Source organism: Daktulosphaira vitifoliae, unplaced genomic scaffold (genome assembly GCF_025091365.1).
Source record: "Daktulosphaira vitifoliae isolate Bord-2020 unplaced genomic scaffold, ASM2509136v1 Scaffold_4, whole genome shotgun sequence".
Taxonomy (NCBI): Eukaryota; Metazoa; Arthropoda; class Insecta; order Hemiptera; family Phylloxeridae; genus Daktulosphaira; species Daktulosphaira vitifoliae.
Window position 1 is genome coordinate 10,522,517 of NW_026099575.1, and position 138,109 is coordinate 10,660,625.

Consider the following 138,109-nt stretch of genomic DNA (forward strand, 5'->3'; position numbering starts at 1 on the left):
ACTTTTAAGTAAAAAAAATTGAAAAAATTTCGAAAATTAGCGATTTTTAAATTTGTAATTTTTTTGGAGGTTTCCCCCATTTACGGGGAACGAGGGAATTTTTTTCAATTTTTAAGGGTAATGTCTTCGACTAGATACAATTTGTGATCTTTTGACGTATCATTGAAAGAAATCGGTTCGGTGAGAGCTGAGAAAAAGTGGTAACAAACACAAAAAATAAAAAAAATAAACACATCTTAGTAAAACCAATACCTTCTCAGCTTCGCATCGAAGCTAAAAATATTATTTATCATAAAAAAATTATGTTGACCATACACTTTTCAATAAGTTATAGCATAATAAAGCTAAAAATGTAAAATACAAAATCAAGAATTTTCACATAAAAATAGCAGTCGGTAGCCATTTTCACCGTGAAGATAAAATAAAGTCCGAATTTTTTTTTTCCATAAAAAAGTACATTGAATTAACTTTAATTTAAGATATATATATATAAGTGTCAGACTTTCCGGAACACTTTTAAAAGTTAAGTTGAAAAAGTTCTACTTTCTATATGCATTTTTTAGATTTGAACCCCCTTCGTATCCGTGGCGGATCCAGTGGTGGGGAGGGGGCGCGCGCCCCCTCCTCAGCTACTTGCATACTGATTAAATTAAAATACCTTTAATTAGGACTTGGTATCTAAAAATCTAAAAATAATAAGTGCATGCAAATTATGTAGGAACACCCATTGCTTTATCGAAATAACATCAATAATAGAATATATATATTATATATATATATATATATGTACTGACATACTGTATTATAACACTATATTGAAGCAATCGTGTTATTTATAGAACACGCTACATGTATTTTTTAATAGTATTTGAACAAACTTAGGTGTTTAGTTATAATATTGTAAGAAATGTATATTTTGTTTTTATTTGTTAAATAGCTTTTAAGTTCAAATAAAGTTCTTCATATGCAATTAATTTTGATTAACGAGTTTATTTTTATATACCTATGTCCTTAAAGTCATCAAAAAACATATACTATAGTAATTTAAAAAATTAATATGCAGCAAACATTAAACAAATTTTTAAAAATAGAAATGTAATAAACACAAAATAATAAATCAGTCTTAAAAGAAAAAAATGTATCTAATGACGTCCCCCGTTTGGAATAAATTCTGGATCCACCCCTGCTTCGTATATAGGAAAATGGTCCGATTTAAAAAACAGCATGTAGAATAAAAGATGTATATAAATACTACTTCTTATGAAAAAATTGTATTGATCCATACATTTTTCAAAAAGTTATAGCATAATAAAGTTAAAAATGTAAAATACAAAATCAAGAATTTTCACATAAAAATAGCAGTCGGTAGCTATTTTCACCGTGAAGATAAAATAAAGTCCGAATTTTTTTTTCCATAATAAAGTACATTGAATTAGCTTTAATTTAAGATATATATAAAAGTGTCAAACTTTCCGGAACATTTTCATAAGTTAAGTTGAAAAAGTAAATTTTTTGTGAAAAAGTTGTCATTTTAAATCCACCCCAATGAGCAGGTTAAGTGTTAAATTTTCAAAAAAATTATATCAAATGAAAGGGAAATATCTTAGGTTTTAGTATAAAAAAAAATGATGTTGATTTGTTTAATTGTGAAAAAGTTATGGCAGTTTTAAGTAAAAAAAATTGAAAAAATTTCGAAAATTAACGATTTTTAAATTTGTAATTTTTTTGGAGGTTTCCCCCATTTACGGGGAACGAGGGAAATTTTTTCAATTTTCGAGGGTAATGTCTTCGACTAGATACGATTTGTGATCTTTTGGCGTATCATTGAAAGAAATCGGTCCGGTGAGATCTGAGAAAAAGTGGTAACAGACACAAAAAAAAAAACATCATAGTAAAACCAATACCTTTTCAGCTTCGCATCGAAGCTAATATAAATATTTTCAATGAATAAAAATTTTATATTATTTTTGGATTAATTCATTCAGTGTAAATGCCACGAAGCCCAGCTTGCAGATTTTCATTTCCTCTTTATTATAAAAAGTTAACAACCATAAGGATAGAATATAATATATGTTGGTGGAGTATAATACATAATTTTTGTGTATTACCTAAGAAAACAGGTGACAAATCTGAGTTGATAATTTTCTCTTCGATCAAGTAATTTACTGCTAGTTCACCATAATCATCGCGTTTCTTTTTATCGTAACTACCCATCCATAAAGGCGCCAAATTACTCGCGAAAAAAGCGTCACGAGTTTTTTCAGTACTCAAGTCATAATCCATCCATATACCTCTTTTGTCATTCCATAATAACTAGAAATAATTTCAGTATAATTTTAATCACTCGAGTTTTAATTCGAAGAAAACACAAATAATTTAACTTACAGCATCTATTCCGATTTGGAATCTCTTGGCAATTCCCTCGTATAGATTTGCTTTCTTATAGTTACCTTCCAGGGTAAACATATTTGATAAAATGTCAGCATTTGATTGTAGTATAGCGTTTAACTCGACGTAAATAAAGTTTTGAGGATTAGTGTTAAAAAGTGACTCTAAAAATATTATCGAATATAATAACGTAGACCAATTTAATTTAGGTATATTTTTTTATACCTGAAAATTTTCCGTAGTTGTTAAAATGTTTACTCGAAAAGTCCCAACCCGATTCAGCAGCAGATTTGATTCTAGTGTACAACTCGTTCTTATCATTCTCTTCAGATAATAAATTAGCTAACAATTTATCTTCACTAAATAAAAAAAATATGTTATTAGTGTACTATTTATTATTTTATTAGACATCAAAAAATATATACTAATAAGACTCGGGTCGGGGACCAAAAGTACGGGTGTTATATTGAGCCATTATGTATACATTGCCATCTTTCTGTACTTCAACTGTTCTTTTATTAAGCCAAAATTGAAATTCTCTTTCTAAAATCTGTAAAATAATATTTAATGTTTCAGATAAAATTTTTGATTAGAGAAAAATATTGTTCTTAACCTACATCTATATTATCGCGAATAAATTTATAATCCTTAGCATATTTGGCATAAATCGATACCATTTGAATGAGAAGAGGAGGTTGAGATCTTTTCAAGTAATAAACTCTACTTCCATTTGGCATGTATCCATAAATTTTTACTAAATGCAACATGTTTTCAATAATACCTTTGACAGTAGATTTCATTCCACATAATAAAGCTCCTTATAATAATAATAACACATATTTTTTATCATAAATGCATTGATTACTAGAAAAAAAAAATGTTTGTTACCTTTTATAATCCAGTACGTATCCCAGTAGTACAGCTCATTGAATCTACCCCCAGCAACGAAGAATCCATTTGGTACATAAATAGAAGAATGGCGATCAGGATAAACTTTTGAATCATTTGGCATTTTTCGACCCAAAATTTTCCAAATTTGATTTACATTTAATATAAAATCTCTAATTAGATAAAAAAAATTTAATTTACTCCAAAAATAAGCAAAGTGTATATTTTTTCGCTGCTAAAATCAATAATAAAGTTGTTATTTGATACTAAGGTAAAGTGTATTGTTATTGGCACATTTTCAAATGTTCTATCAGTAAAAGATGGTGTTTTGGTTTTTGAAATTTATTTATTTTAAGTAAAAGGGCATACTATTCATTTTATATTTTTGCCAAAATTGTAATTTTTACACAACTGTAAAAGATACTATCAATTTAAAAAAGGTGTCAATAAATAACAACACAATTTATTTTGAAAAATTGTTAAAAATCTATTATTAATAAAAAAATATATTGAACTAGCATAAATTCTGAGACCATAATTTGAAAAAAATAAATAAAACTGTTGAATAATAAAATCTGGTGAGAAAAATTCAACGTATCTAATTTGAATTCATTGTTAGCATAAATATGTGATTATATAATATATATATGAATATATAAACATAATTTTTTAACTTTACTTGTAGTTTGGATCGGCCACATAATTTACTATTAATGGATTATCTGTGAAATCATCTGGTGTCCACTGTTCGAGATTTTCATCTTCAAAGTTTTCTTCGATAAAATTTCTTAGTGTTTCATTATCTGGAATACCACCTATTTTTTTTTTTAATTTTTTGTAATCTTCAACAATTTCATTTTCACTACGTTTCATTTTTAAATCTACGAAGATCTTAGAATCTTCAAATATTCTTGAATATTGAATGTCGTCTAACAGTTCACCATGACAATACACTTGGCTGTGGAATAATAAGGTAATTTATTTGTATGTTTTTCAAACACACGTGAATATTTACTAAACAAAAAATATGAATTTTGTTGGAAACAGTAAAATTAATACTGGGCAATCAGAACGTATAGGCGTCTTTAGGTGAATTTTAAAGATTTTTATCAATTATTTTGGATATAATTGGCGTACATAATGTTTTGAACTTAGATGTANGTGAATATTTACTAAACAAAAAATATGAATTTTGTTGGAAACAGTAAAATTAATACTGGGCAATCAGAACGTAGAGGCGTCTTTAGGTGAATTTTAAAGATTTTTATCAATTATTTTGGATATAATTGGCGTACATAATGTTTTGAACTTAGATGTACTTCATTTCTAAAGAATAAAAACCTAAAGAAGTGGGGTCGCGGTAATGTTAGGACGTAGAGATAGATGATATCTGACTGCGATTAACATCATTATCATAAAAAACGCTTCGATGCAAACTGTAAAATATCATAATTTGTTTCATAATTTTAATTTTACAATTTCAATGATTTAAAATTTCACTTGAATATTAAATACAAGTTAAATTATTTGCTTAATTCAAAATAAAGTTATAAACCGCATACCGAAAGTTAGCTTATTGTCGCTAGTATATTCTATTATAATTTTATTAGGATCGATGTATTTTTTATTGAGTTATAGCAAAATAAAAAAGTAATGAGTTTTTACAGACATTTTGCCATTTTTAGCTTTTACTCAGAGAAAACATATCATTAGGTAGTTTTTCTTTTTTTCATTATACAGTACTCTTAAAAAGCTTTAATTTGATATATATTAAAAGTTGTCAGACCACCCAAAACATTTTCAAAAATCGAGTCTAATTAAAAATTTACATGCGTAAGTGGTCTCTTTCAAACCCTTCCTATCTTTCTCGACTTAGGAGGAAGGCATTGGCGAAATATTCAAAATTAACTATATATTTAATGGATATTACATTTTATAATGTTAATGAAATAAATATCACATCACATCAACTTCTCCTTTGTACAATATTTTAATTTTAAATAAATATGTTGGATAAAAGAGACATGTATAAAGTATTGATCCAAAAGTTTTTTTTTAAGTTATGACAATTCATTAAATTAAACAAAAATAGAGTGTTTTTTACTAGGCAGCAATTTGCTTATGAAAGATAAGGTGTCAGAACAAGTTTTTTTTCTTAATGATAGATAATAGGAAAAATATATTCTTAATTATATTGGTAGCTAAAAAAGACAATTTAAACTTGTTGAAAAATTCGAAGTCGTTTTCTTAACTGGGAGAGACAAAATATTTAAAATAAGTTTAAATTTATATTCAATGTAAGTTAAATACATGGAATTTTTATAAAAATCGTTAGCCTCATTACTATGAGGTAAACCTTGTAAGGTATTTTAAAATAAACAAAAAAATATTTAGACACAAAAATAGCATGCATAGATAATAGGTCATAGGGATAAATATTTTTTTAACTTATAGTACATAATATAAGCTCTAATTTAACATATATTTAATGAACGCAATATTGTCAAAACAAATGAAAAAAAAAACACATCATAGTAAAATTAATGCCTTCTCCGCTTCGTGTTGAAGTTAAAAAAATATTTCTCACTATGCTTGAAATATTAAACCCAACTTTATTTTTGTTTATTAATTGATGATATTTACCCGTTTGAGATTAAAAATAATTTGTATTAATATTCATAATGACTAACAATACTAATATAACAAATTAAAAGTATTAGACAAAATTTTTATTTTATATCTTTATTAAAATAATTAACTTATATACATTTTTTTGTTATAATTTTAAAAAAATCGTTAAAAATATATCATAAAATTAAATTTTTGTAAAATGTTTTTGACTTTCAATAATTTGTTTTTTTTTTTTACAAAATAAGGCATTAATCATAGTTTGCTATGTTAACGTTTATATGATAATTATTTAATTCAGCTAATGTTTTGTTTTATTTTTTTTTTTTAATTTAATTGAAGAGTTAAAAAGTTACATTAAATTAGTGGAACTTAAAGACAAAATAAAATTTTTAATTAGAAGACAATCAGGCATTTTTCATTCCGAGTTATGATTTTTTAGTATTACAGAAATAAAAATAGTCACAGACATTTTTTGTTTTTGAAATTTGATACTATTTTTTATTTTTTAATAAGATCTCTTATTTATCATAATAATTTAAATGTCAAATTTCTTTAATATTGTTTCTTTAAGAATTCATAATATTAATTAGTGAATGAACGACTTCCATGAAATTTAAATAACCAATCTTAAAAAATAATTTCAAATTGGTCCAATGATTTTATTAATTTATGGATTTTTCGAATTGAGTAAAGAATGCGAATAAACATAATTATGATATATGATTATTGGATAATTTAATTGACTTTTAAACAATCGCTAACTTTATTTATACGCTTTTACTATTTTGTAACAATTCTTTTAAGAATTTTGAGTAGATGCTTTTTTAAATTTAACTATGTATTAAGTAAGTTAATAGTGTCTGCTGATTTTTTAACGTTAAACATGTATTATTATTACTAAACTGTGCACTTGAAAAATAAAAATAAAATCAGTATAACAATTTAAATAATTTAACTAGGTTTTGAATAATAAATAATAATATATATGTAGTAGTTAATAAAAAAAGTATTAAAATAATGTACACCTGAAATTTTATTTTTAAATAATTTGACATTAGTTGTTTTTCAGATTTTTAGGATTTTTTGAATTAAAAGTTTTTGAGCCCAATAATTTTAAAGGATTTTATTAATGTTTAATTGATGATGGGTTATAAAGAATAAAATCATTATTTTAATATTTTCTGTCTGAAATTTGGCAGATTACTAATATTATATCAGTGAAAATAATGTTAAAATTTTACATATATTATATTATATTTAATATATACTTTAATATAATATAATTTATAACATATATTATATTTTCTAAAATAACAGAATTATAAATATTTAAAAAAAGATTGAATTGAATAACCGATACATTTCATCATAAATAAATAATAAAATGTATCAGATATATTGTATCACTAGTACATTTTATATTAATTTCGTTTTTGTGTATCTAATAATCATCATAATTAGAGCCATCTATAACAACTATTTGAGTTTGGCTCTACTATAACGACTTGATGGAACCTCATTATGGCTAAGATAACTAGTATGATGGCCAGGTGTGTGTCGTTGTAAATGCTCCTGTATAGTACCCATCCGGAAACCAACAGCAAACGGTGTAGTTGAACATCAACGTTAAGACAGCGATTGAATGATTCACTCGCCACACCATATTTAAAATTTGGGTTTTATGTATTAAATTTAAAGAATAGTTTAAAGGTTTAATTTTGTTTATGATTATGGAAAATTTACATTTTTTTTTATTATTATCACATTTATATACGAAATGATGTTTTGAATTTAAATATATTTTAGCGTGGCTTAGAGTTTAATTTTACAATTTCATAAAAAATTACCCATATTCAATATTTAGTTGAAACTTTTTGGAGACAAAAATAATAGTTAGTATTTTATTTAAATTAAAGGACAATTTAAGAGATATTTAAACATTTTTTTTGAATAAATACCTGGTGCAGATTTCTTCATAAGGTCCGTTATATTTTCCATTTAAAACATTTTTTGTCAAATAGTTTTGAATATGCGGTTTGGATTGTGCGCACTTTACTAAGCAGAATACTACAACTGTCCAAACACTGATACTATTTTTACAGTTCATCATATTTTCGTATGTTAAAAACAGTTTTTAAAAAACGTCTAAGCTAATAAGATGACACGCGTGTTGGACAGTTTCTGTTTGGTTTCAAAACTTCGAACTACAAACTGATTTCTCTGAGTACCACCGATTATTTATACAAGTGTTTTATGTTCTGCAATAACAATCCATAGGTTATTACCGAAACTGATGGCAATAATCTATTTAAATTTATTGAGCATAAGTATTTTACAAATAATTTGAAAATATTCATGTATTTTAGAGTATTGAACAATGATAGTTTTACAACCGATAATTATGTGTTGAGGATTAATAGCTTTGCTTAAAACGAGACCGAGACGGTGTTGACTTGTGTAAAGGTATCGTGAAGTATGTTACAGTTGGTTTAGTGCGACATTGACACCGTCAAAGTTAAAAATCGAGAACGTGACATTGATAATGATAATTTTCTTACTAAAATTTTTACTGAATTGAAATTAAAAATATATCATATTATATTTTTATTAAAAGTTCAAATTTATTGGATAACTATGTTGTCTTTGTTAATTTGATAAATATAGTTATTTCAAACACAAAATTTGAATTTTTCTAAATGGAATTTTTAAATATTGATCTTCAGCTATTTTTAATTTAAATTTGAAGCAATAAAAAGTAGAGTACATCACATTCTTAATTTTATAGACATTTATTTCATAATGCAGACGTTAAGAATTGTACATCAATATTTATATATAAATATTATATATTTTTAAGGATTGGTTTAACAAGACATTAAATATTGTTGAGCCATTTTAAAAATTTTTTTTTGATTTTTTGTTGTAATTTGTTCAGTATTGACAAAACCTTGAAAAAATTATTAAGTGTTATTATATCTTTAAAAAACATTTCGGAGTATGTCCAGTTGCGTGAATTGATGGTACTAAAAAACAGTTATACTTTGGCTTTGTGTTATGTACATTTTAAATACCATTTAAAATTTCATTGCAATGCTCGATTTAGATAATAGAAAATAAAATGTCATTTATGGTGTGTATGCCTGTGCATTGGCTGACAAGTTTTATTTAACAACCATATTTTAATAACAGCTATACTATATCTACATATAAAATATTTATACTTTTTACAATGTTAAATTTGAGCATATTTAAACAAACTAATAAATATGTTCAAACGGGTCTAGTACATTAGATTCATTTGATGCAGGACAGGGATAGTTGACAATCGTAGTACTAGTCGTCATCATCTTAAAAACAAAATTTACGAGTTGGAAAAATTCAGTTCGATTTAAAAACATGTCCCCATCTTCTAAATAATTCAAATACAATTCCGTTTGTCCATCCGAAGCCTGTTTGAGGTGTGTATTCACCTCCGCTACCAGTGGTTCCTACTTCAAGTGCACTATACTAAAAACAGATTTAAAAATGGCATTAGATTAAATTTTAGTATAATCCATTGTAAGTCTTTAATATTTTCATAATTAAAATTTTTAAGGGAACTATTATATACAAGAAACATATAATAGTTATTCTACTTTTATTGCAAATAGCTATTTGCATTAAATTAGAGTTAATAGAAATAATATTTTTTCTTGATTGTGATAAAATTAAAAGGATGCCTAATTACTAATTTTTGTTTTTTTTTTTATGGATTTTGACGTTTATTTTAGATAAAATTATTAAATGTACAGGTGGGGTTTTTCCATTCTTCGAAAAATGCTCAAACTCGATATCAGCTCATTCAGTGTTGCGCTTTCAACNTACTTCATTTCTAAAGAATAAAAACCTAAAGAAGTGGGGTCGCGGTAATGTTAGGACGTAGAGATAGATGATATCTGACTGCGATTAACATCATTATCATAAAAAACGCTTCGATGCAAACTGTAAAATATCATAATTTGTTTCATAATTTTAATTTTACAATTTCAATGATTTAAAATTTCACTTGAATATTAAATACAAGTTAAATTATTTGCTTAATTCAAAATAAAGTTATAAACCGCATACCGAAAGTTAGCTTATTGTCGCTAGTATATTCTATTATAATTTTATTAGGATCGATGTATTTTTTATTGAGTTATAGCAAAATAAAAAAGTAATGAGTTTTTACAGACATTTTGCCATTTTTAGCTTTTACTCAGAGAAAACATATCATTAGGTAGTTTTTCTTTTTTTCATTATACAGTACTCTTAAAAAGCTTTAATTTGATATATATTAAAAGTTGTCAGACCACCCAAAACATTTTCAAAAATCGAGTCTAATTAAAAATTTACATGCGTAAGTGGTCTCTTTCAAACCCTTCCTATCTTTCTCGACTTAGGAGGAAGGCATTGGCGAAATATTCAAAATTAACTATATATTTAATGGATATTACATTTTATAATGTTAATGAAATAAATATCACATCACATCAACTTCTCCTTTGTACAATATTTTAATTTTAAATAAATATGTTGGATAAAAGAGACATGTATAAAGTATTGATCCAAAAGTTTTTTTTTAAGTTATGACAATTCATTAAATTAAACAAAAATAGAGTGTTTTTTACTAGGCAGCAATTTGCTTATGAAAGATAAGGTGTCAAAACAAGTTTTTTTTCTTAATGATAGATAATAGGAAAAATATATTCTTAATTATATTGGTAGCTAAAAAAGACAATTTAAACTTGTTGAAAAATTCGAAGTCGTTTTCTTAACTGGGAGAGACAAAATATTTAAAATAAGTTTAAATTTATATTCAATGTAAGTTAAATACATGGAATTTTTATAAAAATCGTTAGCCTCATTACTATGAGGTAAACCTTGTAAGGTATTTTAAAATAAACAAAAAAATATTTAGACACAAAAATAGCATGCATAGATAATAGGTCATAGGGATAAATATTTTTTTAACTTATAGTACATAATATAAGCTCTAATTTAACATATATTTAATGAACGCAATATTGTCAAAACAAATGAAAAAAAAAACACATCATAGTAAAATTAATGCCTTCTCCGCTTCGTGTTGAAGTTAAAAAAATATTTCTCACTATGCTTGAAATATTAAACCCAACTTTATTTTTGTTTATTAATTGATGATATTTACCCGTTTGAGATTAAAAATAATTTGTATTAATATTCATAATGACTAACAATACTAATATAACAAATTAAAAGTATTAGACAAAATTTTTATTTTATATCTTTATTAAAATAATTAACTTATATACATTTTTTTGTTATAATTTTAAAAAAATCGTTAAAAATATATCATAAAATTAAATTTTTGTAAAATGTTTTTGACTTTCAATAATTTGTTTTTTTTTTTTTACAAAATATTATTTTAAGGATTTTTCGAATTGAGTAAAGAATGCGAATAAACATAATTATGATATATGATTATTGGATAATTTAATTGACTTTTAAACAATCGCTAACTTTATTTATACGCTTTTACTATTTTGTAACAATTCTTTTAAGAATTTTGAGTAGATGCTTTTTTAAATTTAACTATGTATTAAGTNCAAATTGGTCCAATGATTTTATTAATTTATGGATTTTTCGAATTGAGTAAAGAATGCGAATAAACATAATTATGATATATGATTATTGGATAATTTAATTGACTTTTAAACAATCGCTAACTTTATTTATACGCTTTTACTATTTTGTAACAATTCTTTTAAGAATTTTGAGTAGATGCTTTTTTAAATTTAACTATGTATTAAGTAAGTTAATAGTGTCTGCTGATTTTTTAACGTTAAACATGTATTATTATTACTAAACTGTGCACTTGAAAAATAAAAATAAAATCAGTATAACAATTTAAATAATTTAACTAGGTTTTGAATAATAAATAATAATATATATGTAGTAGTTAATAAAAAAAGTATTAAAATAATGTACACCTGAAATTTTATTTTTAAATAATTTGACATTAGTTGTTTTTCAGATTTTTAGGATTTTTTGAATTAAAAGTTTTTGAGCCCAATAATTTTAAAGGATTTTATTAATGTTTAATTGATGATGGGTTATAAAGAATAAAATCATTATTTTAATATTTTCTGTCTGAAATTTGGCAGATTACTAATATTATATCAGTGAAAATAATGTTAAAATTTTACATATATTATATTATATTTAATATATACTTTAATATAATATAATATATAACATATATTATATTTTCTAAAATAACAGAATTATAAATATTTAAAAAAAGATTGAATTGAATAACCGATACATTTCATCATAAATAAATAATAAAATGTATCAGATATATTGTATCACTAGTACATTTTATATTAATTTCGTTTTTGTGTATCTAATAATCATCATAATTAGAGCCATCTATAACAACTATTTGAGTTTGGCTCTACTATAACGACTTGATGGAACCTCATTATGGCTAAGATAACTAGTATGATGGCCAGGTGTGTGTCGTTGTAAATGCTCCTGTATAGTACCCATCCGGAAACCAACAGCAAACGGTGTAGTTGAACATCAACGTTAAGACAGCGATTGAATGATTCACTCGCCACACCATATTTAAAATTTGGGTTTTATGTATTAAATTTAAAGAATAGTTTAAAGGTTTAATTTTGTTTATGATTATGGAAAATTTACATTTTTTTTTATTATTATCACATTTATATACGAAATGATGTTTTGAATTTAAATATATTTTAGCGTGGCTTAGAGTTTAATTTTACAATTTCATAAAAAATTACCCATATTCAATATTTAGTTGAAACTTTTTGGAGACAAAAATAATAGTTAGTATTTTATTTAAATTAAAGGACAATTTAAGAGATATTTAAACATTTTTTTTGAATAAATACCTGGTGCAGATTTCTTCATAAGGTCCGTTATATTTTCCATTTAAAACATTTTTTGTCAAATAGTTTTGAATATGCGGTTTGGATTGTGCGCACTTTACTAAGCAGAATACTACAACTGTCCAAACACTGATACTATTTTTACAGTTCATCATATTTTCGTATGTTAAAAACAGTTTTTAAAAAACGTCTAAGCTAATAAGATGACACGCGTGTTGGACAGTTTCTGTTTGGTTTCAAAACTTCGAACTACAAACTGATTTCTCTGAGTACCACCGATTATTTATACAAGTGTTTTATGTTCTGCAATAACAATCCATAGGTTATTACCGAAACTGATGGCAATAATCTATTTAAATTTATTGAGCATAAGTATTTTACAAATAATTTGAAAATATTCATGTATTTTAGAGTATTGAACAATGATAGTTTTACAACCGATAATTATGTGTTGAGGATTAATAGCTTTGCTTAAAACGAGACCGAGACGGTGTTGACTTGTGTAAAGGTATCGTGAAGTATGTTACAGTTGGTTTAGTGCGACATTGACACCGTCAAAGTTAAAAATCGAGAACGTGACATTGATAATGATAATTTTCTTACTAAAATTTTTACTGAATTGAAATTAAAAATATATCATATTATATTTTTATTAAAAGTTCAAATTTATTGGATAACTATGTTGTCTTTGTTAATTTGATAAATATAGTTATTTCAAACACAAAATTTGAATTTTTCTAAATGGAATTTTTAAATATTGATCTTCAGCTATTTTTAATTTAAATTTGAAGCAATAAAAAGTAGAGTACATCACATTCTTAATTTTATAGACATTTATTTCATAATGCAGACGTTAAGAATTGTACATCAATATTTATATATAAATATTATATATTTTTAAGGATTGGTTTAACAAGACATTAAATATTGTTGAGCCATTTTAAAAATTTTTTTTTGATTTTTTGTTGTAATTTGTTCAGTATTGACAAAACCTTGAAAAAATTATTAAGTGTTATTATATCTTTAAAAAACATTTCGGAGTATGTCCAGTTGCGTGAATTGATGGTACTAAAAAACAGTTATACTTTGGCTTTGTGTTATGTACATTTTAAATACCATTTAAAATTTCATTGCAATGCTCGATTTAGATAATAGAAAATAAAATGTCATTTATGGTGTGTATGCCTGTGCATTGGCTGACAAGTTTTATTTAACAACCATATTTTAATAACAGCTATACTATATCTACATATAAAATATTTATACTTTTTACAATGTTAAATTTGAGCATATTTAAACAAACTAATAAATATGTTCAAACGGGTCTAGTACATTAGATTCATTTGATGCAGGACAGGGATAGTTGACAATCGTAGTACTAGTCGTCATCATCTTAAAAACAAAATTTACGAGTTGGAAAAATTCAGTTCGATTTAAAAACATGTCCCCATCTTCTAAATAATTCAAATACAATTCCGTTTGTCCATCCGAAGCCTGTTTGAGGTGTGTATTCACCTCCGCTACCAGTGGTTCCTACTTCAAGTGCACTATACTAAAAACAGATTTAAAAATGGCATTAGATTAAATTTTAGTATAATCCATTGTAAGTCTTTAATATTTTCATAATTAAAATTATATATTTTTAAGGGAACTATTATATACAAGAAACATATAATAGTTATTCTACTTTTATTGCAAATAGCTATTTGCATTAAATTAGAGTTAATAGAAATAATATTTTTTCTTGATTGTGATAAAATTAAAAGGATGCCTAATTACTAATTTTTGTTTTTTTTTTTATGGATTTTGACGTTTATTTTAGATAAAATTATTAAATGTACAGGTGGGGTTTTTCCATTCTTCGAAAAATGCTCAAACTCGATATCAGCTCATTCAGTGTTGCGCTTTCAACATTGAAAGCATAGCATTTTACAAGCATAGATGACATCATCTATGCTTGATAACGGGGTATTGTTACAGTATTATTTTTGGCTAAAAATTCACGAAAAAACAATGAAGTATGAGCAGGTGCATTATCGTGGTGCAAAAGCCATGAATTGTTTTGACACAAATCGGGGCGTTTTTTTCGGATTTATTCCAAAATGCAAACGCAAACGGCCTTGAACTTGTAGTTAGTATTCTTTATTGGCCGTTTGACCTCGTAGAAAGAATTCAAGATGCACCATGTCATAAAAATCAAAGAACATAGTGAGCATAACCTTCACGTTCAATCGCACTTGTCAAGCTTTCGGTTGGGTTGGGTTGGGTTGGGTCTTAGCGATCCAGAAGGCCTACACTGAGACGATTGATCCTTAATTTCGACGTCGCATCCATAAACTCATGTTACGTCACCTGTTATAACACGTTTCAGAATTCTGAATCGTCGTTGACTGTATTACTGATCCCTGAGCACCTTTCATTCTACACTGTTTTTATTCAAAATTCATCAAATTTGGAATAAATTTTGCTGCTTCGCGTTTCATACCCAAAACATTCGAGAAAATTTCATGGTATAAGCCAATCGATATTCCAACATCATCAGCAATTTCTCTGATTGTCTTCATTATAATATATTTCACTTTTTCCACGTTTTCATTGGTTGTTGATTTTCTGGGGCGTTCGTTATCTTCAACGTCATCATGGCCATCCGAGAAACGTTTATATTGCTAAACCCTTGTTACACACAGTTTGTTAAATTTAATTTAATTTTTACGCAAAAATTGATACAAATCCTTTGATACACTTTTTTTAACAAACGAAAATCGCTGAGTTCATAAAAACATGTCTAACCTTTAAATTTCGAATCAAATTTATAGTTTTTATTACCTTTTCAAACATAGTTCCCGTGTTAGCATATCCTACAAAATTTGTATTAATCCACGACTTAGCAAGATTAAGAGCAACAGTTTGTGCTGGTTTGTACTGAGTACGATCTAATCCTTGAATAACCATAGCTTGAAGAGGCGGCCAGCAATTAGGGTAGTCCCATTGTTGTGTTGAATTTACACTTGATGTTGGAATGCCTAAACAATACAGATCTATTAAAAACAGATAACACAGCAAAGTCTAAATTAAGACTAATTGGTCTGAGGATCATAGTCCTTCAGATATCCCTCCTATAATAAATTATAACAATTGAATAATAACACTTAATTTTTTTTTTATTGACAATAACACTTAAGATGAATATATTCAATTTCCCAGATAAAACTATAGAAACAAAAATTACGATAGAAAAAAAATTACACACTTTTGTTCCTACAATTTTTTTTATCTGACAGACCGTTCTTACATTACTTTATTTTAATACAAAAATTGGATATGTAGCGCGGAAAATATGCACATACGCGAATACGAGCTGCACCCAACTGGGTAAAAGCTAAAAAATTATTTAACTACATATACCTATAGTTTTTTTGAACCAAATATTTTTTCCAATAACAAAAATTATAAATTTTCAATAGTTTCTGAAAAAATAAGGGCGTTTTCCCAAATTGATCATTTGTATAGAGGCAATTAAAACAGAAATGCTTGTTAAAAAATATTTTATACATAACTTTTAAGTCAACATATTCATTAATTTCATTTTCTTACTAATGAAAATATTTGAATTTTATAGTAAAAAAATTAATAATCTGTTTTAAAGATTTATAATAAAAGTCTTTCTTATAAACTTAGTATCCAATAACTTAACTGCAAAAAAATATTCATTTAAAAAGGAAACTTAACAGTTCAGCTTAAAATACTTTAAATCGCGCGAATATTTTTTAAAGGCCATTTTTCTAACACAGTCTTTTTTTATAGTTTATTTTAGTGGTTAAAAATGTTATTTAGTTTACATACAAATAAGCCTTGGAGTGCCATCTTGATTGATAACTCCGTTAAGAAGTAAATAGTCCAATGCTCGTTTTCCGTAATACGATTGCAGTTTTCTGTCATAACTTCCAGTCCACAAGGGTGCAAAATTTGAAGTATAAAAATATTTTCGATGTGACTTTGTGGTTAGATCATAATCTAGCCAAATTCCTTCTTCTTCGTTCCACAATATCTGAACATTACACATAGTTAAATTAACCAAATTTGAATTTAAAATATTAATGCAGTAATATAACTTACAGCATTTATTCCTATTTGAAATCGATTTCCAATTTCAGTATAATGTTTGTATTTTTCTTGGTTTCCTAGAAGTTTAAACATTTGAGCAAGTACTACTGCGTTGGCTTGTAATATTGCATTTAGTTCTACGTATATGAAGTTTTGTGGATCTGTATTTGATAAATTACCTAAAATAACATTTTTTTTAGAATATGATTTGAAAATACTTGGAGATAATGTACTACAATGTGCAATATATTTTAAATATAAAAAACCTTATTTAATCATACATATTTTAGGTAGTTTTTATATTATATAATTTTTAACATGACACGACAATTAAATACAATATATTAGTACAGAATCAACAAAAAAAACTTAAACCAATTGAACCATCAATTAGTCAGCCGACTTTAGTACGACGCGTCTTAAGATTTATAATCAAATATTAGCCTCAGTACTTGGTTGACGTTTTCCGTCAACCAAACCTTATATCAAGAGTATGTTTGTTGACCTAACTCAACCCAACCTATTTTTGACGCCTTTGACTACATTGTATCCTTTCCTACTTAACTCAAGTGCTTATGCCTTTCAACTCGTCAGTACCTTGTACTTTATTATCCCTCCTAAATCCTGAGTATTTGTATCTTGCACTTCTTCTTTTCCTTATTCCTTAGTGTTTTTCTCCTATCCTTAAAACAATGAATCATCGAAACCCTCGACATTACCAGAGTGTCATGCGAGTATACCGTGACCACCAACATTAGCACATACAACAACACATAGTTGTCAACACTTATTTTTGTCTTGCGACACAATATTAGAAAATATTGCTCGGAAATTTTATCTTTTTAAACGAGTCAATATTTAAACTAAAATATTCGTACATTCAAGATAAAATTAGTTTTATAAAATAAATTTTAGTACCAGTATTTTTTCCAAAGTTATTGTAATGTTTTGTAGAAAAGTCCCAACCAGATTCAGCGCCAGCCTTTAGTCTAGAATATAGTTCATTTTTGTCTTCCTCACTTGGAAATGACATTGCTAATGTCTTATCCTGACTATAATAACGAAATTTATTTAAATAATATATTTATAATAATTTGTATGAAATAAAATTATTAATAATTTTGCTCACTAATAAGATTCTGGACGAGGTTCTTTTGTATGTGTATTATACTGTCCCATTATATATACATTTCCATTTTGTTCGACTTTAACTGTTCGATTAGTCATCCAAAAATTGAACTCTTTTTCTAAATACTTTAAAAATGGTATTATATTAAAACTCGAGTAAAAGAAAAAAATCTGACAAATTTTAGTATAATAATGTAATATATGCTCTAATATATACTTAAATGCAAACTTATTTGATGTATAGTAAATCTTTGTTAGAAAAAAGTAAAGTAATTTTACAGAATTGAACACATATATAAAAGTGAATAGTTTCAAATATTAATTAACTCTATTGAAATAGTTTAATACAATTTAATAATCTATGATTTTAAATTAATAAGTCAAATTATTTTTAAACATTTATACTAATTAATTTAGTTTAACGAAAAATTAGATATTATTTGTTTTAAATATTTACCTGAATATTATCATGAATAAAATCTAAATCATCTGTAAATGTATAATAAGATGCTGCCATTTGAATTAAAAGAGGTGGTTGAGATCTCATTAAATAATATATTCTAGTGCCGTTTGGTACATAACCATATTTGTTTACCAGATACAAAAAATTCTGAATAATTCCTTTTGCGGTATCTTTCATATCACATAAAATAATACCTAAACAAATATATCATATAAATAATATATAATATTTTATATTATTAAATATTATATTACAGTTTATTTTTATCATAATGTAATATCATCGTACAAATAATTAAAATATAAAAAAAAGTCGACCCATTTTATAAATGTCATAAACTATAATCATGTTCTTATTGTTCTTATAGAAATATATTAAGCAAAAATTGATTCAAAATTAATTAAAATAAATAACAGAATATATATTTGCTAATAATTATTGGCCAAGCATTAATATTCAAAAAAAAATTTGCAATTTTGATAATTTAATTATTATTTTGAAAATTCATTTTAGAATTTTAACGGCATTGGGAAAGTGGCGTATCCATCGCCCAGTGCATCAATGATGCATTGCAATAGCCATCACTTTGACCAGGAAGGTTGTTGTGATCTGTTCCTCCAAGTTGGGGGTTGGGCGCAGAGCAAACAACCCTGTCTTGTAAAAAAAGCACTTGTTATGAGACCATGGCGGGGAAAACTCTTAAAGAGTATTAAGGGCCAGATAAAGAAGAATTTTAGAATTTTACTATTAAGAAAATATTTAAAATGAAATCATATTTTGTTGTTTAATATATTTAAAATTGTCAATTTCTTATTTAACATGTTCTAAATTAATAACACGACACTTACAATTTAGGCCCAATTTTGTATTTAATTATTTTCTAATATAATTATGAAAGTATTTTTCACCTCTTATGATCCAATAGGAATCCCAATAATATAGTTCTGTGAATCTACCACCAGCTATGAAAAATCCGTTAGGTAAGTAAATAGAAGAATGTCTGTCTGGGTTTTTTCTCACATCTTCGTCTACTCTTCTAGCCAATCTCAACCAAATTTGATTTAATTGCAGTACCCACAGCCTTCATAAAGAGCGAAATTAAACATCTAAATTTAAATCTTGTATACTAGTAGAATAAAATGGTATACTAAATAGTATTTATAGTGAATAATTCATTTACTTATAGCTGTGGTCTTGGACGTATTCAATTATGGTTGGGTTGTCGGTAAAATCTGGCGGTTGCCATTCAACCAAAGGATCATCGATAAAATTGTCTTCCACAAACTTTGCAAGGACTGATCTAGGAGGAACTTGACCATTATTTCGCCGTTTTAAATTACGATAGGTTTCTAAAATTACAGCTTCACTTCTCAAAAGTTTTTTATCGACAAATGTCTTAGAATCTGGATACATCTGTTGCATTTGGATATCATCTAATAATTCTCCTTTGCAGTAAATTTCACTAAAATAAAATGTTTTTATTCAACAAATTAATTTTTTCAATTCATAATCGATAATAAAACTTTCCACATAAATAAAATAAGGTACGTTACATAAAAAATTTAATCTTTAAATTTAATTATTTTTTGAGAAATTATAATTTCTTATGAATAAAGAAGATATACCTTCTTTTTTTCAAAAAAAGTTAATATCTCTCCTATGATTATCGTAAATTAACAACATTTACATCAATGAAAACGTGCACGCTACTATACCTTAAATTACACTTAAGGTAAATTTATAAATATGATGACGTAACAAAATATTTTAGATATTGTGCTATTTATTTATGTTTATAAGTGTAGACAACGACTTTTATTTTAAATGGGTCAAATGTTATTATTTAGCCTTCGGACAAAAATATTGTAACTGTCATAATGCGCGATAAATGTACTTAAACAGCTTTAATCATTAAATATATGAGTTAAGTTGAATAACCATATATATATATATATATATTTTTAATGACACACGAGAATACAGTTTTTTATAAAGTTTGTTATGCTTTAAAAGTTTGACAATTTAATGAAGATTTATTTTTCTACATGAATTTTTTTTTTATGATCAATTTGTAATTAATCATTAATTTTATTTTTTGCAATTCTTTATATAAGCGTCCTTATTACTTACAAGGTTGTCATAACGAGTTTGTTAAATAATATAAAAATAGTTAAAGTTTGAATAGATTCTGATCATTGATTATTAAATAACTTCAGTAAAATTTCTGTATAAATTAAATTAAAAAAATTGTGATCTACTTTCTTTCTATAATATAATACAATAATGATTTGGTTTTAGCTCAATCTGTTGCTCTCCGTTAATTATTTTTCTTAAATAGTTAATTTTATAAATACACCATTCAATATAAGGTGTCACCTAATTGAAAAACTAATATACTATTATTTTGTTCTATTCGGCAAGTTAAATGACCGAAAGTATTATATTAATTTATCCTTAATGTTATATTTACATAACAAAATAAATTCTCGGATGTATTACAGTTGTAGAATCATTAATTTTCTCCTGAAAGCACCAATGGGTTTTAGATAATATTAATAATTATAGACTTATTTCTTATTATTTATACCCGTTATATAATCATTTTGAGTTAATACATAAAGATATTATAATTCAACAAAATATTACAAAAAAGTTTGCTTTTATTTTTTAAATATACCAAATACAGGAGAAACTACATTTTTATGGAAACTTGAATTAATGCATTGAAATAATAAATGCTTAGAGAATTATTACAGTTATTCTATATTTTAATAAAAATAATATTAATTAATAAAAAAAAAAATGTAATCACAAAAAAAGAAGAATAATTCAAGTTACCTTGGACAGATGTCTGGATAAGGAACGTTGTATCGACCCTGGAGCTGTCTGGTGGCCTGAGTTTCGTGAACAGTCCATCCAATAGTCACCAGGAACACCGCCACCGTGGCCCATGCTTGCATCTTGCTGACTGCTGCAGTCACCTTACCACTGGTCCAATTGTTGGAACAATGTCCGACTTGTATACTTCTACCACCGGTTCGGTTTGCAAACATCAGGTGGTCGCTGACAACAAGCGAGTTCACAGTAGCACTAAAATTGTGCGCATCCCAAGAGTTATTATTCATTCATTTCAGGTAAAAAACCACTTAGTAGAGGAAGCCGTTGGTCATGCGATGTTATATTCAAAGTCTATACCATCACACGCATACCAAAGACATCATAAATGTATATACGGTTCTATAGTCGGCCCGACTGAAAAAAAAAGTAGATATTGATACAAAATGGTTTCCATCATGATGTTTTATGGATTGAATAATATTATATTTTATGATAATTTAATGATAGTTACTATAAATCACTAATTAAAACTATAGTGAGTTTACACTTTAAAAACTGACCGGGATTAATCTTAGTTTGTCCTAACTCATTCAATGTGAAGTTAAATAGGAAAATATTGGACTTTACAAAAACCTGTTTCTTTGCTATGAAATACATATAACTTGGACAATGTAAGGTCTATAACATTCTGAGCAATCACTTTATATTTTAAAATGAAAAATACGGATGATTATCTTTTTTTATTTGATATACAATAAATAGAACGTCGATACTCTCGCCACAAATCCTAACAACGAAATAAAAATTTTAAATATTTAAAAAAAAAAATCTTGTAAAATTATAAATTTTTATAAAAAGAGAAAAACATTTAAAAAATTCAAAAGCTATAATTGAAAAAACATTTTATAGTAAAATATTATAATGTAATATACGGAGTGAACAATTCCAAAAATAAAATTAATATTGACAAAATGACTGGTCGATAACAAATTTGGATCAGTATTAAAGAAATACTAACACTTTTATACTTAAGGGGAAGAAGGAGTGCGGCCTCAACATAAAATTAATAATATCTTCGAAAAACACTGGTTCAAAAACTGTTATAAACCAGTCTTCATTAAACTATTTATTAATAAATAAGCTAGTTAATAATATATTATACTTCTAAGTAAAGTTACTACGCTTATAAGATATAAAGAATGAGTGTAACCACTACTTGATTGATAAATTTAGAAAAGTTAAAGAATAAAAAAAAATTCTCTTTTTAACCTTTAATTCTCAAGTGGCTCACGGTTATATAATCACTTTGTATATTGTTTTTTCTTTCAACTTTACCGACTCAATTATGTTATTTTAAATTTGTTAAATCTTAATAATTTTATATTTTTTGTAATCACAAATTAAATTTTAATAACTTCATAAGATATACATTTTTTTAAATATCACTACAATATTAATATTTCGATATACTAATCTTTGGTTCATATTTAAAAACTGATGTGTTACAAAAAATGTTTTTCAGATTTTTTTATAAATCTTATAAACATGTTTATAAGATCAATGGATTTTTTATAATTTGTATAGAAGGAGACATATTTCTGCTAAGTACCATAATACTATAAGTCTATTTTATTATAAAAAGTTTTTGCCCTTTAAAAATAGACTCTTGAGATTTTTATTTTGTTTTTGTTTACTTAAGGATTTGGTAAAAATAACGCATCAACCACAAATTTATTTTGTTAGAATATAGTTATGACTCTTAAAAAGCTATCAAGTATAAATATAGATATATGAATTAAGACTAATGTAAACTAAGTTCAATGTAAATATGAAATGATATATCTTTTTGTATACATAAAATTATAATTTATATTATGATTGCTCAATTGAAGATAAAATATGAAGTCAGAATTATAAACAATAAAATAAATGTTTTAATTTGGTTAAATTTCAAATAATTAACCAATATTTATATTTTTTTCTATCAAATTATATAAGAATCTTTTTTCAGTTGGAATATTTTATATCGGTAAACAAAAAGAAATGACAAGGACCACGTTTTTCATTACATAATAGATCTTAAATGTGACCGTGAAATTAAATAAACATTCTAAGTTTTTTTTAATCCATTTTTTTAAGAGAATAACTAATAAGAGGTACTTAATCATGGGCTTCTTCGGATGGACTTAAAATAAGGGGAGAGGATTTATTTAGTCTTATCATCTAGTTTGGAAATAATTGGCGAAAAGAATGTTTTGAACTTAGAGATACTCCATTTCCCAAGAATAAAAATATATTTCTCACTACCCTTGAAATGACATGCCCAACCTTAATTTTATCTTTTCATTGATTATATTTATGTGAAATAGCTTAACAACATTGTCATCTTGTTAAAACCATTAATAAAAATTATTTATTTACATTAAATATCTACCTTTGAAAAAAAAATCGACACTATTATTTCATTTTGCTTATCATTGGATAAAATATATTATTTAATAATACTTAGAATTTAAGTTTCGATAAATTTAAATTTTAGATAATTTTTATTTGTAAGACTTATTAAAAACTCAGCGAATGAATATTTTACCATCTACTATACGACACTACGTTTTAATAGTAAATGTATTGTGTAGAACTAAAACGTACAATACATTATCGTTGTCATACTTTTGCAATACACGTATATGAACAATTGCCCGTCACTGTTTAATTTCAATTTTTTCAATTTTTGTTGGCGGCTGGCCGAAGATTAAAATACTATTTTTCCAAACAAGTGATTATCATTGTATTTCGAATTTTATGCTGAAAACGATTAGAGTACTTGTGAATAATACAAAAACGTCTCACTTACACAGGTATTATTATGCGTATCGTGGAAAACTGACCAGAATATAACGGACACGTGTTTCTCTTATTTACGAATCGATTTAATATCGGAGTGTGATATCTGGTTGCGGAAATAATTTTTGCAAAAAAAAAAAATCTTCTCTCAGTTACGTTGTAATATGTACTCACGTGTATGCAAAATTAAATAAATACCAGAACATTTCCTCTACGTTTTATCGTACTTTTTTTATGTAAACATTAGGTAAATGATAAAAAAAAATTATGTTCTACATCCGTCTGATCACTGACCGTAACCTGATCGTGTCTTCGCGTGTCGCAATAGTTTGAAAACGATCAATGTATACGTAACATCTTAAATTTAACAAGAATAAGGGAAAATACGCAGCGAGTTAAAAATCATATTTCTTTATTACATTAGTCATGACAGTTTATAACACTTTAATACTGTACTACTTAATACAAACTACAAAATAATGAATAGAATTTTATTTTTTACTGAAAAAAACTTTAACATAGATATTTTTATTCTAACATTTTATTCTTAAGGTATTGGTAGGTTTATTTTTTCATCAATAATAAATGTCATAGAAGATAACAAACCAAAAACGCATTTAAGGTGACTAAACGTACTAATTTGCAAGGATTTGTATATTATATTGTTCATCACTTTTGATGAACGATGTCCCTACGTAAATCTTTTTATTAAAATATCTTTTTTTTAACTGAATTTATCAATGAATGTTCCTAATGCAATAGAAAAAAAAAATTTTTTACATAAAAAATAAAAATTGATGTTTAACAAAACCGACTTATTACTATCTTTAAGCATAGTTAACTGATAAATTTAATGATATTTACCTTTAATCACAAGTAGAATTGAAAATAAATTTGGGAGGCCTAATTTTATTATTAATAGACATATACTTCTGTAAAATTATTTGTTATATAATATAAATGTATTTATTTTTTTTTTTTTAACTCCCAGTCTCCTCAATTCTGACTTTGAAGATGACTAAAAAGCAAAGTCTATTATTCACTTCAGATATCTGGTCACCCTAGACTTTTTATATTAGATATTACTAAGGATTTGTGTTATCATTAATAAATGTTGACAGTCATTTATTTGATATAAGTAATTTAAATTCTGTTTGTTTTAAATGAACAGAAAATTTAAGGTCATTTAAATGTATTATTTTATAATATTTAGTTAATGTAACTGATATTTTCAATGCAATTTTTGTTAAAATTATCATTTTCCTTTAACTATTGAATTTAATTATTCACTAACAATTAACCTTAATCATTATTTTGAGATATTCAGTTGATGTTATAATTGCAGGTGCAGAATGGTTAGGATGCTACAGCATTTTTTGCCTAATATATATTTGCCCCTTCAGCATTAATGTATTCTTATAATCTATACAAAATTATTGTAAATATTTAGTAAGAAAGATGTTATTATTTGTGATATGGATGAAGATTTATTATTTTAAACTAATTTTAATCGTAATTTTTTTATTAATTGCCCCTAAAATTTTGTAGCATCTTATGCCTATTTTGACAGAAAATATAAACCATAAGATTTTTAGAAATTTAGAATAGAATAAGTTTGTGTAAGTTAACGATTATTTTTACTGAACTTAAATCTCGATTTCAATGTGTTCTAAATAGTAATATACACATATAGACATACATTACGTAATAAGTTGCTACGTATAGAAATGTATTTAATAATAAGTTTGTATTCAATTATTGACCCGTAAACGTTTTTGATAAGAGACGATTAATGTTATTATCTTCTATACAATTGTTTTACTATCACCACAATGCGAGTAAAATAAAATTAATTCAAATAACTTCTACTCAAACTAAAATAAATTAAACAAACATCTCATTTTTTAAATAAAAATCGCGAAAAGCTATCGTGATTGATGTTATTTTATAATAAATACGCTTAAGATTCTAAGTAAAACCAATATTTATACATTTCTAACAATACTGAAAATATATTTATAAATAAACACGAGGGATTATGTACATATTCTTCTATGTACTCTGTTTTAAAAATTAATCCACCAACACTCAATAAGTACCATTTTTTTTTTTTATATTTAATAGTAGGCTAGTAAATAAGATTCGAAATTGTTAATATTGAAAATCAATTAACTATGGAAATGACTTGTTAAATCACATATAAATTTTAATTTAGTTAGTGATCTTACCTCGTGTATGATATTGTCAGAGTTTAACAAAAAAAAAAACAAATTATCAACGAAAATATCCAAATGGCAAGTGACAAAAACTTTGTCTTCAAGTTATTTGCTCAACGTTATGTTACGCACGATTAAATGTTATCACGAGCAATGACCGACATCTGACTACGAAGAAATCCAATGTGCATCTGTTTGAACCACCGACCGCGACGGCTATTTAGTAGGAAATACATCTGAAGTAACATTATTATTATTATTATTATTATCAAAACCATTATCGCCTGTGGCACAAATAACTTACTTATTGTTATAAAACGCTAATATAAACGGTTGATGCCTGGATATTATTTCTTGTTTTGATTTCGCTCTTTTTTCGTTTCAAATTGAAATCCGACAATCATAGATTGTTGACAAATAATTATTGTTGATATTTATCAATTTCATTTTCATTAATATGATCAATTAATTTTATTTACATGTACATATAACGTTATTTGAATAGTATTTAAATTAAACAACTGATTAGAATGTTATTAAAATTGTAAAAGATAAATCATAAAAACATTTTTACTGAGTATCAAATTTTGGTTTTCAATGTTACCCTTAACTTTAACCGTACAAGAATATTTATACTCATTGATTTAAAAATATAAAACGTGTTTATATTATGATACGTTTCAAAAAAAAAAAAAAAAACCTTACAATAGTAATTTTATAAAATAATAAAATTTTAAATATACAAAAAGTTTGTGAATACGCAATTTTAAGATATTTAAAATGTTAAGTAGTAAAAAACAATTGCAATAAAAATTGTATTTCTAATAAAATAATTGATATTTTGTTAATGGATCTTAAATATATTAATTTCTAATGAATACTTATAAACATAATTTTGACTTAAAAAAATATACACTATAGGGCCCACTGGTACTACTAAGAAGCTGGTGAGTTTCCTTCAAAGAAAGATAAATCTAGCTTCCCCCTCCCAAAATTTTATTCTAGTTGCGTCTATGATTCGAATTCAATATTTAATAACATTTGAAAGTACGACTCAGGTGGCCCAGTGAGCCAAATCACCATTATAGTACTATTAATTAATTGGGTATTTCATAAAGGCCTGTAATTATACATCATTCATTAATTTAATAAGACGAATAATGTGCAATTGAGTAAAAGGTACACAAATGTGTTTCCCTAATCGTAAGCCTATAAACAGCAAACACATGAGTCACACTATAATTAATTAATTCAAAATTGTTTTTTTTTTCAACATTTTATAATACACTTAAATGAATACATAGGAAGTAGGGGTGTACACATAACAGTCTATAATAGTTAATGAAAATTGAAGTTGATTAATTAAACATTTTTTATAAGTGATAATGTTAATTAAACTGATTTACTTAAAATATTTTTAAATTCCTTGTGTTTGTTAATTTATTAATCTTTAATTTTAACTAATTTATGTTAAATTAACACCAGCCTAACTATTACATAGTGTAAAAGTATCTATTTTGTTTATTTTATAATTTTGCCTCTGTAATATAATTGTACAATAAAATTTAAACATATTAGCGAATTGGCATGTACACATGTATATCTTAATGAAATTTCCCTTTTTTTCAATAAAAATGGTAACTGAATGGGAAAATGATTAAGTCAATATTTTTACTGATTCGTAGTGTACTATAATGGATATAAAAAATTTTTGAACGATATTATTCATATGTCTACGTTTCCTGATCGCCAGACCGCATCGTAATACGAATATCGATTTTCACTTTATTGAATATTGGGTAATCATTAAAATCACTCATAAAAGTAACTTCTTCTGTATCGCCATCCATTAGAGTTTACGCAATTTTCCAAAAATAATGAAGGAAGAGACGATTAATGTATTTTTAAATAACTTCCGTGCTGTCCCACGCATCCACATTAAAAATACTAGGATTAGACAAATGTCATCATATTAATTATCAGGTATACTTCAATGCAACCGGATGTATGTAAGGAATCGATACAAAAGTCAAGTAGCTCTATTTGTGATGAAAATTCTACTAGGGTAGTGAAGAGCTTCGTATTGTCAACAAATAAAAATTAATACATTAGACATGAACAAAAATTAATCGTTTTTCAGTCATATTACTCATATCCGGTTATTCTAAAGTTTTAAGTCAGGGCACGTCTTAGGCCACTGTTTTTTATGTCTCATGCATATTAAAATAAAAATGATTAATTATGGTCATTTTTTTTTTTTGACGTTTAAAAATTGTAATTAAGTGTTAAGAACTATTTACTATTTATGTGTATATTAGACTACATGTTTACATTACTTTTATATATAAAAATTGACTGAAACTATGTCAAAACTCAATATACTATAATTCATATAAATAGTGTTCAGTAAGTAAAGAAATAGGTAAATTGTTACAAACAATGAGAACAATGAAAATCCGTTTCCTTACTTACTGAACACCCCTAAATAATAAAAATTATTAATTTCATTTTACACATATAACTATAATTTATATATAACACAAATAAAATTCATCTTTAGAATGAAATTTAAATGTACATATATACTACGAGTGGTAAAAGTGAAGCTAGTTGTTCTAAAAGAGATATTTTGCATTTTCATTTATAGTAGTACTACGCCTATTAAATAATATAAATAAATTTGATGCCCCAAATAATTAGTGAAATTATTGGTCATATTTTACCCTACATGAAAATTAAAATATTTTTGGATATAAAAATGAAATTATATTGCTTTTTTTCAATTTTTTTTTGTTGAGAATGTAAGACAAGTTTGTTTTGATAGTAAATATTTCATTAAAAGGCATACCTAATAATAGTATTATAATTTAATAACTATTTTATTTTATATTTTAGAATCACAAAAAAAATATTTTTTTGTGTGAACTATAAATACGAAAAGATCTTAAGACTTGTTGTTACAATGTACCAACTTATACTTGTAAAACTAAAATAACATCTATAAGTAGAAGTTATTAAAATAGTATAATTTATTTATTTTAAATAGAAAAAAATATAAAACTAACAGAGGTATAATATAAATAGATAATATATGATAATCTGCAACTAAATTATTATTCAAGGAAAAATAAAAAACTGTATAAAATTAAATTATATTTTTTTTTGTCGCTTTTTTTACATTAATATATCAAAAAAGGAGTAAATTGTAACAACTTGTATATACACTACACATGAGTAGATTAGTAATGCTTTTGAGAGACGAAATCTTATTTCTATTTTCTTAAAAATATTTTGTATAAAATTTTATAAATATTTATATAAAATATAAGTCATAAATATATATTATGCAACAGTAAATATTTGAAATTTGAAATTTATTTTTAAAAAAATAATATATATTTTTTAAATTTTAAAGGTTTCAGATATTTAATTCTTAAATATTAAATACTTAAAAACATACAATGCCTATATAATAATCATACCAAATGCTTGAAATAAATTGGATCTTCTTGTGTTCTTAACTTAATTGAAAGCATTTTATGCACCCATTAATGTTGAAAATTTTATTTTAAATAATTTGTTTTTTTCAATTTTAAAGTTTCTTATTTTTCATTCACAATTAATGTTGAAAATGATTTTTATTCATTATAACTATAGAATTAATATCATTAAATACTTTTTTATAAGTTTATTATGCATATACCTTGTCTAATTAGTTCTCTTTATGTTTGTTTTATTCAAACCTTTAAAAAATTTAAAAAATCAATTATTTTTACTAATCAGGATCTTAATAAAATTGACCAAATTCTCTGCATAATTTAACAAGTAATTTATGATTGAATTTTATAATGTTCATTGCATGGTATAAAAATTCATAATGCACAATTCATTGTATAACTAAAGTGATTAATATTTTACGATATAATGCTTTTAATAATTTAAGTCAAGAATACAAATAATTATATCCATTGATTAATTTGATTTACACTATATGTAGCATAGGCTCAAAATATTTTATAGTAACATTATACAATGTTATTATACCAACATGAGTTAAGTACTAAACATGATGTTTCTAATTATATAACAAATCCAATTTTTATGACAAAAATAAAAATATAACTATATAATTTCTATAGTATTGCAAAAATGCCATTTTATTTAATACAAAAGGCAACAAACATTTGAACATAAAATATAATGATACATTATTAATCTACAATTAAATTATTGACAATCATATGGTTAAGACAAATAATGACCAAGTCTTTTTACTGTATGAAGCAAAAAGACAAAGAAAAAAATTATTATGAAAGTAATAAACTGTGCCTTTTTAATAAGTGGAAAAGTATTTCTCTTATAAGAAAAATATCATCAAATATTATGTAGTAAAATAATTAATAAAAATAAAAATAATGGCACTCTAAATAGATTAGACATTCTAATATTTTCAGTTAATAAAAAAAATATATATATATTCACTGAAAAATTGCACAAAAAAATGTCATGTGTGATGTTTTTGGCCTAAATTAAATTTAACACTACATTACTAATAAACATTAAATACTTTAATATGTTTAAAAAAATAATTTTGATAATAAAAATGTCTTAAATTGAATAACCAGCTTTTCAGCGATGTGAGATCAAAGTTTCTATTAAATGTTACTAATTTTGGCAATTAATTTTTTTTTTTATAATTTTGACAACTAGATTTTAGAATTTAACAGATCTCAGGATTTCGTATTATTGTCAAATAAAAAAATGGCAAGAATTATAATTTTACTAATAAGTAGACCAACAATAAAAATTAACTGGAATGTTTATACGTTTAAATAATATTCAATGAATTTTGAATATTAAATAATATTTACAACTAACATAATTATTTGATATAAATTTGGGTAATATTAAAATATAACATGAATTAACTTGAACTTATAATTACAATAGATAATTAAAAACAAAACATAATACTTTTAAATACATACACTAATTAATACTACATTAATTAAAAATGCTTGAACCTACAATTTATTTTATGTACAAATAAAAAGATAAATACAAAAAATAAAAATATTAAAAATATTATTTCAAGTAACATGGCAAAATCTGTTTTGATCTATGTTTCTTATTATAATAATAGTATCCTCGCCCCTCAATTATAATAATAATAATAATAATAAAAGAACAAAAAAGGTAAATTACTAACGAAATTAAATGAGCAAACATTAGAAATACAACAATATATTGTCATGGTTTCACAACTTATTTGTTCTCAGCGAAATTGAGCAAACTACTGTCATTTTAATACTTTTAGGTTACAATATTTAAATCACAATCGACCGAGTTTTAATAAAAATCTTAAAAATTAAATGCTAAGTAGTCAAATGCTATTTATTCGTATCACATTTATCATAAGATTTGCTTTAAATGGAATATTATTTTAAATATATTAAAAAAATCTATTCTAATTAAATTGACAAATAAATCTCTATAATACTGCTTTTATGAAAACAACTTAAAAATAAAATTGACTGAGCATAAGGTGTGCAACAAATATAACTTTCTTTGAAAATAGTGTTAAATATAACACACTAAAAATAAACATCACAATAAATACAATGTCATGGATGTCCAAAAAATGGTGTTAAAATATAAACATATTATGTTTATATGGAATTAAAATATGTACAAATGGCTAAAGTCTATTCATTTATTTAAATCTATATAATATATATATATATATATATATTAACTTGGATAAATGATTATTTACATATTTTTTAAATAAAACATGTTCATATTATGAGCGATGAGCATAATATTGGTAAATTGAGATAGGAATTGTTTGATGATTTTGTTTGTCAAAAACAAGATAATTTGTTGGCTATTTTCAGTGGTCAAAAAATTCTATTAATATTATGTCTAACATATTTTCATTGTCTTCTGCATGTCTAACTTCTAATAAAAATGAATCTTCATTACAATAATACTTGAGCATGTCGTTATCAATTTTGGCCGTAATCCTGTAAAAAATATTTTATTAGAATATACTTGCTGTATGTTTAAAAATTCTTATTGTAATATCGCAATTATTTTTAATTTTAATTAATTAAAAGGTTAGACAAATGTTCGAATAATGTGAAGTTGTAACATAGTTTTTTTAATTTTAGTATTTTACACCAATTTTAAATAATTTCTTTCAAACTTGCAGAAAATTAGTTGCTCAAGCGTTGTTATGATTTTATTGTTAATTAAAAACCACATTTTGGGGGAAATGATTTTAAATTTATTATTATTTTTTTTTAATAGACAATTTTTAATAAAAATATATTAAACTTAAAAAAAAAATCGTCCACTTACCCTTTTTTGTTTTTTCGATACATGTTACTAATGCTTGAAGCAGAAATTTTGTACTTAGCCTCAATCTGGAAAATAATGGGAAATAAAAATTAAAATGGAGATTGACACTCCGTATGTAAAAAAAAAAAAATAAAAAAAAAAATAAGAAGGGGAACCAACATCTCTATTATTTTATTATTTTCTTTTAATTTTTATAATTATTTTTAAAAGTTACACGATTTTTATTTTTAAGATGTAAAAAAACGTCAACGTGATGATTCGGAGGAATTGAGTAGGATTTTATAGAATATCTAATATATTAGTAAATGTTAGTAGCCATGCAAAGCGAGTAAATTTTATTAAGACATAAAAAAGATGTATATCACTTACCGGAGGAAGGTGTAATTATCCGAGAATAAGCCATGCTGCGTTTAAAACAAGCAATATATGTGACATTGTGAAATTACATTAATAAGGTTAAGATTGTTTTAATGACATAAATAAAGATGTGTAAGTTTATGTGTTTTGGTGCGAAATTATCTGAATGCCATATTCTTAAAAACTAAGTGCATTTTTAGTTATGATCGCCAGAAATGTCTTATATTATTGTAATAAATATTTTAAAGTTAAAAAAAAGTTATAAGAAATATTTGTGTATTTAGTTCTGCGTATTAAAATCATATAGACGGGAAAGATGATTAATAGAGTTTTCGTGAAAAGCGTTTATCGCAGCTGGACACGGAAATGCGAAAAAAAAATTCAAAGCGAACGTTTTTTTTATGACATAATAATATATATATTTTCTGATGTCGTACTACAGTGTTATAATCTTTGCGCAATAGCAATAATGATTTTATTTGAATAATAATAAGAAACTCTTTTAATTATGTGCGCTGTAGTATCCGAAATCACATACGTCCAACGGTGTCGCGCGCCGCGTTACATAAGCACATGTTTTGGAAAGTGACCACTGCGGCAGCGGTGATACTAAAAGTACACGAAAGCCATTATAGGCCCATCGTGTTGGTCGAAACACACGTATCATAAGAGCATACTGCTGTTATTAGGATTATTATGGTGTTTAGGATACACACGCAAGAGTTTATCAATAGCAGAGAAAAACGAAAACTACGAGAATCGTCGGAGTAAGTTTTTTATAGTACTTATGACGTGACGCAATACTAAATTGACAGTAATGTGTATTAAATGTTATGCGAGTGAAATAATCATCCCAAGCAGCACGAATATATTGTTATTTTTATAGACAACCAGTTAAAAAAAAAAAAATGTAAGTAAAATATCGACAAAAGAAAAATATATAATAGAGAGTAAGTATATGTACTTGTTGGTCATAAATAGGGAGTACTTCAATAATAAATGAAGTCTGTGCTTACAGCATTCAAAAGTCCTTGGGTCGTTGGTGGTATGACGTGTAAGGGAGTGTACACGTCTTCGGCGTCTTGCCGGACGTACAGCATTACTCGCTCGTTGATGGGCGGCACAAGTTTGGACCGTTTGTTGGGCGGACTCGAGAACACAGTTCCGTCAGTGGTTAGTCCGCTCTGGTCCAGCACTTCTTTTTTCTCGCTGTTGTAATAACATACGCTGTTATGTAAAAAACATTTCGTACCATGTCGTTAAACTCGTGATAAAAATTATATGATAAATTGCTATGCAAACACGCCCAGACGCGTTAAAAACATGGATACATTACTTCATCATAATTATTATCGATTTGAATGGAAAATAACAAATCTAAAAGCAATTCGTGACACATTACTAGGAAACCACTAGGCAGCCAACCCGATTTTATGAGTAGAGCGCCCCAACAGCTTTAATGTTAAACTTTGAAGTCTAATTTTAGGGGTCGCGTCATAAAATAATTACGATCGGATTAAAACACAATTTCCAGAAACAATAATAACACGATAGGATCAGCGAAAACGATTGTTTTCGTAGAGTTTTTCTGAGACGTGAATGCATAATCGTGTTTAAAATAATAGTACGAAAGGTAAACTCACCTGTGCGTATCTGGCGGGAAATGGTTGTGGAACTTGAGCGTTTGCGTCGTGGCGACAGCTGGTTTGTTGGCTACTCCGGAGTGTAATAGGAATGGCGAAGCGTGTTTAAGCGACCCTGGTTCGCCGTTGGACAGGCTGGACGTGTCGGTGTCGTGCCCGTAGAATCCTTGAAGTTCCATCGACGTCAACTGTAATAGTTTGAAAATATTGTTAAGAAGTAATAAACAAAACAATCTAATGTAGCAAAAGTTTGTATTTACATAAAAAAAAAAGAAGATATTATTCATAAATTATAAAAAAACATGAGACGCTCAAGGTTAGTGGAATATTGATATCGAGACGATTCTTAATGAATTCCTGAATTGAAATAGAAAATAACCGCGGTACGTCATTGAAATCACCATAAGACTGTTCGACGATATATTCGACCGTCATAGTTAATCAAGCAAAAAATATTTTACGATAATTAATATTAATCACTCAAAGAACTGAATACTTTGCCTTAATAACGATTAAATTATTTAAAAATATTTTAATTAAAATGAACTCGAGTACATCCTAATGGCATTCAATTGACATTGAACACGAACAAAAGTATTCCATAATTTATAATAAAACGATTGTATTAGAAATATTTATGGGCACAACATTACTAAATCGGTATTTGATTCGATTTCAAAAAAAAAAAAATAATATATTTCTATGTTTTCAATTTACTTTGTCTATGTCTTCTGCCGGCGAAAAAAGCACTGGGGGTTTGCTTAGGTCGCTCATGGAATAGAACTCTGACCGTTCACACGGGGGATGGTACAGTTCGTCGATCTTCTTGCGTCCGGTTGCCGTCATTTTTCTCTTGTTTGCTCTGCGTTCTTCGTCTCTGGTTTTTCTTTCGGCTCCCTAAAAATAATCATAAAATTAACGATCAAATTACAACGCTATACGGTTTTACACGACGAATGACGAGATCAAACGACGGTAAAACCGAAAATAAATTTTAAATAGGCCGCATTCAATGTAAACGGTACGAGAGAATCCAATGGAAATTTATTACACCGTTATTATTATACGGCTTGTTGTCGCGAACCCGGTAATTTTACATTTATTACATTAGCCTAAACTTTTTTATTATAATAATATTATAATGGTCTTTATTCTTGGGAAAACGCAGACGCCTTCGGTCCGGGCGTTATAAATCGTTTGGAAAAAAAATATATATAGTTATAATAAAAGATTACACGTTGTGTCAGTCTGCAATATATATGTACGTGTATACACACCATATACGATATACACCGGCAGATAATTTAAACGATTTAATATACTATATTACATGTATTTTTTATCTATACGGTCGGTAAATCATAAAATGTCCGAAGCAGGTACCAGTAAATCAATAAAGCCGTAATTAAACGAAATAAAACGTTTACCATTCAATTTATCGGTTTTCTCCATTCGTGAGCCAAGGGATTCCAAATGATTCATAAAAAAGTCGACGATCTCTGTCAATTTTAAGTCGAATTTTCACAAATTACTATTGGAAAATACCTAACCTTGAGTTCAGGATGTATAGTTGAGATTTCAAATTAAAATTAATATTTTCAAGCATTGTATTTATTATTTATTTCGTTTGCACATCAAGTGAACACGTCACCGCATATTATAACACCGCAATCCATGTTATTATTAATAGGATTTAAATAAATAATTTCGTATTGCACTACGTAGCGAGAGATATTTTTAAATACTTATGTTCTCGGAGTACGTATAGTATAAAAAATTATTTTCTGCCATCGATAAATAATGCGGCCGTCTTGAAAAATAAAAAAAAGAAATTTAATTTAAAAACATAAGAACGTGTGATTTAACAAGCTTAACGTTAAAGCTATTCCGGTAATTCTGTCCGCTTTTGGTTAACTCTGAATAAAGACTTAACATAAGACAAGCACTGTGGTTTTCAATACTTGTGTCACGACTTGTAAGTATTCTCGGCCGGATTTTAATAGGTTTTTCGAAATCCAATAAACTGATTTATTTTCGTGTCCTCAATTGTCACTTGAGAATTTAGTACAATGTCAGCGCAGTAACAGCAGCACAACCGGATAGTGTACAGCTAAGGAGTAATTATACTTGACGATTTTCTTCGAGAACAATTTGACATGAAAACATATTTTTTAATTTCAATCTAGAAAAATGTGTAAAGAACGTTCCCCGTCTGCATTTTATGCTACTTATCCCGACGTCTACCGTAACCTACTTGTATTCTTTTTACAAGGTTGGACGGCTCCTTTGATATTAATGAGCTGATGATGTATGGCGGTAAAGCGACAGACGCGTAAACGTCAATCGGTTCGATCTTAAAAAAAAGAAACAAATTCGATTCGAAGGGTGATATGTGTTCATAGATCGTTTATGTATACACAGTGTCTAAGGGAACGTTTGATCGAATAAGAATATGTGACAACCACTATTGTGAGATACCAAGTAGCAGGTAGCAAATGGTATTCCATCGTTTTGGATGTTTATAACGTCAATGTTATTATCACTATTTATAGTTTTATTACTATTGTGTGTTTTATTACTATTACACTATTGTAGCATAAAATCAGACCCTTTATAAAAGAAACTAATGTACAATTGTGGATGTTATGAACAATGTGACAGAATAACTACAACTTACAACAAAATTATAATATTCTGCAGAGATTGTTTAAAAATATAGTTATTCGACATAAAATGTTTGTAATTAAAAACTTGTATAAAATGTACCGCATTTGGTCTAAGATGTTCAAGCAATGCTTAGCATTGAAGTATAATTCAGGTTAAAACGGACTGTAATTGACGGTAAAATAATATCAAAGCAGAGGAAATGTAATAACAAATATTGAAACGAGCAAAAGCTGAATTTGAAATGTCCGAATTTGGCATACGACTCGTACAAGTTAAATCGACAGACGGTAACCTCTGGCGGACTTATATACGCCAATGGGCCTTATATTGTATGCAGAAATGTAAAAATTGTTTTGTTTGTCGTTGAGGGTTTACATGTACTACGTAATGCTGCACTGGACGTATTCGGTGAGGAACACGACGTCACGTTATGGCGGTTGTATACGTGCACACGCCTCACGAGGGAAAAATAAAACACTTTTTCGGACGAGATGTTTAGAAAATATATGTGTACATAAATAACAAACGAGAACTCGGAGGTAGTTAATTTTGGTGGTCTGACGCGTATGCATGTTAGGAGAGGTGCGTGCAGTAAATTAGGAGCTTCGGACGATTTAAAATAAAAAAAAACAACATCCAACGACTTCGTACCGTCATGCGTGTGTATCTATATCTACATAAACCTTCCAGCTGCGTTACGAGCGCTGTTTCGTGTGTCTGATCTCGTGGTAAGATATATAATGTGTCGTACCTATGGTGGTAGCTGAGGAGGTTTCTGGGGGCCAAAAAATAAATGACCATTTCAGCGGCTTTAATCAACACGGCGCATTTTTCTTTCATGTGTACATTGCATTATTATTATTATTATTATTATGAGCACATGATTGTATGCGAGCGGGTAAACCTACAGGCTGCGTAATTGCTAACATTTATAACCATAAAATAAGCGGCAGAGTGCCTTGCGCGTAGAACGGAAAGTCAAAGATTTAAACGCTGGGCACAGTGCGGAATTAATTTTGTTTTCTCCTTTGAGTTTATACCCCACATTGGGGGGCAGCACGGGTATCCCAAGAAAGTTTTACTACCGTTGAGTTATGAAACGCGAGTCGTTTAACAAGAACGTTAATTATGAAATAGACTCACCTTATCACAGAAAACTTTAATTTGGGCGTATCCTCTGTGACACACTGGACCGTCTCTAGGTTCTTCATAGGTGTCAACTTGAATGTGTAATGGTAAGCCCTTGAAAAATCAAATAAAACAAATTAGCTATTTGAAAATTACATAATTAGAGATTTAGTGCAAATTAGAAGCAATTAATAAGATGAAATTAAGCAATCAATGGTAGTTTGTAATTCTTAAACGTGCTTACAGTTGTATTGAATTTAATATGAATACTATTGATAAATAAACAGATATATTTAATTAATACATAGTGATTATACATAAAGTCAGAATATTAATTAATCCAAGACTTTGGTAATGTATACGTTTAATTTAATAGAAATAAACATATGTAAAAACAGTCAGCTCCAAGTATTTTTATTTAGAAGGAGTAAACTCTTGGGGAGTTAAATAATGGTATATTAAAATATACGAGAGAGGGGATAAGCAAACAGTATGAATATAAAATAACAGTTTGGGTTTTTCAAAGTTTTGAAAGACTAATAAAATTTATCCAAGGTAAAATAGAAGTAATGGTTTAGATTTAATTAACAGAAACAATTTGGTCAAGTGAATTAACATATTAAATATAAATTATTATTTCGTTTTTCTCTATCTCTTAATAAAATCTGATTTTATGCCTAATTATTATTTATAAAATTATTTTAGGCCTTGAAATATTTTTATTTAAGACGAATAATTTTACACTTTGGAATTATTACAGCGGCTATCGTTATGTATGTCGTAATAAAATAGAAAACGTAGAGTCTCGGGGTAAAGCGCAATAAAAAAAAAAAGAGGAGTAACTATATAGTTATATGAGTTTACGGGGATTCCAATTAAGATTACTCCCTCCATAAAGTACTATTGTACGCATTAAATTTGTAGGCAGGAAAAACAGCATGTGTTCATTTTTAATAGTTTTTTTTCTCTATTTTTCTCTAATTTTATTATCGTCACACGTACGAAGAAACAAGAAGGTAATACATATCCGCATTAAGTAATAAAAAATATTATTTTTCTAGGATGTTATTATTATTACCTTTACGCCTTTTTGGCTGCTGAAATCTGTACTCAGACATTGAACAGCGACGTTGATCTGAAACAGACAATAATCAATTAATTAAAAAAAACAAACTTAACTCTTATAAGTATTAAATGTAATGTATACTGCATAAAAATTTAATAAAAATGCTTGTGGAAATGCATTTTGATGGAACGCCTCGGGTGTAATGTCGATTATTGTGTGTAAATTTTGATTTCAAAATCGCCCGCCGCCGCGTGGCATCTCTCAATGGGTTTTTTAACCTCGTTTAGCACACACACACACAAATGGCCTCCTTCGGGCAATCTCTTTTTTTCTCTCTTTCTCTATCTCGTACAAACCGAACGGATACACACGCATCTACCGGCAGCAGCAATCGCACCAGCGTTTCAGAAGTTCATATACAATATATAGAAAAAAATAATCTCTTTTCGTTTCACTTCTCTGTGGATACTATACGTGATGCAGATATTAATTACCATTATTATAAAATAAATACGCGGTGGGATTTCCTTAGAAAAAATACCGACCATTTAATATTGTTATGCGTAGACGGATAGGAATTCAGACGACTGGTCGAACAAAAAATATATATTTATTTAATACATATAAAAGGATAAAATTGTTCTCATTACTCGATAGTAATTATCGTCTCCAACTTTGGCACGCGATAATAACCGTGTATACATAGATGTATATATAAATACACGTCCGTGTGTGTGTGTGTGTAACAATATGACACAGTGTATCGTCCCACTTCAAAAACAGTACACACTACGAGATTATATTTCTACATACTTTTGCCGGACTTTCCAGAGGATTCCAGTAGATGGCTATAGCATTGTGTGATACTTCTTCGATGCATCCCACCAGTCCGGTGCTGTTTTTCGTATCTAAAAAAATCGAAAATAAAATCAAGTACAACGTTTACATCAACAGACATTTAGTGTTTTTTGGTAAATGTTCTACGTCGTCGTTTGAACACGAGCGAATGGCAAATATTTCAGTAAAACTAATGTCGCGGAGAGCACATAAATCATTCAACATCACGGCGATTGTATCCGCCACGCGCAATGGCATCGATCCAAGAATCCATTTACTTCAATACAAATCGTGGCCGAGCCAACAGATGCCGTACAGAATCTGTCGATGAAGGGTCTAATAAAAAAAGTGTCGCATGCTCAATGACACAAACGTAAGCAAATAAATAGACGCGAACGATTGTCGAAATCGATTAGACCTCGTCCGGCCACAGACCACGACGAGCTTTTGCAAACCGCCAGACGGCTACTTGACTCAAGTGCACTATTGACGGCAGAGTAGTTGAGAACCGATAAAACTGGATCCGATATAGCACCCGGCGTGGTAGTGTAACAAATGACGGACAGTTTTTTTTTCTATGTCCGTTTATGAATGAAATGTGTAGTACGCACACACAGCGCGGAGGAGGACGAGCTACCGAAGAAGATAACTCGATTTCAATAACAGGTCTGGTTGCGGTCGCATACGAGCCGAAACACATGGCCGAGAACCTGATTGCATATAGCCAGTGGCTTTTGTGAGCACAAAAATACTACATAATATACGAACGTGCCGGCTTGTGCAGAACAAATGGGTCATCGGGTTGATCGTAGTACGTTCTTCAGGTTTTTCCGGTCTCGCGGACGATCGAATATTTACTATTACACCTACACATAAACACGAATTACGTGAAATTGTAGTAAAGTCAAAACCGGAAAGTCGATTTTCGGTAAAACGCCAAGAGGTGGAGAAGGATCTTCTTAGAATCGTGTTCCTACTATAATATGCTCATCATATGTAACACGCGACATGACCTATCCAAATCAACGAAAATTAGACAACGCGTTCGATAAAGATCTATTGAAATATAAAATAATACATTTTTTACTTGAACAGACGCGCCACTTTTTTTTTTGGTGAAAAATGAATTTTTGCTCGGTGAAATCACGAGTCGATAATGACTAGAAACGTTAAGACATAAAAAGTTGGCCGAAATCCAATTACGATATTAAATCTTTAATGAGAAGACATTTGCATATTATTATACGGCACACTGCAAAAATAAGGTGTGTTTAATATGTACACACAAAGATGCTGTGCTATGTTTTTTATGTTGAAAAATGTATTTAACAAAATTATCAGATGAAACTCATAAAAACAAATACACACAGCTATATTTTACTGCATTAATCCATTGGACTGTAGAATATTTTACTGGATAACACGATAAAAAACATATATAATTAAAATAAATGAATAACTTGACTTTTACCATGATAATTCTTTATTAGTTTTTTTTTTTACGTATTACGCACTATTTAATTAGATACGACTCACACGGACGTGCCGATGACGACATTTTTACGGTTGACAATTTTAAATGTTTTTGGTTATTTTTTGCATACGAACTATTAAAGGAGGAACTTACTGTAAAAATCCGATTGGGCATTCGAACACAATATGATTCGGGTGAAACTTTGCGTATAAAAAAAATAATTGTTCGTCGGAAGAACGATAGACCTTCTGTTGTGAATTTCTAATACGAAATAAAAATAATTACAGAATGTCGAGAGAAACGCAATTGAATAAAAAAATGAATCATTGGCTAATTTAGAAAAATGATATATTTAGAGAAATTATTTTCCTAAATTATTCAACATCAAACGNTCTAATACGAAATAAAAATAATTACAGAATGTCGAGAGAAACGCAATCGAATAAAAAAATGAATCATTGGCTAATTTAGAAAAATGATATATTTAGAGAAATTATTTTCCTAAATTATTCAACATCAAACGTCGCCTATTGATTTTTCTAAACTGAAAAAAAAAATGATCGGATAAAAATCTTCAGAATTGATGGGCAATAATAAATGCCTACGATTATTTTTCGAGTCATAACTAGTAATTGTAATGGCCAAAGAAGCTGTTGAAAGAGATTTTTAATGCAAACCGGACGCTATGCGCAGAGATAATGTCGTATATTTTCTGATGGAATAGTACAATGATATATTGGTATAAAAAATAAAATAACAACGAGCGAGAATGGAAGACGCGAAACAATGGGACATTCGTACGCATATGAGTGAACGTCTTCGAAGTAAAAAGAAAGAATTTACGATCTCGAAACACAGTAGACCATTGTTGTTGTTTGAGTAATTTTTTATATTTTTTTTTTTGCTAAGAACAAAAACTATAAATATCGCCCAAACAGAACAATGCAGAATTTCGTGTGCTCTTCCCCACAAACGAGCTCTCGCCCTCTCATTCTCCTCTGGTCATATGAAAAATAAACGTCCGAAGAAACGTTGGGATGCTAAAAATATATTTTTAATAAAATAAAAAAAACGACCCAAAGATGGCCGATGGTTTTTCGATAACGTCAATTAAGGAAATACGTCGTTGTCGTCGTCTCCCGAGAATCTAATTTATGTATTCGGTTTTTATCGTTTTTTTACCGACATTTTTTTTTTTTTTTTTATTATTTTTTATTCTACGATACGATTATTTAGGTTCACCGATCGACGGTGACCTTATAAGATGCAAGAAACGGGCACCACATACACGGTCAATAGGTATAATTTATTATCATTTTCGAATGTGTTTTTAAGCTTGACTTCACATGTTAGCTGGTGACACACGACGGTACAACGTCGACCGTCGTATTGGACACGAAAACTCATTAGAATATAACAGTATACGATGGAAAAAAATTACATTGATATAAATAACGACATTGAGTACACGCAATTAAAAAAACACACACAAAAACCATCGGATTTGAGACGTCTCGTGAGCAGTATATCTCTACACATTTTAGTTTTTATTTTTCACAAGGACAACAAATACTCTATGTACATATATACACTTATCGACGGCCTCCCCCCGTCTTAATTAAACCGCGTACTTAGCAGCAGACGACGGGCCATGTTAATATTCTTATATGGAAATAAAATATATAATATTATATTGGCCGCGAGAAATCGGTTCTGTTTATTTATTGTGTATTATATGTATAAATATATATCACTTGTTGTCTATACACGGTTGACGTGCACGCGTGTAAGACTACATTCCGAGTACTACTCATATAAGTATTGACGGATTCCAGTTCACGTACACGGCTTATCCATTTTCGGATACGTGACAGACACGGATGGAAACTATTTTTTGCACTTGTAACAGGGGAAGTTGCATTTATGTATGCGCTTCGTGTACGTTAAGAGTACGCCGTCCGAGGGAAATACACGGCGCACTGTTAAAGGGAACAAACAATTAATGCGGCATAAAAGGTCAACAGTATATTCACTAGTGTATGGAAAAAAAACTAGTCGCCAGCAAATAATGGGAGTTCGGCTCTCGGTGATATCGTTACATCACGGCGACGATTTCCAAAACGAAATCTAGCGGAGTTCGATTGTTATCCGGTGGCTCGCAATTATGGAAACTGACCACACTGATGCGATTTTCACATGTCAACCACGTCGTTATTTAGAAATAAAAAAAAAATAACATGTAAATAAGCGAAATCTCGGCCGAGCCATTATCGATTTCTATAATGTGATAATAAATGCGAAGGCGTCGCAAAGGTAACGAATATTATAGTGATTTATAGGCAACGTCGATTATTACACCCGGGAATCCGTTAGAGGCGGAGTTTGGTGACCGATGGACGGCTTAAGCTTGCGGTTTCCGTTGAAATTAATAGAGAGAGAAAAAACCGATCGAGAGAACTAATCGATGTGGACCTAAAAAAAAATACACGTTCAGCGTACACAGATACTATTGCCTACACTACCACGGAGACACTAATCATATGCAGAGTGTGGAGCAACTAAAACATCTGACCGCTATGTACGTTTCATATAAAAATGTGTATGCATGTCGAGCGGCCGCCGTAATGCCAAACGACACAAAGTAACGAATCGTGTTCGAGTAATCTGTGCCCACGTTGTTATCCGCGGCGGCCATCTCCGGCCCGTAGTCATCGATGAAAAAACATAATGCGTATAGATATGTAAAACGTACACGGACTTATACGCGTACAAATGCCGCGATACATGACCGGGCAGAGTATGTCTCGTGGATTACAAGTTGGACGGTGGAGGGGACGTTATTAATTACTCTGGCCGAGACCGGCGGTGATAAATAAACGACAATTGTTAATATTATTGCCCGAGCGATGATGGAAAATGGATACAACGGCGTTTCCCGAGTGTACTTTATAAGCGATTTAGTGTGTACGCTACACACGTTGGGATATGTCAACCCGACGACGTTTTTTTAAGAACGCCGCCGTGTGTGTAACACGAGAACGATTCGGTTCGGTCCGACGGTTTTTACACTCTACCCTCCTATACGTCTTGGTCGTCTTCCATTAAAACACGAACGTTACTTATCCTCTCCTCGTCGTTGGATAACGGACGACGGTGTTTGATTACACGAATAAATCTCAAAGAGGATCAAATCCAAGTGCAGACGAAAGATTTTCTCCACAGAAAGCTAATCCTAATCCAAAGGTACAACTAAGACAACCGGTAGGTTTGCGTTTGCCCGTTCGAATGGCGAACAACAGGCACAAATCGTTACTTACCGGCATCGAGTATCCTCTGCTTGACGCTATGCTGTCTACCATGCCAAAACTGCCACGCTTTGATTTCATCGTCGGGGCTTTTCTCCTCTCTGAACATTAACATTACCACGCTCTGTAAATATAAAATAAATAATTCTCATAACAATCGGATTCGTCGGTGTGCGAAATGAGTCATAATGTAATGCATGTTTAAGCTTAGTGTCTCATCGGCATCATACCCGTTCATTATGAAAACGTGTGGACACCGGGCGGCAAACAAGAGCACCGATAGTGATGGCGAGTGCGCACATTCGCATGAGTCAGAGGACGAGTAGTGTTTACTTCGTTGTAGTTTATTATTTATTTAATAATAATAATACACAAAACAAAAAAAAAGAGTTGTTCTTTCATTGGACTCGCAATGAAATTAAATGACGGCGTTGCTGATAATACTGAGAAATGCAACACACAAAAATGCGTGTGGCGGAGGAGCGCTACTGTTATTACTCGTTCTTCTTTTTAAGTATAATTTAGCCGAACCCTTCTGTGTACGTGAATCATCTATTCTTTTGTAAGAAATAAATTGGTTATTATTAAAAAAAATTAAATAAAAACTTAGCAAGAGCAATAATGATAATCGAAATCTTCGGAATTAATTGGACTGAACGATGATGAGCGGCGGCCACCAAACCTAATAATAATAATAATCGAGTAATGAGATATGAAATACGTGAGCCTTCTTTCACGTCGGACACAACCCACCCCGTCTTGTGCCTCCGGAAAGAAATCATTGAACTCTCGGTGTGCTTTTTAACCCGCTGTGCGCCGTTCTCCCCTTAAGTGCACCACTCGTCGGGTAACATACGACTGCGGCACACATTGATTATCAACAAAAACAACCACCTGCTCTACAATACAACGCTGTACGCAGGCACTTGTATAAATGACCGGTCGAGTAGGTGGATTATTATTGTAGTTTTCCAATTAACCGCGTCTTTTTTTTCTCCGTCGCTGTATAATAATCGTGTAATTGTCCGAATAAAATATATAGTGGAGGAATCGTGTCGCAAGCCGTCCGCGACCGATTGAAAAAGAAAAAAGACCGCCCACTCGAACAAAAGTGTACATATATCATAACGAGTGGACACTAACCCCTGAAATTCACACGGTAAAAACATAATTTTCGTATAGAGACGCGGATCGCTCCCGTCCGAGAGCTTCGGGGGCAATTGTTATAATAACAACACAAAAGGAATATTTAAATCATGATCTTTTTCGTTGCTTTTACAATATTATACGTACAAACGCAGTGTATACAATAATTTATTGGACACATATTCGTATATGAAAAAATATTACTAAAATAAAAATATGAAAATTATATTTAATGTGTTATACGATGTCGCCGCCGCCGCTCTTTTACACTAATGTATATATACCGCATACATAATATAGTAAGAAGAATATGCATATTTTATATGCGACACCGATCTGACAGATACGAAAAAGAGATAATTTCCATCGGAATTCACAGGCGGAAAAATATAAGATAAATTCGTAAGACAGGTGTCTCGTGAGAACTGCGGTGTACGCATAATACATTACCCGTAGTCAGTGTGTGTGTGTGTGTGTGTGTGTGTGTGTGTGTACATATCATGAAATCCAATATAGCCGAGAGTTGACAATTGACCCCAAGAATCCGAGATGTTCGTCTGATGAGAGTGTATAGATGTATTTATAAAAACGTAAAAAAGTAATAATGTAAAAAAAAAAAAAAAAACATTATACATTCAACGCTGCTGTCGCCTAATCTTACAGAACAAGAATTTCCTTTTAGCCTTCTTCGTGTGTGTGTTATAAAGAGCGAAATCGTTGATGTGTATTCGTCGACCGTATACAATAATAATTTAAGAGTCTAGGAGATTTTAACGCCCGTCAAGTTTCGTTTTCGTTATTGCCTTTTATCCCTCGCCGCGAAGATGATAATTCATTTGATTTTTTTCCTTTCCGATATTTCGATACAAAAAAATAAAGAAAAAACAGTAAGCCAAGCATATAGAATTACGACGGTAGTAAAAATTTGACACAAGTCTGTACAAAAAGAGAATTATGTATATCTCGGCCCTCGCAACTACCGTGGTGACACACCATCGTGCGACACGATTCAGAATAGGTTCGCATAACAAATGGAATATACTCGGTGAAGGAGTTGGCGTAAAAAAACTCGTGATGCCTGATTGCATGTATTGCGCTTTAAAATCATTTAAAATTACACCGGGGGAAGGTTGGTGGCCGGACACACCCGGCACCCCTTCGGTCTGTGTTTTCAGCAAGTGCGCCCGGTGCGCGAAACTTATAAATTATTGAAACTCCTATCGCCGCAGCAGCCTCAACACGGTCACATTGGCATATACACTACAGAGGCAATGCATTACCAATACGGTCCGACTTATTACCGCACATTGTACGTGGCACATACGGCTGGTATATTTAATTTTCAACCACATAAATCAATAGGACATTGCAATTGCTTCAGCTACCTACGGATATACAGTCATCCGGGACGGAGACAGTGCGGCGAACGGACGGCAACAGGTTCCCTGAGATAGACCTCTTGTATAATATTGTATACGTCCAAGTACGAGGAAATTTTTTTTATTTGTTTAATGAAAGACCAAATCGATGTCTGTCGTCTTAACGTATATACGGGTAACAATTATAATTGAAAACTCCGGTGAAAAATAACAATGTGTTTATTGTGATTTGACTGTGCACGATACATTGACGGCCGCTGGGCGAAATCAGAGGTCATGAAATTTTGTGGTCGATTAAAAAAAAAAAAAACGCATCGTCGTCAAATTCAATTTAAAATACAAAACTGACGAAAAGTATACTCGTCGACAATCTTATGTCTGACAAGAAATATCGCAGGTAATTTCCGTTGTAATTTAATTGACAATGAATGATCAAATATAATTAAAAATACCGGCGCTTATTATTGTTTATATAATTTTGCATGGAGTTTTAATAGAAAAAAATTATCAGCAAAAAGCGCACGACCTGTACGGCGAATTTGGTGTACGATAAATTACAAGCTGTCGCAACGGTTTTTTTCCCTTAGTCTTAAAAACGAACCGCGAATATTATTTAATTATAGTCCAAATAGTTATTAAGTTTTATGGGTATGAACTATCGAAATGGAAACACTGCCAAAGGGGCCCTCGGTGAGACAGCGGAGGAACGAGATGTGATGGCGGAGGAGAAATATATAACGCGGTGCATGTATAAATATTATTTAGATGAAAATCTCGAGGGAGACTTGGGCGTAGGTAGGCGAACTCGTGGTAGGCGGCGGCGGCGGCGACCGATCATTACAAGAAGACGGCCCAATTACTTTCTTCCTAGTGAAAAATACATATGAAGTATGTATAGTACAGTATAATAACACGTTAAGTACCCAAAACAAGGCTCCAGACGCACTGGTCATCGACCTACTCTGGACCCGCACCTCCCAATCACAACAATCTACCCCGCAACCATTTAGTAGCTTCTATATCTAATAATCACCTTGAGCCAACAGTTTTTTAAACCCATTGACCGTTGCGATGGCCCCGAGATATACGTGTATTATTATACATATTACGACGATCTTTATACGCATACATATGTGCGAGCGATTAATGTTATGATTATCAACACGTTCGTCCAAAGATGGATGTTCACGAGCGTGTCGTGGTGCAGATTTATACTTGTGCTTACCAACGTATTTTGTAAGCGTAAACACACTATGTAACGCAGAACTTGTGACGTTTCTTATTTTCCAAGAGTAACCGGAGATTAAATGAAACATCCAACTTAATCATAACAACATTATTATGTAAAAGTGTACCGCTGTGAATCTTTTCCATGGTCCGCGCGGTGACTATTTGTTTTGGGCCCGGGGCAAGAGAACGGAGCGGCGGCTCCCGATTATATTTTATCTCGGTAAATAGTGAAAATGAAAGAAACGAAAATCAATAGATCTTATGCATCGTAACAGCCTTAGCCTGTAAAAAACTTTCACGGCATTGATCAGTGCTCGAGATAATCGTCGGATAAAGTCTATATTTTACCGAGACCGGTAAATTATCGTCGGTCCGGTAATAGTTGGACTTTGGAAAATAACAGTTGGATTACTGTCATAATGGTAGTTTGCAATAGTCGGATTATTGTAGGCCGATAAAGTCAACTGTTGCGGTCAACGAAATACAACATACGTATAAATACATCTACAGGATGTCCCACCACCGCGATTCGACTGTATAAACAAGTGTTAAAATTAGTAAATCACGGTAAGACACCACACCCTTATATATATAAAAATATACGCAACGAGATTTCGATGAAACTCGATTCGTTCATATTACTGGCGCGTGCGGCTCTACTAACAAGTCTAAAGTTTGTGTTCAGATGGCTCGTTAAAAAAAAAAAACTACGTCTACGTGATTTTTTTCATTTACNTCTAAAGTTTGTGTTCAGATGGCTCGTTAAAAAAAAAAAACTACGTCTACGTGATTTTTTTCATTTACTTAATATATTTCAATAATTTCGAAACGAGTTTACCATTTTACCGCATATTATTTATTCGATTCGCGGCGAGATAAATGTACACATTTGAATATATGAACGACCGCCGTAAGAACAGATGAACTCCACGCGGTGAAAGTCGCCACCTAATGTTATTGCGAGTAGTTTATCAGGCGACATATTCAAATGAATTCAAACATGCCTACATTTATTTGCTTATAATTAACTACGTGTGGCCAGTTTGTTTTTTTATCTTGTATCACACGTCGCTATACCTTTGTGCAGGCGTAACTCTACCGCTGTGTCCACACGTGCAACTTAAACGGACGAGCGATTAATTAACGAAAAAAGACGTTACCTTGACTGTTTGGCTGGTCAACGGCTTGTCGGGGTCCGGTATGTATTCCATGGTGATACCGTAGAATTGACCTTTGTTGATGTACGTCACTCGGTCATCTTCGCGCCTCTGGTTGGTCGAGATCGGAGATTCCAAGAAGTACCGGAATCCGTAGTTTGAGAATCTAAAACAACAACGATAACGGACACGTAAAGCAAAAGCTGTGTTACACTGTGAGAGGCTGTCTCAATTGCGAAAGAGTCAATACAACAGTTTCCCAAGGGGGTGTTGTTGTGAGGGGCATTAGATGTGTTATAACATTGTATATGGCTCTCCTCCTTGTATGCGCATTGACGATTATTTAGTCCAAGCGTATCGCCCGATCGTTTTGGTACGAATATTTTTACGAGAATAAATAATAATCCTTAAGTGTCAATGTACCGAATCGTATAGATATTAATGTTCCAATTAAAAATTAATTAAGATAAACTTCGTGCAGGACTCGGTATTACTAATAATAATGGGAAACGGTCGTCGATTTCTCTGCTGACCGAACGGTTTCCGGACAACCGATCATATCGTTGCGCTGAATTCTAGGGCGTTTCTAAAGCGTATTCAGATCGTGTATAATTTTTTTTTCTTTCTTTCAAATAATAAATAGACTATGTACCGTGATGTTGTGTGTGTGTGTACGCGCGCGCCTTGAGCGACCACTGCAAAGTACAGATATCTAAAAAACGCGCACGGCCACGCCTATTAGATATTTTAGGTAGAAAAAATAAAACGAAACGCTGTCGACTGGGCAGGAGCGGTTGGGTACACATCCGGGGGCGGTTAATTAAAATTTAGCGCGCAAAGTGGGTCGTATGTCCGACCGAGAATAAACGACGTGCTCTCGGATTCCAGACGGAAAAAAATTTCAGATAAAAAAAATTATACGCGTATAAATTTATGCGAAGAGAAAGAAATCACGCGTGACAAACTGGTTTGGACATTTAAACGAAAATGCCGAAGTTTGAATTTATTATTCGTCCGAAGAGGTAATTAAATTTTTTTTTTTTTTACTCGGTTGACAAACATATCGTTTTCTCAATAATTCTGGAAAGTCTGTGCATACACGTGTAAATCATTTAAAATTCAGTCGGCGCCCAAAAACAAGTAGCGAAAGTTTGTGTACGGGAATATCGTTTATATTATATCTCTGTCGTGGATTTAAATCGAGTTTTTAACCTCGGGCCAATACACTTTAGTGCAATTATATTTTAGCTCGTTATAATACACTGTTTGCTTACACTTTTGGTATTTGGATTTTGTCGGCGTCGTTTTGCCTGCCAAAGTCGTGCCACGGTCTCGACCGGCCGCTGGAAGGTGTTCTTTGAGGTTGGTGTTCTGCGAGCATACTCGGAGTTTGACACATTTCGCTGTAGTCAAAAGACTGTGGACAAAAACAAAACATAAGACTATTGATGTATGCGATACTATTTCGATTTTAACAATTCTAGCTCGCTAGAAAAATACAAGTTTAATGGATTTTTTTTTTAATTCTGATTAAATCTATCAGCGCAATTAGTCGCATTTACTGAGATATTTATGGTTTTAATAATTTATTAATACACTTAAGGTAGTTACATAGAAATGTGAAAGTGGTCGTTAATGTCTGTTGCAACTACCGTCGAATAATTTTAACAATGTTAATTCGATTGATTTTAGTTACGTAAAATAAACGAATCAAAAATAAAAAAAAAATGATACAAAAAACCTCGTCAAGTGTAATTTTGAAAGTAGGAAAAAAACTATACAGAAATACTTTTTATAAAATAAATCACGCCAATTACCTGTTGAATGGTATTTTGATCGCGGGGAGTGATGGCGTCGGCTCCAATACCGCTGTCGGGCGATGGTAAGTCGACGGTAAGACCAGCGGCCGCTATCACGCCTTTGTTGTTGTATGAACTTTGACGGACATATCGTTCAACAAAGGAAGCGGTTGCAGCGGCGTTTGCAACAGCACCGGCGTCTGAAGCGTCGCTACCATAGGAAGCGGTCTGTCTAATTTGAGTGGCATAAGGCTCGGGAGCGGCTGCACCGCCAAAGTATTCACGGTAATAGGGGTCGGAAAATGGCGCTCGTCCCGCGGACGTGGTGATGTACCCGGGATTGGCGCCAAGCACCGACGACGTCGTGTACTGCGAATGTTCATAAGAGTTTGGAGACGGCGTGCCGCTGTCTGTGTGTTGACCAGACATGGCCGTGAAAATGTGTGTGCCGTACATTGGCTTGAGTCCGTCGGGGGTGGCGATGAGTTCGATCGAAGGTGGCGGAGGGTTCATATCCGCGATCAGAGAAGAGGTGGACGACGGCGTACCGTTTATCGACCGGTTGTTGTGTTGTGGCGGCGAGTGTCCGTATTCTTCCTTAATGCTACCGCTGTTGTTATTGTTATTGGTTTGATTGTTATTGTTGTTGTTGACCACGTCAACGACCAGCTCTTGCGCGTGATTACCCGGCGCGACCAACACCACTTTGGGCCGTCCGGCCTTGTTCAACGCGTCCGCATTGTTTTTGGCTCCCCGGTGGTGGCTCAGGTCTTCCGGTTCTCTTTTTAACGGCTGCTGCTGCTGCTGCTGATGTAGGAATAGACCTTGAAGATCACTCAGTTGGGATCCGCCAATTTCCAATCCAGTAAGTCCGTTGGAGGGTTTCAACTGGGACGATAATAACGAACCGTTTGGTGAAGAAGTCGGCCTGAAAAACAAACGGAATAATTAATCACAAATTTCTCGGCATCACATTAAATTATGATCAATATGAATTTATACGACTCTACTAGTGTGATAACGAGCAAGACGCATGCAATTTACAAAAACGCATAATCATTTCTCCGCGTGTTAAAAAAACTCGAAGACATAAAACGCAGTAAAGCGTAAAACGGCGTGTAATTGGAAACAACGCGAACACGAGCGGATTATGTAAAAGTGGCTAGACGAAACAACACTGAACGTTTCTCGGTTGATTTGCCCACAAAATGTCGGGTGCCATGGACGTTTAGTTGCGTGCCCACAAATGCCAGGCACCGTTGTTTTTATGAAATAGCGTCGGGCACTTGAATTCACCGACGACCGCCACAAGATTAAAAATGATAACGAAATGTCTTTACCTTTGCCGAACCTCTTGGAGAGGTTTTATCTACACAAAACGAAGTATGTACATGCCGTTATGTTTGGGACAATATTTCGTTAAAGCACGCGAGGCGCGAAGACGGTACACACGAGACGCAATAATGGTAATCCGCACGAGATACCATCTAATGTGCACGACAGAACCGCATGCGAGAGACTACATCGCGGTCCCTGGCTTTGGGTGCAGTCCCGAAAATCTCAGGCGAAACGAGCGAAATTTATGCAGCGAAACCGGTTTCGAGATAAGAAATCCACCATATTGTCGAGAAGGGATACATTAAAACATTATGCATATACATTTGCGTTAGTTGCAGGGCTATTGTTAGTAAACGTTGGTAGCTATTCAAACTTCCTAGGCATAATTTTTTTTATTTTTTAATTAATCTAACGTGATATTATTAAAATGTCCGTTATAAGCAATCATCATAATAACTTTCCCACACGAGAAGGAAGAGTTCGGGGATGCGAGGAGTGCGGATCCAATTATTGTAAGTAAATTTCAACTGTTGGTTTTTTTACATAACATTAATTAGTGTATTTATCGATGATGCCCGTGAGCTTTGGACGGAGGACGAGACTTAACGAGAACGCATAGTTGGCCGACGGCCCAGAATGTAATTGCTTTTCTTCAGCTGCTTCGGTGAATTCCAAAACAACCCAAAAGGTGAACACGTACGTCCTTTAAATGTAACAACGCGTCTCGTGTCTCGAATAATGTGTTCAAGTACAATTTAATAGCACATATAATTTTAGTAGAATTTGAAATCGGACGTCGTATTGAGACGCGAGAGTGCAGTTACACTTCAATAACAACACGGTATTACTTCTCAGACACCTTTTTACGTATGGAAGATATTTACCGTGTCGCGCGTACTATTCGGTTTTGATTGACGGGCAGCTAATAGCTCGTGCACAGGCCCCTCACGATCAGCCGGTCAGAATCACATTTTATTATAATCTTGTACACACGTTTTTATGGGTATAAGGCCAGAACCCCCGTTGCTGCCACCGAAACACTTAAGTGCATTTTTCGGCCACTTTTCTCATGAGCGCGTATAGTGTTTTTTTTGTTATTATTTTATTTAATAATCGTTTCGGTCAATCGCGACAGACGACTACCGTACGGAAAAGCCAACCGCGACGTTATTACATTATACTAATGGACGGAAGAATAACAATTGCCTAGTAGTGGTGCGCGCGGTCAATTTACGAGTGAATTATAATAAAAGATATTTTAATGCGATCGCGGCCGATATTATCGACAGGACCACGATGCGTTTCACGTAGAAGCTAATGATGGCAAGACACGGTCGACAGTAAGCTTTTCGAGTTATCATCATTAATGATATCGAGGTGTTTTTGTTTGATAATAAAAGTATTTATCGGCTTTGGCAGAGCCAAAAAGGTTATCGATGTCAGTCGTTATATCCCGTGCGGATTCCCAAATGTTTTTTACCTAAGCTAAAGCCCTCCGACAGGTGCTGGCATCGGTTTCATTTCATAACACATACCAGCAGCAACCCCTCAGGAACAGTGCTCGAGGCTGACACGGTGCACAATACCGTTTTTTACTTTCACGGTCGGCAAGACCCCTAGGCCGTATAATAGTTACGAGCGCGTATGCGATGCCAACGGATATTCTCTAGTTAGTTTATTTTAATACAACGTGTACGCAGGGGAGGGACTCCCGTTGGCAGTAGTTTAAGAGTTTCGTCGCCCTTTCGCTTCCGATTTCCCATCACTTCATTGAACAGCTTGTCATAATGAACTCGTCATCTCGTCACTCACTCGCGACACACTCGTGTCGGCTTACAACAAACACACCGACGGGCCGTCATCGTTGTTCATTAGACGCGATGGTGCGACTGCGACTGCGAACACCACGTTGACGACTCGGAGAAATCAATTAAAAAATGAACGACTTAATAGAAAACGGACCGATTTAAGAGAAAACTCAAAGAAACGGTGGCAAAAACGACGTCGGACGAATCGCGAGAAAACTTAGCTGTCAACAGGTCTTTGGGACTTTGGTACTTTACCAATTCCAGAACGTCACACACACAAAAATGTAATACAGAAGAACCGGATGTGTTGCTGTGGAGCTGCAACTCTAACGTTACACGGCAACGTTGCGTGTCCGTCCGTCTCAACAGAATAGAAAACGGCGTACACATTATACACATACCAATAATATAAATGTATAGAAATAGTGTATAGACGTCACGGTAATAATATGTGAAATAATCTCGGAGAGAAAAATATTTGAAATCGGAGAAAAAATAAACTTGTCAAAAACGCAAAAATTTATACGTTTTCACCTGCATTATATATATAGGGGACATGGCATATTGAATTCTTCCTAAATGTCATTGCACAAGCGTCTAATTAGAAAGTTGTTTCGGTCATCCACTAACAACGCTAATGCAGACACAACTCGTGTATTGATATGATAATTATACGCCGGCCGATATAATGTGTCGGTAGTATTGTCGTTAACAAACAAAAAATCGAAATTTCGAATATGCTGCCGTTGATTGGATTTTGTAAGACACTTATACTATGAGTCACCGTCGCTTGTTAATTATTAATAAAACAGCATAATTATCGAGTTAGTCAATAATTACAGCTCGTAATGTATTCGTAAATGCATTGCAAGGTTGCATCAATAACCCTATCATTATGCGAGTCCAGTAAATAACAGACTAATAAAAACAAACTTATTCATTTGAATTTGATTTTTGATAACGTAATTTTGTTTACTTTACCATATCGACGCTTTAAATAACATTTTAAGTCGTATTGTGTTTACATTGAACCTTGTAATTAAACAAGACTTTTTATATCGAATTAGCTTGAGGCTCTTCCAATTTCGGAGATAATTTATTCATGTGTTCATAAAAATATCGAGCTACCGACCTAAAAGACTATATATATATATATACACACAAGTAAATTACAGTAATTAGATGTGGAAGTTAATAAAAATAGTCAGTTATTGACCGCTAAAAATACATAACAGGCATTTTTTATGCAATCTCCTTGGACCGTCGCACCATTTGCACGATACGTTATTTTTCCTATATCTAANCACACAAGTAAATTACAGTAATTAGATGTGGAAGTTAATAAAAATAGTCAGTTATTGACCGCCAAAAATACATAACAGGCATTTTTTATGCAATCTCCTTGGACCGTCGCACCATTTGCACGATACGTTATTTTTCCTATATCTAAAAATGAAAAACACGTATTTTTTTAGTTTCAGGGACCTACCGAATTCATTTACGCGTTCCAAGCATTGTATCGGATATTTTGGGCCTTCGTTTCCATACGTTATACGTTGTAAAATGTGAAGATTTAGGAACGCCAAATTCCCCGTGTGTAATTCACGCGGGTCCCCCTTTTTCACCTCTCCTACTCTACGGAATTGTGTCTCTGCGCGCGTGTGTACGCCGTTCGCTTTGTCACGCCCATCTCGTCGCCGGACGAGCCAATGGGCTGAAAACGACTACAAAGCGCGTCGTTTAACCAAATGTCCCGTACATTATTTATCCGAACGCATGTTAATATTCAAATCGCTGGAGTATAAATTTCGGCACAGGTATTTATAGATCGAGCACGACAATAATGAAAAAAAAAAACAAATTACTATGCAAAAAGAGCGAACCCTTCTCGCCCACGGAATCCCCCCCTGCTGGGGTGTGGTCCGAAATGGAATACAAGGCTGTATAATCTTGTCGAGATTTATTCGTCCGTTAAATTTCGACAATTATAATAATCACAAGACGTATCGGATTTCCGAAGACCTCCGCCGAGATGAAAAACACGACGATTTATATGCACAGCGCATGGGCATGTACGACACAGTGTAAAGGGTTGCCCGCGTGCTATGAAATATTACGGCCGAATACGTTACGACAATGGGATGTAATTGCGCGGCTATTGTGATCGCATTAAACCCGAGGCAATAAATTATAGATCACTGCCGTTGGAGATGCGCGCACCCGTTCGGTACAAAAGCAGCGACGAGAAGACGATACACGATTTCAGTCTAATTCACAGCCTTTACGGCCCCGGGGGTAATACGATATTTAAAAAAAAATAAATACGAACACCCAATGTGTGGTGGCGAAATAAACAGTTGTGGCCGGATGTAAGATTCAACCGAAACGAGCCAACCAGAGATGATGTTGGCCTTTGTGCCCTGTTGATCTAAGAGCACGTTAAAAAAAAGATTCACTGCCGGTTAGGTTAATTTTTGTGTTTATTCTATGTCTACTTACGGACAGACGTGTGTCGGCGGCAAGTATGAAATAAAATGATTAAAGGCGTTAATAAAGCGATATGCAGCATTAGGATTGCACAAGATTAGATTACTATGGTACATGATTTTGGATTATTAACACAACAGGCGCAGCATTTTTCTTTTTTCGGGAAGACGGTCAACGGTGTTTGCGGGGCAGGCACTGTAAAAAGCGAACACGCAGTAGCGATTTGCATATATAAGAGACACAGATTCTACACATCTCTGCACAAAGACACTCAAACTTACTGCCAAATGTCGGCAAGCTTGTCCTTGGGGTCGATGTTGCTGGCCGGCGCCGCGATATGAGGTAGCTTATAGTACTCGTAGACAAAGCTGAGGGGCACGGCGCCGCTCTGCACTTGTTGCTGCCCGTCTGATTGTTGCTGTTGCTGTTCGTCTGCGCCGGATATGTTAAGCATGGCCGACGTGGCCGCGGTCAGTGGATGCTCGTAGTACGAGGGTCTCCAGCCGCCAGGTTCGGCGGGCTGTTCGGCCACGCCGGGGCCCGTCTCGGAATCGGCCATTACGCCGTCGCCGTGGTGGTGCCGCCGCTCGTTGTCTTCGCGCTGGTGGTGCTGCTGTCGATCCTCCTGTTGGTGATCGCTACCACGTCGCCGTCTCCTACAACAACCAGCCCACGCAAAACGTCCGCCGTTCAGATATCACACCATAACAACAATTTTTTTGGAGGAGGAGAAACTTGGAAACTTATCATTAATAACACCGTTTCAATTAAGTTTAATGGGTCAATGAGAGATTTTTTTTTTTATTATATGTTAACGTTTTAGAACTATTATAGACTGTAACCGTTCCGTAGAGCCTTCGCGAATCAACTCGGTACCTGCAGCGTGTTATTAGTAGTGCCTCCGAAGGATTGAATAAACCGACTAATACGAATCCATTAACTCGCACTAAAACGATTGGCGCACAGCGTTGAGAAATTCGGTTGACCGGCATTAAAAAATTATGAGCATACGGATAACACGCGTGAGAAATAACGTTTATGCATTATAAGATATTTTATACCGTTTTTAATGTGGTGTCGAAAGCTGATATTTCGCTGGTTAATGTCACGGATGTATGTTTTTTTTTATTAATATTCTAATAAAAATTCTAATTCGAAATACACGGGACAAAAATAACACGACCGTTTCCGTCGCCAATCTATTTTATTAAATGTCAGACTTTTAGTTACGACGAACGCGAGGGCCGCGATGACTCACACATAATGGCGTTACTAAGTGGTCGTGGAATTAACTAAAAGCGTCGTCATAACTGGTGGAGGGGGACACGTGGTGCTGCAGTTAACATAATTATTAAGGCTATTATCGGTTTCCTTCGGCCTATTAGGAAAATCATTTCGGTAAGATCCTGATGTTTTTAAACCGTTTACGATTTTTTTTTTTATCTTCGGTCGTCAGGTCAGCAACGCTGATGGCAAACAAGAACAATTACAACTGTGGTTATTAGGAGATAATGCGAGCGGCGCCCGGTGCACAAAACAAGTCGCGGCTAATACGATTATTATTATTTTTATTATTAGTTTTGTGAATGAGCGCGCGGATGAATGACAACGGAAGGAGCGCGCCGTGGGCTCCTCGTGCCGGACCGGTTCGATTCGATCAACCGGTTTCAGGTCGCGCCGGTAGCGTCTCCGAATTAAAACCATATTAATCATAAGCGGACGGTATTTTCATATAGTTATTACGGGAAAAGGTCGTCGGACAGGTGCCATTGTGTCAGTAATAACAATTATATAGTAATTGTGCGGCATTACACACGTGTACACGATGATCCGGAACTGGACCAGAGCGGCGCGCGCCCGACTGCAAAACTCGTTCTACGACCCCGTTCCCTTGCAGCTCCCGCCCACGGTCGACGTCCCTCTCTATACAATAATAATAATAATAATAATAACAGTATTACTAAACACGGTGCAGTGCTTTTCGCACCCAGGACACTGCTACTAGTCGGCTCGGAGATAACCAGTTATTATTATTATTGTTATTGTTGTTGTTACAGTCGTCGCGTTGGGTATTGTATTGTTTATACATTACCGTCGAACGACCGTGGTAATCTTTGGTCTCGTTAAATAATAATAATAGAAGAAAATAAAAAACCGAACTTGTTACACATCGAGAATGCGTTTTCATCGAGCCGTTTATTGCGAGCGGTTGTTCTCAGATTTTTTTTTTTTATTTATCTCATGCCCAAATCGCAGTTTGATTATATTTTCGATTAATGGCTACTGACACACGATCGTCGACGGTTACCGGCAAATGAACGACGTTACGCTTGAACCTCGTAAACGACGCAGATAATAAAGATCTTATGCGTGTCGCGACTGACGCACATCGACGATACAAGCATAGGGTACGGCAGGACCTCCTGTAGTGATTAATTGTTTTATAAGATTTCCAAATATCGTCAACAAAGGGGTACTGCGGGAGATGAAAAAAAAAAAGTGTATAATAATATGAGAACTGTAATACTGAGCCTCTGCCTCCGGTATGCGTACAACACGAGGCTTGATGCTGTACGACGGTGTTTACACAACCCTTTAGAAAATTATTTACGACCTAGTCTTTCGCAATTTTTTTTTATTTTGTTGCGCACAATAGGCAGCGGAGGGTATAGGTATTACATGTCGGCGCAGTTGATGCGAAAAGGATTTAAAGGTCGACATTGACAAATGAGCGGAGCACACCGCGAGCGTGTTGTCTCGCGGCCGCGTTTATCGTTTCAATATTTGTTTTTTCACTAGTGTCGTATGATAGAAACGCCGCGTACAAGACAAAAAATGGATTATAAGCGGCGGCGGTAGCATTTGAATACACCGATTAGAGATCACGAGGATATACAGCACAACTGGAGAGAGTAACGGTTTTTTCCTTCTCCGATACACTACCGACGAACACACATTCTCATGCGATTCCCGAAAAGTGTTCACGGTTTGATTATTTCCACCCTTCGAACGGCAAAGATAAGACTGCCGATAACATAATAACATTATGTAGGTCAGATCCCTCCTCTTATCTAGTGCCAAATCTAATTTTTTTCGCAAAAACTCAAACACTGAAAATTCAGAGGGCAAACAATCCAAACACTATTTGGGTCTTTGCACAACGATTTTTTTACCCTCGGCTCGTACGTAATCTCGTCTCGGTAAAAAAAAAAAAAAAGGTAAACTCGGCGTCAACGCAATTATGTCGTTGTACGAGAGAAAACAAACAAAGAGACGCTTTTTAACGGTGTATGGGTATTATCGTAGGCGCCACCCCATCTCGTACGAGTCTACACTGAAATCAGGTTCACGTTAGTATTTTGGTTGATGTTTAATTGCCGGTTTGATGTTTAGCGTGGTCGACGCACATACTATGTCCCATGGGAATTTTCACGGCATCCCGGCCCAAAGGAAAATTATTTACGAGATAAAAAAAAAAAGTTACCTGAGTATAATAACATAGGCCCGAGCCGAGGGAAATAACACCGTTAATTTAGTATACATGTACACTAGGTAAAAAAATCGAATTATGTGTCGATGTACACATAAAGTATAGTATACACGTATGCAAATGACTGTAATCATACGAAGATGATTATTGCGCCTTCAGGACTTCTTAGGCCGCGCAGCCATTCCAGGAAGAGACTATTAAAATGCAAATCCTTGTGCACGAGAATAAGACAATGCGTCATCGCTCCGAATAATAACGACACGGTAAATTGTCCTCTATTAAATGTGTCCGCAACGGCATTATTATAACCACATAGTTACATACGGCCGTTGCGATCACACGTTCAACTTAACCCAGATAGACACTGGAGAAGGACGAGATGATAGTTGCTGAACGGGCAACGATAAGTACCATCGGCCTAGAGTCGGTCAAAAACGACTTTAATGACAATATACACACACGTCATTGCAAATGCGTCCCAAACGACACCCTGCGAGCGGCATTTTATTGAATTAGTACTGGACTTTCTTGTTTCGAGTAAGGTCAGTGCAAGCGAGTCGGTTGTTAAGATTTTTAAAATGTAGTTTTCGATTTTTCTAAAAACAACGCAAGAGCGGAGTTTTAAAAATACCTTTTTATACCTGTCGCCACACCGGTTTCCCGAGCACCCAGGAATAGAGAGAAAAGCGGTTTATCTTCAAGTGCAGTTTTCCTGTGGCACGCAAAAGTCACAATATTTACAACGACCACCACCCGCCTCGTGTACACAATATATTAACACAATGTACACATGTGACATATTATGCACTTGTTATATTGTCATAATGAGAGAACTCGCTCTAGTAGTAATATATAGAGTAGTTCAGTGCATTGTGACAGCTGTACTCCGGAAATGGCAAGGTCGTGGAAAAAGATCACCTTGTACCGAACAACCACCACATGTCCGAGTATAATTAAAAAGACAATAATTCGGAAGCGCGGTACAACAAAAACAGCTAAACTTGGAATTGTCTATTTGCTCAATATCACTCCGAAAAGATTACAATAGCTCATAGAATACTCATACTCAGCAAATCGAAAATGATCTATGGCGGCTAAAACCTAATCACGTGTAATGCATTTAAGTATACGATTTGGGAGGGCCCGACGAAAGCCGACATTAGACCGCGAATGTTGCCGCCTGAGCACCGTAAATTGCTTCGGGTGTCTTTTACTATACAGTTAAGTTTCAACCGCAAGACCCATTGGAAGTTGAATTATGATAGAAAATGATGGTCCGTCGTTAGTTAACCAAGTTCATGTACGCTAGGCAACAGTTAATTTACCAAATATTTCACATTTTTGTCGTGCCCGCCGAGTGTTAGTTTATTGTTTTTCACAAATAATGTAGTAACCCTCATTTTCGTGAAAATCAGTCACAGAATCGAAACAGTTATATGCACTGAAATGCCGACCGGGTGTGGACGTTAATGAAAAAACGAGCCGTCAGTGTACATTGATTTCCAAGGAAAAATTGACATTCATCATTGTGAATTATTACATGGACAACAAATGATGACACATCGTGTACATATGATCGAACGACATTGGTAGAACAACGATTAAAGCGTGTTAACAAGGCGTTAACACGGTAAATAACACAACGCAGCAATTAAACATCGGTTGTAATTAATATGTATGTAGTTGATTCAGCCAAACCAATGCCTTTTTAACGAGAGTGGATCACATTGAAAGGTACGTTATTATTAGAAAAATGATTATTATTTAGTACGGATCCACAATAGACGACACTTCGGCCTACATCCGAATGCCATTCCTGTCCAAGGATTATTTTCAAATGACTATGTCAGTATCGCAATCATTCTACTGTGGATTTAAGTGCCATTAGCTGAACTTGTCGCCGAAAAATATCGAATTTGCGCCTGTAATCATAATTGGCATGATAAGCAAAGTGAGATATTGAATTCAATGTGCGACCCCGTTGTGGCCAAAGTGAAACAGAGACAAAGACGGGAGTGACGTAGCAGCGAATTAACACGACCGTTTGAAAATCCAACACCGCAAACCAAGTACCGTCCAAGAAACTCGGACTCGAGTGAAAACCGAAACATTGAACGTTAGTAAGATATGCGGTTTACTGGGTTTTTCTTTAGGTCCGTTACATTTGATCGTTGTCGAACATGATGCGAAATGTAATTTTGAACACATCATCACACGGCGGCAGGTGTGGCCGAGTATGTAAACGCGGCGGTATGTTACCTTTGATTATTTTCGCAGTGATAAATATGAAATACCTGCGCAATGAGGTTTAACCCCAGAGCGGCATCGTGAATGAGAAACAGGTGGATAGGTACGCGATGCTAAACTCGTATTAAAATGCGCTTTATTAAACCGGCCCGAAAGGTTTAAAAACTAAACAAATGACTCGGTGTTAATAACAATATTACGGTAATTATTAATGGAAAACGCGCATTAACACCCGAAACATGGTTGTAGTTGTTCACGTGGGAAACAACGAGCAGCACACGTACTCTATTACTTCTCTTGTCGCGCCATCGCAGTTAATTATCGACGAACGGTTTTCGAAATATACATTTTTTAAACTACACTAACGCGGACGGTCAATTAAAGCGTCGGCGGCCATTTTAAACGCGCATTACACGAAGATAAATTTTTTTTGCTTTTGTTCGATGATAATTAGTATCGGTGAAACGCAAAAAACAATGTCAACAGAATGTCGATGGTCGTATTTCGAAAGTTGGACATATTCTCTTGTAGAGATTGTCGATTCTGGTCACGTGTAACTCGCCACAATGAAAACTGCCCTTACGTGGAAACGGTAACGGCCTAACATCGGTCTGAGAATATTGCCTTCGTTGGTTTTATCGACCGACACCGACTTGGTCGTGCTTATCGACCGGTGTGAACGACTATAGGTAATTGTTGTTTTTTGATGAGAGTTTAGGCGAAATAGTGTAATAAGATAACGACCGTTAAAAATCATGTCGGCGTTTTAGTACACGCTGGACAAATGTGATGTACACGAATTTACATCCGAAACGCAGCAATGTCAAAGTTCACGGAGATCCGACTCGGTCGAGTTTGGTTTCAAACAACAATCGGGGCAATTTACACGATAAAAAAAAAAAAAAAAAAAAAAAAAAAGGACTCATTAAACATATACTACGGCCGCAGTCGCACATTACACGCGCGTTAAGTGTGTACGACGACGTGTGTGCAATAAACTATAATATCATACTCGGCCGCCGGCTATCTTCTGACTGATTAATATCCCCTAGATCCTTGCCAAGGACGATAATAATAACAAACAATGTACGTGTAAAATGTTTGTCCTGGCCAATAAACGAATAATACACGTGCGTGGTGCTTTACATAAACCACTTGTTGAACTCGGCGGAAATCGTGATTTCAATCGAATACCTCCATAGGAAACCTTCCAACATAAATATGACAAATAACCAAACGGCGAGACTATTATGCGGACGCAGTCGGGCGGCTCGTTATCTTGATGTGTTGCAAACCGATGCTGCACAGCGGATATCATGACACGCGGGACGACGGACTGTACACGTTAGGGCACAATCGCACTACCAGAAAACCGCGGCCGTCCGCGTACTATTGTTGCACGACACGGTGCGCACTTACACTCCGTATTTGTACACGCACTCCCAATTATGATAATATTATATTGTGATCGACCGTACAAACCGGTATGCGCCCGGCGAACGTACCTACGTGGAGTTTCCCATCGTGGCACGCGGCCGAGGGTAATTTCTTGTAATACCGGACCCCTTGTCCCGGACGTACTTGTCGGACCAGAGGTGAAAAATACTACAGCAACAGTTACTTTACTACAACTACTACTACTACTACTACTACTACTACTATAAAGAACTAGGTGCACTACGCCCACGCCAAACTGTATCTAATGAGAAGCCGGTTCCATTTCATTCATGCCCAAACAAGACAAATAATTACACGACGATCGACTTGAACCAGCGCCCGCCGTCTGGTTACGCTCAAGTTATTCCAATAGGTGGACAATGTGGAAAACGTGTTTTACGCGATAATAATACATGTGTGTACATAGACGGTCGCGGGGTGTAAAGAAAACTTCCGCCCCGCGCGCAGAATTGTGCAAACACCGCACACACTCCGTTAAACAATTATCGTCGCCATCCCCTCGCGTGTTGATTCCGATTTCTCAATATGTCCTCATCACCGCTATTATTATTATGTACCTCTGCGATTCTCTCTTTTCAATAAAACATTTTGTGAGTCTATAAACTGAGCGTATCTTTTTTTTTTTTTTTGCTCTCCATACGACTGTAAAGCCGCATTTTGATTGGGACACAATGGTATGGTGGACTGACGTCGATCGTAAAACGAAATTGGTATGGGAATAATTCATGTGTTTAAAATACATTTTTTTCTATCTCTTCCGTCTCGACCGGCTACAACTGTCATCGATCCGTGCGGGGCCAATTACAGAATAGCGCGCCGGGGGTAGTCTGCGCGGGGTAACCGACTACCGGGACGACGCCGGTGGAATTCTAAGCGCGCGCTTTTGTCGTTGTGACCGGAGGGAAAAAAAATTGTACACCAATAAATAATGACGCTGTGCGCGCGCATCAAGGTAAGTGTATACTCATCTACAATTCGACGCGAGTACAATATTGAAAATGAGCGCGGAGGCCGTCACAGGGAGTATGTGTACATAATAATAATAATAATAAGTGGGTTCGATGAAAACGGAATTGCTGTGGCGTAGCGACGACGATACGTCACCGTCGCTAGGAGGGATACCGATGTGTCGACGGCCAGGCGGGCAAGAGGCGTTGACTATGGGAAAGCTACGGTATAATTTGTGACAGCGCGCGCGATGTCATTGGTCGAGCTCATCGGCAAAGTCAATGACTATTGGCCAACGACGGTCCTTCGCATACGAATTAATTACTTAAGAAAGGCGCGGCACTCGTTGAACGTTTACACGAAAAGTTGCTCAAATTAAACGGATATAAGGAAAATGCCTTGCGACATTTTAAGCTCGTCATTATTCCGAGGATACTGTAACGTACAGATAAAAATGTTTATTACAGATTTATGTTACAGGCCCAATTATTATAGTGAAATGTAATTAACAGGGGCAACCTGAATCGGATTGAACTTATCTGCATTTACATAACACAAAAAGACAAACCGCGCCATGTTAAATATGATTTTGATAACTAATTCACATTCTACGCGCCAATGTATCACTTTAAGACTTCACGAGTGTAATTATTACTATCACGTGGTAGTGGTCACCTATATTATATAGGTGTAATTATATGTTAATTTCTTATAAACTTCAATGAATGCAACCACACGCCGCATACAGTTTATTTGCAACCCACGGACAAGTGTGTAGATGTCTTTTTCCTTCGTTAATATTTTACTGTAAGAGTCGAGTTATTACTCGTAAGTCAATCGTTGGTAAACGGAATGCGCCGACCGTTGTGTTTTTTGCTGCTTTTACAATTTAACACAAACGCCCGCGGACATGAGCGACAAAATGGAAAATTCTTTCACAATAATTACAATTGAATTTATAACCGTACGGGATATTCGATTGATATTTTTCTATCTGGGTACATTAGACGACAATTTATGGCTGAATACGGTAGAACGTTAATTGAATTTTTAATGTTACAACTCATATCTCATTACAGCGACCTAGTTAACATTCGACATTACTCGATTAATCAAAGGTGCATTTACGTTGTGCCGTTTTCCAAAACGACAATTACAACAACGTCTTAATGATTGGAAAAATGTCTAAAATTGTGGGAATTATCTCCAATAGCGAAAGGATACTCGTCGTACCTGTCTATCTAATTACGGCCGAAATGGTTTGGCGAAGGTAAATATGCGAATTACAAACGGCAACAATGGTCAGGTATCATTGCGGGAACAAAGGCGTAATTTCCCAAAACGTTATGCGTGACATCTAAATATGCAGAAAACCCATTACGAGGAGAGACCGGCAGCCGCGGGCGCTGTGGTAGAGTTACGCCATAAATTTTACACGCGTTCCAAATACATTACTAAAAGGGTATTTGTAGTCCGCATAGTGTATAATTATATTAAAAACTGTGCGCAGGCATATTGACCACGGGCGGCCGTTTTCGGATTCGGCGGCGTTGTTAAAATTCCACTTAACCGGTTTCCCAGGACGGAGACGACATTTCAGTATTTTTAGCGAAAAAACACGGTAAATTAACACACGAAACGGTTTTCTCGGTAGAAAACTGTAAATCCGCGCCAAATATAATCGTTTACATCTAAGTGTACACACACACACACACAAATGTATATATATATATTATAATAAACGGTACGAGATTACTTTACAATCGTACATCACATCGCATCATGGCCGTCACCGTCGGAGGACCCCCAAAGATTTACATTTAATCATATCGCATCTTTAAGCGTTATGTAGACACACGCGTATAAATTTATTTTTTAAGCGTTTTACGGACAGCCGCTGCCGCCACTCGTTGGTCGGTATGCAAAATGCGATTATCGTTGACGGCGCGAATCGCAAACGTCTATTCGGATTAATGGTGCCCACCGTCATCTATAAGAAATTTTTTAATATCTTTTTGATTCACCAATAGAAAAATGTAATCGGAAAAAATAAATGTAAACGCGTGAATGTGTTAAAGCTTTCGCGGATTGTTTACAATATTAATTCATCAATAGCATTTGAAGAGAAATAATTACAGAAGAACTAAAGTACACACGAGTAATGATAATATAGATGTGCTAGTTTATTATTTCTTAAGGACAGACCAAACCTATTAACGTTTCATGTTCCGGTCTTGTTCTTGATTGATGGATACATGTCGATCTTATAGTCGTTTCCGAATCGTCGACGACTGTTCATTTATAATGAAAACGTTTTTTTTTTTTTCTTTACTTCTACTTATTGATTAATGTTCGAAAGTAGCGATATTAATGCCCACTTGACGATGATCACGGCCGGCCGATACATGGAAAAGTCTATAGGTTTTTATTTTATTTATTTTTTAATCTGTACCGCATTGTTATGAGTTAGCCTTCGAACATCGTCTACATTTTAATTACATCATACATGTAAAAAGAAAAAATACATAATTACCGAGTACACACACACACACACACATACCAAATACTAATTATCTACACGAGAAGTTGTAACAATAATCGGAATCGAAACGGTGTTGGCCTTAAAACACACGGATTTTCTGTCTACGAAAACTGACAAGTAGAAATTAAAATGTTATAATAACCACAAAGAAGAACAAACGTTGTAACGCGAAACCCGTCAGAAATATTTGTTTTCGTACCTAAAGGACATTTTTAAAAATATGAAATTGCAAATTTTAAGAACCCCCGGGGTTTTGCCGTCGTATATGTGTATAATTTAAAAAAAATCGAGCATAAATTAGTTGGCACAATCACTTACGTATGATAATTTATGCAATTTTAATACATAAACTAGAGAATTATATTTAATTTTTTAGTTATAATGTAAATAATATAATTACCATTGGATTTATCAAGAAGAGAATAATTATACAGCGTTGCAACAAAGAGTAGTGAACCGTTGGGGGAAACAAAGAACCGCATTTTTTAACTAATTTCAATAGAAATAAAATATCATGGAAAACGATTTCCGCGCATTTTGAAATATTGTCGTGAGATTTAACAACAAGCGTACAAAACGCACTTCGGAGGGGTCACCTGTGGACAATACTGTGCACACATCGTTTGGGTCTGGTTGTTATAGCCGTTGATACATATAATTCCACGGGCACAATAAATACGTGGGGTAACTGCGGAAGACCCTCGAAAGTCCGTTCGACAGAGAATATTTTCCCATGATGTTCTTATGTCCCTGCACCGCGCACACAAACATCTACGGCTAGCACCGCAGTGTCCCTGCAGAAATCAGCTGGACAAAGGTCTCGGCGGACCCCTTTGGCAGGGCCTTTTGTCCGCCGGTCGTCGCACTGCGCGTCTTGCGCATACTAATGCACGTGTAAAAAGCATTACAGTCGGACCCCAGTCGGATCTTCACCGCCGGCTATTCGTACACACAACCAAGTTAATTCCATTGTCTTCGCAACGGACAACAGAGACAGTAATGAACAGACACCCATAAAATATAAATGCACAATTATAGTACGACACGATCAAGGTTTTTGTTTTAACGGCGAAAAATTCGTTGAGAAATTCTACACGAGTTTTGTATTGTTCAAGTCGGACACATAAAAAATTAAGGTTCCTAAATACAACGCTTGAAATATTTTTAACGAGCGCGCAACATGCACTTGTTGCGCGGGCAATGGTTAAAATAGATTATTTTGAAATCAATATGTAAATATCTCCGTTTTATCGCGGATACAACGGCAACGCGTCAACTGTTACAAACGTTTTTGTTTTTTAATGATTCACTCGGAAGGCTCTCAGATAGAAGGCGTCTACTGCAACTGCGAGAATCTATCGGGTTCGAACATTTTAATGCAATTTGAATACATCATGGCCACGTTTGAGAAAAAATAAAAATATGTTAAGAATTTCAATTGAATTTCAAACAAATATAATATTCAAATTAAATTCACGGGAAAGTACAAATGATAACGGAAATAGATAATCTAAATTATTATTTTTTTTTTTGCCGCCACCCGTTGATATGTGAATGATAATAGATTAATATTGTTTATTATTTTTCTTAAATTTAGAAAAAGAGTTTAGTAAAAGTAAAAACCGAATAAAACGTTCTCGCCCTAAGATTTTCTCATATTATAACTAAAAAAAAAAAAAGTGACTTTATTCAACGTCAAAATTGCAAAAATATAATTTTTTTGAAAATTTGTTAAACTTGTATTTTTACAAAAAAAAAAAACAAAACCATTTTCACGTTGAATAATAATCACACTACAGGCAATGATTGTGGTGATAAAAGATAAAATGAAATCGGTGAATAATGAAGGATAAAAAAAAATATAATAAAATGAAAAACAATTTTAAGTTTTTACCTTTGACGGGATAAATTCCTGTATATTTTTCTGGAGCAGGTCACAAAAAAAAAAAAAAATCCAAGAAACAATCCGTTTAAATGAAAAGTAACAAAACAAGAAACGCACAAAATGCGATTTAAATTTATAGTAAAAGTCAAAAAATAAAATCTCGAGCGAACGATAAAAAAAAATAATTCACTGCGACTTCACGACGAATGTTTTTTAGATTTCCTCGGACCGAACAACGTGCGTGTACGTCTAAGTGTCGTCGCACGCGAACTCGACGGATGTGTCCAAACGACAAGTGTGGCGAACGAGTGTTGTTAGCCCGCGAAACGCAAGAGAGGCGGTGTGACGACTGGAGTTTTGCAAACCGAAGAAATAATAATTGTTATTATAAAAATAATAATAACGATAAAAATACTACTAGTATTTTATTATTAAAATACAACCGACGTCGGTATCCGACGGCTTGTCGTGTGTGTGTGTGTATGTGAGAATGTGTCGACCACTACAACTGCAGCAGTAGTACACCGCGTGTGTGTTCGGGCGGCGTCGACTGCGACGGTGGCAATACTCTACTGACCGGCGGCGGGGTCCACTGTGTTATTTTTTATTAATATTATTTCGTTATTCTTTTCCTCCTTTTTTTTTTTTTCAAACGTTTATTTCACCGGCTAGCGCCCGCAGAAGAAGACGTATGCGCGCGCACGCAATCTCTCAGGTGGTTCCTTTCCACCACCACCGCTACCGATTCACCCTTATGACAGCAGTGTAAGGCTCCCCCGAAGGTGGGGTCTACGGCGCCTCGCTCAGTCTCCCGTTGGTCACCACATTTCCCCTCTCTGCGTGTTGACCAAAACGAAAATCAGGTTTTTTTGAGAAACAATTATTAGTTTAATTTAACATGCGCGCGGTGTTTGAAATTTATTCGCTACTCTGTCATTAAAAATCTGCTGCCGAAACTGTTTTAAAAATGCCAATTCCACTTAATCGGCCAAGTGCTAATGAAATATCAATACCCATTACACGATTACCTACCGACGACAGTTATATCTATTTCGGTCCATTATTCCACTACGTTATAATGATCATTTAAGATCCGTCGACTCGTATGAAATTTTATTAAATTTTCAGTTTCAGTAATCAAGTTTGATCATGACAATAAACGACTACCAACGGTACTGAGATATCGAAGAATAAAAATTAAGTTTCCCATAACAACCGCGGTTGACAAGAAGACAAAAAGAAAGAATCATTATTTTTTTTTTATAAATAACATCACATTTTATTATACACATTTGTATTACAGAATTATAAAAACGGAAATTTAAATAAAACGTTTACTCAAGAGCGTATTGGCGAAAACAAGATTAATTTGACAGAGATATTATTATTAATTGATTTTGGAAAAATACGCACTCTTTGGATTAACACAAACTAGCTGAAGTCACACCATAGAAAAATAAATTTTTTATATGTTTGTCGATGATTGTACTATTAGAAAAATATGTCAAATCTTATAGCGTATATACTTAAGAGTTTATTTGAAACATTTTATAAACAAAAAAAATTTACCGGTTATGAATACTATTAAATGAAAAGTGCGTATCTCTTATATTTGTTTGGTGTCATAAGTGTATCTGAAAGTTAAAACTAAAACATGAAATAAAATAATTTTTAAATTTCATTTTAAAAAATCAACTGCAACCAAGAAGATAGCAAACAAAGGATTCATTTTCTTAATTAATATCGCCGTCATGAAATGTGACCCCACATTAAAAGATAATGCGGAAAATCTTGAAGTTTCAACAGATATTGTAGAACAAATACAATACATTCTACAAATATTTATAGAATAGACATTCAAAATACACATAAAACATAACGACGACAATGACAGGTTCATAATATATTTCAATGTTTTTGGGGAGCGAATCGCACGAATATTAAGTTTGACATTCAAACACAACATTTGGTGGTTATGGCACAGCTCAATATATATACTTTTAAATTCAGTTGATAAATTTTATGAGCCTACAAAACATATTGAAACATTTAAAAAAGAACATTTGTATATGAGCTAATTACATAAATATTGTTATCATACAATTATATTATGTATATAATTAAGTAATTTAAAAATCAAATGATAATTTAACACAATATACTTAAATGAAATACTGAGTTCTCTGGTCGTTTTATAACTAGTAATAATTCAATCAATAAAAATGAATTTTTTATACATAGAATAGTCTAAGAAACACTATTTAAAATAGTTAGTGAAATAATCAAATTCCTGATTATTTACTTATCACTTTTTAGACTTTTTCAAAATCTATTAAGGTTAGATTAGCATTACCACTGAAAAAACAGTCATAACGGTTGTACGATTCATTATGTTTTTTTTCCTTTTAATATTATCAGAAGCAAACAATACTGATTCAAAAGCTGCAATATCACCGTAATAAAATTACTTTTTTATTTTTGTAGATGATTGTAATACGAGAAAAATATGTCAAATCTAATAGCATTAATAATATTTTGTAAACAAAAGAATATTAATTGTAGACTATTACATACTAAAGCACCCAGCTATTAATTTTAGTTTAGTTTCACTATAATATACAGAAAATAAAAATTTAAAAAGTAAATTAAGTAATTTTAAACTTTATTTTCAAAAATCTACTTCAGCAATGAAGATAGCAAAGGTATGTTTCATTTATTTAATAACTATCGCTGTCATTAAATGTGACCATTCATTAAGAGATAATGCAGATAATCTTGAAATTCCACGAAATATTGCAGAAAAAATACAATATATTGTAGAAATATTTGAACAATGGGCATTCGACTTATGGATAAATCGTAAACATGACAAAGAAAAGTTTATAATATATTTCAAACATTTTGGACAGCGAATCGCACACATATTAAGTTTGACTTCCAAACACAACATTTGGTGGTTATGGCAGCTTAATATACTATTGAATTCAGTTGATGAATTTTATGAGCCTATAAAATATTTGGAGATAAACATTAAAACATACAAAATGATTAATAAAATGAATCGCATTAGTAATGTTATCACATTAATTAAAAATCAAATGAAACTCAACTACGATAAAACTAAAAAGAAATCTGGGCTATTAAATTGTTTTAAAAATACTAAAAAATTAACCAATCAAGAACTATTACAAATTCAATTAACTGTTTTTATTGATGAAATTCCCTCAAAATTGAAAATCCTTGATGAAGAAATTGAAAAAGAATTAGGATATAAAGAAGATATAGTTCATATTTATACACCACAAAATATATTTTTATTTGATATCATTTTGAATGACAAATCTTTACAAACAATTTTTAAGAATTGTACAGCTATTACATTCAAATACGAGTACAAAGAACATTTAAAGAAAACTTATCATGACGCTATTAATAAATGGGTTGATATAGATGAAAAGTATTCTGAATTAATAAAGTACAGAAATACTTTATTTGGGATTATAAAATTTTATATTCATATTCATGTAGGATTAATCACATCAGTATTTAATGTTTATCTGTGTGAAAACAAGGGGAATATTCAAAAATTGAATCCACTCTGGGAATCAATGAAAAATTTAGTAATACAGTTTATAGATTTTTTTCATTTTCAAGATGATTCAGATTTAAATAAAATTTTTGTAATACTAACAAAATATAATGAATTACCACGATCATCAATTATCCAAAACATTTACCAAATGACAAAAAAATACTTTGAATATAAGCACGATATGTATAAATTACAATATAATTTACCGATAACAGATTTTACTGAACAATTAAGGGAAGGTGAATATTTAATACCACAGGTAAATCAATATTTGAAGGATCTAAAGTCTTATTTTAATATAGTTGAAGATTTATTTAAAAATGTTAACTTTAAAGTTTACGAAGTATTTTATAGTCTTATTCCTAAAAAAGATATCTTTTTTTTTTAACAATGTCTTGAAATAGTCATTATTACGTATGCAATAATTACAGTTCATTGTTTTGTTATTATATACACAATAAATTCATTAACCATGTAATTGTATCTTTAAGTGTAATATTTTATGTATAATAAAAAAATTATTAAGAATTAGGCAGAATAATACTAAAAAATATTAAAAATCTATATTATTTTTTATTAAATAAATATAATTTCTTTAATGTTTATAAGACTTATAAAAACGGCAATTTAAATAAAAGTTTACTTAAAATTTTTTTGGCGAAAACATCATCTAAGTAATATGGCACAAGTGTCTGAGATATTATTTTTAAAAAAATGTTGCCAAATTTTGACAAAACACAGAAATAACAATTACCATGTATATTCCTATCACATATATCTATAAAGTTATAATATTTTGAATACTAAAATATAATAACATATAATAGTTTTCAACCATCTGTTACTCCAATAACACTTTCTCGTGCTTAAATGCTTATCGATTTATAACCAGGTTTATAATTATTTAGTACCAACAATCCATAAAGTTACTTATAATTAATGATTAATAGTTAATTAATTAGTTAAATTATTAAATAATTATTTGTAGCTAAAGTCGCCAAGCCGAAAATTAAATCAATAGCTTATAAAAAATGAATTCCCATGAATAATTATGAAATTATATGGAATTCAAAAGTATTCATATAATAGCTTTTAAAGGATATTATAAAATGCATTAATCTTGGGAATATTTTATAAAATATATTCAATGGCCAAATACCAAATTGAGCGCCATTACCCATTGGGCGGCAAATGCATACACTCTTTTACTGCAAAATTATCTAAGTTTATTATATAAATAAATCTTTATTTGTTACATTTATACGAAAAAAATTGTGTAACATTTATGAATGAAATTAATAAGTAAAGTATTTCTAAAAATTTTTCTGTATGAAATTCTAATAAGAATACTTTAGTTAAGATGAGTTAAAAAAAGGATTATAAATGACATATATTTTATTCATTTTCAACCACTAGTTTCTTGTAAGTGAAAAAAAATTTTAGTTTCGTACCTGTAAAATATATTTCAATTATTTTTTTTTTTTAAGATTCTCAACTAGCTTTTAAATAAATATAATAAAATTAATTTGTTTCGTAGATTTTATTTTGTACGTATCGCTAAATTTATTTTACCATAGGTATGTAATAAAGTTTAAATTTGTAAAGTATTAAGTTAATAATATAAAATAGAAAAACAATACCTGTTAAATGTTTTAACCGCAGTAAATCATGCTACAAAAAGAAAAAACAAATGAAAAAAGAAGTTTATTAATACATTTTACTTGTAACAATTTATAAATAAAAGAATAACAGTTATTCTAAATTTTACTAAACGAAATAGTATACAGAGTAATTAATTTATCGTCGACCATTAAATATCTTATAAAATTACGATGAAGATAAAATTTTTTGGAATTTGGATCACTTATTTTACACCCACTATGTGAGGTACATTTTTTCCTTTAAAAATATATAAAAATTTATATAGAGACATGATAGTAAAATTGTTTTGTAATAATTTGTGCATTTTTATGCCAAGTAGAAATATTTGTTGAGTACCAGTATTTATAACGAGCGAAGTATTGCACAAGTACTAACAGGTGACTATTGACCAAATGGAACTAGCTCAGTACAGGTTATCATCTTATCCAAGAACTGATCTGCAGTATTGGTAGGAAGCACTTGGATGTAATTGCTAGCAGATAACTAGCCTTATACTGGTTACACAAAACTTTCAGCATTGTTTATGAGGAAAGAAAAATATTATTATGCCAGACATATGTCTGTATTGGTCCAGTACTGATAGCCCCCAAAACAGCCTTTATTGGCTCAGTAATGCACCTGTTATAAATTTCTGATTGGGATATAGCAGTACAAACAGATGTTATTTGATGAAGTTGCCTTATATTTCACTCGTGTAAATGAACTTGGTGTAATTATAAACCAAATAAGTATTTTTTAATTTTTAATCACACAAATAAAAGTTTTTCTTATCCTACAGTTCATTAAATATTTCTTATGGAAAATACGGATTACGGACCACGTTCAGTCCTCATTATTTATAAGTATCTAGTGATTGCAAACGCAAAGCTTTAGATAACATATATCAAAGACCACAAAATCAATTATATTAAGCGTAATTCAAAATAATATTGATTTTAAAACGTCGGTCGTCGTGTATTCTATAAAAGTCTGCAAGAATTATTAAACAATGAGTAGCGCAAAATATTAACGATGTCAAAAGTAATTGTAGATGATAAAAACTGGCGAGCACTATGTATTATGATTACTTTAATTCTAAAGGAAAATTAACGATTGTTTTACTTAAAAAATTTTTAGTGAAGTTGATCATTAAAGTTACATTTTTATTGTGTACACAAATAATGTGTGGAAACATTAATTTAACACACACAAGCTGAAATAGCAAACTAAAAAAATAACGTTTTTTTAATATGTCTCTGTGGATGTACTATGACAAAAATATGTCAAATCTAATAGTGATAATTAATAATTTATTTGAAACAATTTATAAACAAAAAAATATCGATTATAAATACTATTAAACAGAAAAGTGCGTAATTATTATATTTAGTTTCGTTTCATAAGTGTATTTGAAAAAATTAAAACTAAAATATAAAATAATTTAAAATTTAATATTGAAAAATCTACTGCTGCCATGAACATAGCAAAGGTAGGTTTTATTTTTTTAATAACTATCGCTGTCATTAAATGTATCCCCAAATTAAAAGATAAAGCGGAAAATCTTAAAGTTTCAACAGGTATTATAGAACAAGTCCAAAATATTCTAGAACTATTTGACTTTTGGGCAGTTTATATAAGCGTAAATATAATCAATGACATTGAAAATTTCAAAATATATTTCAAAAAGTTTGGAAAGCGAACCGCACGTATATTAAATTTGACTTCCAAACACAACATTTGGTGGTTATGGCAGCTTAATATACTTTTAAATTCATTTAACGAATTTTATGAGCCTATAGAAAAATTGGATAGAGTAAAAAGAAAAACAGAAAACTGTCACAAAACTAAACATATTTCTACTGTTATCAATTTAATTCAAAATCAAATGATACTTTACTATAATAAACTTATAAGGAATACTAGATCATTTGGTTGTTGTTTAACTACTAATAAATCAATCAATAAAAGTCAATTAGAAATTCCTTTAAATGCTTTTAATGGTGAAATTTCCTCAAAATTGAAAATTCTTGATGAAGAAATTGAAAAAGAATACGGAAATATAAATGATACAAGTCATATTTTTACACCACAAAATATATTTTTATTTGATATCATTTTGAATGACAAATCTTTACAAACAATTTTTAAGAATTGTACAGCTATTACATTCAAATACGAGTACAAAGAACATTTAAAGAAAACTTATCATGACGCTATTAATAAATGGGTTGATATAGATGAAAAGTATTCTGAATTAATAAAGTACAGAAATACTTTATTTGGAGTTATAAAATTTTATATTCATATTCATGTAGGATTACTCATATCAATCTTTTATGGTTATAAGTGTGAAAACAAGGGGAATATTCAAAAATTGAATCCACTCTGGGAATCAATGAAAAATTTAGTAATACAGTTTATAGATTTTTTTCATTTTCAAGATGATTCAGATTTAAATAAAATTTTTGTAATACTAACAAAATATAATGAATTACCACGATCATCAATTATCCAAAACATTTACCAAATGACAAAAAAATACTTTGAATATAAGCACGATATGTATAAATTACAATATAATTTACCGATAACAGATTTTACTGAACAATTAAGGGAAGGTGAATATTTAATACCACAGGTAAATCAATATTTGAAGGATCTAAAGTCTTATTTTAATATTGTTAATGATTTATTTAAAAATGTTAACTTTAAAGTTTACGAAGTATTTTATAGTCTTATCCCTAAAAAAGATAGCTCTTATTTTTAACAACGTCTTGAAATAGTTATATTATGTATGCAATAATTATCGTTCATTGTTTTATTATTATATGCACAATAAATTCATTAACCATGTAATTGTATCTTTAAATGTAATATTTTATGTATAATAAAAAAATTATTAAGAATTAGACAGAATAATACGAAAAACTGTTAAAAAACTATATTATGTTTTATTAAATAAATATCATTTCTGAACATTATCATATATGCGCACAATTTAATGATTTTAGACACTACTAATAAACGAAACTAAATATTACTTTAAAATAACATATGTGTTAATATTTTTTATAAAAAAATATCACATTATTGTTTATAAGACTTATAAAAACGGCAGTTCAAATATAGTGTTTACTTAAGAATTTTTTGGCAAAAATATGATTAAATTAATTTGACACGAGTGTTTAAAATATTTAAAGGAAGTTATAGAATGCATTAATCTTGGCATTATTTTATTAAGCTAATTAAATGGCTAGATAGCATATAGGGCGGCAAATACATACACTCTCCTACTATACATATACCTTAGTTTATTAAATAATAAATCTTCAATGGTTATATTTTTATGAAAAATTCTTGATGAATATGTATAACATTAATAAGAATAGATAAATAGGAATATGTTGGTTAAAATGGATAAAGAAATAAATATTGATTTTTTTTTTTAACCACTAGAGTCTCACTTGTAAGTGAGAAAAAAAATCTAGCTTTGTGCCTGTAAAATAGAAACAATAATTAAATTACATTTTTTTTAAACCATTATCAACTAGATTAAATAAAATTTAATTTGTTCCCTAGATTCTATTTTGAGCGTAATGCTAAAAAAACTTATTAAACCATGGGTATGTTATGAGGTTTTAATGATCTTTTTTTTGATACAAGTAATTTGTTAATATTAAATGAAATACAAAAATAATTGAAATAAAAGAATCTTAGGTATTTTTGAAAACAAGATATAAAACAACGGAAGATAAATAAAACCTATCTTTTTTTAATTATATGATTTACAATTCAAAACTGTTATTTTATATATATATTTCCCATTGGAGTAGTAGTCATAAATAATAATAATCATATGGTATAAATTACTGTTAAAATATGTATATAAAATTCAAATTATAATAAAAATATGAATTTAAAACTAAAAATCGAGAATACATATTTCGGGAAATATATTACCATTATCAACACTAAACAAATACTGACATCACGGCCGATAAAATACCACTTATATACCCCTAGTGAACTTATTATCTAATTATGAATATTTCATTAGTGCGTAAATTTATTTAAAATACATGCACAATATCCAAGTGTAAATATCAATATGATCTATGAAAACATTACTTTACAAATATATCATAATATTTCTAAAAAGTCATTAGTAATACCAATAAATCTATTAACGGAGTGTAGAGTTTACGATAAGATTAAAAAAAGTAGGTTTTCAGTTTTTGACAAACCCATTGTATTCCTGTCTACTAAGAATAGTCTAAGGAACACTATTTAAAATAGTTACTGAAATAACCAAATAGCTGATTATCTATTTATCATTTTTTAGACTTTTTCAAAATCTATCAAGGTTAGTTAAGCATTAACACTGAATTACAACTGTCATAACTGTAACGCTTGTACGATTAATTGTTTTTTCGTGAAATATTATTTTAATTAAAATTGCTTTTGAATATATCAGAAGCAAACAGTACTGTCGAAAAGCTGAAATAACACCGTAATAAAATAACTTTTTTATTTAAGTTTGTCTATGATTGTACTGTAAAAAAAATATGTCAAATCTAATAGCTTGTATACTTAAGAGTTTATTTTCAACGATGTATGAAAAAAAAAAAACCTGTTGTGTAGATACTATTAAATAGAAAAGTTCGTAACTATTATTTTAGTTTCGTTTCATAAGTGTATTAGTCAAATTAAAACTAAAAGTATAAAATAAAATAATTTAAAATTTAATATTGAAAAATCTACTGCAGCCATGAAGATAGCAAAGGTATGTTTCATTTTCTTAATAACTATCGCTGTCATTAAATGTGATCATTCATTAAGAGATAATGTAGATAATCTTGAAATTCCACGAAATATTGCAGAAAAAATAAAATATATTCTAGAAATATTTCAACAATGGGCATCCGATATAAACCTAAATCGTTATAATGACAATGATAAGTTCATAATATATTTCAAACATTTTGGACAGCGAATCGCACACATATTAAGTTCGACTTCCAAGCACAACATTTGGTGGTTATGGCAGCTTAATATACTATTGAATTCAGTTGATGAATTTTATGAGCCTACAAAACATATGGTAAAATATAAAAAAGATAACGACATTCGTATAAGAGCTTATCACATATATAATGCTATTAAGTTAATTAAAGATCAAATGAAACTTAACGACGATGAACCTATAAAGAAACCAGGGATACTCAGTCGTTTAAAAACTACTAAAAAATTAACCATTCAAGAACTATTACAAATTCAATTAACTGTTTTTATTGATGAAATTCCCTCAAAATTGAAAATCCTTGATGAAGAAATCATTAATGAATTCGGAAACAAAAAAGACATAGTTCATATTTATACACCACAAAATATATTTTTATTTGATATCATTTTGAATAACAAATCTTTACAAACAATTTTTAAGAATTGTACAGCTATTACATTCAAATACGAGTACATGGAACATTTAATGAAAACTTATCATGACGCTATCAGTAAATGGGTTGATATAGATGAAAAGTATTCTGAATTAATAAAGTACAGAAATACTTTATTTGGAGTTATAAAATTTTATATTCATATTCATGTAGGATTACTCATATCAATCTTTTATGGTTATAAGTGTGTACGTAAGGGGGATATTGAAAAATTGAATCCACTCTGGGAATCAATGAAAAATTTAGTAATACAGTTTATAGATTTTTTTCATTNAAACGTAAGGGGGATATTGAAAAATTGAATCCACTCTGGGAATCAATGAAAAATTTAGTAATACAGTTTATAGATTTTTTTCATTTTCAAGATGATTCAGATTTAAAAGCAATTTATGTAATATTAAAGGAATTTAATAAATTACCAGATTCAAAATTTATTAATAATATTTTCCAAATAACACAAAAACACTTTATTTATAATCTTGATATATATCATTTAAAATACTATATTTCGATAGAAATTTTTCTTAAAGATTTAAGAAATGGTAAAGATTTAATACCACAGATACATCAATATTTGAAGGATCTAAACACTTATTTTAATATTGTTACAGATTTATTTAAAAACGTTAACTTTGAAGTTTACGAAGTATTTTATAGTCTTATTCCTAAAAAAGGATAACTGTTATTTTTAACAATGTCTTGAAATAGTTTGCAATAATTAACAGAAGATAAATAAAATCTTTCTATTTTTATATAACATAATTTACTATTCAAACTGTTATTTTATACATATTTCCAATTGGAGTAGTAGTCATAAATAATAATAATAATAATCATGTGATATAAAATACTGTTAAAAATATGTATATAAAATTTAAATTATAATAAAAGTATGAATTTAAATCTAATAATTGTAGATACGTGTTTCGAGAAAGATGTTACCATTATCAACACTAAACACACACTGACACTCCAACCAAATAAATACTACATATATATCCCTAGTGATGTTAACTAAGTAATATTATCACATTATGCCTGTTAATACAAGTTTAATAATAAATTTTTCAGTGGGCAAAGAACCCTATTAGTTGAATTGTTCTTATTTCTAAACATAAAAAAATTTCACCCACAGAGATAAAACAACTTACTTAAAAATCAAGAAAAGATAATTAACTAATATTAGTCACTAGTGATCTATTTTTATTATATAATGAAATTCAATATTAATTTTGTAAAAAATGCAAAGAAGATTTTAAACGTTTTACAAGTAAAAAACTATTTGAAGTGAAAAAATGTTAATAAAAAATTATCTATTTATTACCTTTACAATAATGATATTTTATTTACTAACTTTTCATCATCATCTCCTTAGCCTCTATTCCAACTATTTAATGAAATGTTGATTGGTCGCTAATCATTCTTGTATTATTAATTTTTGAGATAACAGGATTTTTAACATTCAGCAATGTTGAGAAAATGTTTAGTCATACTCTACTAGACCATAACGCAAAGATAAGAATTCTTTCGTGTTGTATACGTCAACGCTTATTAATAAGAATTATAACAACTTAAGAAATAATAATAATAATGCAACACTCGTTATCGACTATTATTTAGATCACTCTCCATTTAATAGTAAATAAATAATAATAAGTTCCTATTTAACTTTCAAAAGCTACCCCTATAACCTACCCTTAGGAATAATTTTTTCTTACAATGAAATTTACATTTACAATGCTTTACAAAAATCAGTTAAATTTTAATCTATACGTTTTTATAAGAACAATTATTATTTAACGAAAAATTGAGTGATAGTATACTTGAGAAATCCCACTGTATAATATTACTAACTAAATGTTAATCCAATAAATGTTTGTAAATATGCAAAATTATTTCTGGTATGCGTCTGATAAATTTTGAAGGGAGTTATGTAAATTGTTAATCATGGCAATATTTCATAATGTTAATTAAAAGTCTAGATATCAGTGTGAGCGCCATTATCCATTGGGTAGCAAACGCCCACTTTCCCTTACTGTAAATTAAAGAACTAACGAAATTTTGTCACATTATAATTGTAAGATATGTATTTATTATTAAGGTATACCTTAATATATTTTTTTAACATACGTTATTTAGTAAAAAGTTTTGAAATTTGAATAGTATAATATTGAAAAATATCTGTTAATTGTTTAAGCAGTTGTTATCATGATATTAAAGACAAAAATAATACGTAATAATTTATGTATTAATTTTACTTAATAGTATACTTGAATAAATTTATAGATAAAAACATGTCTGCAATTGAACGTTTTAAAAAACAAAAATTTATAAATTTAATGGGATTTAGATTTTTTTACTAATCTATATACATAGTGATTTATCGTCGAGCACTAAAATTCCAATAAAAAAATAATAATAATAAATATATATATATTCTTTTTAGTATTATTATTTCACTTCTATGCATTAATTATCAAGTACTTTATCGGTTCATTCGTTGCACCCTATAAGGGTTTCTACTTTTTTATTTTTAATGGCAGAAATGTTAGAAAATGACAACTTTTAAACCAATATTTCACAAGTTATTAATATTTTTAATTGCAGATTAGAAATAACATAATGGGTTTATGTTATTTAAATCACTAGACATTTCTCGGTCGTATTCCTCTTTCTGCCTGAGTTAAAAGTGTTAATAACTTCAAAATATTGGTAAAAAAGTTCTTATTGGTGGTCATTTTCTTAATTAGACCATTGTCTAACAAAAAAACTAATTACTTATATATGTTCCCATTAAAAAAAATTTAATTGTTAACTATGTAAGAGACAATAGGGGCACGAAAAATCGGCCTTTTTAATTTTGGCGGGATCTACACGCGCCTGACTTAACATACAAATGGACAGGTAAATTCTGATTACAATCGGAAACGGANTTTTTAATTTTGGCGGAATCTACACGCGCCTGACTTAACATACAAATGGACAGGTAAATTCTGATTACAATCGGAAACGGAATCAAGACATCAACGTAATATACATAACTTATAAAGTAAAACCGTAATGTGGAAAAATAAGTGATTTAAAATGGCAAAGTCGTTTCGTGCACAAAAGCATTTATTGTTATTCTTCTTAAAAAATCTTCAAAAATCTCATTCGAATGTCGTTCAGATGACAAACGAAGAAGAACGGCGGCGTTTCAGTAAATATTTAATACAAGCAATTTATCTGTCGCTACGGACAACGACAGTTACGTCGGAAACAATTAGCTCATACTAAAAATGCTACTGCACAAATATCTCCCAAGCCCATTACTAGTACAACAATAATATTAATCTCGCTTGTCGGATGTGAGCGACTTAAACTAACCACTGGGTAACGGATCGTGTGCCACAGTAGTAGTTCTCATAGTGTTTTCCGCAGTTATCGGGTAAAACAATGACCGGCACTATCACACAGAAGGAACTCCGTTTTTCTTTTTTTTTTACTACACCAATTCACTTCTATGGCGATAAGTCAATTTTATCGTGCGTAAAACGTTTAGGGGAAAGAACATGAGGACAAAACACCCAAAGCACACGGAAGCGAGCGAAACAATAACCGAATACAATTAAAGCATACCAAGTTCCGGTTCCTCGTATAAGATCAAACACTAAAAACGTTTTTTTAATTTTGATTAACACACGACGAAATTAAGAGTTTCCTGTATCAAAACAAACAAGAGAATAATGTGCTAAAACGAACACGACGTGTAGTATATGTTGCCTGCGCAGACGCCCAAAACCGGTTGATATTGTTATTCGACAATTAATCTAATTGAACTAAAAACTATTATTATAACTGTAACTATAGTAAATTTCTTATGTATTATTTCAGAGGTGTTTATCTTGAGTACAAAATGCACATCGAGTACCGCTCTCGCAGTCGTGGTGATGTTCACTGCGACTGTATTATCGTATCTCAGTGTACTTTTGTAAATAAACATGTTTCAACAAACGGGATGGTTGACCAAAATCTAATAAATTACAATAGTTGCATTAGTACGTACATACACCGTAAGTATGTACGCGNCGCTCTCGCAGTCGTGGTAATGTTCACTGCGACTGTATTATCGTATCTCAGTGTACTTTTGTAAATAAACATGTTTCAACAAACGGGATGGTTGACCAAAATCTAATAAATTACAATAGTTGCATTAGTACGTACATACACCGTAAGTATGTACGCGTATACAAAATATCTTGTCCAGTTAGTTATTGAAGAAAAAAAATCGAACTCGACCAGTTTTCTAAGACCGTGCAATGCTCACACGTCACCTGCTCGGTGTTAATTTGTAGTCCGTTAAACCCAACCGTATACTTTTAAAGAAAAACAGAACGGTATCATATCAATTAAATTTGTGTATGCTAAGTCAAGTCCACGTAAAAATCAATCGAAGTACGGCAGCGCATATCGCACATTTTTTTGTTGTACTAAACACGATTAGCTCACCTCTACACGAAAAACCAATTATGAACAAATGAAAAAGTCACTTTGTTATTACACATACACACACTGCAGCGACTGTCCATTAATGCAGATAGGTGTTTTTTTAACAATAGATTCGATTCCTGAATGCGTATGGTAATTTTTCAATGTAATTGCTTTGAATAATAAACAATTATTTACTTGAAACAAATATTATTNTGCATATCGCACATGTTTTGTTGTACTAAACACGATTAGCTCATCTCTACACGAAAAACCAATTATGAACAATTGAAAAAGTCACTATGTTATTATACATACACACACTGCAGCGACTGTCCATTAATACAGAATAGGTGTTTTTTAACAATAGGTTCGATTCCTGAATGCGTATGGTAATTTTTCAATGTAATTGCTTTGAATAATAAACAATTATTTACTTGAAACAAATATTATTTCCTGAACATAGAAAACTTTTTTAATACACTGTCGATCGAAGGTTCTTCTAACCGAGATTTTATTTATAACTATATTCTGTTTGCAAGTATTTTTAAAGATTGTAAGATATATTAAAAACTACGAAATTATGTAGTTAAATGCTAATAATCATAAACGGTATTTTACCCAAAACATTAAAACTGTCATTCTATCTTGGGACGTCACAAGTTGTAATTTAAGTTGATTCTGTACATTCAATAGTAATCATTGTCTTTTACTATGAGCAAGTATTAAAAATAATACAATTTGTTATTATTAAACTTTTTTGCGGAACCGGATTTGAATTGTTTGTCACGAGAAACAATTAAACTGTTTTTAAGCATTAAATTATTATTTTTTCAATAATGAATTGTATTTATATGAGATAAAGATAAAGATGAGGTATATAAATTTGTTTAATTGCATTAATTTATTAAAAAATATTATTTATTTGTTTTAAATCTCTTATGTTATAAATCATTACAACTCATGTAGTGTACCTAACAGCCATGAACAAGATTTCGAAACCTACTCCNACTTTGCAAACATTTTCCAGGTATATAAATTTGTTTAATTGCATTAATTTATTAAAAAATATTATTTATTTGTTTTAAATCTCTTATGTTATAAATCATTACAACTCATGTAGTGTACCTAACAGCCATGAACAAGATTTCGAAACCTACTCCTATACACATACTACAAATCGTCTGTTACAGTTAAACAAACCGTTTGCCTTGATTCGATGACAATATTTTTGCAAGTACAATGTGCTATTTAAAAACAGAGTATAAAACAGATTGTGCCGGGTGTTTTATCAAATGCAGACAACAGTAAATCCTAAGATATGTGTATTAATGAAAATTCCGTCAATTCTTACATCAACAAGGTCTGTAACACATTCAAACGCATTATTGTCACCGAATGGCACAGTTTAACCTCTAAATAAATAGATAACCGTCCAAAACTTATAAATATAATTCAACTACAGACGAAACGAGAAGGTTACGTGCAATAGCATTAAAAAGGATCTAGATAAGCAACAGATAATTCTTACCCAGTTTCATGCGTACGTATAGAATATAATTTAAGTGCAAACATGTTAGACTTTACATAAATCACACTAATAATACAAGCATTTGATATAGAATAGGTATTTCTTGGATTTTTTGTCGGCGTATATTTAAACAAACTGGTTTACCTGAAACAGATCAAATTTAAGATTTCGTTAGCGATTAAGTTTGAGAAAGGTTTATACACAACTAGTTTAAATAGATACAACAACGTTACGCGTGTACTATTATAAGATAAATGAAAAATATTCAATTATATCAGCCTTGTTTATTTAACACTGAGAAAATATTATGATACGGTAACATAAAACTTATCAGCCATTTGTTTTTAGTGCAACACCACATTTTACTACCCGTAGCCAGGTAGACAGTAATTATCTTGTGCAGTAAATTGAACTACCACTGCTAACTTTGAGACTATGATTTTTCAAAATCGATTTAAAAACCATTGACTATTTTTAACGATAAAATTTACAATGTAAAATATATCTACGGCCATTTCGCGTTTAATGGAATAAACAAAACAAATATTTATACATTACTAGCAAGAGAACAGACTAATTAATTAACTGTGGATGACGCAATTGGTTAGCATAAAAACCAGTGAAACACTACTTTTTAGTACATTTTTATGTCTCAAAAGGTTGTAAATAAAATATTTAATTTACAGACACGCATATATGCATCGGAAAACATATCATCGTCAATTTTAACTCAATAAAACATTAGTTTTATAAAAAAAACACCATGATTGTGTACAAAATAAACAGTATTTTTAATTATAGCGAGGAAAAAAAATCGTCCGTTGGGTAAATCCGCACCGGTGTTTGCAGAAAATCTTGTGGGTATGTAATATTATGTATGATCACTACCGCACAGAACACAGACAGCACATATGTCATTGTCATTTGCGGTTCATCAATCATCCTGTTTACATATATACACTGGAAGTATTTAATTTTTTTTCTTCGAGTCCTTCGAATCCTTTGAAAATAACCCCCAGCTATTATTTATTCATTAAACACGCTTTTTTTTTTTTTTCTATTCAAATAGTTCGACAAACCTATAACATATAGATGTAAGAATATACGCGTAGAATGTGTACTATTTTTTTCTCATCTTTTTAAGTATCGTCCTGAACAAACACTCTAACGTGGAACCCTTCAGTAATTTTTCACCATGACTAAGCCGTATGCACCGTGATGATAACGCAAACAATGGCCTGCAACAGCCGCTTCGAACACCAAATGCTCGTGAAAAGTCAAGTCGTTTGCCACAGCAGTACGTTAGTACGAAACATATTTAAATACCCGCGAAACGGAATAAAAGAAAATAGTGAGCAGTAGAAAAAAATAACAAAATCTGGACAACGGGAGAAAACGAAATATTAGAAAACACATAATACCAAAGATGTCCCAAAGCGATCGAATAGCGTCTAAGCCGCAAAAAGTAATATCGTTTGCGACCGCCAAATGTGGTCTGTAAATGAAATCAGATTCGTGTTTTGTTTGCGTGGTTAAGTAATGAACACCCAATCATATTAGTATCGCGCATAAATGTCAATCTAAAATCAATGAGGTTTGTAAGGGGAGGCAAGTGAAATATATACGCCAGATTCGATGAATCTGAACAGGAGCTGTGCAAAACGATAATAGAATACTCGCGATCAAATTAAAAAGCTAAAAGCCAACATATCTGTTGACACAAAAATTGGATTAACGGCTCAAATTTTTTTTATCTATTCCTCGTAATACTCCACATTAATAAGACTTCATGATCGCATCACATTGCGGTCACGATGCGCGTACGTTAGAAGAAATAACACGTACAAAAGAATAACAATAATCTTGAAAGAGGAGCCAATGAATAAATTATATGTGTACAAAACCGAGGGGTTGCTCCTCCTGTAGAGGTACGAGATCCCGTTGTTGCAGCCCACCACTGTGCCTTCACCCACATCAATAGATCTGTGCTGCGCGCCCGTACACATCACCATGACTATGATGAAATACGATTGTGTAAACCCGACGAAATATGTTTAGAGGGCCGTTTTTTACAATACAAGGGGGTACAGTGTGCGCAACGGGAGAGATAATGACTGTATGTATGTAGCGCAGCTCTGGTTAAAACATTTCGGTCGTGCATCGGCGCAGTAGTCTCCCACAAGAAAACGCACTGCAAGACAGTGTGTGCTTTTATCATCTAACCAAGCGAATGATCTGTCGATATCACGTTTAAAACGAACCCGATACTTTTATGTTAATGTGTATAATATGCTCTCGAGAAATGCGTCTTAACGTTATTTTATTGTATTTAGTAGAGAACCGGAGTGACGCAATAAATCTGGATTTCTGTCAAGTAGTTTCATGTTTGTATAACATACACAACAAGTAATGTTTGAGCGGCTTTTTTTTTTTTTTTGTTTTTTTTTACTATAAACAGTAGGGTGTTTTTTTCTATGCTCCGGTTGTCGCCCACCAATTAGATCCCCTCATCGATACAACAACGTGTTACACACGGCAGCGAGCAAAAACCTGTTGAAGCAAGTAGCGGTCAAACGGCTCTCGCAATTTTATCCCCTTCGATGCATTTCCATCTGTTGTTGTGATTTGTATACACGAAAAACACTCGATGCGAATCTCTTCGGTTGGCGGTTGTTTTGGGGGTGCACGTGTTTTTTACGGGCCGAGGTTGTTTCGAGTACAAAAAGACGGATTACCGTAAAGTATCATCGATGACTATACACACACTTGTAACATTAGGACGTTGTGGTCGACAGCCATTCAATAATGGTATGTTATGCGGTTATCATGGGATATCTCAATTAACGTTTGTGACAGACAATTTTTTTTAAAAATCCGTAGCGCTCAAAGATGGTCAAAGGAGATAACCGATAGGTCGTACGTATGTTGTGTAACAGGGTTATATAGTCGTATAACAGGCACACTCAGGCCAAACGTCAATCTAAACGATCAAAAAATGTAAATTTAAAACAATTTAGGATGTATTTTTACTAATAAGTTCTACTTTATAGCATATATAATCTTTTGAATACGGCCATTCATTGCTGTAGAAAACTAATGCGTTTGGCTAAATCTTTAATACCGAACGTGTCATAAATTGTTTCGATGATTCATTAATTAATTCAAAATAATCACAATCTTAATTCAAACCTTCCGTGAATATTATTCGTCTGGAAATATGCCATACTCTATTTAATTGAATCAATTTAACATTTCGTTATTTTATGTTCATGAATTTTTACATATATTTCTCTATTATATAATTATATCGAGTTTATAATTCTGAATGTCATGTACAAACCATTGAACTATAGTCAAACGTTATGAAATTTTGTTAAATAGTTTTTTTTTTTATATATACATTGTTATATGATACACAAATTTGTTCAATTGAATAAGTTAACATCTAAAATTTAATATATTCTTGTTCGCTGATATTTTCAATAAAAAGTTTCAACAGCGATAAATAGTATTGTGGTTATGTAGTGTAAGCTATATAAAAATATATATATGTTTAAAGAAAAAACAAAATGTAATTTTGATTTAATTTTAGTGCACACGACAGAATAATGGCAGCAATCGGCGATGCGGTTAATGAAGTCTGCGGCTGATCACTCGACGGATATCAATTAAACTTAACCTAGTGGTGTGCAATGTTTTGTTGTCGCCCAGTAAGTCAGTCAGTAGTCATCGATCGAGTGTTACCGGTTTTTGAATGGACTACCTACAGTCAAAACCGTCGAGTTTTATATTGATTTTCAGGATCAAGGTCGACTTTTACACGCATAGACCATACTAAACAAACGATGTCATAAAATTTCTTTTTAAATCAACTGTCGGCTATCCGGCGCACAAATCGGTCAAATTGATTGACGGCCTATTAATAACCAAAACCCTACACACTGTAGTGTGTTGTCGACCATACTGCATTAACGGCGAGGTTGATTAACTTATTAGTTAGTTAATCAACCATTACAGAGCAATGCATAAATTATTTATTATCGTCCGCTCGTTACACTGTGTAATAACTCGCCAAATATTCCCAAGGCATCAATCGATTAAAAAGCTCACACGGTCCGTAAAGCATGTGCAGAATGTAAAATTACCGTATTTCCTAAATTTTATTTTCTTCGATTAGAAACCTTATCGTTTTGTATAAGCCAATAACAGAATTTTGTAATGCTGATTGCTAATCGAAATTAATATAAAAATCGTATAAAACCAATTAATAGATATGCATCTAATATGAAAACTGATATTGAATAAATATATTTTCTCACGCCACTAAATATTGGCAAATCGTTGTCCGATATTTTTTTGCAAACGGTTTTTAAACAATTTAAACGGTCATCGGTACTCATAAATTTTAATTCGTTTGTATGACAGCGGAAATGTTTGAAGTTGTAGTTAATCAAACGGTATTAATGTTCAAAACTTAACTCGTTCAAAAGTACTGTTTTGTTTATATAAATTTATGTACGTCTAAGATGAAAGAAAACACACAAAATAAATGATTAAAAATGAATTTTCTTATTGATAAGTACTTTAGAATCTCGACAATAATAATATGATTATAAACGGCGATTTCATTAAAAAAACGATCACCGAATGCGGTAAAAAACATCCTTTACTAAACTCTCACGTTGTGTTGAATAATATAATAACAATAACAATATTATTATTACGAAATAAATATCTTCCAGACTTTTAATTCCGCCCATACAATCAAATACTATTACTCACCCTTTCTTCTGGTCCGTTGATTAACCGTCTCACAATAATTATTATGATTATTAATAGGTACTCTATGCATACGTGAGCGGTCTGGACAAGACAAAATAATTACAACACACACTGATGTTTACCTGTCACAGGAAACTAAAGACAGACAAACATATTATAACGACGAGAAAGTAATTATAATCGTGTGCGTGACTATTGGGTTTTTTTTCTACACCGTTCTTCATATGCCATAAACATAATACAGATTATTACAGTTAAGATTTGGATATGACCGATAATCCTACAAGATTAACCAATGAATATACATATTAGAAAGAATCCAATGTATGTAGCCTAGAAACTACCAGGAAATAAGTAAGCCATAAAAAATACGTTCATCTATTTGTGTTTTTTTTTCTTCAAAAATTTACCCTTAGGAAATAATTTGTCTATGTTGTCGGTTAAGACAGATAAATATTTCAACTGTATTTTTTCCATTCTTAAATATATAATACCACAACAATGCAAAACTATCAATCAAAATTTCCATTTTGCTTATAAAGTAAATACTTAACAAAAGAAAATCAAACAGTTGTCAATAACTATGTTGAAAAAAAAGAGTTATCCAAGCACTTGATTAATTCACACGATACTCTGTGTTTCAGTAAAACTTTTGAATTATGTTTACATTAATTGGACGAACAGATTTAAAACACGGAGAGACAATAATTTTTAGAATCAAAATGCGGAGAGGAGGTATTAAAATGTAATAAAAATGCATACAAGAGAATAACTCATATATATGCTTTTGACCCGAAGGTATTATTACTTTTTTATTTTTGTCGACATTACATAGGTTAATAACAATTTTTGTAAACTCCCTACTCAGGTCTGTGGACAACCGATGTTTAACATACTCGCACGCAGAGGGGAGCCGCTTTACATTTATACACACACAATTTAATATGATGTACATGTTTATAAAAATATTGTTATTACAGTGCATAGAATTCAGTCGTATTGGAGGCGGGTCGAATACCATAAAAAAAAAAAAAATGTGTGTATAAAGTAATAAACATAATCTACGGGGTAAAACGGTTAATTAAAATTCACGCTACTATACATGACGGCGGCTAATTTCACGAAGATACAGTCAGTCACGTTTTGTAATTATAAACTGGCAACTTGGGCAAGTCGCTATCGAACAAATCGTTAGTTACTAGAACAAGACATCTGCCGATTCCAAACGACTTGGAGTCTAGGTAATGAAACTGTACTTTTAAAATGGGTACTACAGTAATACTGTAAAAAAAACTCAAATTTTATATTGGTTTGATTGAAAAAGCGAGGTAGTTTTTAATTATAAAACCCAAACTTTCAAGTTCGGCTTAAATGATACTTGTATATATTTCTATTCATATTGAATATGTCACTGATAGCAATCATGTGTCTCTGGAGTTGGCTATTGTTTAAATCAATTCTAATGTTACATTGGTAAGGTGTTAAGCATCCGCGCTCGATGAGAATAGAAATCCTGTCGCTAATTTATGAGTAGCAACGTCTTATACGCGCTTTTACTAAACATCATGTTATTAATAAGTGATTACATTTTTGTTAATTGTATTAAATAAATTATAAAAATTTAATAATGTAAAATAAATTTTACGTTGTTACAGTAACGAAAAATATTTGGACTTTTTTTATTTAACGCATACATTTGATGCAATTTAGAAACCTGGGGTTATTTGAATCCTACAAAAAATAATTTATTTGACATTTAACTCTAGCACATTGATAGAAGATACCATTGGCATAGTCAGAATTTCATAATGGTAGGGGGCATAGTAAAAAATCTACAAAAATTGCACATTTTGGACCTTTTCTTTTTGCTCATAATTTCATTTAAGAGATTATTGCTTGGAGGGCTTCTCTTCTGTCTACGCCCCTGTGAAATCGCAAAACCAATCAATAGACTTCTGATTGATATATATATATATTTTCTTATACATGAATTTCTGCATACTTGTTGCAAATGTAGATATGATATCAAGTCTCCCTGACCAATGCCGACTTTATTAAAGTTTAAAAAACGGGGTAAAACTAAAGAAAGAGAGTTCACACGAAGCTCTACGATCAGTGCAAAGTATTTGATGATACGTAATACGTGACTATCAAAATCTGTTAACGTTAGAAACGAAATATAATAGCATTTAGGATATGCTTTATACAGTTAATGAGATGAATTTTATTGCGTCCAAAAATAATTATTCTTATAAATATTTTTGAGGCAATAAAATCTATCTAGCAATAATTATTATGAAACACGCAAGAGACGTTAACGTTATTTTATTATAGTTCCTATGGTATTATATAGAAAAAACGATACATACTACGATCCTACTATTTCGGTTTCATATAAGAGAAATTATAGAAATAATTAAAAATAATAATAAAATAAAATTACATTTTGCAAATTAGAAGGTCGGAGAGTTATTAAACTAGGCCCGAGGCGCTGTTTAACGCTCTATTACAATCTCTATTTATGAAAAATTAATTCAACATTATTACTATGATGTTGAAAGAGGTGCACTAAGATCACTTTAACTTAGAAACGGAACTAATAAATAACAAAATAATGAAGACATAAATATTTATTCATTATAATTATCCAACCTCAGCAAGTTTTTATGAACACAGAAAAAAAATTCATATATATAATTATTTACTATAATATAAACACTAATGAAACAGATTTCGGCGAATTAAAATATCATTACGTTAACCGAGTTTTGATTAAGAAGAAAAAACTAAAATTTATAGAGCGAAATTGAATAATAATTTATTCTAGAGGTTATCGAGTAGTACAATCGTGACCAGATGAAGGCAATTTGTTTATCATTTGGAGGATCAATTTTCCGCATGTATTCCCTTTGTTATCGCAAATCCAAAATGCGTCACTGGTAGCCACTGGCAGTCAACAAACATTGTTCTTGTATAATCAACAATAACAAACACCAAGACTTTTATAAGGGCTCTGCAACGACCACACTACCGCGAATATCAATGAAGTACTATTGTGTCCCCACGTCCCTTCATCGGAACCGTTTGACGGAAGCCGCAAACCTGTAGACAACGGTAGTGTACGCAACAAGTAAAGCGACGAGGCCGGTTTGGTGGCACTTGTTGTTGCCGCCGCCGTCCACGGGGTCGGGTCACGCGCGCGCGTGGGTCAGCCACCCGCACCCGATCAAGAGCTACAGACGCGATGACAAGTCGGCGGACGACGCGTTTCAACGGCGGAAGAACAGGAATATGCGGACGGGCGCCACCGCGACCGTCTAGTACGGACCGCGCGCCAACGAGTTTACCTTCACAAGGTACTTGGCCACCGGGCCCGGCTATTACCATCATAGCGCACCAACACGTTTTCTATAAAACGACACGCGACCGTTCGCCGTGCAAATGACTCGGTGCGCCGCCCCGTTAAACACGAGCACCACCACAGCCGCCGCTACTCGGACTACCGGACACGCACAGTTGTTATGGACACAAATACAACCGGATGCTGTTCCTCGCGGCGGATGATTATGTGCACCGTACGAACAGGAAAGTCTGCCGTTTTTCTATCTTAATTAATAAAATACACGATGTACCTGGAACACTAAACTAAAGGTCTATTTTAGCTGTTTTATTGGAATCGATTTAAGCTCTAAACTTAACGCTGAAGATAATGATAAAAGATTCATTAGTTTGCTGCCAGCGCTAAAGAAAAAACGGCGTATTTCATCTGCCGATGAAAACTGATTACCCGGCCTGTACTACGCAATTTACTATTCACTAATTAGCTGTCCGGGTAAACAAATGTAGACTACCAAAACACGATAGGTATTAGTAGAACACCGAATGTTCTAGCAGACCGAGTACTATGCGGTTTAATATAATTATAATTAATATCGTGAGTCGTATGTCTAGGCACGACATAAATTAAAAACAGATTTAATCTTCAGCAATTATGATAATGATAATGATGCATATTAGAGTATAGATTGTAATACAGAAAACATTAACGAAGTGATGATATGTTTTCAAGCGAGTGACAATTAAGAGGGTAAACAAATTATGTTTTAGATTAAATTGTGTTGGCATGCGAAAAAATAAACGTACACATCAACGGCTTCATTCTACAAATGATATGTTTTCTTAATAACAACTATTGGCGTTTTTCCCGTGGTATTTAATTAATATTTTATTGTGTCCGCGGACATTAATGATCAAGTACAATCGTGAAAAACAAAACGCCGTGTAAATCATGTCGATTTGTCGACAAAATCCGACAGTTGTGGATAATTCTTCAGGTATCGCATTGCTCGCGGCAGCGCTTTAGTTTACATTCGGTTTATTCGTGTGCGACGACAATTACAGTGGTCATCTGTGAAAAATCGACACAGACTGATGAGTCACGGCCGCTAATTTAATATTACAATGCTACACACACGAAACCGCCACGGGCCAGCGACAGGCACTTGATAAGAGACACGTCATAATTTCGTGTAGAAAAAAAACTCGACGGCTAATCGAGGCGCGTTGAGTAATTTTTATTTGTTTCCCATTTATTTTTTTATTCGAGAAATTGTAAACGGCGGCACACGATTCACCGGGTTTGGTACGAGTATTATTGTATAGTAATGCCGTCGTCCGTTGTGGTAAGACAATCCTGGTTTTCACATTATAATATAATAATATATTATATTATTGAAACAACGCTTTGACAATCGCCGGCGCAATAAATCGGCGTGACGACACTATAGTCCACGGCCATAAAATATCATTCTAACGTCTCTATCGTTAAAACGTTTAATGCTCTTAACAACTCGCAACAGCACAATTGGACAGAGAATGGGTGCGAAAATCGCCATACATATAAAACTTCTTGGCATTGTAAAAACACATGAAACGGCTTACTGTCGCGCCAAGTTTTGTTCGCGTCTGTATTTACACAGCTAAAAACTAGAAAACACTCCAAAAAATCAAGTCGGCCGCCGAAGAGGTACGTATAAATATCTCGTGTCATAATTCTTGTGGGTACGTATCATGTAAACTTTCACATGGAAAACGAGAAAAGCTGACCTTTTACTATTCACCGCAAACTACACATTCAAAATAGCCAAAAACTCTCAACGCGTATTGTTACGTGTAAAATAGCCGAAATGTTTTCAACAAAAAAAATGTCCATAACAGCAATAGTTTTTGTGCTACTAAAATGTGACCAGGAAATACCAATTTTCAGTTTCACAATATTTAATGCGGCGAAACAAAATCATTTCTATTTGTCGCAGAAAATTACATGCAATATAGTTTTAATGAAATAGTAAATAAACGATAAATTATCATACTCTGCGGTGTATTGACGACTTACATTGGCAACAGTCCAACAAATTTCCAAGTAATGTTCCATTGGATGTCGGCGCTATAAATAAAATCCCACGCAAAATACATCATCGTTCGGTACACGACACATGTGCGTAAATCGCGTTTAAACACCCGAAAAGAGCCCCATAATAACTGTATAATAAATAATAAAAAGTGCGTTTTCGTAGAATATTTTAATAATTTATTTTACGCGATATCGTTTCACGCAGCCCTCAAGGATTATTAAAAACACATCTAATAATTCCTTGAAAAAACAAAACAATTATAACATCAGTCAAGGACTTGCTAGAAGTTGTGAAAAATTAATTCATATGGAAATTAACGCGATGGATCAATGATATTTTTTTTTCATATCAATTATTTTAATCTCAAATGAAAATCCGCGTACTTCGGATCATAGACTTAAAATTTTCTGTACGCGACTACTTAATTATACGGGACGTAGAAAGTTTGGTAATGAGATCATCAAAACTAATCTACCGGTGGTAATCGTATTAAAAAATTATATTTTACCACGAATCATCGTCGTACTCGACCACAGCGACAAAAACCCACTTACCGCGGGGCACCTCTTCATTAAGACACCGTCTTGAGACTGCGATAAGTATTACATTGTAACCTCTAATCCACGGATACGGTCTGGAGTGAAGGTGGGTGAGTAGGAGAGGCTCGTAATTTTTACCGAAATGTCAGAGTTATTAAGAAACTAGTGGAAAATAACGCGTGTCAGAACAAGGCAACGGTTTTAATTAGTCGCTGAGAATACACGTACAAATCCATACAGCCGAAAGTTGAGCGCACTCGGACGGATCACGCGGTGTACCAAACAGCGGGCGTTAAGGTCTCCTCCAAATGGAACAACTTCTACCAAATGAGAAAAATATTATTATAATTAACGTCTCCCCTGGAAAGGTATTCGCATTGGTATCGGCCAGCAGTTTTCGTTTTAGGATTTATAGGGACGGACGTTAATAAATATAAAAAAATTAAAACGCTTTGAAAAATTATTATTATTACTATTGTACTACCATTATTTATACACATAAATCCGTGTACATATATATATATATATATACATGTATATAATATGTTTACAACAGAAGCGTAATTTATCGTCGTAACGGAGAAAAATGGCATGAGTTATGCGTACAAGAGAAGTACACAGCCTCTTATTTGTGTAGCGACAAGTCGTACGGCGGTAAGGTACGCGAAACGTACAAAAAAAAACGACTTTAAGTTAAAAAAAAAAAGAATTATATAACAGACGAGTCGCATTATTAGTTTTCGATTTTCTGCCTGTCAGTTTGGAATTGTTTCCTCTCCGCTATGTAACTCTCGGCACAAGAAGTTCTAAGTAATTTAATGGAAACTGCCAAAACGAAAAGTACTCAGGAACAGTCTGTAGGGTCTGTACGATTGATGTCACACATGTCGAAATCGAAGATCACGCCGCTTTTAATGTCACGGGCGTTTAAGAGCTCGGAATTTACACAACTCGGGTAAAATATTAAGCGTTTATCACTGTAAAACGTGTACGAATTCCGATATAAATTCGGTGAATGCGTGAACGGGCAAAGACATGATTAATCGATGACCGAGCAGCAGCAGTGATGCAGATTCGTTTTGCTGGAAACGGACACTGGACATGCTATGGATATTTATAAAACATGTACAGGCATTTGCTGTGAGATATGTCAGAAATTCTCACTCAGGCGGGTCGCACAATAAAACCACTGTGTTTATTAGCAACACACGTGTACTCGATTAAGTAAAAAAAAAAAAGAAATCGTCGACAGCGTATGCCTAGTCCGAAATTTACGATGGAAATCTTATACCATTATAATTTATACGCAATTATAATAAGCGATACCTACTCGTTAACGTCGGACGAAAGGTTTACAAATATTTTATCAAGTTTTTTTCCTACTGCGCACTGTGTGATGCACAGATCAACTATATGGAGTTGCATCGGTTACAACGACCAGAGATGACCGAAAATACATAATTACAATAATTTCCTGCGAGGCTAACGGGAAAGGAAACGCCGCCGTGAGTTATTGCGTTGTTGTTATCGTAAATCGGCATAATAGATTTTGGCCAGAGATAATTTATACCGTTTTCTAGGAAGCGAAAAACGAGCGGAACAATAATCGTTCGATTAATTATCGAAATCATCGTCCAAGTAATGGGTCGACAGTTAATTCCGACACATAAATTCGCAATGGCATATTACAATACGTCGAATTGTCCACGGCCTGTATTGTTCTATTGCCCAAAGTATCCGTTTCCAGTAGCTGTTAACGCGGTGTAAAACATTTATGTTGCACAACAAATGTGATGCGTTGATTTCATTGCCGATTATCTCTATTTCTGTCGCTGCACGGTAAACGCACTACGGACTTTAAGAGTTCAAAAAAACAATCGATTTACCGGCTGATAGTACTCTCCGATCACACCATTCTGTTTGTGCACCGGAGGGCGGACATTACACGATCGTCTTCCGCAGCTCAGATAATCTATTGACGATTTCACGGTTCCGTCAAGTCTTTGGAGATTACTATAATCATATCTTCGAAAAACGTTTGTGTGCTCGTGAAATTTTCTCATACATCATAATTAAATTCTTGGCGTACCTAACACACACACGCTGGCGGTCAAGTGTACTGTTACTCTAATGCTAACACATTACACCAGTGTGCATTACTGCAACTCCTCAAACGATTCGTACACATAAGGGGCAGCTCTCGTGTACTAACCGTAATCCATTGGCCGCAGTGTTATGGCCAAACTCAACGTTACACTATGTGCGTTGCGTTTAAAAAACACACATATATCTTTATACGAGCAGTGGAAATGATGTAATATCGGTACACACCGATTTTTTTTCTTTTTGTTTCATGGTAAATAATATAGTAAACTGACATAGAAACGTGTGCACCAGGACAGCAAGTCGTATACGTTGACGCGTCACCGAGTAGAGTAAGAAATAGTTTCCAAGGGGTACATGCCGTGTAAATATCTTGTTTGTGGTTTATATTTATTTATTTTCTCCTAGTAAAAGTATACACGAGATACACGAGCCGGTAGCAGTCGAACGCACACGATAAAAAAGGGTTACATATTTTCGAAACACAAAAAACACGACCAAAAGTATCGATTATTTCTGTTCTGTGGTTCTAAGATCGCATTACCGAAAATCTCTCCCAACAGGTTCGGATTTCTCGGTCGGCGGGTCATATGGACGTCGACAAGGCCTTAGGTCCAGACGGCAGTTCGTAAAATTTAACGGCTTACATTTTATTACATCAGTTTTATTTATTTCTTTTTTGCGTCTATAATTTGTACGGGTTCCTTTTTACTTGTTGAAAAAAAAACGTACAATTATACACGACCTAGGCACAATTATTTTGCGTATCTGTACGAAAAAAAGAAAAAAATAATTACGGCGTAAATTATAACGTGAAAAAAATATTTAATGATAACAATTATAACGACTGTCCGAGGTCCGCTGTCGAAATTAATGACAAGAAGATGTACACCGCGTTGCCGGTACGAGTGTCCTCGAAGCGATCACGAAGAAAATCCAGGTACTCACATACCCATCATTAAGTTGCATAATCTTAGAGCAGCTCCTTTAAAAGCATATTTATAAACGGTGCGATAAATTATTACCGTTTCTATGAGCAGCGACATCTGTGGAGAAAGTATTATTATTTTTTACTCGGTCGCCGCAGATACATTATCATCGTCATTGCGGAAACAAGCTGGATTAAAGCAATAAAATGTGTAACAATAAAACATTTTACGGATAAACGTTTTCACACTTGAAGCTGTTTTGAAAAAAACGCATTCGATGATGACGCACGTGCACTTTTGTAGCTTTCACAACTGAAGGATTGACAAAGTCTCCCGTTTTACATTACAGTAATTTATGTCGTGTGGAATTCACTTCCTACCGATTATATTATCTTCTGGCAACACTGCACAATACACGGTGTCCGTTCGATAAAAAATTATAATAATGACCGTGTGCGTGTACGTTTATGTGTATTTATGTTCCGGGTGTGGCTGTATCTCCTCGTAGTGAATTTCGCGTGGGCGAGAAAGGATTTAGTGGATATCGTTATTTAAAGAAAATATCGCTATAATAACAACGTTCGGGTCGCCTGCGGATAATAGGCGGTATTATTTTTGTTTTGTCAGCAAACAATGCCGAATTGTCGCCGAAGGTAATGCGAACTTGGCTATTGCAAAAATAAAATCGCCAATTTTAAGACAAAAAAAAAATGGCAGGTTTTTTTTTTTTATCTTCTTATGAACCGCTCATCCAATGCTAATAAATGTTGAAATACCGATTCAAAAATTGTTATCGACAAGTCATTTTTTTATTTTTAACATAATTAAGCGTTTGTGTTGCCATTTCAAGTTGAGATTATTTTAAATGGCCGAGAGGGAGGAGAGTACCACTTTAACGACACGTAATGTTTGCCCGGTTAACTCAAAGTCAACAAAATTGTTCGTCCAAAGTAATGGACAATTTTTTTTTTTTTTTTTAAATCCATTAGCATAAAGCGTAGGAATTGCTCACGGATAGTATCCATCTAAATTCGGACACGTTGCCCGTATCGTCTGATGAAATCTCATTAAAAACAAAATATATACTTAGTAATAAGACTGTTGTGTTTCGAGTACATTGACATGGCAGAGCATAATGAAACCCGCAAATGAGACAAGAGCGCAATGCGAGTCTGACGTTCATTACGTGTTATCAATCAATGACAATTGCACATGTGTTAAAAAACGGTTTTGACGAACAGCCTGGTCATTATTAACCATTTAACCATTAAATCATTGACCAGTCGATAGACATCCGTGGGCAGCTAACCGGATAAGCCGTTTTTGCGGTGTTTGCAGACGACCTGCAGCAGCTCCAACAGGAAGAAGACGCGCACACTTGGTGAATAGACGATTTTTTTTTTATTGAGTGAGAACACGTAGAACAACAACAATAATTAGAGCGCGTAATCATGGCGTTTATTTGTTTTTTTAATCAAATTAATGTGTTGGCAACACACGAAGATTCGTTATCATGTACTACGTCGTCATCGTGCGCTATTACTGTAAATTATTCACGTGTAATATTTCCACTTATAACGGACGTGTCTCATTTAGTTGTTGTGATTATTATTCGTTCAATGTTGTTGTTGTTTATCACGAGCGTGTGTTGAATGCAAATGGTAAAAAAAAATGTTTTCGTCCATAATTAACGTAAATATAGGCGCCTATCAATACGTACAGAATCGTTAGCCTTGTGAGTCGATGCTAAAAATACATTTGCCTCGGGCAGATCCCAATAAAATGTTTTCGCGATCACAAAGTCAACAAGCGTGAAATTTTTTTTTACAAATTTTCGAGATACCCTGACGAGTTATTGGCTTTTCCCACCGACTCTCATAGACGTCGTTCCTTTTTAATAATATTTACACGGAGGCGGCGGCAGTGGTCGTTGTCGGGGTGAATAAGTGCGGCACACAAACAGTTGTGCACTTCGGACTCCGAGTAGCTGTTCTCTTGCTCCAATACGGCAAGAGGTTCGGCCGAACATAACGAACCGTAATTGCCGCGTGTGTTATGATGCGGTACGGTTGGGTTGGGTACCGTCTGCGCAGAAATTCGATTTGTCAATGTCAATGTGGAAAAAAGGACTCCCTCCGCCGCCGCCCTACGCGGTACACGACTAAATGAAGGTGAAGAACACGGCACATTGTTACGTATCCCGCCGAAAGCGTGTTCGATTAGCAAACGCATTGCCAAATCGATCGTGACGACGACGACGCTGATCGACCGTCTTCGACATAACGTTTTAATCTCGGAGCATATCGCACAAGAGTTACCACAACAGCAGGTCGGCTCGGCGGCGCCGTCATACATTTCTATACGCGTCGCGTCCGCAAGACTGTCCGGAGGAACAGCACCGGAGTCCCGTGACGGCCGCCAAAAATATCGGCGTTCCGTCTGTTGCGCCGCGTCCAGCGGGCTTCGTGTAAACGATGCTGCGCGTCTACTGGTGGCACTGGGGACTTGCAACAAATGATACAATACCGAGGCAACGCGCGCCAACGCCGAGATGATATCAGCGCACAGACTTAAGTATAATGTATACGATCCATTATTATTATTATTATACGGTGGTAAAGGAGCGCACGAACAATGCGACGGGCCAGCGCTCATTAACCGAACGTCGTTATTGTGCCGGTCGCCGTCGTGTGCACCTCGCGGTAATAATACGTGCGCGCAACGGACGAAATACAGTAGGGAAACGACAATATGTGTAAAAAAACAAATAATACAATAAGATTANAACAATATGTGTAAAAAAAACAAATAATACAATAAGATTAAAAACAACACCCGACTTCATCGAAACTCCTTTGGTAAACAAAAATCACACCCCTTGGGTAAAACAAAAGAAACGTTTGGCGGTTACGACACCAAGGACGCGGTGTGTGATAACGANGACAATATGTGTAAAAAAACAAATAATACAATAAGATTAAAAACAACACCCGACTTCATCGAAACTCCTTCGGTAAACAAAAATCACACCCCTTGGGTAAAACAAAAGAAACGTTTGGCGGTTACGACACCAAGGACGCGGTGTGTGATAACGAGGCGACGGTTACAAATCGTCTTGGCTTTCGAACACGACCAGAAGCCTCCTACGGACACGTCAATGGCCAACAACACTGTCGTCGTCCTAATACAGACGAGTAAAACATTACGAATACCTTTGCACCGGCCACGATACGCATAACAACACCTGCTACATAAAGTTGCACAATTTCGACCGAAAGTTTGGTTTGAACGGATCGTCGACCTAGCGATACGCATAATCGCGTGCCCACTGTAATTTCAAGACAAACGCCTACTAGAAAATCAATGTCAACGTGCACACGTTTGTTTAGTGTGCCTGGAGAATTGAGGTCGCCGTGTAAGACATAATAACACTACTTAATGGCGCTAAACGCATGTAGGTGCACGTGTATTCAATGCAGAAGATACGAACCGTGTTTCACGATTCCATCAAATTTTTAACATTTCCGCATATGCGTTGGAGGCGGCCGTTTAGAGTTTTTATGGCCGAACACTATCATAACGAACAAACTTCTCCGGCGTCCCAACGATTTTCATACGCTTTCTTGCTCTCTGGCAAAGTGCTAGCAGCTTTAGTATTACAAGGGAAACTTTATCGACAAACCAACATTAAGCCAAACGACGCATTATGACGTGCCGCTTGCATTGAAAATATTGCAGGAGGCAGATCTTTGGCTACATTATTATGGATACTACATTGGAATCGACGACGCCACTCCCACGTTCTTATCAGATTAAGCGGTCACGATTAAATATATTATTGCTGATTAAAATTTTGCGCGGCAGCAGCAGTAGCTTGCACTTTGCTGCGCCGGATGTAAAATGTAACTCGACATTAATTCACCACAACATGACATTAGACGATATTTATTGATAAATCGAACGTGTCCATATAACTAATAAGCAAGGAAAATGAATTTCCTAGTGTACTAAATTATCATAAAAAAATGAATAATAAAATTTCGATTAAGTTTTATTATTTGGCTAACAATATGAATTGAAAATCAATATAATTTTTTACACGTTTGCATTCACCGACCTTATATTATGACACACGGCAACGATAAAATAACTACAGGTTAAGGAAAAATTGAAATTCAACTGCTTTTCTTCCTGATATTTGGTGGTGCTCTAAAATTGTACATTCAGCATATTTCAAGAGTGCTAGACGACACTGCTACGAACTCGAGAAGCTTTATTAGCAACGTCAATAAAAAACTACCATTCAATTCTATAAGTTGTACGGTACGGACACGTAAGAAGTCACTACAAGGTTAGACGGGTCATTATTATTGTTATTTTTAGTGCCATATAAAATACACCAGTCTATGTGTATGTATAAACTTTCTTAAGACGATGCGCGCGCGTGCTCGCGTCCTTGGGATTGATTATCTTTAATTCTTCTTGTACAGGAGAAAAACAGTGTGTGTACCGGTGGCGCACACGGGAACCAATGTTCGAATGTCATGGGAAAATAACAAATATGTTTTGGAGGATATAGTCAATAATAATAACAATGATAATTATGCGTGGCCAGTGTACGAGCAGATAAGTTTATCGCGCCCAATAATCTTTACACATACGCGCGACCAACAGAGCGTTGGTTCGGATCGATTGACAACAAGGTGGAAGGGGGCGCAATAAGTCATTGGAGCTTTACAGTGTTGGAGAGCTCTCGTGATTGATGCTCTCCACCGCGCACGCATATTATACTTAAACGCGTGTACGGCTGTTCAACACACACGTCCAATATTATATTATAGAGACGTCGTTCGTTTCTCAATCGACGTCCGTTGACCTCGATGAGACCGAGTATATATTTTTTATCATTAATTTTCTCGTTCGTTTACCATATTTATTTATATTGGTTATTGATATCGCGGCTCACCTGGTGTTCTGCTGCAGCATGTGACCCATGTCGTCGACCAGCTCCTGCATGACCAACACGGTGGTTCCCGGCGCTCCCAGGTACTGCTGCCCGGCCTGGTTCTGGTGAACCAGTACGGACACGGCCGTGCCGTTGGACGACTCTTGTTGGATGGTGATACCCGGCGGCAGCGAGCCCGGATTCTGTGGGTCGTAGATGATGGTCTGCTGCGGATCTGTGCCCGGTATGTATATGACGGTCTTCTGATCCAATGGGTCGTCTTGCTGCTGCTGATGATGTTGAAGGTGAGCTTGTTGCTGATGGTGATAGTCTTCGTTGGCCGACGAAAATTCGTCAACGCTGACGGGTTGCATGGTGGCTAACATCACCGGCGACGAGCTTTGAGGAGGCATGTCCTGCGCGGCGTTTGGCGACATCACGGCCTGCGGATGAGGAGACGGGAGAGTACCGGGCGCCGGCATGGAGGTCGGCGACGGGATGTCTTGGCACCCAGTCTGAACCACCGCCACAGGCGAACCGGTCAACTGTTGTTGCTGTTGTCCGTCCACCGAAGACATAATGATTGTAGTCTGCACGGCACGCGTAGCTATTGTTAGGTGTGATTCGTCACAGGTGTTTAGGTTACAAGGTCACTGGATAGAATTATGTGCGATTAACTTGCTCCGACTTCAAAATTTTGATTGCACATTTCGCCTGAAAAAAAAAATAACACTATTACTTTTCTCGTTCAAAGGCTAATTATTCGTTAACTGGAATCGCCATGTGGCAGTTTGAACGAGATAGTTTTTTGCGTCATGTTTGTTTGTTTTTTTTTTCAACTATAATAATTATATTTTTTCCACGTGTACATTAAATAACAAGGTACATACTTCTTTATGATTTTTTTCTTGTATTTGACAATAAATCTCTAACACGCTCGAGTCTACAAGAAAAACACCATAAATGGAATGAACCACAATAATGCGCATCTATCTATACAGTAAACGACAACGGTTCGTTATGATTTTATTCACAGTAAGATACTCGAAACGGTAGCGAGAATAGTTTTATAGCGATTTCAAATAGAAATTCAAGTACACATTCTCTTTATCGACATTGTCCACTATATTTATTAGCAACTGCGGATGATAATAATTCTATAAAAATTTTTTACAGCAGTTGCCAGAGAATTATATTCTGCCACGAGTACTGCGCGCAAAGTTATAGACGATATTTTACTAGCGACTGGAATTTTTTTTTTTTTTAGTNCATTTTTTTACAGCAGTTGCCTGAGAATTATATTCTGCCACGAGTACTGCGCGCAAAGTTATAGACGATATTTTACTAGCGACTGGAATTTTTTTTTTTTTTAGTGGTAGTAAGTGCATTTATTATTATTATTTACCTTGTATGTATAACATTACGTTTGGTAATAAAAAAAAAAAGTATAAATTTGTCGAAAAAGTGATGTGCTACCCAGTAATAATAAAACGTGACTATAGTAAATATGCATTTCTGTTTCATCGCAATGTCGTCGATTTAATGAAATAATTACATTTTGGCTCTTTGGCGGGCTCGGAGTGCGATTTAATTTTAACATTTTTACGACTCGCTAAAAGAAAAATATACACTACATGTGTATATTCATAAATGGCAATACATTTACATGGTAATGAAAATAAAAAAACGGCACTTAACGCGATTAGTATTACTATAAAGCGTAACATGACGTGGTGAAGGTGTTCGAAAACTCTTAGGCGCCACTTAATGACAAACGAATAAAATAATTTGCAAGTCTAACGAAGTCATTTGACGAGGAGAAAGGGGATGCGTTTCAATTAGTCTCTGCGATAATTAGCATAAACCTTGTTGATATTTATATTTAATGGCTAACAACCGAAAGGTCAGATATCGTTGAGGATTTGTTATCGGATGCTATTCATATATTTTTAGTTTAATGGAAACGAAAGAAAATATTGCGATATCCAATTACACGAACCTTGAATTCCATTGAAAATGTAAAATAAATAATCAAAAACTCAATTACACTGCCAAGTTTTGCACTTATGATTTGTATTTGCTCTAAACCAAAGCGATATGTTAATTTATTTCTTTGTCAAAAAAATTTATAGGAATCCTTGTTTCATTCGCAATCGATATAAGGATAAATGAAACGATGACATTAATATTAACTACGTAGAGCAAGCACACCTACGGGAGGCGTAACTTTTTACTTAGAGTAAACACAGTAACAGTAATAACTTCTCCAGAGTTATAAATGATCCGGTGTAATATGTTTTCTTGTGTTGCATGTTCAGCTGCAGTAGGTCGGATCGCAATAGGATAACAAATATTTTAGGCGCCTCGATATACCTGAATATTTTAATTAACGTTATACGAGTGTTTTTTGTTAATCTTCAGACAAGAATAGCTATTTGATTTATGCGATCACATTTGACTGCAACAACGTACAAACACATACATTTATTAAACACGCTGTCGTAACGTGTAAAAAATAAATTGGCCATCGGTCAATTTTTTCTCTATTGTTCCGGTGAAGTACTCGATTTGTGCATCAAACCGTGACAGTACCAAAAACGTGATAGGCGCCAACGCGACTGACATTGTAATTTTTAATATATTTTTCACTTATCTGGACAAAGCGGATAATTTTTCTTTTCTCGTTGATCTACCGCCATGAAGACACGAATAGTGCACCGCGTTGAGATTTAGAACGTTAAAGTTATTCAGCTAACACGCGCTTTCGTAAAATTGTGTGCTAAAACTTGCGATGTTTTTCGGGACAGTCACTCTTTAACGCCATTTGGGCTGTGATAACGTTTTGAATAACTGATAAGAGATCAGATTAGCGACAAATTCGCATATCGGGTATCTTCTAATCTATTCCGCGTACAAGTCATGGGACACAGTAATGAGTCAACACTTATTATAATGCTATTGAAATTAATTGTTTTCGGGAACCTCTAGTAGGAAATGTTAACCACAAGTGACGTTAGCGGCTTGCCAATGTTTAACTATCTAACAGGCGTTACAATTTCGGTTTATTGTTAGAAAAATACTTTTTTACGCCGTTAATTTACCAGTGTACGTTCAATTATTCCAAAAACCGTTTTTAATCTGTTCTCTGACCGACATTTGAACATTGTATAATGAGAATGTAAATAAAAATTTTACACGTTCTACTAGATCCGTTTAATTTTGGATGCAATGAGTTATTTTGGTAGTCATTGAGGCACATTAATGTCTTTTATTTTTTACTGCCCGTGGTTATTTGTGTAATAATTCAAAATCCAATGGAACATCGAGTGCACGCGAGTTCGAACCTTACACTTGAGCAGTTTGGTCGAAGCTTTGGCAATATTCTCATTTAATGGCCGTTCGGAACAGGTTTCCATTAAATGTTGGGATAAAATATTACACAGATAATAAAATATATTATTGTATCGCGTGTGAAAAAAAAAATAATAACGACCGCCGCCGAGTTTTAATACGGACAAGATCCAACACTGCTTTGCATAATGCGCTTGAAAACGAAACGACCTACCTAATCTAACCCATACGCAGCATTAAAAAACTATCTAACGGACGTACAATTGGTATCGAAAAAACGATTCGGACGACCGATGTCGATTCCCACCGAGCACAATATTATTACTACACTTACGTGAGGAATCAAACACGCCTATATATATATATGCAGTACGTTTAAATGTTTGGGTATATGACATTGGAGCAGACGACGGTGCAACAAGTCGGACGGCAACAGCAGGAGCAATAATAATCAACAGGTGTGCATTAAAAGCGGACAAGTCAGAGGCAATAAAATTATTTTATTTTGTTTCAATGCCTCGTATATTACATAATTAGACTCAAATAAAGTAAAATATATTGTAATATAAAGTGTATATTTATACATACACATTGGATTTCTGACGAAAACAGACGAGCCATCCAAAAATCACCGGCGACGACAATGTCATTATCAAAAAAAAAAAGAAAAAAGTAATACTTGTGGAGAGCGACGCGCATTACTTTATAAATGTACAGACCAACAAGCGTTGAAGTGGGACGAGGGAGAAGAGGCTCGGGCCAAGGCCGATCGTGTGTACTGTAACGGTCCAATAGCAGCCACCAACTGCCGATAGCGTATGTGCCGCCAACAGTTTTCTAAATGTCTTGCGAGATGACAGTCGATGGCGAACGTAAGAGGACTGTGCTGTTGGACATAACGCTCTGCGAAAACGCGCCAAAAAGTGCCCGGTCGAAAAGTCCATCGGAGCCGAGTCAGAAATAATACGTGAACTGACCACGAAAGAAACCCAGAGATTGTTACCATCGACGGAACGCCGACAACATTATAATAAATTTAGTAGATATATTTTACATAAAGGCAATCGTCGGTAGAAATGAAAAACGTATAATGATTTTCAGCACGTCAGAAAAATTTCGCATTACGGTCCATTAATTTTGTAGTTTTTCGGACGGACACCCAAACATGTGTCGATAGAGATTTATGTTATTGTCCGTGTGTTGTAAAATAACGTTACGTAGATTAATATTCGTCCACCGCCGCCACAACACGACCACCGAAGATACGCCGCACCGACACCGAACACACAGCGTACAGGTAGCCAGGTATACGGCACAGGTACACAGCAGAGAGGAGTACGCGCGTTGCCAAGTTTATTACCCCGCGACCGCCGCCATCCGTTCCGTCGAATCCATTTTATTGAAACGTGCGCGTACACCAGACAAACATTCTGTGTACTCACTAACACTTTTATCACAGGTGTGCCGCTGTGTGCGTCCAACGGACGACGGGGGTAGTAAAATGTATTTTTCCTGGTCGATTCGCACAAACAACAAGCAAACAAAAAACACTTTCCCGAAACGGATGTGAAAATACGTTAAGATTTCTACCCAAAACACGATATTACTTGTCGTAAATAAATTACACGTCATTTTCAAAACAAAAATAAAAAAAACAATTAAATATTTTTAAAAAGTGATAAATTACGAATTTAATGTTACCGCTCGGTTTTCGCATACCACCCCCCGACTAATTTTAAGAGAGAAACGAGTGAGAACGTTGTTTGAACATTAAACGCACAATAATTCTTACTTTCAACAGACGGGGAACACGATGTGCTCACAGTAGTGTAAGTAAGGAAGGTTAGAGAAAGACAATAACTCCAAACCTAGTCGGCCGGAGGCACAAACGTTTTGAACACTTAACACGGTGTACAAAGGTCAACCGTGATATAAGCGTGGGCATAATAATAATTGAATGAATAATAATTTAATGTAAACACTGAAAATACTGTTGGATGGCAAGTGTGACGTCCGCAATGATGTTGCAAAGCAAAAAATAAAAAGTTCACCGCTGAGATTATCAAATACATTTCATTTCGAATGTTCAACAAGTAAGGGAAAAGATTCTTATTGTTCATAAAATTGTACCGCTGCTCTTGGGACCGGCGACATTTTGAATTGATCAAACGTAAGAAATATGTCAGAGCCCAAGAAATGAACAATAAAAAAATCAGATTCTAGTAGCATCGGTAGTGTGACTCGACGACGCTTGGCCGTAAAAACCACTTGGACATCACTTGCGCGTTTAAGTGCAATATAATATCATTAGACATTTTATCGACTGGCATATTACAACAGTTCCCATTGAAAAAAACGGGCGCCAATCAAAGTGTCCTCGACGATTTTAACGGTCGATTAATATAGTATTTTACTGACTAGCAAGACAACTGGCACACGATTACAATATCAGTGGTGTAAAAAACAATTAAGTCAGCAACAGTCACATAACGAGTGAAAATATTTAAAACAAAATTCACTGACTAAAACAAAGGTGATTATATTTAGACGTGCAGTAATAAAATATGATTAGACGATTAACCTTCTGTATAAATATTTTTAAAATTCGCCTTCTTTGTTGCACAGTAGTTAATGTTACTCGTGGCCAGCCATTAGTAATGCGTGTTTTAAGTACAGTCGGGTGGTCCCCGCTATTAACTCTAATCGTTAATTAAAAATGTAATACGAGTATTTTTACAAAAGTCTCCCCGACATTGTTTTATTTTCGTTTGCCCTCCAGTAATTTGGCTACCGTAAACACATTCACGGGAAAACAGTAGTTGCGTTGCTAAAATATTATTATTTTTTTCGACCGGTCGGACTCTATCGTCTGTCCGATGCGCAAATCAAAAACAGGAAACAACCGTACGCGGCGATCATTCATCGTCGTCATATTTGTTTATCCGTTTCGACTGGCACGAAATGCAATTCCCACCACCGCCTGAACTTCGCATTGGAAAAACAATTATGTTTATCGTTGCAGAGTTATCGATCGACTCGATGCTGTCAAATCATCAACTACGTTCGTTACTGTGTACTATACGACGGCAGTCAATAACACGCGCATATGAACCACGACAATTACACAAGTGAAAGTGTCGTTTCCACGACGTATGATTAAACACAATAAATAAAATAGTGTCCATAATAATAACACGTTGTCGATTGTATGACACAATTATGACGCTCAAATAACAAGCGGATCAACTGAAACAACAACGTAGCGCAACATGAACGATTCCGCCGTTTCTGGGTAAAAATCAAACCGGTGAAATAACTTACAAAGTCCCGTTAGATCGATTGGCGATTTTTGTCGTCCTTCAAAACTTTGTAAATGTCATTACTATATTACCCAGTGACGGAGTAATCATACAATTTTGGAAATCAAGAATGGCGGTAGTGACAACGCGGGTAATAAATATGAAACGACTAATGCCGACAGCCGACAATTTAAAATAAACACCTTGTTTTAGACCAACGGCCATCACAATGTGTGAATGTTGTAAACGATACTCGGAATGTGTTCTAATTTTACGGCCATAATCATTATCACTGATAGTAAACGCCTGGTGACAAACGNCGCGCCGACAATTTAAAATAAACACCTTGTTTTAGACCAACGGCCATCACAATGTTGTAAACGATACTCGGAATGTGTTCTAATTTTACGGCCATAATCATTATCACTGATAGTAAACGCCTGGTGACAAACGCGGCAGTCCGATAATTGTTTGTCAGACAGTCTACGCGACAACCGATAAAAATAAACGATATTTGGGTAATCGCAACAACAATAATTGAGGTGATGATAAATAACGACGTGTAGGTATATAAGCGTATTACCTTAGAGACTTATCGAAAATAAATTTTACATTATGACGGCGGTGTATACGTGTGGGACGAAAATAACGCATTGGCTCGCGTCCAAATTCTGAGTAGTCCCCCCGAATACACCTGTTGGTAATAAATTATAAATGATAATTCGTCGTAGCGGACTGGACTGTTTCCCAGATGAGAACATCATTGAGATTTTGTCGTAGTACTATGGACGGTACTTCGGGTAGAATTTAATCAAATTTTGAGGATTGCGCTAAGGCGGTTGAAAACACAACGGCCACTAGGTATGATGTTGCATTGTGCTCGTGCAGACACGCGCACGCGAGAGGCTCAAGGTCACCGTCACCATGTCGGAAGTATCTTGAGCCAACAACAATACAAGACGCACATACGGCCCGCACACGGTTTGGACGCAATTCGCGGTTTCCAATTCAACAGGGTTTCCCAAAAAACAGGAACGTAGTTTGAGGCATCTCAACGGCAAAAGCCAATGTACCGATCCGCTGTAGACGAGCATACGAGGAACGAACGCCGTCGTTTATGATGCTCGCGTAATACGCGCTGTGCAAGCGCAATATTATAATTGGCACGCGTACTGGAAGAGGGGGTTGGGTAACATTGGAATCTCGTGCGTGTGCAACGGTTGCGTAGGACGCCCTCGCTACCGTTGGCCGACGACAGTTCCGGTCCGGTTTTTTGGCCACGTGCTACCCCTTCGCAAAAGCCGGCGCGCACGTAAGTCACACGTCAGAACCAGTTTTTCGTGTGCCGCCGCCGCCGCCGCCGCGGTTATCAGACAGGGCCGTCCTACCTAGCAGGTTCCGTCGGAAACAACGGTGAACAGGTTTGTTGGGATTGTTGCCCGCCTATTCGTCAGTAGTCAACGCGTTCACAGCGGCCAAAATTTATTCTTATCAGTCGCACGTGCGCTGGCGTGTCGCACAGTATCACGGGAAAATTACTGCACAACAAAAGCGTTTCACCGGTTAATCAAAATGTTTTCTTTGCTTACCTTCCCATTCGAGCTAGTTTTCATCCAATTCGTGTTCGGCCAATCCGCAAACGTCGGTCGCTATTTATAGTTAAGATACGGTAAAATAAAAACAATAAAACTGACGCCGTCAGATAAACGATTGGAATGCGACGGTCCGGTTTTAATATTAACAATTTGATTATTTTCGATTACTCGGCAAAGGAGCAACGGGCAGCGGAGGCCGTACTATACGTGTGGTGCATTCTACGTCCGTATGGCACTGGTCGGATTCTTATTTAGGAATCGCGCGCGCGCACCGTTCTTAGCTTTCCTGTGTGTGTGTGTGTGTGTGTGTGTGTGTGTACGTAAACGCGCACCTTGTGTGTTAGTCGGTGTATGTGTGTGAGTTACGGTGCGCCGCCGCGCTCTCTGTCACGGTGTACTGCGATGGCGGCGGCGGTTACGTCCTCCGTCTTTGTTCGACCCCGACAGCCACTCGATGTCGGTCTCTCTCTCTTTCTCTCTCGCTCGGACACTCCTACGCGGCTGGCCGGCCGACCGTTCGACGTCGCGACTCTGATCGGCTGCTGCGGTCCGTCGGCAGTAGGAGTGCTAGCGGTAGTGGTGCCGGCGTGCAACAGGTGGGGGTGTACCGGCGCAGGACCCACGTTGCCCCGAGGGTTTGCGCGAGAGGTGCTCGGTTTGCTGTTGAACCGACCGCGTCTCGCGTTGGATTATTCCCCTCCGTACCTGTCCAGGTAGGCCACGGGGTGACCGCATACCGAAACGGCGTACAACTGAAAATCTGTTGGGTAAAACCGTCTCGTGTACTTTTACACGGGCTCAATAATACCAATGCGAATATTTTATTTCCTCTCGTCTACTAGACGCTAAATGCAGAAGACTTTGGCGGAAGTAAACCCAAGCGATCGATTGTTTTTTCTTATGGTACGAAACAATAAAATGAAATTTACCTGCACTGGAATCGCTTTGGTTTGGTGTTGTTCGGGTCGGTCGTAAAAAATAGAATCGTTCGATGTACGAACCATAAATTTCATAACTGGCGAGGAGTAATGTTTTAACAGCGTACAATCGCATTAACATTAATTTTATTTAAAACCCATAAGACTGCTTAGGAGTGGGTTTGACGTTTTCGATACTAACCTTGCGTTTAAAATTACATTTACACGAAAATTTTACGAAACGCGAACACACATTTTTTAATAATGAATTTCTAATGTACCCGTGAGTCAATAATGGAAACGGACGAAGGTTAAACTGTTTCGAATTAATTACGGTGCAACGATTGTTTTCGTTGCGTCGACGAGGTACAAAAAAGTACACGGGAATAAAAAAAATAGCCGTCTGCTCATTGATACCACCGCTGACCGTTCATTAATGTAATGGCCATCGAAGAAGGAATAACGACACACTGTACTCGGTTACAGGTTAATCCGCAGACGTCATGCCCTCCTCTCTGCTAAGGCGATTAAAAGTGATGTCGTCTGCTGATTACCGACGATAATCACTCGGGATGCGAGAAGAATCAATAAATTAACTAAAAGAAGTACATTAAGCCAACTAAAAAAAAGGATATATTTAACGATTATTGGTCGGGTGATTCCGGGACGACGGCGGCGGCGGTTGCGTTTCGAATGGAGAGCATTGTGTTTTAGCCAAAACTGGTGTTGCGTAATAATCCGTTATTTTGTAACAATTTATTCTCGGCAATAATTGTAAATAATACACGTCGGTGAAGGTATTTCCATAAAGTCGAACATTCTGAGTTTTCACGCGAACAACATTACAGCAGGTAATGTGTATTTCAAAATCGTCACCGCGGGCAATGCGCGTTCTACACGGCCGTTGTTTATTTCGCTTTTGTCCGACAATAACGTAAAGACATTAGCCATTAGTGGCGCGTAATACACCGCACTTGCATTCCTGTATAATTAGTCTAGCGACCGGCCAGTACAAAATCGACGTGCTCGTTCGGCTTATCAATTGCTGGAACGCCGTCGGAACAGCGTTCCAGTGTCGTTTGCTCGTCTCCGTGTCGATATCGATCCCCGGCCCTGCAATTATTGTTGATCCGCACCGTCGACGATGGTCCGCACCCGGTGCTGCACTCTTATCGGCCAAACGTGCATTACACTGGCGCTAATGTAATTTCATTTTAGCGTTGTCATCCCGTACGCCGTTGTTTGACTGGTGTAATCCATCAGACACCCAAGTACGAGTCGTTTTTTACACGAGCCGAGTGAGCGCATCGCGTTAATGTTTTTACGCGCAGTTCATAAGGTCGTACGATTTTAACGCCGTTCTATGACTAACACATAATCCAATGCCCTACACAGTAATTATAATTGAGGTAATTTCTACATTTCCTTATACGAAATCCTTGAAGACCCGCGTCATCTCGGCGTCTGCACGCACAGACTTGGGTTGCCCAACCGAGTCCCCCCACTTTCGAAATTCCTTTATCTTCTCTAGCGACGCACCCGAGATTGTAGATTATCACATCAATCTCCATAAATTATCATTAGAATATTCTGTTTGCGGTAGCGTCAACGTAATTAATTAACACCGTACGGGTGTCATCGAACGAATGTATTTCAGTGTTGACAAAAGATAATCGACTTTCGCACGGAGCCCGTCCGTTTATCACGGGGACGACCGGCAGTGTCACTACAAGTGCAAAAAATTAAACAAAAATATCAAACGCAAAAGCGTTTCGCACCAACCTCTGGTGGAATGTGATAAACAAATTGATTTTTTTTTTGTCCATCAGATGTTGCGTTTTTATCGCAAACGTTGTCGTTTGATTGTGACGTACGTTTAGTAAAATTAGAGTACTCTCCGCCTAACGGTATCGTATGCAGCCGTTTATTGTTTGACACTCGTGTACGGCCGAGTGTGTCTTGGTATCGGAACTGGTTATTAATTCTCACGTTCACGGTCACTGGTATTCGTGTTGACTGTGTTTTGTTCGCTACTAATTCACGACCGTCCATTCATCAAGTTTGTCGATTGTGTCTGTTGATGAGCACAATTGTGTTTGAGAGCAAACGACTAGAGTGCGAACGTCTCGAATTGTCAAGTTTATGAAAATATCTGTTTGCTCGATTTTCGAGCACTTGAGTTGGTTAAACGATGCTAATCAAAAGGATACATTGACGACATCGCGCAAGTACAACGATACAAACAGTAGACTTTGAATAGTCTCGCGACGTTTTTACGGGAAATAATAATTTTACTATTTCCATGCAAAACGCGTTATCATCGGCTGACCGTCGGCTAGCACCACAGATCTTATGAACATGGTCAGGACATTCATAATTGAGTCCCTTGTGTTTTCCTGAACTGATATTGATATCAGGCAGTTTGTTTACATTTTAATTGTGATAAGCGCATGAGATAATGTTTTTCAATTTTGTAACAAGTTATAAATTATGACTTTTACATTATTATGAATTACATAACCCATACTAATTATTTAATACTAACCGTTAAATAATAAAATGTAAAATCCTATAATGTAATAATGCCAACAAATAGCCTCAATTTACTATCACCACAGTGTTCACCGATAAAGCATCAATGTCCTATCCGTGTTTATAAGACCTATGGCTAGCACACTGCTATTCGGGAGTACTTATTCAACCGTTCGTCCAATAGGAAAACTGCTTTAGTGTTATCGGCAGCAACTAAACGGGCCGGTAAAAAATACCGCTGGGGGCTACAATCATTTTTGTCGTGTCCAGCCATAAAATGTACCGTGTAAACATCGACACGCATGATCCGAAGGTACGCCCGATTGGAGATAACAGATTAAAATTACGGTTATCGGTCTGTATGTGCATCGCGTTGTACCTCGGCCGTACCCAAACACTTACAACTTACAGAAGATGGAACATGTTATCTCACAGTGTTATTACGATCTACGCCACGAGGTCCGATTAATAGTAATCGTTGGACGAGAAGGAACAAAGATCGATTTGAAATTTTTATCACTGCCACAATTTTTGTATGATTTTAATTTAACAGCGTCACGAACTCATCCAGAATTTTAATGCCCTTTTGTAGTTTCCATACATTTCTAAAGGTCCAATTTATGTATTGCCACTTATTCGCGCAAAGCCAATTCCGGTTGATATGATTTACGGTAAATTGCGAAGATTTCAAATTATTTATGTTTTCCGTTTTACATTAGTTGGAGCTTAGTCAAAAAAAAAAAAAAAAAATTCATACATTAATAATCATTCGTCTGCATATATTTTTTATAAATCTTTGGTTCGAATGTATTTATTATGGAATATTAAATTTTTGTCTATATCTTTTTATAATTCAAGCTGTGAGTGATAGTTTTTCTAAACAAAACGACAGCACGATGAATAAGTGTGCGCCTTTAAATTTACATATTAAAAAATTTACTAGTTAAAAATGAATTCGTAGATTACGAGAAGAATTCAATTAATTAAAATCTATTATCGGACATGCTATCGCGTTAATTCGTGTGATCTTTCCTAATTTCCATAAACAATAAGGAGAGGCGCTAAAATCAATATAAATGATTGGCCGTCTCCGGTGAAAAATGTATTCGATCCACTGCATATTAGTACTTAAAACGCGCGTTCTTTGACTTGGAGCGAGTCGACTAGTGGTACCGTAAGTATTCAAACACGTGTGTCATCTACGCCTAATGGGCGCGGAGAACATTACGCAACGTGTTCAATATGATCTGAATTCGGCCAAGAGTAATGCGAAGAATGATGGATGGGCTTTTGATAAAAACCGTACCTTTACTCGGAGTACCGTGTCGAACACCCCGAAAGTGTTCGCGAGGCGGTCGTTCGATGTGATCATATCTGTCCGGAACGATATTAAGAAATAAAATGACGTGTCGGCCGTTGATGTTCGCGCGTCCGGCTAAATCGTTTTTCGTTTGTGATATTATCTGATCGGTGGCACTGCTAACGACACGGTGTTGGACAAATCGTCGAAGGGTTTCGACCGGCAGACGGACGACGTGTTTGCCGTGAAAAGGGACACTTTACTGGTAATTCTATTGCCGTTAAATCATTACGTTTACGAGAGTGTTGTGATGTTTGTACGCGTTAATTACGTGGCGTTTTATCAATTTACTTACAAATGCATAAAACAGCTAAAATGAATTAATTCACGAATGCGTTTTTAATCGTTTCACTTGTCCGTCTTTTATAGTCGCGCTGCAACATTTTTCAAGTCTTTACTAGCAAATGAGATGTCTCACATATCAACAACATATTTTTTTATACGTTAACTTTATATTCGAGTTCTTTTGAAAACATTCATTTGTAAGTAGCTATTACCTTCTCATACAGCAATTTTAGAAAATTTGTGTTTAGCAAACATTTAAGAACTGTGTCTTATTGTCAAATCATTTTATTTAAGTAAAATTAAAACTATATTAAAAATATTATTAATTTAAAAAACTAAAAATATTAAACTCAAAGCCACAAAAAATTAATGAAAAGTCGCGGATACGTATTTCGGAAATAATGTTACCATTATCAACATTATCAAAGTTGTAATAAATGTTACGTAGGACAAACAAAAAGAAATATAGGGGTCAGGTTTAAAGAGCACTTAAGAAATATTAAAAATCAAGAATTTGAGAAATCCCCAGTGGCTGAACATTTATTGACACATAATCATTCCATTAAAACCATAAAACTAATTAAAAACGTAAATAATTACAAAAAACTCAATATCAGAGAAGCAATAGAAATGTTTAAAAATAAAAACAATTTAATTAACTGGGATCTTGGCCCACTGAAAAATGCATTATTAAACTTGTGTAAACTGGCAAAATGTGATAATATTACTTGGTGATGACGTCACTAGGTGATAAGGTCACTAGGGGTATATAAGGGAGTTTTTTCTAGTCGGAGTGTCAGCAGTATGTATTTAGCGTTGATAATGGTAACATTGTTTCCGAAATACGAATCCGCGACTTTTCATTAATTTTTTGTGGCTTTGAGTTTAATATTTTTTAGTTTTTTAAATTAATAATAGTTTTAATTTTACTTAATTAATTAGCCACAAGTGATCAATTTTTATTATGCATTTTATTTAACTTTTCGAATTTTTAACATTGAAAATGTATAAAACTTATTTATAAAATACTAAATTGGTTATTTGGTTATATGCTAATGACTTAAAATAAAAAATCTTTTTCCGAATAATGGATTTATGTGCAAAAAACATTTTCAATGTGTATTGTATTATATCTAAGTTCTAATACATTTAATTCTTCTCCGGCGAGCAATAAGAGTTGCTATTTCGTAAATTTTGCCTCTAATTTTTTTCAAATTATAATTGAAATTTAATAAGAAAAAATTAACAGGCTTCGACTATCGACACAATTTTATTGAGCTCAAATTTTGAAAATAATTTCATTTCTTTATCGCCCGGGAGGGGGAGGAGAACAGTACAAATGTTCTAAACGCGACCATGTCTTATAATTGTTTAAACTAAGTTTCGTCATCAGTTTCATATTTTGTGTAAAAACAAAAAAAAAACGTTTGGTAATATTTACTAAGAAATTAATCTTTCGGTTTTCTATTACTAAAATTAAAAATAAATTATTTTAAGTCCTGTAAAGTATCGTACAATTGATAGAAAAAAACAGTTTTTTCTTTAAAATTTAGTATATTGGAGGTTGTTATGTCTTTTGCGAATTAGGCTCATGATATATTGTTTACTGTAAAGAAATAAAACCAATTCAAATACCTATTCATTACAAATAATATACTAGTTTGTGGTAAAATATTTTTTAGTTCTCTAAATATTTACTCGTCAATAATTTTTTTAAATTTAAACATAAAGTATGCTATCTGTGGATTTAGATGTTTAAACGAATTTATTAACCTTTAAGGTGTTTTCTATCTTATATTGACTGTTCTTTTCATGTAACTAGTAATTTATAGATTTATTAACCTCATACGTCTTTTAAAAAAATAAATGACTGATCATTTCGGTTTCAAATGTTCATCTCCTATAACCGTCCTTAGGAGTATTCCTCGATAAAAATAGATTAATTCTTAGTGTGTGTTAATGAGTAGACATGATGTCGGTAAACGAAGAAGAGTGGTCGTTGAAAACACAATATGTTTAAATGATCACCACCGCTGTTGACTGAAATTAAAAATTAATTCGGTAACACATAAAAACGACTTCCTAAAAAATCTATTAAAAAACTGGTTATTATACTATTCTATTTTTATAAAACTGATTGTAGCAATAACGTATGATAGGTAATATTTTAGAATATGAAAATAATCTTAACGTCTTGATTATAAAATTGTAATGTGTTCTTAACTACAAATATTGCATTTGAATTTTCAACTTACCCGCGACTTAAACTTCAGACTTCATTCGTGTATTTGTGATGTTGCTGTATACATTGTACACGTCTTTTAAAATGTCTAAAAGATGAGTTTAGATGTATTTGGCAACGATAAAATTAAAAACACATAAATTATACAGCGGCCATTGAAACAAAATCAATCTCGACAAAAATCGTGCAAGTGCACTTGGGCCCATTAAATATTTATGTATGTGCGTATAGATACTAAGAGGGTAAAATGATTATTATCTATATGAAAGACTAAAAAAATAAATAACCACGAGGCTTGTCGACATGACCACTGTGATCGAGATGGTCGTTGAACAAAAAAAGTATAGAGATAGTAGTTGATGCTGAATGACTGTGCAGGCAGTCGACGTTGGAATGCATTTTGATTGAGTATACATTTGCGGCTACAAGTCATAACACACAACAGTTAAAAAAGGCTTGTTCAACGTTGTACGCGAACAATATATACATAGTGTGCTATACCAGCGAGACTGAGATGATAAAACCTAGCTAATGATGTTAATTATTTTAATGTAAACAACAACAAAAAAAAATAGAACACAAAGACTAGGATTAATAATTTCTCGAGACGTGTAAAAAACAAAACAAATTCAAGCTTGTTCAGTGCATTAGGAGGTATGCATTATTTATTTACTTGATTTTTTCTGATTAGTCGTGACCACTAAAAATTATAGTTTAATAAGTCTACTCTAAAATGTCAACCATTGTCCCGACGCTGGAAGATTCTCGGCTATACAACTTATTCCAAAATTCTACAATGATACAATTTAAAAATGATTTTTCTGTTTTATGAAGACAGTATTTTTTTGACATTTACCGTCAAGCCGTGACCCGCCATTCCTCATGGCGTATAGGTAATGCAAAAAACTCGTTTTATAATGTGTGTTGAATCGGCGGTGACATTATTTCCGAAGAACGAACATATATATATATATATATGTACATAAAAAAAAAAAACATTTAATATGCCGTTCTTTTTACGTGAAAACTAACATCCACAATAAATTATGTGGACTTTCTCTAAATTCAACTTTTTCGATAGACATTAAAAAATGTTAATTTCCAAAATAATCGTGGCAGATTAAATGTTACGGTCGTAAACGCGGATGCGCAAGGAGTTGTGAGATTTTAAAAAATAGGTGTATAAATTGCATTGTATCGTTCGGGCCGCATAAGACGAGCCATTACTTTTGTGTGCTCCGATANTTGAGCTCAAATTTTGAAAATAATTTCATTTCTTTATCGCCCGGGAGGGGGAGGAGAACAGTACAAATGTTCTAAACGCGACCATGTCTTATAATTGTTTAAACTAAGTTTCGTCATCAGTTTCATATTTTGTGTAAAAACAAAAAAAAAACGTTTGGTAATATTTACTAAGAAATTAATCTTTCGGTTTTCTATTACTAAAATTAAAAATAAATTATTTTAAGTCCTGTAAAGTATCGTACAATTGATAGAAAAAAACAGTTTTTTCTTTAAAATTTAGTATATTGGAGGTTGTTATGTCTTTTGCGAATTAGGCTCATGATATATTGTTTACTGTAAAGAAATAAAACCAATTCAAATACCTATTCATTACAAATAATATACTAGTTTGTGGTAAAATATTTTTTAGTTCTCTAAATATTTACTCGTCAATAATTTTTTTAAATTTAAACATAAAGTATGCTATCTGTGGATTTAGATGTTTAAACGAATTTATTAACCTTTAAGGTGTTTTCTATCTTATATTGACTGTTCTTTTCATGTAACTAGTAATTTATAGATTTATTAACCTCATACGTCTTTTAAAAAAATAAATGACTGATCATTTCGGTTTCAAATGTTCATCTCCTATAACCGTCCTTAGGAGTATTCCTCGATAAAAATAGATTAATTCTTAGTGTGTGTTAATGAGTAGACATGATGTCGGTAAACGAAGAAGAGTGGTCGTTGAAAACACAATATGTTTAAATGATCACCACCGCTGTTGACTGAAATTAAAAATTAATTCGGTAACACATAAAAACGACTTCCTAAAAAATCTATTAAAAAACTGGTTATTATACTATTCTATTTTTATAAAACTGATTGTAGCAATAACGTATGATAGGTAATATTTTAGAATATGAAAATAATCTTAACGTCTTGATTATAAAATTGTAATGTGTTCTTAACTACAAATATTGCATTTGAATTTTCAACTTACCCGCGACTTAAACTTCAGACTTCATTCGTGTATTTGTGATGTTGCTGTATACATTGTACACGTCTTTTAAAATGTCTAAAAGATGAGTTTAGATGTATTTGGCAACGATAAAATTAAAAACACATAAATTATACAGCGGCCATTGAAACAAAATCAATCTCGACAAAAATCGTGCAAGTGCACTTGGGCCCATTAAATATTTATGTATGTGCGTATAGATACTAAGAGGGTAAAATGATTATTATCTATATGAAAGACTAAAAAAATAAATAACCACGAGGCTTGTCGACATGACCACTGTGATCGAGATGGTCGTTGAACAAAAAAAGTATAGAGATAGTAGTTGATGCTGAATGACTGTGCAGGCAGTCGACGTTGGAATGCATTTTGATTGAGTATACATTTGCGGCTACAAGTCATAACACACAACAGTTAAAAAAGGCTTGTTCAACGTTGTACGCGAACAATATATACATAGTGTGCTATACCAGCGAGACTGAGATGATAAAACCTAGCTAATGATGTTAATTATTTTAATGTAAACAACAACAAAAAAAAATAGAACACAAAGACTAGGATTAATAATTTCTCGAGACGTGTAAAAAACAAAACAAATTCAAGCTTGTTCAGTGCATTAGGAGGTATGCATTATTTATTTACTTGATTTTTTCTGATTAGTCGTGACCACTAAAAATTATAGTTTAATAAGTCTACTCTAAAATGTCAACCATTGTCCCGACGCTGGAAGATTCTCGGCTATACAACTTATTCCAAAATTCTACAATGATACAATTTAAAAATGATTTTTCTGTTTTATGAAGACAGTATTTTTTTGACATTTACCGTCAAGCCGTGACCCGCCATTCCTCATGGCGTATAGGTAATGCAAAAAACTCGTTTTATAATGTGTGTTGAATCGGCGGTGACATTATTTCCGAAGAACGAACATATATATATATATATATGTACATAAAAAAAAAAAACATTTAATATGCCGTTCTTTTTACGTGAAAACTAACATCCACAATAAATTATGTGGACTTTCTCTAAATTCAACTTTTTCGATAGACATTAAAAAATGTTAATTTCCAAAATAATCGTGGCAGATTAAATGTTACGGTCGTAAACGCGGATGCGCAAGGAGTTGTGAGATTTTAAAAAATAGGTGTATAAATTGCATTGTATCGTTCGGGCCGCATAAGACGAGCCATTACTTTTGTGTGCTCCGATACTAAATATGCCAAATGTTTTGTGTAGTCTATTCAAAAACGGTTTTCTATTAAACGTCATGTAATCAAATTTAATGGTTTTTTAATTCTGAAATCTGTTCAGAATGCATCAGTGCGCACCGATGGATTACCTGTCTCATAAATATACATAAATACACATAATTTCGCTTAGGAGCCGCATATTTATATTCAAGCCGTGTTATTATTTATGTATCTCAATTGTTGTGAGTGTTATTATAGCTTGCATGTTAAAAAAATAAATGAAACTAAACTGCTCTATTCAATAATGAAAGATTCACGGTAATCACTTTGATATTATCGGCCAATTATTTACTTAAAATAAACGTTTTCATTGGCTTTTGTGGATTTAACAATACTATACCTATCTAATATATCAGTATGCCTCGTCTGTTTAAGTTAACCTTATTGTCAGTTCACAAAACGAAACGCGTCGATTTTGTACCCACGTAAAATATTTACATAACATCGTATGGCTCTTATACGTGTAGACACAGTAACTCCGTTTATCGATGGGCGTGATAAATTCAGTACTTTTTTCCGTGGAAATAACCAATCGTTAAACTGATTGGAATCAATTAAATGCTCTGTTTTTTTTATTTTGCGTTGTCAACTGCTTGTTGGTATCAATTTGTACAGCGAAAAATTAAATGTACGAAACGAGTCTTTAATTACACTCGGCGACACATTTTTTTCAATGTACATTTTAGCTTCGATGTGAAGGTGAGAACATATTGTTTTCAGTACTTTTATTTCCTTTTATCGTGTGACAAACACTGGATTATATAGAGAATTCAAACATAAAACTGTAAATGTTTAAAAAATGTCTAGCGTTTAACTTTAAATGTCATAATATTGAAATGAATAGCAAAAATACAACAACGTATTATGTTGGTGTGTACACCTATTGACTTTCGCCGTGGACTTGCTAGTTATTTTAAGCTCATGATCCGAATAGCCCGAAAAAGAGTGACAATGGTTTTCAATAAATGCCTTAGAGGCGAAACGATAAAAAACTAGTGAAGAAATTATTCTTCTTAATTTTTGTGTGGTATTTCCCCAACCATCGATAAAAATTATACAGTTTATGACATTTGTACCACACAGATTCCAATAATTTTTAATATATAATCGTTTCAACGACTTTGTTTCAAAAATCATATCAATTACTTTATTATAAGTATTATGTACTGCCAGTTTTGACGGTGTGATTGTTTATTTATACTGACTTGTGTAGACGGCGGAACACGACCGGTCAAAAGAACTTCTTTTCAAAACAATCAAGTGAATTCAATTGTGCACAGACACGAGCGTCTCAATTACACCGCTCCAGATGACAATAGAACAATTTCAGAGATTTTTTTTTTTTTTTACCGCTTAGATTCGTTACGTTTGTTACAAGTACGTATATATATTTTTTTGGTAACGTTTTGTCGGTCTTTGTTTCTGACGGGCTGGCTTGATATGTGTAAATACATTTATATTAATTATTGATGTTGGTCCATAGAGAGGAAAAACGGATGTAATGAGTGTAATGTGCATCGACATAGTTGCAGTCGAAGAGATATTGGTACAAACGCACATAACCACAGTCTTAGATCGTCTAAATCCTTTTGTTGAGTTATGTTTGTATGTATTTCATTGTTGATATTATATAGTCATAGTATTCCATAGATGTATAGATCATTGTAGTCTATTATCGGCAAGGTTTAAAGCGAACGTAATTGTTGTCTTTTCATAAATATTAGTATCGTATTGCGTACACTTTAATAATATTTTTATATTCTTTTCTTGTTTTTTTTTTTTTATTTGCTTGTACGCAAAACCAATGGAATTCCAGATCGATTATCTAAGTAACCGCTCAGATGACAAAACAATGTTATCTCTAATAAAATCCTTTGACCATTGATCGTTGACTGCGAAATCATCCGTTTTTACTCTGATTAATTAGATAAGTCTTAGAGACCACTATAATAATATTTAAAATTAAAACTATATCAAAAATATTATTAATTAAAAAATAAAAAATATTTAACTCAAAATAATAATTTGAGACCACTAATTATTAAAGATTTCAAAAGGTCTATATTTTTAAATATAACTAGTTTGTGAAACTATCAAATTTTTATCATCTCTACTTAAGTACTTTCAGTATTTATGAATAAATATTTTTACTATATTTCATATTTGCACCTTTTAGTGTAATTAAACGAAAATGTTTAATTTAATCATCTTTATCAATAAACAGTTTTGAACAAGTTTTTTCTGTGTTGCCTTTTAATACATACAGTTATGTGGTCCAGACGCCCCATGTAATTTGACACTTAAATTGATCTCTTAAATCACAAAATATGCAGAAACAATATTATTTCGAAAGGTCGTACGAGCCCTCTTTAAAATATACATAACATGAAACATTTTAAGACATTATGCAATTAACATAATTCAAATATTATAGTAAAATTTAAATCAAAGATCCAATGTAAACTGTGCCCAATACTACAATGTTATACAGATACTGTTTGCATCCGTGGAATCTACAATCTTAATTGTAACTAAAAATAATATTTTACAATATTTACTCCTCGGGCTTAAGTGTCACGAGTTGCAACCGAAAACTGATCATACTAGTTGCCTCTTGCGAAGAAACAGAGGTTTTGAAGCCATGAACAAGGCGCCGGGTTGCAAACTGTATGCACTAATGTAATCTGCGCTCCAGTTTTTCTATAGATAGAAAACGGTGTATGAAATGTCCGATTACTTTTTATCATTTATTATTGCTTTCTATAGCACGATTGTGATTTATGAGTTTTAAAATGTAAGCTATGGTTCATACTTATTGAAATGTAAAACATATTTTAATATCGAATTTACACTCAAAGAAGGACTATTGCAGTTTGAAAGTATTAATATACACTTTTGCAAATTAAATATGAACACCCTTATTTCTTAACCATTTATTGTATTTTAAAACTAGGAATATCAAAAAGCACAGATATACATTTTCGGCCTACAGGATAATTCGGGCGTAGATTACACACACCTTTTTATTTCCCACCGACAATTCGGTATGCAGTGTAGTAATTAGATGAGGAAGTATTGAATTACGTCGATTTTAGTATAATATAAGCTTTACAATAGTAGTAAGCAATTTTTGAACTCTTAAGCAATATAATAATTCCATATAAAAGGGAAATGCAGGGTAAGCAAATTAATAATGGTGGGAAAAAGAATATAAAAGGGAAACAAAAAAAGTATAGGGGGACGATACTGGGCGAGACGAGACTGGACGTTTTGTCGGAGAAACGTCGAGTTACGGGTTAGGTCGTTGATGTAAGAATAACTTTATACTTTTTGTAAGATTTAATTAATTTTTGTGTTAAATTATTATATTATATTTGGCTTTGTGTTTAATACTTTTCGTAAATAAAATAACTATTTAAAAATCTGGGCTTAGCGCAAATATTTTATATTCACGGTGATCTCGAAATTTGTGTGTGTGTGTGTGTGTGCAGCTAGAGTCTAGGTTGGACTGCTGGTCCTTTGGTCAATCTTAATAATTAGTGTACGAGCTGGCTAGTGTTTGGGTTTAACCGTCCTTTAGTGGGTATAGTAAAAAGGTAGTTGTGCTGGTGGCTGACAAGGAGCCACCCTTCAGTCTGCTACTTTTGAGCTAGACTGTGCTGACGGGTCTAAACTCTACGCCTTTAGTGGTCCACTAATTAGAGAGATTGGGGCTGATCAGTTTATCCAACGGGAGGACTCGAGAAGAGCTCGAACGGCGAACTCGTCGTCAATATATATATATAAAACTTTAATAAACCTTTGTGTCTACGTTGGGGCACTGCCGACGTACGACAGCAGATAGATATAATAAGGTACTTATATATAATGTATTTTATACAAATCCCTTTCATTTGAAATACTTTTTTTAATAATCTAATAATTTTATACGGTAGAGTTAAAAATTTAAAACATATGCATTAAAAGTTGAACTTTTAATAATATTCCTAAAATACTGTATATTTCAATCATATATTAAATAAAATGTTGTATAATATATTAAATGTAAGAAACAGAAATTAATTTCTACAAATTTTCTTCTGTATTTAAACGTATATAAAAAGCCACTGTTTTTTGTGTTCTTATAACTTTCTACTTTTTTTGCTATTATTTATTACTATGCTTTAGGTTTAACAGTAAAGTCATATATAAGACGTAGAAAAATATCTTCATTTTGCCACTCCCTTTAAAATAAGTTAAAAAATAAGATTTAAGAGTTAACCCTAAGTAGTTGGGTTAAAGGTGGATTAAAAGAGGAAAAATTATTTATTTTGTTATTTATTCACTTTGTTTTATCACTCAGGCATTGTTGGTAGAATTTTTATGGTTGTAGTACTTAGGAGGGTTAGGAAGTAATTTCAATATTGGTATGAATTAATCTTGACATTCGAATTTATTATTATAGCAATTTGCATTTGTTTGATACGCATTTGTGTACTTATATTCCAGAGTATAAACAGTATATATGTGTACATTAAGTATATTATGACTAATGGTAGAGATATAGTAAAGGTGTTTGGAGTCAACGGGATTCCTTCGTCCAATTCCCTTCATAGTATATTGTGGTAACTAAATAAGACAAGGACGGAGTATACAAAAAGGTGATTACAGGGAAATAAGTATTTGTATGTAATACGCATTTTTATGGGAGTTTTTTTAATGACACCATACATCCATATAGACGGCGGGCTAGACACATAAATGATCTACCATCTAGTGAATTAATGACCAAAAGTGTATAGTCATGATAATGATTTGTTCTGAATACGCACTAAAAATTTATAATAGATATCTAGTACGTCAGCGCTCAGAAAATATTTTTAAGTATATTTTCTTTAAAATTGCAACAACACAGTGATTGATTTGGATGAAAAGGTATTTATTAATTTTTTTAAATAAATGTGTTGTGTGGTATTATATATAAATAAATAAGTATGAATTTTAAATTATATTTATAATATTAATGAGAGAATTTTTATAAAGTTGGTTTCCGAAAAAACAAATATTTGGTATAATCTCTTTTTTTACAAGTTTTACATTTTTTTATTTTTATTACATTTATTTATTTTAAGCCAAATAAATGTATTTTTAATTTATAAAGTGACCTAAATTTTCCCATAACCATTGAGAATAGATAGGCCATTTACTTATTATAATTTATTTTATTCACATTAATTAATTTTTTCTGAGATTATTATTAAAATTTTATATAAAAGACAACTGGATATTCACACATTGCACATGTAATTACTGTATGTAGTAACATGAAAATTTGCAACTATACAATTTACTAATGTAATTAAAGAGAATGTAGTTTTATTGCAGTTATATATTGGTTATGCTTGATTGATAATAAAGTGTAATATATTATCATTTTATTATCAATAATATTTTAATACAAATTATTAATTTTTATTAAAATATATTAATTAATCTGTTAGATTCTTTAAGGAAACCAAATAATAACTATTTATATATATAATTAGCAGTATTTTTTTGTTCAATGCATTTTTGTGACGAGCAAAAAAAGTTTATATTAATCAATAGAAAGCCAACATTGACATTAGAGTATAGTTTTACTTTTATAGTGGTGTCGTAGCTAGGGCGAAGGCTGAGAGATCTACAGACTCTCCCCAAAATTCATGCAATGAATACACATATATACTATTTAAATAGCATTTTTAGATCGAAATAAGTTATTTCAAATAGCTTTTTTTACAAAATAATATTAAAATTTTCAGACACTATAAAAAAAAAAAAATTCTGGCTATTCCATTATTTTATCATTAAAAATAGTCATACCTTTTTGTAATTATAATAAGATTTAATAATTAGGAATTTATAACAATTATTAAGCAATATAACTTATTCCATTAATAAAATAAATAATTAATTCATTATTAATTATAATGATATTAATATATATTTATGAATGTTTNATTGAACTCTAGTTTTTTTTGTAAAATTTCTTTATTATGCCTTTATAAATTACAATAAAATTTTGTATACAAAAACGAAAAACCTTGAGAAAAGTTGAAATTCAGCTGAAATAATAATGTAATAAATTAATAATTGTGTTTTGCATGTGTTTTTCAGTTATTTTATTTTTAGGACAATAAGTCAATTTTTATAATGTTCTTAGTGAACTGCTTATTTAAAAACTAAAAAATATCTGTTATATATATTATTAAATAAAAAAGTGCCACTATTATACTTAGTTTCGTTTCATTAGTGTGTTTGGCAAAATTGAAGAGATAAAATAAAACAATTCAATCAAGAAGATATTGCAACCATGAAAATAGAAAAGTTAGTATTAATTATTTTATTTAATATCACTCTCCTTGAATATGGGGTCAATGCAAGTAGCCCTAAAGTTCCAACAGAAATTGTTGAACAAATCAAAAATATTCTAGAAATATGTCAAAATTGGATAAAAAAAAACGAGAGAAGTGATAATAGAGATTTTTCATTTTTCATAAGTCAATTAGAAAACTTCGGTGTACGAATCATACGAATATTTAGTTCGATGCCCGAACACGACATTTGGTGGTTATGGGAGCTTAGTATTCTTACAAATTCATGTGACAAAGTTTATGAGATATTAAAAGACAACAACGAACCTAACTCCATTTGTCTTAAGTTAGGTTATAATGATAAAATTAAAGATGCTATCGAATTGATTATAACGCATATAGAAGTTTATCTCGAAACAAAAGTAAGTGTTCAAGCAAGATTAAAGAAACGTGGCATTTTAGAGAAAATATTAAGCAATAAAAATAAAACTACGACAGTAGAAATTGAATCAATTGATGAAATTCCCAAAAAATTGAGCAGTCTTGATTTTAGTATTGAAAATCATTTCGGAAATAAAAATAATAATAATGTAAACTCTTATACACCACAAAATTTATTTTTATGTGATATCATAAAAATTGAATATGTTCAAGGAACTCTTTCGACAAACTGTTCAGCTATCGAATGGAAACAATACAACCGCATTTTAACAGGAATGTATAGGGAAGCTATATTTCAATACGTTGATATAAATCAAACGTATTCAAAATTAATTGAATACAGGAAATTTTTAATTGAGCCTGTAGTATATTCTTTCTATGTTCATTTATATATATATATATCAATCCTTCGCATTTATTACTCTGAAAAAAAAGAAAAATATAAACAATTAGAAGCATATTGGAATCCAATGAAAAAATTAGTATTTAAGTTTAAATTTTTTTTTGATTTTCAAGAAGATTATCGTTTAGGTGAAATTTGTAACATTTTATGTAACAATGAGGAATTGCCGGAATATAGCGGTGATGTGACTACACTTTATGACATAACTAATTCCATTTTTAAGTGTAAAAATAGTTTATATAAAATAAATCATTCATGTTTTGTGGAGAAGTTGATAAAATCCTCAAAATCAGATGAAGAAATATTATTGTGGGTACAAAAGAATTTGAAGAATCTAGATGAATACTTGAAAAAAGTTTTTAATTTATTTAAAAACGTTGACTTCAAAAGTTACAGAGTATTTTACAATACTATTCCCTATAATTCAAAATATTTGATATATAATAAATGGAATTGGTATTTATATTAAATGTATTATATTTTTAACATTGTCTTATAATACTTCATATTACATATTTAATAATTTTATTACATTGTAAATACTAAAAATTCATTAATCCATGCAAATGTAATATTTCTTATTTCTTAAATTTCTTTATAATTAATAAATAAATTATCGTATATTATACATAAAATAATTAAAAATATTTTTTATAGCTTTCAATAAATAGTATTCTTTTAACTCGACAATCGCTTTTTGTTACTGCTATTATTTTTAAAAAGCAATTTATAGAAACAGTGCAACAAAAGGGTATATATGAATCAATCATTAGATAATGAGGCAAGAAAAATCTCCTTAAAATAATATTTATCATTTAGGGTGATATAAAAATAAAACAAAGACTTATAGAATTTTTCTACAAATATTTTATAAAATGGAAAAATAATAAAATAGACTAAATTTAATATTCACATATATGTGCATAATTTAATGATTAATGACAATCTAAAAACAAAATTGAATATAATTTTAAAATATCCCAACCCATAATATAACGAACTTTTTTCTATATATTAACATGTCCCTTCTTGTTAATAATTTTTATTTTTCAGACTTAAGAAAACAACAATAAAAATTTAATTTCATTATTTATTGGTCATTTTGGTGAATGGCGGAAAAAGTTCCCAACCAAATTTTTTTCTTTTTTTCATAAGTTGAATTAATATATGTATAATGACATACTAATAGTCCTCATCGATTGGATTTAAGCTTTTCTTTTTACAGCCTCGCAAAAGTTAAAAAAATATGAGCTTTTTTAATTTTCTCAAAAAATATTTAACTTACAAAAAAAAGTTTCGTACAAAAGTTGTTTAAAAGATAATTTTAAACAAAAAAAGTTAATTATATTTTCTCATTTAAACAAATATTTTTCGAGTTACATTACATTTAATACGAGTAATAAAATTTTTTTTCCAATTTTTTTCATTTTACGGTTAATTTTTATCATGTTATACTTTCATTAGACACAATATTATAAATTCATGTGTTGGTATGTGTGAGTTTATTTATTTATAGTATCATTAAAGTGTAGTGTATTTTAAGATACAACCGATAGAGTAGGTAATTGAATTGACGCTATATTGTTTAAACTAAACGCTAAATTGTACATTCCCCAACAACAATTATATTATGTCAATTGCCACCGAAATTTCTGCTCATAATAAAGATAATTGTCATAAAACGACCTTTAGTCAGGTGCTGGAGCTGGTAAAAATTGTGACTGTCGAAAAACAGGGCTTAAATGTTTTATTATATGTGAACATTGCAAAGGTCAATGGCGTACAAATTCAATAGAAATAAAGTTTGAAAATTAAGAAAATTGTACTTTTGTTGAAGATATATTCTATCAAAATTGAGAATGGGAAAATGAATAAGAAAATGGAAAAAAATGTTGTTTGATACATTTGTCAAATAACTTTATTGTGGAGAAATCTTCCATCGATTACATACTTTGCACTAGTATTGCATACAACTTGAATTTAGGATATAAATAAGGAAATAGGAGATCATGTAGCTTTTGTAATAATCCATTAAAATTTTAAAATTAAACACTTTCTACAGATTTGCATCAAGGCGTTGTTTTTTTAATAATTATTTTAATCACTGTCACATATCATCTATACTGCACCTAATTATACACGCTGTGCCGGGACACCGCTGTTATTTTTTTAAATAGCGATTAGTTAAAATAGTAGCAATAGGTTTACTTATTATATCATTATTATTAAGTTAGTATTAATTATTCATACATTTATGAATATATTCAATAATTCCACATATAGGTAGGTTATTTATATATAATATATAAATTTTTAAAACTTTATAAAATATTTTTAAAATTATCATAGTAATGGTTTTGTTTTTTTTAATTATTTTCCATATTTTTTAGATAAAATATTATTTGCAACATGTGTTCTAAAATATTTTTAAAATGTATTATTACGGGGTCGGTCTGGTCTGGTGGGTAGAAACGTATGTTTCGGTGAATAGGGTACCGAGTTTGATCCCCAGAGTGCTAATGAGATATTATTTTAAATAAGATATATTTACAATTTTATAATTTGAAAATTTGAAAAATGGAGTAGTCATTCAAAACGCTGTATTATTATCATAACCCACTGCTAAGAGTTTTTCTACGTTGCCCACCCTTCTCACCTATAACTAAAAATTGTAATAACTCAATTATTTATAACATACATTAATTATTAACCAGTTATAATTCTAACTAGTCCATTCCTCAAGTAATTGTAAAACTAATAATAAGTTTCTATTAAACTTTTCAAACACAATTGTGCATAAAAAAAATTTAAAAACCTTGAGTTAAGTTAAAATTCAACTGAAATAATAATGTAATAAATTAATAATTTTGTTTTACAAATGTTCTTCGATTATTTTATTTTGAGAAAAATATGTCAATTTTTAAGGCGTGTTTACTGAACAATTTATTTATAACAATTGATAAACTAACAAATATCTGTTATAGATACTATTAAATAAAAAAGTGCCTGTATTATATTTAGTATAGTTTCATTAGTGTGTTTGGCAAAATTAAAGAGATAAACTAAAACAATTCAATCAAGAATATATTTCAACAATGAAAATAGGAAAGTTTGTATTAATTATTTTATTTAATATCACTCTTCTTGAATATGGGATAAATGCAAATAGTCCTAAAGTTCCAACAGAAATTGTTGAACAAATCAAATATATTCTAGAAATATGTCAAAATTGGATAAAAACTGACAAGAGAAGTGATAATAGAGATTTTTCATTTTTCATAAGTCAATTAGAAAACGTCGGTATACGTATCTTACGAATATTTAGTTCGATGCCCGAACACGACATTTGGTGGTTATGGGAGCTTAGTATTCTTACAAATTCATGTGACAAAGTTTATCAGATATACAAAAATTTGTACGAGTTTCAGTCCCTTTCTCTTAAGTTACATTATGGTGCTAAACTTACAGAAGCTATGGAATTGATTAAAAAGCATATAGACATTTATCTCGAAACAAAAGAAAGTGTCAAAGCAAGATTAAAGAAACCTGGTGTTTTAGAGAAAATATTAAGCAATAAAAATAAAACTACGACAGTAGAAATTGAATCAATTGATGAAATTCCCAAAAAAATTAGCATTCTTGATTTTAGTATTGAAAATCATTTCGAAAATATAAATAATAATAATGTAAACTCTTATACACCACAAAATTTATTTTTATGTGATATCATAAAAATTGAATATGTTCAAGGAACTCTTTCGACATACTGTTCAGCAATCAAATGGAAAGAATACAACCGCACTTTAACAAGAATGTATAAGGAAGCTATATTTCAATACGTTGATATAAATGAAACGTATTCAAAATTAATTGAATACAGGAAATTTTTAATTGAGCCTGTAGTATATTCTTTCTATGTTCATTTATACATACATGTATCATTCCTTTACATTTATCACTTTGAAAAAAATGAAAAATATAAACAATTAGAAGCATATTGGAATCCAATGAAAGAATTAGTATTTAAGTTTAAAATGTTTTTTGATTTTCAAGAAGATTATCGTTTAGGTGAAATTTGTAACATTTTATGTAACAATGAGGAATTGCCGGAATATAGCGGTGATGTGACTACACTTTATGACATAACTAAATACACATTTGAGCAAAAAAATAATGTATATGAAATAAGGAATTATTGTTTTGTGAAGAATTTGATAAAATCCTCAAAATCAGATGAAGAAATATTATTTTGGGTACAAGATAATTTGAAGAATCTAGATGAATACTTGAAAAAAGTTTTTAATTTATTTAAAAACGTTGACTTCAAAAGTTACAGAGTATTTTACAATACTATTCCCTATAATTCAAAATGTTCAATATATAATTAAATGGAATTGGTATTTATAATAAATGTATCATATTTTTAACAATGTCTTATAATACTTCATATTACATATTTAATAATTTTAGTACATTGTAAATACTAAAAATTCATTAATCCATGCAAATGTAATATTTCTTATTTCTTAAATTTCTTTATAATTAATAAATAAATTATCGTATATTATACATAAAATAATTAAAAAAGATTTTTTATAGCTTTCAATAAATAGTATTGTTTTAACTCGACAATCGCTTACTATTGTTATTTTTAAAGAGCAATTTATAGAAACAGTGCAATAAAAGGTTTTAATTAATTATAAAATGAATTTATATAATAACTTTGAACTTAAAAACATCTTTTCTCTGTATAGAACATTCAAAGACAATAGCTGTATTGAGAAACTGACAAAAGTTTGAAAGTTAATTTTTCTTCTTTCATTCCATTTAATAATTATAAAAGTACATTTACCTACTATACATATACAGAGTGATTTTTTTATCATAACCCACTCAATTACTTACAGAATAATGATAATTAAACATTTTTTTTTTATTACTATCTTTAGTTACACATTATTCTTGAATTATTAACTATGTAATACTTTTTAAGTTCATTCCTTATGCCTGGTAAGGGTATTAACATTGTTTTTTTAAATGGTAACACGTATTTTTAATTTAATAAAATGTTTCAGTTTTTAATTCAATAGTAAATGGCATTTTAATTTTTAATGAAACTTAATTTGTTTCTAGATATAAACATTTTAAGTTTCAAAATTTTGAGTTAATATATAGGTATAATACACAAGGGATTACAAATACAGGTAGCTAATTGATTTTTTATGACATCGATATTAGTAGGTACACAGCATTGTTATTATCAATGATAGTAAGGTACATTGTTGTGAGTTTATAAATACACTAACTGACAATACAAAAAGTTTATTGATAGTCATAATTGATAATAATCAATCCGTGACTGAGACAGCAATGACATAAAAATCCAATTAGCTACCTGTATTTACAATCCCATGTGTATTATACATGTATATTAACTCAAAATTTTGAAACTTAAAATGTTTATATCTAATAAACAAATTAAGTTTCATTAAAAATTCAAATGCCATTTACTATTGAATTAAAAACTCAAACATTTTATTAAATTAAAAATACGTGTTACCATTTAAAAAAACAATGTTGATACCCTTACCAGGCATAAGGGATGAACTTAAAAAGTATTACATAGTTAATAATTCAAGAATAATGTGTAACTAAAGATAATAATAAAAAAAAAAATTATTATTATTATTATTCTGTAATAAATTGTGTGGGTTATGATAAAAAAATCATAAGTATTTTATAATTGAAGTATACGATTACTACACATTATAATTATTTAATTGGATGACATAATACTCTTACTACAGTATATGTATATTAAAATACAGATTAAATGATTATATCGTTAGGAAAATAATTGACTTAGCTTGATACTATACATCAGTTTATTATGACTAACAAAATCAATTGATTTTCGAAAAACAACATATATAATATATATATATATATATATATATAGGCTGGTCTTTATCTACTAAGGCTAAAAAAAAAAATTGAACAAAACATAGCGGCACCCCCCAATTTTGTTTATTTTTAGATAATTATGATTTTTGTTGAGTTTCGTAAGATTTACTTACCCCCTTCGGGTGCCGAATGAGGGTTGAAAATCCACTGAATAGGGTGGTTTTTTAGTTTTCGGCTAATATCTCAACAACAAAAGCTCAAAACGAAAAATTGTATAGAATAAAAATTATAGACCTTAATATTTTCTATATAAATTGTATCTTTACAAATTCTCGTAGGTTGATTTTTTTCCTCGCCAGGACAAAAACAAAAAAATA

General features: G+C 32.3%; 4 protein-coding genes and 1 long non-coding RNA gene across 14 annotated transcripts in view; 2 read left to right on the plus strand and 3 right to left on the minus strand.

The window, feature by feature from the left end:
- Window positions 1–13,178, minus strand: part of LOC126903681 (trehalase-like) — a 14,851-nt gene extending 1,673 nt beyond the window's left edge. Inside the window, exons 1-8 of one of the 2 annotated variants that reach the window (XM_050682055.1) lie at window positions 12,831–13,178; window positions 3,956–4,234; window positions 3,277–3,449; window positions 3,006–3,205; window positions 2,814–2,938; window positions 2,614–2,747; window positions 2,386–2,552; window positions 2,109–2,313 (exon numbers count right to left, since the gene is read on the minus strand). In XM_050682055.1, the coding sequence (XP_050538012.1) occupies window positions 2,109–2,313; window positions 2,386–2,552; window positions 2,614–2,747; window positions 2,814–2,938; window positions 3,006–3,205; window positions 3,277–3,449; window positions 3,956–4,234; window positions 12,831–12,982 (1,435 nt within the window). In that variant the 5' untranslated portion in view covers window positions 12,983–13,178. Of the gene's footprint in view, window positions 1–2,108; window positions 2,314–2,385; window positions 2,553–2,613; window positions 2,748–2,813; window positions 2,939–3,005; window positions 3,206–3,276; window positions 3,450–3,955; window positions 4,235–7,865; window positions 8,207–12,830 lie in introns of those variants that run through there. The other variant, XM_050682054.1, reaches the window with a different exon arrangement.
- On the minus strand, window positions 9,032–26,632 carry LOC126903680 (trehalase-like). Of its 2 annotated transcripts, none has more exons than XM_050682053.1 (11): window positions 26,433–26,632; window positions 21,361–21,774; window positions 19,703–19,984; window positions 19,431–19,603; window positions 18,517–18,716; window positions 18,061–18,185; window positions 17,850–17,983; window positions 16,944–17,110; window positions 16,671–16,875; window positions 15,654–15,850; window positions 9,032–9,414 (listed from the first exon to the last, which is right to left on the minus strand). In XM_050682053.1, exons 2-11 carry the CDS (start codon window positions 21,645–21,647, stop codon window positions 9,286–9,288), a joined length of 1,899 nt encoding a protein of 632 aa, XP_050538010.1. In that variant the 5' UTR covers window positions 21,648–21,774; window positions 26,433–26,632; the 3' UTR covers window positions 9,032–9,285. The 2 variants fall into 2 exon arrangements, with proteins under 2 accessions (XP_050538010.1, XP_050538009.1); XM_050682052.1 differs by lacking the exon at window positions 9,032–9,414 and adding an exon at window positions 13,997–14,379.
- Window positions 26,633–30,550: 3,918 nt separating this feature from the next.
- Window positions 30,551–114,081, minus strand: LOC126905578 (protein grainyhead). 8 transcript variants are annotated; one of them, XM_050685416.1, is made up of 15 exons: window positions 113,813–114,081; window positions 105,595–106,287; window positions 57,886–58,260; window positions 51,990–52,899; window positions 51,447–51,589; window positions 50,176–50,338; window positions 45,273–45,384; window positions 40,458–40,552; window positions 39,657–39,713; window positions 38,594–38,692; window positions 35,501–35,680; window positions 34,784–34,971; window positions 34,157–34,349; window positions 32,784–32,848; window positions 30,551–32,446 (listed from the first exon to the last, which is right to left on the minus strand). In XM_050685416.1, the coding sequence occupies exons 2-15, from the start codon at window positions 106,149–106,151 to the stop codon at window positions 32,314–32,316; spliced, it is 3,270 nt and encodes a 1,089-aa protein (XP_050541373.1). In that variant the 5' UTR covers window positions 106,152–106,287; window positions 113,813–114,081; the 3' UTR covers window positions 30,551–32,313. The 8 variants fall into 8 exon arrangements, 7 of the variants coding, with proteins under 7 accessions (XP_050541373.1, XP_050541372.1, XP_050541375.1 ...); XM_050685415.1 differs by having other exon boundaries at window positions 34,157–34,367; window positions 113,813–114,078; XR_007704040.1 differs by having other exon boundaries at window positions 32,374–32,446; window positions 34,105–34,367; window positions 113,813–114,079.
- Window positions 72,490–78,409, plus strand: LOC126905580 (uncharacterized). The gene is made up of 2 exons (XM_050685422.1): window positions 72,490–73,413; window positions 77,434–78,409. Exons 1-2 carry the CDS (start codon window positions 72,862–72,864, stop codon window positions 78,172–78,174), a joined length of 1,293 nt encoding a protein of 430 aa, XP_050541379.1. The 5' UTR covers window positions 72,490–72,861; the 3' UTR covers window positions 78,175–78,409.
- On the plus strand, window positions 90,481–93,188 carry LOC126905581 (uncharacterized). Its single transcript, XR_007704041.1, has 3 exons — window positions 90,481–90,571; window positions 91,701–91,997; window positions 92,288–93,188. It is a non-coding gene; the product is annotated as an uncharacterized LOC126905581 (long non-coding RNA).
- Window positions 114,082–138,109: the final 24,028 nt, after the last annotated feature.

What these genes read in the sequence shown, in the direction of transcription:
- LOC126905580 (XM_050685422.1), top strand. Translation starts at nt 72,862, where the DNA reads ATGAAGATAGCAAAGGTATGTTTCATTTATTTAATAACTATCGCTGTC. An exon ending in TTCCCTCAAAATTGAAAATC is followed by an intron (nt 73,414 to 77,433) that starts CTTGATGAAGAA and finishes AAATTGAAAATT; the next exon opens with CTTGATGAAGAAATTGAAAA.
- LOC126905578 (XM_050685415.1), bottom strand. Translation starts at nt 106,151, where the DNA reads ATGTCTTCGGTGGACGGACAACAGCAACAACAGTTGACCGGTTCGCCT. An exon ending in ATCAAAATACCATTCAACAG is followed by an intron (nt 51,590 to 51,989) that starts GTAATTGGCGTG and finishes TTTTGTCCACAG; the next exon opens with TCTTTTGACTACAGCGAAAT. An exon ending in TTAAAGTTTTCTGTGATAAG is followed by an intron (nt 35,681 to 38,593) that starts GTGAGTCTATTT and finishes GATTATTTTTAG; the next exon opens with GGAGCCGAAAGAAAAACCAG.
- LOC126903680 (XM_050682053.1), bottom strand. Translation starts at nt 21,647, where the DNA reads ATGAATAATAACTCTTGGGATGCGCACAATTTTAGTGCTACTGTGAAC. An exon ending in TTATTCATGATAATATTCAG is followed by an intron (nt 18,186 to 18,516) that starts GTAAATATTTAA and finishes CCATTTTTAAAG; the next exon opens with TATTTAGAAAAAGAGTTCAA. An exon ending in TGGCACTCCAAGGCTTATTT is followed by an intron (nt 15,851 to 16,670) that starts GTATGTAAACTA and finishes TGTATTGTTTAG; the next exon opens with GCATTCCAACATCAAGTGTA.